Source organism: Leucopleurus acutus, assembly GCF_964270905.1.
Source record: "Leucopleurus acutus genome assembly, chromosome: 3".
NCBI classification, from domain to species: Eukaryota; Metazoa; Chordata; class Mammalia; order Artiodactyla; family Delphinidae; genus Leucopleurus; species Leucopleurus acutus.
In genome coordinates this window covers 98962273-99106451 of record NC_139145.1, presented here as the reverse complement: position 1 = coordinate 99106451, position 144179 = coordinate 98962273, and the positions used below count along the sequence as shown (strand labels likewise).

The 144179-nt window shown below is 40.2% G+C and overlaps 1 protein-coding gene across 2 annotated transcripts; it reads right to left on the bottom strand.

The window, feature by feature from the left end:
• Positions 1 to 45252: 45252 nt before the first annotated feature.
• Positions 45253 to 120908, bottom strand: ELL2 (elongation factor for RNA polymerase II 2). Of its 2 annotated transcripts, XM_082836126.1 has the most exons (12): positions 120637 to 120908; positions 101346 to 101393; positions 75315 to 75436; positions 70178 to 70341; positions 62809 to 63068; positions 59968 to 60092; positions 59718 to 59805; positions 57379 to 57946; positions 54741 to 54807; positions 51256 to 51427; positions 49249 to 49293; positions 45253 to 49157 (listed from the first exon to the last, which is right to left on the bottom strand). In XM_082836126.1, exons 1-12 carry the CDS (start codon positions 120781 to 120783, stop codon positions 49041 to 49043), a joined length of 1923 nt encoding a protein of 640 aa, XP_082692252.1. In that variant the 5' UTR covers positions 120784 to 120908; the 3' UTR covers positions 45253 to 49040. The 2 variants fall into 2 exon arrangements, with proteins under 2 accessions (XP_082692252.1, XP_082692253.1); XM_082836127.1 differs by lacking the exons at positions 101346 to 101393; positions 120637 to 120908 and having other exon boundaries at positions 70493 to 75428.
• Between the last annotated feature and the right edge of the window lie 23271 nt (positions 120909 to 144179).

Here is a 144179-nt window from a genome sequence, read left to right as displayed (position 1 = left end):
CACGATACACAAAAATAAACTCAAAATAGATTAGAGACCTAAATGTAAGGCCAGACACTATAAACTCATAGAGGAGAATATACACAGAACACTCTTTGACATAAATCACAGCAGGATCTTTTTTGACCCACCTCCTAGAGTAATGGAAATAAAAACAAAAATAAACAAATGGGACCTGGTGAAACTTAAAAGTTTTTGCACAGCAAAGGAAACTATAAACAAGATGAAAGAACAACCCTTAGAATGGGAGAAAATATTTGCAAACGAATACAAGGAAACAAAACAAAAGGAAATATGCGTTCCACACTTTTTAGCTTATTTTGTAACCCACTTTTCCTTCATATTTTGCTTCAGAGAAACCAAACCAAATAAAATATAATTATAATATCAAGGTCCTTAAAAAGAAAACCCAAAGATTTATTGAGAGGAGAATATAATAGAGTAGCAGGTTGATAATTCCTATGTGGATTTTTCTCTGGTGCAGGTAACTTCCCCTCCCCTCAACAGGAAAAATGCTCAGGGCTTTGTGATCTGAGTTCCCAGATTCCCTTGTCTTGGATGGGGAAGGGGCCAGTGTCAGCTCTTTTGTGTTTTAGAATGCAAAAATTAGTTTTGAAATGTAAGGAGGAGCTGGAGGGAGTGAGGGTATGGGACTGAGCTTTGAGGGGAGGAAGGGGACGGCCTGGCTCCAATGGTAGAAAGAGGGTGGCGGGTCTTGAGTAGCAGGCACCTGTGTGCCTCTCGCCATCCAGCACCCCAAGCTGTGATACACCCGGGCTGAATCAAGCGAATGAGGCTGTGGACACGTGTCAGTGAGCACTGAGTGTCAGGACTTGGGGGCCTGGCCTGGAGGGGGTGGAGGTCACCAGAGGATCCTGCAGGTGGAGCCAGGGGCTGGACATTGGGCAGCTTGCCGGCTACCATAAGGCACCCAAGGCCCCTGTCCAGTGTTCCTGGATCCTGGAAACTTTAGAACCCTAGAGTTCTTTAAATCCTGGAAACTTTAGAACCCTAGAGTTCTTTGCCGATCCCAAAGGAGGGGCAGGGCCAGCGTGGCTAGGGCTGAGTTAGATTTCATTAGAGGAATTAAGAAATATGGCAATTTTTATGCTCTAGGGCAGTGGAGTGATTCCCACCACACACAGATTTGTTGGTAGATCATTGAGAAAGGGAGTTTCATCCAATGCTTTAAAGAAGCGGGTAGAATTGAAGTTTGGTGTGTGGAGAAAGAACAACAATGCATGAGCAGGTCCAGCAGAGCCAAAGGTGTGATGGGGGAGGCCTGCAGAGGAGCTCCTGGCAGCAGGTGTTAAAAAGGGACATGGGGACCAGAAATCCCTACAGTTTTCTGTGGGTGTGGCTACAAAAACCTCCCCTGACTCCTCCAGGACACCTACAGTGAAGTTGAAACTTGTTCGGATGCTTTTGGGTGGCTGGCTTCTCCTCCCCCTACTTCCTCTTAGAAATGTTTTAAAGTAACTCTGGGTCACTGTTACAAAAAATCATATGAAGAGACTCTTCCTCTTATTCCTGGCCTCAAATTCCTCTCTCCAAATGCAACCACAGTTCCCTGGTTCCTGGTTCCCTGTTTCTTGTTTGTGGAGATGGTTGTTTATATATTTTTTCTTAAGCAGTAACATACCGGCTCACTGTTCTGCCTTTGTTTTGGTCACATGACAGTTTATCTAGAGTATTTGGAGCTCCAAAGCATCTTTATAATGCTACTTAGTATCCCATTTTATGAATGGACTCTAATACATTTAACCGGTTTCCTGTGGTTGGAGTTTGGGGTTGGTTCAGTCTAGTAGGACGGCTACAATGACTCTCCTTGTCCTGTGAGTGTATTCTTTCAGAGAACTCAGGGCACTCAGAGGGGAATCCAGAGTCCACCGTGTTGCAGAGACACCCAGAAGGGACTCAGAAACCTGAAGTCAGAGGACCAAGAGAGATTAAATGCCAGCGAATGGGGCTTTCTTGGTGGCGCAGTGGTTAAGAATCCACCTGCCAATGCAGGGGACATGGGTTCGAGCCCTAGTCCGGGAAGATCCCACATGCCGCGGAGCAACTAAGCCCGTGCGCCACAACTACCGAGCCTGCGCTCTAGAGCCTGTGAGCCACAACTACTGAAGCCCGCGTGCCTACAGCCCGTGCTCCGCAACAAGAGAAGCCACTGCAATGAGAAGACCGTGCACCGCAACGAAGAGTAGCCCCCGCTCGCCGCAACTAGAGAAAGCCCACGTGCAGCAATGAAGACCGAACGTGGCCAAAAATAATAAATAAAACAAATAAATTAAAAAAAGAATGCCAGGGAATGTTAATATTGGGAAACTCTGGGGCTTCTCTAGCCTGAGAATTAGAGATTTGAGGGATCCTAAAGAGATCTCAAGGACTGTTCATTCATTTTCTCCCTCCTCTGAATCCCAGGAGTCCCTTGACTAACCTTCCCCAATGTGCCTGCAGTAGGGTCTTGAGAAGGTAGACTCACCTTTACCGTCCCTGCATCACTTACAGGCCCCCCAGAAAATATGATTGAATTGAATCTAATTTTCTTGTGAACAGAAGTATAGCATCTGCTTCACTGTTGATGTTTTCTTCCTCTGAATCTTCCAATGGAGAACTGCAGTCCTTGCAAAGACCTTCCATTTATTTCTGGGGAGCAGCAGAGGGTGTTTCACATGCCCTTAGTAATAAGCCCTTTCAGTGGCTGCTTGACGTCCCTGATAATTTTTACCTTCCTCCTGACTCTGGCTCCATCTCTTTTGGGCCCTGCTGCCATTTTGCTGGGCTGAGCAGAAAGTTCCATACTTTCGACATCACGCTGACAGCTCTGCGCTGTGAGCCTTGCTTGCATAGATCCTGTAAGTCCCTGACATGCCACCATGCTCCTAACATAGGCAAACATAGGGATGTTCAAGTTTGGGCATGGTTCCATCTTCCAGGACTGGCTCAATGTTCAAGGATTATGAAACCCAGTACTTCACTCTCTCATGACCTACAAAGCAAATGGAAATTCCCTTGGGAGGAGTAAGTGGGTGGTTGTGTAGACAGATGCTGAGTCTCCTAGTAGTTGAACATTGAGACCAGCAGTAGGGCGATGCCACCTTAATGGACTTAACGGATGATGCAACTTAATGGACCTTAGGCCCTCGTTCTGACACAGTAACACACCTGGCTATTGTTACTCATCTTTGACAATTCCACCACTTGCGCAAGAAGAAATTGGTTAGGAAGAAAGATTTACATAAAAGAAAGGTGAAAGAGAATTATGCAATCTCCATTTTTGTTTTCTGCTCACCTAGTAGAGTTCTGTGGCAAGCTAGCAGAAACAGCAGGACCTGCTTCAGTTATGTTCTGCCAGAATTTGCCAGCGTGCTGTAAGGACCAGCAGTGGTTCTGATTGGTTGGAGCCCATGCCATCTGAGATGTTAAATATTTTAAATATGCCTGGGTGTATTCTGAAAATCATATTCAATATTGCACAATAATTTTATATATGGAAAATTTTAAAAGGGGATTTCTTTTGCAATTCAATCTATAGGAAGCGACGTTTGGCAAATTCTTTAGTTGGTGACATAGGAAAATGCAAAAGATAGAATGGGAGGGAAGAGACCACTGGGGACCAAACCAGAATTTGGGGTAGCGGTAGTAAGAATTTTTCACGTCTCTGATGGGCACATGGATGAAATAAATTTGAGAAACACTCAACTACTAAAACTATAGGTGATAGAGGTGATTCTGGCTATGTACCAGTTGGGGTAATGCATGAAGAAAACCCCTATTATAGCTTCCCCTCTGTATGTTGGCTGGAGAGCATGCGTTGTCAGACATCAAGATTGAAATCACTCAGCCCTGTGGTCATTGGAGGTGCCAATGGCTTTCCTGTGTCTCTCTGGGGTGCAGAGTATTCTTCCAGGACACCCTTGTTTGTTCTTGTCATTCTGTGCCTTTGGGCTTCCGTGCTGGGAAAGGACTTTCTGAAGCAGAGGTCCACGGGGGGACAGTGTGTAAAAGTTGAGAGCAGGGCTTCAGGATCAGGAAGACCTACTGCCAGTCCCTCGGCTACCACTGACTGGCCATGTGAATTAAGGCAAGTGACTTTATCTCTCCAGCCCCAGGTTTCCTCTTTGGTGGACGGTGTTAGATTGGATGGTGTTGGAACCTCTCTCAGAGGAGAGACGAGGATTACATGAGATGCTCTCCTGAAGTGTTCCCCACGGTGCCTGGCCCAGAGTACGAGCTCTGCTGCTAAGTGGTAGCTGGTACTGCTGACCCACAGGGGTGGGAGAGGGATACTGGGAGTTTGATTTCATGCTAGAAAGAGAAGGCAGAAATGTCAGGAAGGCTCAGGGAATCCCTGTTTAGGAACCTGAAAAGGGTGATGACCAGGAATAAAGACCATAAGAAAACTGTAAGACTTCTGAATCTTTGAAGTTTTCCCAGTCCTCAGTATACCTCTAGTTCTAGTGAAGAAGAAAATCTTTTTCCTGGTTTTCAAGAATGTCAAAGGTAGCTGGAAAGACAAGTCTGTCCTCTGTACTAGGCCAAAGTTGGGAGTAGAGAAACTCTCAGGAAACAGAGTAGACAAAAAAACAAAAAAGGCTGGTATCCTGGGGCCCGCAGGAAGGCAGAAAAAGTAGCTGACAACCAGACAAGGCTCAAAATATGGCCCTGGGGGCCCAGCCAGCTGCAAGCCTGCGGTGCTTCCTGACATAGTGGCTCCTGGAAGCCACTTTACCCAGGAACACTCCCTACCTGTGCTGGGTCTAAGTTTGTGGCTTACTACAAATAAATATTTACTTAATGGACATATAAGTGAATGGGCAAGCTAGCTTAGCCAATAGTTTCTGTTATTTAACTGCTCTCCAGCCTACCAAAGGCATCAGGTGTGCATTATCTGATCCACACAGAGAGCAGCAGAGCTGGGCCGTTGAAGAGGCTACACAGCTGTGGTTTCTGCCAGGGCAACATCCCTTCTTCCAGCAAAGAATCTATCTTTTCCTTTTGGGGAATCACCCCTCCCCTATTCTTGATTTGGGTTCCATCCTTTAAGACTCAGTTCTAGCAGGAGGTGACTTCTGGTAAGTTCTTAAATCCCAATGCCAGGGGTGGTCACGTGACACAAGCTAACCAATCAGAACCAAGCCAGTATGTTCAAGGAGGGGCACATGATACAATCCAAGACGATGAGATGCAACTCCTGGTACCGGGCACATTGGGACACAGGGGCTCTCTTCCTAGAGGGCTTTAAGTTTGTCTGCTTGCAACTCTTGGAGTTTTGCCTTCCCTCCAGGAGAGCCTGAGTGAGGATGGAGGCCATCAGAATAAAGTGGAGACAAGAGAGGGAGAGATAAATGCCTGATGACACCATTTGAGCACCTGCCTCTGATTGTGTGGATCCGCCCCTGCACTTTTCCATTGCTGGGGCTGGTAATTTCTCTTTTTTGCTTAAGTTGGTTTGAGATGGGTTTTCTTTCACTGAAATACAGCAGGAAACTGAGGGGGCACCTTCTGTTTTCACCAGTGGAGTAGAAAAGCAACATCGCCCTTTTCCTTTAGACCTGCATTATAGACTTCTCTTAACTTTTTAAGAGTTAATCTCTTCGTGCTGACCCTTGGTTTTCCCAACTCATGTCTTGACTCAAGCTCTTGAAGCTAGTCTGAAATTAATTCCACATCTTGTAAAATAAGGGGAAGCAGAAGTTGGTGAGAGAGTATTTTACGAGATAGTTTTTTTTTTTTTTTTTTGGTCAAACGTCTACCAGTGTGTCCTCTGCCAAGGCTGGTTCAGAGCCAGAGATTTAAGCCCTGAAGGAAGTGCTGCCTTCTTCACGCATCTTTTTTTTTTTTAAATTAATTAATTAATTTTTGGCTGCATCGGGTCTTCGTTGCTGTGTGTGGGCTTTCTCTAGTTGCAGTGAGCGGGGGCTACTTTTCGTTGCGGTGTGCGGGCTTCTCATTGCAGTGGCTTCTCTCATTGCGGAGCACAGGCTCTAGGCACACAGGCTTCAGTAGCTGTGGCTCGTGGGCTCAGTAGTTGTGGCTCGTGGACTCTAGAGCACAGGCTCAGTAGTTGTGGTGCACGGGCTTAGTTGCTCCACGGCATGTGGGATCTTCCCGACCCGTGTTCCCTGCATTGGCAGGCGGACTCCCAACCACTGCGCCACCAGGGAAGTCCCTCACTGCATCCTGACAAAGAGTAACTTTGTCAGTAATAGCTTTAAGACAGTAAGTAAAAAGATGGAAAAGAAAAAACAAACATCTGGACGATGGAAATGATGATTCAATTACTTTTCAGGTTCTAAGGGTGTGGTTTGGGGTTTAGTAGGTATTAAATGTGTTTTGCATCTGAGCCTCCATGTGTGTCTCTGGTAAGAGAAAATGTCTCTTAATTGAACCTGAGAGGCAAATACAAACTGTCTTTAGTTTTACATGGTTTGACAAATGTGCTTTTCCAAACTGTGGGTCAGGTGAGATGTGGTTCTTTCTTGTCTACGTGGACACCCTGTTCTCCCCTCTTCGGCATGTCCAAAATGTTCCCCACTGTGTGTGTGACTTTGGGATGGCCCCCAGTGTGCTTTTTGGACTGGATCAGTGATTCCAACTTAAAGAAAAGAAAAAAGCAGTGGGGGGCTTGGTTTGACATGGCTTGTACAGAAGCCCACCAAACTGGAGCTGCTTGGGCTGAGGTGGGAGTGCTGGGCTGGGAGCCTGCCTTGTTTGGCCTCCTGCGGTGCCTCCCCAAGCCTCTAGGACTCTGAGGGGCCTTGTGGAGTGCCCACATGTTCACCAAGGGCCTAGCCCCCTGCACACATTGCAGCTCTCTCATTCTAAGTGCCCCCTCTGCCATGAAACCTTTCTAGTACCCTGGCCCACACAGATTTCTTCTTTTTCTGCGGCACTTTCACACTTGTGAGTACATCACACACTCTGGCCTATGTTTTTAAACAGACCTCGGTGTGGAGATTTGTCTTCCTTTGAAGCTGACATGTCCATGTCTTTCTTTGGGGAAGTGACTCAAAACTCACTTGGGAAGCCGAATGTAACCGAAAGAACTCCAGGAAATGGGGACACAAGCTTTGTTCACAGACTGTGGAAGTCTGGCCTCATCACACCAGGGCAGAGCACGGCCAGTGCAGACCTAAGGCCCCCACATCGGTCATCCTTCTCCCAGACCTTCTCACCCTAGTGCACACATTGGCCAGGCTGTGGTAGTTGGAAGGTCCTGGAAGATACCTGTGTGAGCTGGGTCGTGGCCTCGCCTTTCAGCATCGCTGGGCCAACCAGTGATGACGGCATCCCCAGGAGGAAAAAAAGGCTGGGCCCATCACTAGTACCCCACCTGCCTTAGTCATTTCCTTACCACTGCTTTCCTAAGTAGAGGGCTTTACAATTGTCATCCTCACTCTGGGGTTCTGTGTAAACTTCACTGGGCTTACAAAACAAACTTCACGCAATGTGATTTCATTCAACACGGCATTGTCTAACGTGGGGCCTGACCTAGGACTGTGTAGGAAGGTTTTCTGAGGCTCATAGAGACATTGTGGTTGGAGCGTCACCTAGTGGCGGCAAAGAGTAGTGCTGGTCAGGAATGAATATAAGGAATATTTCCAAAGGGTGGATAGTAAGATAAAGAGCATTCAGGGGTCTTTCGTCTCCACAATTTCATTGAAAATATGCTTTAAAGCAAAACTATCCTGAACATAAGTTTTAGTCTTTTAAAAATGATTCCAAAGACAAGTCTGTGTCACCATAATGAATACTAGCTATTGTTATAGAGTTCTCTAAATGTAGGAGATTGGGAAAAATCTATAAGTTTTCCATCCCATTTAAGTTTCTATTTTTTTAAAATTGGTACATCCACATCCTCTGGGTTTCCCATTCATGTTTTAGCTGTAGGAAGATTTCCCTGAACCTGGAGATTTGGGACCCATGGGATGGGTACCACGCAGTATTACTTCAAAGGGTCTGCATTTGCTCACCCAACCTCACCAAACCTCTCAGCCCCAAGAGTGTCCAGCCTTATGTCTCATCCAGCTGTGGGTCTAGATGTGGTCAATCCAGGTTGCATCTCAGCCCCTGAACGAATTTTGTAAGAATTTCTCTCTCTTTCACTGTCTTTGTTTTGTTTTGTAATTTATTTTTATAATGGGGTTTAGCTGATTTCCAATGCTTTACACCCACTTGATTCACTTAAGAGAGATATCAATAAATACTTTTTAAGATTAAAAAAGAAAGTTGGTACATCCAGAAATAATATACCATGTAACCATTAAAGAGAAATAGGTTTATATATAGAACTGGCTAAGAGATATTAAAAGAAGGATGTAGGATGTAGGAAGTATCAAGAGAATGCTACAATTTATATGAGAAACACATTAGAAAAAATATATGTAAATTTGGTCTGAACAAAACTTCTGTTAGTATAGTGAGAGACTGAATTATTCAGCTCCAAAGAACAAGGGACATTTGCTGCTTCGAGCCACAAGGTGTTCTCAGGTGACTTAGAACCTAACTAGTGCCTGAGGATCAATCCTTGTGATGTGTAGTGGTCCTACAGTGGCACCCCACTAAAACCATTAAGTAAATACTGCTCTTCCAGGGACACACAATATAAGGACTGACCATTTAGTGCTATAAGCGCCCATGGCGTTTTTAAGCTGTCACAGAGAGAAACTGAGACATTAGAAGAGTCTAACTGGCCCAAGGGTAACTCCCTGGGGAGCTAGACTCAGAAGCAGCTCGTATCCGCTCCACCACACTGTCCTCAGAAAGCTGTTCAGATCACATCTCATATCCGAATTAGACTACTGAATTGATAATGGGAAATTGTGCCTCAAAGGCCAACAGACAGCCAACTCTGGGGATACCAGCTGGTTTTATGTATGCTTTCAAGTACTTAATTGAGAATTGAAAGAAATCCTGCCCTGAAATGGCCAAGATGGGGTTTGGGCCCTCCAAAAGTGAATTTTGTGCACACAGAGAAAGCCAGCAGAAAGCAATTTCTTATCATGTCAGTCAGTCTCCTTGATTCCCTTCCTGCAGGGTCTGCTGGAAGCAAGAGTGGTAAGAATTTTTCTCTTTTCTAAAATTAGATTAGCCAGAGAAAATATTTGCAGAGCTAGCTCCTTGGACCCTTTGAGTTGGAGTCTTCTAAATTGTTAAAATTTTAGAGAGCGCTCATCTTAAAATACTTTTCCTATTTTAATTGGTATGCAGAAGCCCCCAAAGGCTTCAAAATTCCAAAATAGCCTCATTGAAAGATTTGTTGTAGAAGGCTAATGAAAGATGAATGATATGAAAGGTACCTAAAACAAACAAAGTTTAAGGATGACATAACTCCTGCTTCCCTCTGTCCTCCTTTATTTGAGTACTCATCCTAGTAATCCTCTGTCTGGGTTGCCTTTCTACTCCGAAGAGACTATTAAATGGTTACTTTAGAAATGGGACCACCTGAGGCTGTAGGCGAGAGGCTGTAGGTGAAACTATTCAGATCAAAGGCCAAACTGAGGGCCATAATTAAAGAATTTCTTAAACCCAGGGAGCATCCTCAAAAGTTTTTGTAAATGGATTACCAAGATGAGGGGCCACCAGTCTGACTAAACTCCTAAATTTAGCTGATATTCAGAGCCTGATGATAGAAAAAAGAAAAAAATTTTTTTTGACCTCCTCTGAGCTAAAATGAGGGAAAGAAAAGCATTCCAACGTAGGTGAATTGGTATGTCATTCCTTTGATAACATTAAGGGGGTCACCCAGTTCTTTGAGGAATTAAAAACAGCTGTCCTTGCTTTACAAATCTAGTCTTTACAGGACTAGAAATGTGAATCGAGAAACAATCCACAGCCTACCAATCCTTTACCACTCCCCAGACCTCCCCTATTTACTTTAAAAGGCCTTTAAGTATTAAGAAAGGTCAACAGAGTCATCATCATTTAAGTGTAATACTTGTACCTAGGTTTACTAGAAATCAAATAAGATCTTATTACTCCTGTTATTAAAATTTGTCAGCAAGAAATATAACTTGATGAGATGAAACTTTTAAGTAAATTAAATGTCAATGAGATAAGAGTTTTTAGGTGAACTCTTTAGGAATAATTATGTTTTAGGACTGTCTACTTAAAATATTTTCTCTAGATTTTTGGTAACTTGAAACTGCTAAATGAAGTTAAATGATGGGAATTCATTGAATATTCAGATCATTTCCAAATAAGATACTGGAAAATTAATTGCTAAACAAGTCTAAGTTTACCTACTTTTGTCTTATTAGAGAAAAACTGAGATGTTTGGGTTCCTTGGACATGTCTTATACCCCACTGAGGAAAGAAATTAGGTTATAGAAATGTTATAAGTTTGCCAACCAGAATGCGCTGATAAGACAAACAGTTCATAATTGCTTACTTAGTTTTTGCTAGAAACTAAGATTTTTTAAGGTTAAGAATTTTAATTAAAATATGCAATTAAAACTACTAAAAATTAGTAAGTAAAATATCTTTGTATCCAAGGATAAAGAAGGTGTAAGGAATGGAAATGTTTTTTTGTTAAGGGGAAAAGAAAGTAATTTTGTCCTAAAGCTGGTTATTTCTAAATGGGGAAGAAAATAAGGGACAAATTAATATGGATATAGAAAGTTGTAGGAGGTTTGTGAGAAATAAAAGAATCTTTAGAAAGGAATACTATGTGTAGTCAGGGCTAAGGTTAGAATAAATTTAAGTAAGTAAATTTTAATGTTAATGTGGTACAAAACCTGACTTTGGTTTTCTCTCTGTTAAGAGGACAAAGTTTTCTTAAAATATTGATCGACTTTTTTTTTGGGGGGGGGAGGATTTTATTTATTAAAATTTTTATTGGAGTATAGTTGATTTACAATGTTGTGTTAGTTTCTGCTATACAGCAAAGTGAATCAGTTGTACATATACATATATCCACTCTTTTTTAGATTCTTTTCCCATATAGGCCATTACAGAGTATTGAGAAGGGTTCCCTGGGCTATACAGTAGGTCCTTATTAGTTATCTGTTTTATATATAGTAGTGTGTATATGTTAAACCCAATCTCCCAATTTATCCCCCCCCTTCCCCCCAGTAACCATAAATTCTTTAACTGGGTAATCTGTTATCATTTTCTTTTGAAATCTTTTATTGTCACTTTGATTAAGTGAATAAGTACTATTCTACAGTGACCCATGATACTATTTGACCAGGTGTTTTGAAACCTTTTTGATATTTTGACAAAATTTCCAAGTATCAAATTCTAATTGATGTTCTTTTGACCTCTAGCTAATTTTGGGATGCTTCAGAGAGGACCCCTGAAGCAGCTCAGAGAGAGGAATAATAAACTAATTAGGCTTATTTGCTATGTTAAATTACATAGAAAGCATTGTCAAATGAGTGGCGATAGGGCTTCCCTGGTGGCGCAGTGGTTGAGCGTCCACCTGCCGATGCAAGGGACACGGGTTCGTGCCCCGGTCTGGGAAGATCCCACGTGCTGCGGAGCGGCTAGGCCCGTGAGCCATGGCTGCTGAGCCTGCGCATCCGGAGCCTGTGCTCCACAACGGGAGAGGCCACAACGGTGAGAGGCCCGCGTACCACAAAAATAAAAAAATAATTAAAAAAAAAAAAATGAGTGGCGATAAACCTTCTTAGGTAATATTGTATGGGTAAATATTAAAAAGATATTCTAGAAATTATATGGAATTTCTAAAAATCTGATATGTCCTGGTAAAATGTTATCAGTTATAATTCTAGTTATTATCTTTTTTAACATCTTTACTGGAGTATAATTGCTTTACAATGTTGTGTTAGTTTCTGCTATATAACAAAGTGAATCAGCTATATGTATACATATATCAAAAATATGGAATGCTTCATGAATTTGCGTGTCATCCTTGCACAGGGGCCATGCTAATCTTCTCTGTATCGTTCCGATTTTAGTATATATGCTGCAGAAGCAAGCACTCTAGTTATTATCTTAAATGTTGTATTCACAGCATTAATCAAGTTTCTTTGTTAATTGCATTGTAATCAGATCTTTAACTGTGCCTTTTAAAGTGTTTTGTCATTTATGGACCATTATTGTTTTATTTTGATGCTTTTGCAAAAAATGCTTCATCTTCAAGAAGAGTCAGAGAAATGACTTTTTGACAAGTACAGGTTTCTGATAACTTTCAGATCATACTGCTGAACTGGGTAAGAAATTAAAGAATTCTAATGGAAAACCTGATAGCTTCACAAAACTGTTAACAGAAGATTAAGATCAAGGATTAGTCACATAGGACTGAGTGAACTGATGAATATGGTATAATTTTTGGGTTTTGTCTGAAATATTACTGGTTTTAATCTGTGTTTTCCAGATATAAAGAAACCTTTCTCCTCAAGCTAATTATGACTTACAGCAGTTTGGTAAATTATACCTTTGTAAGTAGAATTGAAACATTTATCTTTTCTCTCTACCTGATTCCTCCAGAAATTGGAAACTCTTATGTTCCCAGCAGGCTTGTCATCAGGTGAATAAGAAAGGCTGCCTCCTGGCAGGTGCAGGAATCTCGATATTTGGGGGAACTCAAGAGAGGAATCCACCCAAATCTATAGATATCACAAGCAGAATCTGATGGCAAACCAGATTGGTGTGGTTTTCCTGGACTTGAGAGGCCTTTTTAAAGTTCAGTTTGAGATTTCTTATAAAAAGTTCTAGCAGAGCCAACTTAAAAGAGCCTGTATGATCAATTACATTTATGTAAATGATCAGGCCAACTTTATTGAAACCAGACTTATTTTGCAAATAAGTCAGTCTTAATTTGGCTATATTTGGTAGAAATTAGGGCAATTTTAGAGGGGGAGAATTATAGTTCAGTGGACATTAAGTAGTAGTGTTACTGTTTTTGAGGGTTTTTTGCTGTGTGTGTTTATTGCCTAAGACTCACTGCTCAGATGGCTCCTTGTTGCTCTGTTGCATTATTATAAAGTTTGTTCCTGAAGCTTAGCACAGTAATTTATCTTTGGATGAAGATCAGATGCCCCATGACCTGCAACCAGGAGATTATGCATCGTCGCAGCTTTTTCAGTATGCCACTCTTCCTCCCTAACTGCAGGATACAGTTCACTTTTAAAGGGGTTAAGGTGACAGCCTTCTAAGGGTCTGAAGATGCAAGGAAAGGGCTAGATGGCAAACAGGTACACTTAATTTCCAATTATAAAATATTCCTGGTGTGAAATTTTAAAGCGATGGAGTTGGTAAGGCGAGGCTATGGTGAGGAATGTGAGGAAAGTTTTCTGGTACAGCAGCACTTGCCTAGGAGAGATAACAACTGAAGATGTGTTTCTTACAGCTGGCTCTGACCAGCTGAAGCTGATAAAGGACCATGAAATTGGAGAGACCCTGGCACACCAGGCTCTCAATGGTCCTAACTGAAGACTCTTCCTAAACAGTGAGCAGTGAGGTTTGGTTTAGCCAACTGTGTTTATTTCTTTTATTGAAGTATAGTTGATTTACAATGTTGTGTTAATTACTGCTGTATGGCAAAGTGATTCAGTTATACATATATATATATACATTCTTTTTATATATATATTCTTTTATATTATGGTTTATCATAGGATATTGAACATAGTTCTCTGTGCTCTACAGTAGGACCTTGTTGTTTATCCATTCTATATATAAAAGCTCACATCTGCTCACCCCAACCTCCCACTCCATCCTGCCCCCAACCCTGTCCCCTTTGGCAACCACCAGTCTGTTCTCTATGTCCGTGATTCTGTTTCTGTTTCATACATAGGTTCATTTGTGTCATATTTTATATAGATTCCACATGTAAGTGCTATCATGGTATTTGTCTTTCTCTGTCTGACTTACTTCATTGAGTATGATACTCTCTAGTTGCATCCGTGTTGCTACAAATGGCATTATTTCATTCTCTTTTATGGCTGAGTAGTATTCCATTGTATATATGTGCCACATCTTTATCCATTCATCTGTCAATGAACATTTAGGTTGTTTCCATGTCTTTAGCCAACTGTGTTTAGACCTGTGGATCCCTTCTGTCCTCTCCAGAGAGATCCAGAGTACTGGATCTCAATCCTTAGTTAGCAATAACCACATGAAACCTGCTTCTGGCTAGCACTTTAAAAACTCTTTTTCCCTCTCAGTGAACTTCTACTTCATCACTAGCTTGTGTTCCTTCATCTAGCAAGTCAGTAGACTTAGCTTTTTCTTTTTACCTATTCATCTATCCATTCCTTCATCCATTGTCCATCCATCTCTTCACTTATTATTTATTAGCTCTGGTGGTCTTTGTTTTATTTGTTGACAGGCATAAATAAATTAGTATATGTAAAGCACTGATAAGTGATAGCTACTATTATCTTCTTCACTCACTGGTATCTTGCATATATATTATAAGAACATGTCCCTGAAATATTTTAATTCTGTCTCTATTGGAAGCATACGTGAATGAGTCATTGAGGTCAGCTGATAGAACGTTTCTAACCCAAGTTTGTAAGTGGCGGTGTGGTGTTCAGGAAAGCCTCATTTGGCATCTGGAAAGATGGCTGGGAAGATTTTAAGCCTCTTCAGTGGGAAAGAGGCTGACATATTCAGGTCTAAGTTTAGGGTCAGACACTGACGTTCGAAAGACTCTTCATTGTGATTCTAACTTATGGACTTTTGAAAATTATAACTGAACTCTTTAAGAAAATAGGGTTAAAAGGTAGTTTGTTGGTATATGAGCATCTGTAAGGCCTGTTTCCAAAGCTCAGCATGTGCCCACACGTGCCCACAGGTACACAGCCTTGGCCTTGCCCTGTAAACTCCCAGCACAGCACACAATGTGGGCCCTTGTTACAAAGGAAATGGCTCTATTTCTCAGAGCAAAGAGATATTGAGGACACTTCCCAGTAAGTGGTACAGAACAAGGCCCTATTGTTTCCTAGACCTGCTGTTCTGTGTAACGGGAAGCTCCGGGTCCTGTCCCTGCCCACCCGGTCCGTTACTGCTGCAGTGGAAGCAGCCAGTCCAGGCTCTCCTGGTGAAGGCCAGCCCAGAGCCGACACCACCCTCCTTTCCTACTTGCCTGGGCTGTTGTGGCACATGTTTGAACTGGCCAATGAGGAAAGGTCGTGGGCAATTTTGAATCAACTGCCGAGTGCTGCAGAAACTTTAAGCGCAGAAATGGACGGGGACCCTGAGGTCAAGACTCTAGATGCCACTGCCCTGCAGTCAGAGCACCTGCTTCTGCAGGTCAGGTCAAAGACCACTGGGGACTGCATGACAAAGATAGTAGTAGGGTCACTCAGGTAGAGCCAGCAGTCCAGGCCATCACAAGCCGGGAACCAGCTCTGCTTCACGTGTGAGTTACTCCTCTTCTCATTGTCCTTTTAGTTGAAGTGAATTGTTCACTTGGAATCTCTACTTTTGCCAATTCTCCAACTGGCATGGCTGCGGCTCCTTTCCCCAAACCAACACTGAAGAACCTGTAGAAGCAGGAAGGAAACATGGATTCTAAACATTAACAACAAACCACCCTCCCGCATTGTGTTTCTCCCTAAGGTTAATGGCTTGAGCTCTTATAGTACTGTCAAGAGAATGTCCTTTCCTCCCCTCGAAGTTCTCTGTCTTGCAATGAGTCCAAGGAACCCCAAAGCCCGCTTGGTTCAGTTGATTTCCACTGAGCCCCATCAGTGCTGATCTGGGGCCCTGTGGGTCGTGCCAGAAGTTGAACCCAGGCCCTGCTCTGTGCTGCATGGTTGAGGCTCAGGGGTACAAACTGTCCTGCCTGCGGCCTGTGACCGGTCCAGCAGTGGCCGTTAGTGATGCGCGGGTGGGGGAGAAGGTCCTCCTCCCCAGCCTTTTACTGATGTCACAGCTTTTTGTCAACATCTCTTTGGCGTACACACACACATTCACACACACGGCCATTACCCCCAAGTTATCCCCGTAGTTCAGGAAGACTGGCTCTAACCCCGACACACAGGCCCTCCCCGAGAAGGCCCTGGCCTGGAGCCTGGTCCAGTCCAGACTCCATTGTCCCTCACGGGCTTGTCTGCTGGCCTCCTAGGCAGCTGCTCTGACCCACTGATGTGTTCAAATAACAATGAACCTCAGAAGGGAAGGGGTCAGGGGCTCGATCTGTACACCTTCCGCATAACCAGATCTGGATGAATGCTGATGGCAGCCTCTGTGACCGCCTCTGCCATGTCCTGTTTCACACTTCTTTACCAGGAGGTAAAGGCCTGGAGACATCTGCTCTGGAACAAAGATCTGTTTCAAGGGCTCACTGAGACATTCAAATGATCATTCCTTTTGTTAATTTTTCTTCACCAAACAATCCATTGCATGCATTGTCGTTTTATATGTGTCTGTGGTCATTTTCAGACTGACTTTGTAGGAACAGAACAATTTTTCCAAAGAAAATTTAAAGAGGATCACAGTATTAAAAACACCAAAGTAGTTCTGTTCTGGCTGAAGCAGGGGGGTGACGCTGAGGGCTCTGAGCTCGGCTCTCTCGCCCTCCTGCTTTCCCCCTGCAAACCCCCTGTGCTCTGAGGACACCAGCTGAACAGTATTCACATCAAGCTTAGGATCTAGAATGAGAAACCTGAGTGTGCGGCCATCAGTCAGGGCTCCTGGCTGTAAGCAGAAAAGGAGTTTATTACAAAAACAGTGAGTAGGTCGCCACCCCCCTGGGAGGGACAGAGGACAGGTTTGCAGGGAGCAGCCCCACATAACAACACCGTGAAGACAGTGCTGTGACTGGGCACAGGGACCACGGTTCACCCCACTGCCACCACTGAGCCTGCACACAGGGCCCTGCTGCTGGAGCTGCGGCCACGGGGCCCCTGGAGGGTCCATCTACCTAGGATGGAGCCTGCAAAGTCCTTGCTTCTTCACTCTTCCAGCTTCTGAGTCATGGTCTGGGGCAAGAGTGTCCCGTTGGAGGACGTTGTACCACGTGCCTGCACTTCAGCTTTGAGGAAGACTGAGAAAGTGGGTATTTGGCATTTTCAGCCTCTATTAACGTGAGATGGATCTATTTTAGGAGGTTGGAAATTCTCCAAAAGGAGAAGGAGGTTCAGATGCTGGGGGAGAAGAGGGATGACAAATGTCCCCTGCAGTAGCTCTGGCAAGTTGCTTTATTTCTGAACATCATTCCTCTAGGAAAGACAATGGCCCTTCTAGGTCATCCATCCATCCATCAGCAAATGTTTCTTGAGAGCTGTTTATTTTTCTATTGTTTCATAACAAACTATCCCAAAGCTCACTGGCTGAAACAACCATTTTAATATATCTCATGATTTTGCGAGTTGGGAATTTAGGAAGGGCTTAGATTATCTGAGAGCTTCTTTGCTCCATGTGGAGTCAATCGGGGTCCTTTGAGACATTCACAGGGTAGCCAGTCAGACCTGGAGCCTTCAAAATAGCTTCATCCATTTGTCTGCCTCTTTGGGATGGATGGCTGGGAGGCTGGGCTCAGCTGGCCTCATCTCCCTCCCCACGTGGACTCTCTGCATGGACTCCCCAGCAAGAGAGCTGGACTTCTTACGTGAACGCTCAGGGCTCCGAGAGACCAAGTCCTCCTTAAGAACCTGGAGCTGTCATAATGTCACTTACACTGTATTCAATTGGTCAAAGCAGTCTCAGGCTAGCCCAGATTCAAAAGGAGGAGAAATAGACTGCTTTTTTTTTTAAATTTTTATTTTTTTAAAATCTATTTATTTATTTTTTGCGGTACGTCGGCCTCTCACTGTTGTGGCCTCTCCCGTTGCGGAGCACAGGCTCCGGACGCGCAGGCTCAGCGGCCATGGCTCGCGGGCCCAGCCACTTCGTGGCATGTGGGATCTTCGCGGACCGGGGCACGAACCCATGTCCTCTGCATCGGCAGGCGGACTCTCAACCACTGCGCCACCAGGGAAGCCCTAGACTCTGTCTCTTGATCGGAAGTGTCAAAGAATTTGCAGCCATCTTTAATCCACAATAAGAACCAACTATGGGGCAGGCATATATAGGAGCAGGGCATACAAAAATAAATCAGACGTGGTCCTGTCTTCAAGATGCTCAGTCATAGAAGGTTACATGAAAAGCAAACAAATGAAAGCAGTAAATGAGATCAATGTGAAGAGGCATTGTAGATTGCAAAACAACGCTAATATGAAGGATTAGCTCTAAAACCAGGATATAACGAACTCTTCTAATGCTCTCAAATATCAGAAATCATTTATTGACCAGTTTGCCAAGAATCAGGAACTCAGCTAAGAGTTTTCCTGGCATAACTGTCCCCAATTCTCAGGGCAACTCTACTGCTGCAACTTCTACACGGTAGAATCAATGCTTCTTGTTTAATTACACAACATCTTTGGATCTTGCTTTATATCAGCACCCATCACTCTCTGCTCATGGAAGCTATTTAATAGATGCTTCTCAAGATAGCCACACAGGCTACTTAAGAAGAGATTTTCAGTTTACAGTCACCCACCCAGTTATTCCTTGAAGGCTTGGATTTCTCCCTCTTGTAATTATTGCTTTAATCTCCTGAGCCACGCAACAGCAAGTTTTCAGGCTACAAGGCTGAAAGAGTTGAAGACATATCTAAAGGTACAAAATTTAAGTTCCTACTGTGTAAAGAGAACTAGACAACAGACCACTTTGTGCAAATACAGTTTCTGCCTCAGAGAACACTCAGACAAGATTTTAAAACTGTACATTTACCTGATTGATAAAGTGACATGTAAAGATAGACAAAATTAGATTGTAGGAAATTTGAAAAGTAAAAACACAAAAGAAGTTACTCATAATCTCATCATCCAAAAATAGTACTAGTGGGCTTCCCTGGTGGCGCAGTGGCTACGAATCCGCCTGCCAGTGCAGGGGACACGGGTTCGAGCCCTGGTTCGGGAATATCCCACATGCCACGGAGCAACTAAGCCCGTGCGCCACAACTACTGAGCCTGTGTTCTAGAGCCCGTGAGCCGCAACTACTGAAGCCTGCGCTTTAGAGCCCGTGAGCCACAACTACTGAAGCCCGTGTGCCTAGAGCCCATGCTCCGCAACAAGAGAAGCCACCACAATGAGAAGCCCACGCACCTGAAGGAATAGTAGCCCCCGCTTGCCGCAGCTAGAGAAAAGCTCACACGCAGCAACGAAGACCCAATGCAACCAAAAATAAATAAATAAAATTTATTTTTAAAAAAATTCTAAAAAAAATAGTACTGTTAACATTTTGATTGACCTTCTTCTGGGTATTTATTTATTTACTTATTCATTTTCACTTACTGAAAGTAACAAATTTCATTTTTTAAAGGGCAGTTTTAGGTTTACAGAAAAATTGAGCAGATAGTAAAAGTATTTCCCTTCTATCCTCCTTTCCTGTCCTATTCCTAACATTCTGCATTAGTCGGCACAGTTGTTACCATTGATGAAGCAATTTTGAAACACTTATTAACTAAAGTCCATCATTTACACTAGGGTTCACTCCCTGTGCCGTGCGGTTCCATGGGTTTTGACCCATGCATAAGATCGTGCATCCACCGTGACTGAGTCACACCGATTAGTTTCCCCATTTTCTTTTGTATTGTCAGATCCAACCAGAATACACTTTAGCACGCAGCTGTTCTCTGTTTTTCACGTCAGAGCCTAACAAGCCTTCCTTTACCGTATTGCCCTCTGCCTCTGCACGCCGATAAACTCAAACACCATAGGAGGCACCAGCCTGCAGGTAACCATTCCCCTGCATTAATACTGTGGACGGGTTCTTCCCTCATCATATGGGATCTTTAAAAATCGGTTCGTGGAAATAGCTTTCCACGATCTAGATAACATTCAAGGAAGAACAAACACAACAACAACAAAAAGGTTTAGGAAGAAACAGCGCTGTGTGGCGTCCCCCAGCACCTCCCAGACAAAAGGCTTCCGTCTGAGGCTCGTGCTGAGCGCCAGTTTCCTCGTGGCTGCCCGGAACCTGCAGCGGGGGATGGGCCTTCCCTGGAGGCCAGAGAAGAGGGGGTTGGCCGGCTCTCCGCTTCCTTGCTTCTCCGGGAAGGACTGCGCCTCAGCACCACTCCCCCTTCATTGCCATCCATCTGCGCCCCTCGGAGCCTTTAGATGTAAACCCGGCACTATTTTCTTTCGCCTTTAGGACTGGTTGGCTTCGTGGGGAGATGAGCAGTGGCGTTGGTGGAAGTGAACTCGGGCCGTGTGGGACGGCTGTAAGGGACATGCCCGTCGGATTACCCGACCAGGTCAAGCTGCTTTCCGGGAAACGTCAAACTGTGGAACGCTGTCCGGAAAGTTTTCACCGGAGGGCGAAAGCCTGGCAAGGTCCCTCTGCCAGCTGGCATGTAAAAGTGTGCGCCAGGATTAATGAGCGTAATAGTACTTTGTTGTGGTGGTGGTGGAAGTGATATAACCCTGACGCTCTGCATCTGAAGACCCCGGAGCCCGTCCGCACGGCCTCCTTCACCGCTCACATTAGCCCACAGCTCAGCGCCGCGTTCCTACAACGCGGTGGCAAGCGCGGAATCCCCGAAGTCCTCAGAGATGGCGCCGCCGTCCGTGGTTCCTTGCGTCTGTCACGTGTTCCACAGCTGGTATGTGCCAGAACTGGACGCTGTCTCCGGGACAGCGCTTTCCTCATTCCTCACCCCCGCCCCGCACTTAAGAATGGGCCAGGCCCGCCCCTCACACCCGGGTGCATCCCATCCAGAGATGCCTGTGCAGGCCCCACCCGTGGGGCCCCTCCTGGCACCAAGAGTCCCCCTGAGAGGCCTTGTTTGTTTTCGCCGCCAGAGTCCAGTCTGTCCCCTGACCTCTGACCCAGAACTATTTGTTCCAACCATTCCCAGCCTGTTGCCCTGGCTCAAAACAAAGTGGATGAAAGGTCTTTCCTCAAGCCCTGCTTTCACGCTCAGGGGGTCAGTGAAAATGAGTGGTGTGGTCATGTGGTTGATGAATCATTTTGGCCTTGAAACGAACAGTAAAATACACTCTCGTTCAGGGCCTAGTAGGGCGTTGACAGCTGAGAGGCGGTAGAGTAAACGATAGGAGCACAGTCTTTGGGCCAGAGGGACCTGGGCTTGAGCCCGGCTTTGACTCTTCTGTGTTGTGTAATGTTAGGCAGACCTCTTAACCTCCCTGGGCCTCAGTTTCCTCATCTGTAAAACAGGGCTGACCATAGTGCATCTCTTATGCAGCGTTTGTGAGGATCACATGAAAACAACAACAAACCCCTCCAAGGTAAAGCACTTAGCCTGCTGCCTGGCCTAAGTAAGCTCTCAGGACACTGTAGTTCTTTTTATTCAATCGCCAGGAAAATGCCAAAGAATCCACGTGTTGTGTCACTGGTGTCCCTAGCACTGTCAGCAAACACTTCCACGTTGCCAAAGTTGCCAACACACCTTTGCTTTGTCTTTCAGGCCTCCTGCTTCCACAGATGCTCATGGGTTTAGGTCAGTAACCTCTTAGGCCGGGAAAGTTTTCCTCATGATTGTGACATAAGTGAGTGCAGCTCTGAAGAGCCAAAGAGGTTCTGGCAAAGACCTGCACAGGCCATGAGTTTCCTGTGAGTTTCCCACTACCAGCCACTTGGAAGCCGCTGAGGTTTGATTGCAGACTTCTCCTTCCCACAGCTGGCTGCAGTTTACTTTACCTCGGAGTCAGCCCTTGATCTCTTGCACGCTGACAGCCAGTTCTGTCTGGCTGGGGGATTGTGACAGCCTTTGCTTCCATGCAGGCAAAGTCTTTTGAAAAGGGGAAAAGCTCCTTAGTTAGCTGTCATCCTCAAACGTGGTTAAGTTATGGGTAATTCTAGGAGAGCCAGGGAGCTGGCAGCCCATTAGGTTGGGACTTTCATCTCCTTGTACAGAGTAGTGGGAGGTTAACTGGGATATTGTATGTAAACGTTTCTGTCAGCTGTGGAGTTGCTTAGAAATCCAGCAAGGAGGGTGACCATGATATCACTTTCCCTACCTCTGGGAGGTCGGTAGAGACACTCCTGGAATATGCAATCTCTCTATACCTCCACACGTGTGCACACACACCACCCGCATTCTGTGGTGAGGAAGGGATGGCGTGTGGCCTTAAGGGTTGGTTTGGATAAAGGGTGCATATTTCTGCTAGTGTTTTTTTTTTCTTTTTCCAGTCAGGCCTGGCCGTGGCCGTTGCCTCAAAGCCAATGGCACCGACAGGACTTTTCGGTCTCCTCCGTCAACTCCAGTCCGCTGCTCCGTCACTCGGCTTCCAGCAGGTGGCGCTGCTTCCCGCGTGGGCCTGGCCCGCCTGCCTTCCCTCCGAGGAAGCCAGAGATGCCGGGAAGTTGGGAAGTGGGTCCTCGCGCAGGTCGAGCTGCCGCAGTGGCAGACGCAAATGATGACACACCGGCTTGACGAGGGCCTTTGTCAGAAACCATGGGGATCTGGCGTTTCCGCACAACGGAAAACAAAGTGCTTCTGCCAGAGTTGACATTTGCTCACCATTGATTCCGGCGCATTTACAGGCAGAATGAGTTCGTGTGAGATTGCAGGACCTTGCCATGAGTCAGATTCACTTTCTGTAAATCAGAATCAACATTACACTTCCCCTCACTTTGGCCCATTACTTGAACTTTTAGGTCACCGTCTGTATTTGTATTAACTGAAGAAATTCGGGTATTTCATAAGAACTTTTTTTTTTTTAAGGGCAAAACCAGCTTAGGGCAGATTGTAGTTTTGAGATTTTTGTTGCTCTTAGCTCCAAAAATAGGTTGGCCTTATATATTATTTACATGTTCAGAAGTATGCCATGTACAAATTCAAGTGAAACTTGCAAAATATTTTCTGGCAGGAGCCCAGGAGGGGTTGTTCAGGGGGACAATGGTGCCTGGACCAGGCGTGGGAGCAAGACACGTAGGTGAGGAGACACAGGCGCAGAGCTTTTTTTCAACACCTAGGAGAAAATGTAGACAGCTGGAGTTGATCTGTTCTTAGGGTTATGGCCGAATTTTGATACTGGGGGAAAGAGACAAGATGGAGTTAAAAGTGGAGAGAAACAACAGACCTGGGAGGGTTCGAAAGGGTTTGAGCAGGTGAACAAGAAGGAGCCTGAATAATACCCTGGACTTACATCAGGTGAAGCACCTGAAGAGGTTTAACTTGGGAGGGGCTGGGGGCACGGGAAAGCTTTTCATCGGCAGGAGAGGGATGGGAACAGCCGCTGGCCTGGACTTGAAGGTACATCAGGGAGCATCCCTGGACCTTGTGAAGGTGGTTCCCTTACCTGCCTCTCCAACAGGCTACTCCTGACTCTTCTCTGCCATATTTAGAGGGAAATACATCCCCAAGAAATTCCCTGTATCCTCGTTCCTAGTTTTAGCTAATCGTTCCCCCCAGGATTTTTTTCTATTGATATCCAATCCCCTTATTCACCTTGTGAAACCTCAAATCTCATTGTCTCCTAAAAGTTCTCCTACAGATATCTCTATGCCTGGTTGAATTTTTTTGTGCTTTTCTTGGTATATATTATTATTATTTTGGGGGCCTTTTATGTTTTTACTGAGAAGAAGGATCTTTGGAGACCAGAGAAGGTAGGAAACAGTCTGTGGCCTTTCTTGAGCTCCCTTTTCCTTACAGACCTCTCGGGCGGGCGGGTGGGTGGGAGGCGGTGGTGTCTCCAGCTGCCCTGCTCACCTCTTGCTTTAGTAGGATTGGGTGGGAGCCGATGGGAGGGATATGAGTACACACACAGAGCACCTTTCAGACACAAGGATATGGACGTCTCAGGTGAGTGAGCAAACAAAGAAATAACCCCAAATACTTGGAAAACCAAGTCCAGCAGAGTTTAGCTTTACCCAATGAAACTCAGCCCCAAGCCCAGCCCTCAGGGCACACAGGAAGAGTGATGCTCCTATGGGTAATATATTCTCATGAACGTATGCAACCTTAGGAGCAATTCTTGGCTTGTAATAGGAATTCTACCCTTTTCTTCTTCACTCAGAGAAACATATTGGGATTGAAGAAAATGAAAGAATTCTCATTCTTTATGAGTGTGTTTGTACCTATGTACTTTATGTGAGAGGGGAAAAATGCAGACTGACACTTGGCTAAGTAGTAGATTATGATTGACCCCAATGCATCAGGGCAGTAGAGAACAGTAAGGCCACACACACACACACACACACACACACACACACACACGGTGTCTATTCTACATCGTTTTGGAAATGGGGAAACTGAAACTCCTAGAGGGCTCAAATAAACCTCCCGAGACCATGGTATGTCAGAGGTGCAACTATGTCTTCCAATTCATGCCTTTAAACTTTTGTCTCTTATCCTTTGCAAGGTGGCTGGGACGACCAGGCGCTGGCCTAAGTGCCTCATTCCATTTTCAGAGGAGCTGAGGTCAGGTGCCCCCCTACAATTCGAGAAGCCTTGCCGAGCCCGCGCAGCATTCCCCAGCGCTCAGGTGAGTGTTCTTTTCTGGGTGATGGTGCCTGATGAATCTGGCATTTGTGAAACGTATAGGCCGAGAGGCTGGTTGGACTCCTGCTCAGTATTCTCAGGTTGACAGCATTGATTTTCTGTAATTTGAGAGGAGTGTGGCATGTCAGCCAGGCTTTTATCATGCACCTGTCTTCTCTTCCTCAGGATTGTTTGCATTGTGGAGATTTCCTGGTGATATTTTTAGTGTCCGATTCTCCATGGTTTCTCATTTCCAAGTAACTGTGGCCATGTTTTAGTGACTCGTACAGATGTCCCTGATAGAACTGATGACTGTTGACTGGGAAGCCCAGGGATTGTCCCACAGCTCACGTTGTTGGTTTCAGCTGATCTTTCACAAGTTTTCAGATAGCTTACCTTCCAGAATTACAGAGTTTCATTAGCTACCGTTCTTCATGCTGAATCAGAAAAAGGATATATTCTGGGGTAAAGCAAAGAGGATGGATGCAGCAAGTACTGACACACCATTTTTTCAGCGGTCTCCTCTCCCTGCTGCTTCTTTCATGCCAGCTGTAGTTCCCCAAGCCCTGCATCTTTGGTCAAGACCGCGTGGGGAAATAGCTGAGTCACACGTTTCTGCTTCTCTATAATTACAACTTTTATCACCTCATCTGACATAGAAAGGGTGTTGGTTGGAAATGATATACACATTAGGAGCAAGCTCTTTAGAAACAGCAAAAAAAAAAAAAGAGAGAGAGACAAAAACAGAAAAAGAGCTTTCATGGCATTCATAATGTGAAGGGTTTTTTTGAGCCTGGAGCTAAGGTTATGAAGAGACGGAGGAGTCATCATCCCTTCTTACCCCTACAATCATGGGAACAAAAACATCTAGATCCACAACACTATACATTTTCCATTCTCTCAACACATCTTGTAGTGATTTTGTTCCATCTCCTCAGCACATGTGCCTGGCTCACATACCATAGCAGCTACCCTCCCCGTCTCTTCTCCCACCTTCTTTGCTGTCCTCACTGTCACTCAAGACTATTCAAAATCACCTTCACTATGAAATCTTCTTGTCCCCCCAGTAGATACCCCTTTATACTATATTATTTTGCTCTTGAAACTTAAAAAGCAATGTTCTCAGGTCATTCTCCGTGTCCATCACATCTCCAACAGATTGGAAGTTCTTGCAGAGCGGAGGCAGTGTCTGCTAACTCCTTTTTATTCTTCTTGTGCTTCTTTGTTCCACAGGGTAGTCTTCCGTCTGAGGAGCATCTGATCTCAAATCTCTCTCATTTCCAACTTAGACCAAAGTCAAGTGCCCTCCCAGCCAAGCTAAGAACAGAGCCCCCTTTCCAAGTGCACATGTGAACCGTCCCTCCGAATAGCCAGGGCCTGCAAACTAATTAGGTTTCCTCTCCTTCCTCTACCCAAATATGACCTTGCCGATACCATCTCCTGTTAGATGACAGATGCGGGTGTTTTTATTGCATGGTTGCCATTTGCCACATGCTTCCTGGACAGGTTTCCAGGTAACCTTAATGGCTGTGCTTCTGGGGAAGGAGGAGGAGAAAATAACTCACCTCTTCAGTAAGTGGTTTTAAAAATATAACAGCATTTACAAGCTTTTAAAGAGCAGCTCTCTCTCCTTCCAGCCGCTCAGGCCTTGTTTGCTTTGTGATAGGAGCCCCCCGTAATGCTTGGCAACCTCTGACTAGGACAGGGGGCAGATTGAAAGACCAGAAGATTGATTTTTCTGTGGAGGGCTTTCCATGAGGGGCATGGGAGAGCGATCTCTTGGGGAAGCAGTGGTCAGTGAGGCTTACTTCTTCCTTTGCTCTTCATTCGTGTGTGAGGCTGAACACACTCTTTGTCTCAACAAGCGAATCCCAAACCACAGAGGGGAGCAGTCTATCCTGGAAGTCCTGAGACGACCGGGACCTGAAGGGTAAGAGGCTGGGGCTGTCACAGCCTCTCCTCCCATTCGCATTTCCATCCAAAACTTGCAGGGGAAATGTCCCCAAATTGCTTGGTGTTCTGCTTTGATGTGGCCACAGTGTGGCCACCCAGGCTTACTTTGGTGCAGCTGGATCCCGTGGATCAAACTAGGCCTGACTGTCCAGTTTTGGAAACCGGGAGGCATTTTCCCTTCTGCCAGAGCTTGGGTTTACCTTCCCCAGAGCACTGAGCAAAAACCTCATGTTTACCAAATCCCAGCCTCATGATTCCTTCCTGTCAGGGCAGGAGGAGAAAAAGTAGGCACATAATATCAAGTAGACCTTGCAACTTCTGTCCCTTCATTTCTGCCCAACATAAAGTTAGAAGGGAAAGAATAGGTAGAGGTGGGGTGTTGGGGGTCAGGGGATGGATCGGTTGTGTGAAAATGTAATTTTAAAATTCTCACTGCAAATCAAATCATTAGGTCTTCTGCATATAGTTTTCTTTTTTCAAAACTATTCTTAAATTAAAATTTTAAATCTACACTATACTTTAAATGCTCTGGACAATGTACTGCGGTTTTTGGTTTGTTTGTTTTTTTAAGAAATGCTGTTGTGAGTCCTCTGAAAGATGTACATTCTCCACCTGGTTTACTTTTTGTGCAGATTTATACATCAACATATAAAAGCTTTTTAAAAATCAAACGCTCACACAATATTTTACAATATCCAATAGTTGCTAAATCAACCCCGAATCTTTTTTTTTTTTGCGGTACGCGGGCCTCTCACTGTTGTGGCCTCTCCCGCTGCGGAGCACAGGCTCCGGATGCGCAGGCTCAGTGGCCATGGCTCACGGGCCCAGCCGCTCCGCGGCATGTGGGACCTTCCCGGACCAGGGCACGAACCCGTGTCCCCTGCATTGGCAGGCGGACTCTCAACCACTGCGCCACCAGGGAAGCCCAACCCTGGATCTTCTTTAGATTGCTTTCACCCTTTGGTGTTGCGTCGAGCAGAAAACCACTTAAGAACAGCATCTGCTGCCCATCCGAGTTCACTCTCATGGACATAGAGGTGGTGGGCTTTTCCACCTTGGTGTGCAGACTGGTTTTCAAGGTTTAGGGAGAGCTTGGTTACATAGCACCTCCTAGGTCTTAAAATAAAAAATATCATTTCTCCAAAGAAGGTATACAGATTGCCAACAGACACATGAAAGGATGCTCAACATCACTAATCATTAGAGAAATGCAAATCAAAACTACAGTGAGGTATCACTTCACACCGGTCAGAATGGCCATCATCAAAAAATCTACAAACAATAAATGCTGGAGAGGGTGTAGAGAAAAGGGAACCCTCTTGCACTGTTGGTGGGAATGTAAATTAATACAGCTACTATGGAGAACAGTATGGAGGTTCCTTAAAAAACTAAAAATAGAACTACCATATGACCCAGCAATCCCACTACTGGGCATATACCCTGAGAAAACCATAATTCAAAAAGAGTCATGTACCACAATGTTCACTGCAGCTCTATTTACAATAGCCAGGACATGGAAGCAACCTAAGTGTCCGTCGACAGATGAATGGATGAAGAAGATGTGGCACATATATACGATGGAATATTACTCAGCCATAGAAAGAAATGAAATTGAGTTATTTGTAGTGAGGTGGATGGACCTAGAGTCTGTCATACAGAGTGAAGTAAGTCAGAAAGAGAAAAACAAACACCGTATGTGAACACATATATATGGAATCTAAAAAATAGTGGTTCTGAAGAACCTAGGGGCAGGACAGGAATAAAGACGCAGACATAAAGAATGGACTTGAGGACACAGGGAGGGGGAAGGGTAAGCTGGGACGAAGTGAGAGAGTGGCATGGACATATATACACTACCAAATGTAAAATAGCTAGTGGGAAGCAGCTGCATAGCACAGGGAGATCAGCTTCGTGCTTTGTGACCACCTAGAGGGGTGGGATACAGAGGGTGGGAGACGCAAGAGGGAGGGGATATGCAGATATATGTATACGTATAGCTGATTCACTTTGTTATACAGCAGAAACTAACACAACATTGTAAAGCAATTATACTCCAATAAAGATATTAAAAAAAAAAGTCAATCTCCATTTCATGTAGTGGGTCTTATGGGACCTAATTAAAATATGCACATAAGTCTTTCAGGAGACATGAGAGGTAAGAGTCATGCACTGTTTTACATATGTGAAGAGATAACCTTGTATATTGTGGTGTTCATCAACTCCATGAAAATAGATCGTGAACCACCACCAAAAATATCATTTGGCTTTGAAGACTGAATGTACTGGGTTTCTACAATTTCCTTAGGTTTTTGGGGTGGAAAGGTGGAACCAGAGGAGGTAAACAGTTCCTATTAAGGCAGATTGAGGCTCAGCAAGTCCCAGATTTCCAGCAGGACTGAACTCCCTGAGTCACATCAACTTTGGGTGGAAATTCACTGGGGGGTGGGGGAAGCAAAAACCAATCTGTCAGACATGAGAAAGCAGGGCCTGATGATGGCTATAGGGTCCCTACAAATCAAAAATATTGAGATTCATTCTCCCTCAGCACACATAATTCAAAATAAAGACTACTCCAAGCCAGAACATAAGTGTAGAAGAGTCTCCTATGGTAACTACCTGATTGATTAAAATATTTTTAAGCTTTACTTTCTCTCTCTGTTGCTGCACGTCCTTGGTCTGCCTGTTAGCTACCTTAGCACTCCTAGTGAGGTGGGGAAGGGCGGCTATGGGGACGGTCATTTGAGAGGAGGAAGGTGCGAGGCTGGGGACAGCTCGAGAGCAGTGTTCTTGTCCAGTCACAGGGCAAACAGAATAAAGAGACACACCCAGCATGAACTCTAGAGTGGGTGGGTTTCAAAATGTATACAACGGTTCCTTGTAGGTCCCAAGCACTGGGTACTTAGTGTATGATTTACACACATTTTCTGGCTGGAAGGCTGGAGGCAAACAGACAGCTCATTAGGAAAATAACTGAAGAGCTAAATATAATGGAGGAAGGAGGCAGCAGATCCCAGGCAGATGAGCACGGCTCACAGTCCTTCATGGGAGAGCAGAGGCCAGGCCAAACCAATGCGTCTGTCCCTCAAAGGTCAGTCATTCTAGGGCTTTGTCAGACTAGGAAGGGAAAGGAATGTTTTCAAAGGGCCTTTTGTGGAACACACACAACTCTGGCCCCTGAGATTCAAATCAGGATCTGGAAACCTGTGTAGGCTTGTATGCAAAATGCTTAGAAACCAGCCAGGGCCCACCATCCTTTTTTTTTTTTCCCCCTTTTCTCTTTATGAGCATTAAGGTTTCCCTGTAGTTGGGGAAGAGATCACTAAGAAACAAGATACAAATAACCAAAACCTGAAGTTATTCCCTTATTTTTGTATAAAATCAAAGAATGCCACATAATATTTTTTGTTAGATGTTATTCAGAAAACTATATAGGAAATATATTTAAAAAATTCAAGACAGTATTATTTGTATCATAGATCATACTGCTTAGTGGGTAATGCAGTTATAATCATAAACCAAACCTATGAATATATCAGCAATAAACTTGTTAAAAATTGAAATATAACTTAAAGTAGATTCTCAATTGTTTTTGACCTCTAGTTTCTTTTGCTGGATCCTATCTTCCATGTACATTATCATTTCTTTCTTTTGCTTAGAATGGCCCATAATGCGTCTCAGTCCTTTTCCATCTTCAACGAGTACTATAAACATTAGGAACTCTCTCAAGAAAACGTGGGATTTGTGCCTATGTTTACAATTTTGCACCCCCCAGTGTCATTTAGTTTTCAATCAGCACACAGTTCTTGTTTGTCTTATTTACTTGGTTTTCCTAGATCTGCACCCTCAAGGGCTCTGGGCTCTTCAGATTTTGTGTTGTGAGGAGAAGCCCATGCCCCAAGGGTAGAAAGCTTAGCCCCCTTCCCTGGCTGGTGCCCCACTTTTTAGTCTGGGGCCTATGGGTTTTCTGAGATTCAGTTTTTGTAACTGTTTACAGAGTTGTTTTGGACATTGAACAAAATAATGACTATAAAAGCTCTACTCAAATGCAAATTATGTGTTATTATTAGTAAAGTTTTTATTTTATTCCAAGACAGAGGAACAGTGGTAGTCATTCATTTGGTATTTCTTTTATTCCTGTCACTTGTTTTACATGTTTTCCCCATCTATTTCTGTCCACTGTTCTCTTCAAATTTCGTCAGTTTAGAATGCTATTGTCATTATTGAGTCATGACGCTGAGTCAGCCATTGAGAATATGAATCAGCTGAAATTAAGGGAAGAAATATCTCAAGTCCAGTAGGACCTGACTATATGGAGTCAACTTCTGTTGAAGACAAGGAACCATCTTGCGTTGTAAAATTCTAAGTAAAACTGTAAGTCAGAGTAATAAGCCAGAACTTCTAGGGCAAAGGACTAGGGAACTCAACAGACAATGAATAAAGAGTCAGAGGAATTTACGAATAGCTGCAGAGGGCAGTTTTGAACCTGCAGGCCTAGTACCCTATAATCACCCTTGAAGACAGGAATATTGTAATCTCAGCGAGCTGAATAAAGGAGGCTAACCAGTGAATCAAGCCTATAGTTACGTAATGGCTTGCCTTGCAGTTCTGAAAGCTTGCTGACAATAGGTTCTCTTTCTCTTCACCCTTTCATTGAAATTTCTTGACCCAGGAGGGTTGAACACCTGGTAGAAGCCCATGCCTAAATCAAATTCCGTAAACATTGGTCATTATCGTCCACCATGTTTCAATTGTGATTGATGTATTCATAAATCAACAATTCAAATTTGTCTGTGAAACCCTAGTGCAGAGAGTCTCAATCTTTGGTTTTAAGCCATAGCCCCTTTGGAAGTCTGGTAGGGCCTATGGACCACTTCTTAGAATGATGTTCTTAAAAGTATAAAACAGAATTCATAGGATACTAAGGAAACCAATTATACTGAAGAATAGTTATCAAACATATAAAAAATGAGTGATAAAGTAACATAGATGCTTCTTAATACATGAAATAAGATGTATTGGTGGGTTTAGTAAGTACTGTACCTTCAAAGCAGTGATGAATGTTAATGATATTTCAAGGTATTGACAACAATGGTTGGTGACAAAGTCACAGGTAACTATTATGCTTTGTTGCCTATCCTCATAATTGAAAGAAATACTAAATTTCAGTTACAGGTTAGTGAAAATAAATGAGTGAGTCTTTCTCCCATCCAAATATATAGATCCCCGGAATACCATCTAAGAGCCCCCTGGGTGTCTGTGGACCCAAGGTAAGCACTCCCACCAGGGTGGCTTCTTTGCTTCTGGTCCAAAGGACAGGCACATGGATTATGATGAACTGCATTACTTGTATCTTCTTGGTGTATCTACATATAAACCCAACTTTCACAGCTTCGCTCCAAATGGCATTCTTCTGTTTAATGGCAAGAAATAAAGGTAACATTCATTTGGGAACTAGAGGCAATGTATACTTGTTTTGTGCTTTTGCTAAGGTGACCAGATATCCCCACAACAGCTGGTCAAGGTTTTAGAGTACGTGTCCAAATAAACTTTTAGAGTCATCTTGACTTTATGTGAGGGTTTCCAGGGCCCTTAGGGAAGCCAAGAAGGCTAGTAAAAAAGTGGGCTAACAGCAAGATAAAGGTAAGCTAAGGCCCACATTAAGATGTGACAGAGAACAGGAACAGAAAGAGGCAAGGAGTGTTTGGGCTCAGGCGTCAAAATAAGCCCAGGTGGGGCTGTTCTGTACAATTTCAGCCCCAGGTCCCAGGCCTGGGGCAGCCACACGGTGTGGGCCAAACAAGGTGTTTTTACTAATTTCACAGTGAACACTTTTTCAGTCACTCCCCCACATGAGTAGAAACAAAAACAAAACCTACTATTTTAGTTTGGGGGAGCTAGTTTTATTTTAGGGGCTTAAAGGAAGCAAAGAAGGTACTGATGTCCACAATGAAGCAATACTGATATAGAATGTATGCTTCAGGAAGCAAAAGGATTTAACAGATCTTAGAAGTAATATACTTTAACCTTTCAGTGACATAGGTTTTAATTTTGGCATCATTTTTTTTTAGGAGATGTTGCTACAATGTTTTTCTTTTAATGTGTACAACTTTTGCAGTAAATTGTATTGCATCAGCCAAATTTTATATACATACATGTACACATACATGTGTACACATATGTGTATGTAGATACATATAGTTTTGTTTTTGTATGTCTTATTGGCTAATACCTGGAGAAAGAAGCATCCCTTTTAGAAAATAAAGGATAGTAAATCAAAGGGATGATACCTGTGTGCTCATGTTTACTTACTCATTTGTTCCTGAGTCACACAGTATTTCCAAACAAATGTCTGAGGTTGCGGCACATCCTTTGATAAACGTTGAGTCAAAACTGGATGAGGGAACTGCTATGAATAGAAAAAAGGTAATTCAAGTTGTATGGTAGGTTTAGGAAATGTGGAAATGAGATCATATTCAGAGAACAAAAAATTTACTTCTGAAAATAACTGCGTTTCTGAATACCGTATCATCTAACCAGGGGACAGTACTCTGGGTGATGGAGGAACTGCCAGTGTCTCTGGGAGATGGACTTGGTTGGCTGAAGGCAGAGGTGTGGGAGCAGCTGCTGCTCCTCTTGAGAAGTGGGAATGCCAAGGGGGCAAGGGGGCAGCCCTCCAGGTTGGCCTCGCAGTTATCTGTGCCCTTTGTTCAGTGCATGTCTTTCATAGCAGTCTGAGTGTGCCCTGTGGCATTCTCAGACTTCCTTTTGGTTTCTATGTTTCTGAGAAGTGGCGTAGTCTCAGCTCAGAAACTCTCCAGCCACGCTAATACCATTCTCTGCATGTGGGTGTGGTGACACTGGCCCTTGGAATCCTCTCATTTTCCATCCCCTTTCACAGAAGGATAATGGTTAAAGTCCCAGCCATGGTTCTATCCAGGGATGTGGTCTCAAAATTTAACTATAGGAAAAATACCACCACGAAGTTTCCCTAGAACTCATCTTTGCAGTGTCTTAAATGGAATTGTGAAACATTTGGGGTCCTTTGCTCCCAATAAAAACGTGTTCCCTGCTTTTCATTCAAGAAGCCATTTCCTTCCTGGAATATTTTTTAAAAACACACTGCACACAGTGTTCTGGGAGCTGCAGGAGGATTAAGAATGACCTTTAGCCGAGGAACCAGGCAGCACAACTACAGGAGATTTTGACCTATTTTCTTTTTTATGTGTATAATATTGCACCTCTGTGGAAAACACTGGCGAGGTTCTAAACCAGCCTCAAGCAGATGCTAAATATTCTCAGAGAGATGGCCTTGAATTGGTAGAGAAATTGTCTAAATACACACCAGGGTAAGCCCAGTTCCAATCTGTTACAGGCACGTCCCATTCAAAGGAGGGGTTGGGATTTCTTTTAAAAGGACAGAATATAAGATAAAGTGTACATTATGATAATACCATTTCCTTACACCAGCTATTACTTGACAGTTTGAGGAACACTTTCATGATTGTCTCATTTGATCTTTTTAGAGATAAGGTTAACAGAGCAATGATATAGTTGTGTTATACAATTATATAGCAGATGGAATTAACAAGGGCATAAGAGCACTCAGCTTTAAAAAAAAAAATCTTCCTCTGTGTTAAATAGTTAATATGACAGAACAGATATGGCAATGAAAGGATGAAGTATGATAAACAGAGTTAATTCAGAAAGAAAATAAACATTTATGGAACACTTACTATGAGCCAGGCACTGTGCAGGGACCTCGGCATGCATTATTCCATTTGATTCTGACAACAGTTTGGAAGCATTGAGTATTTTAACAAAGACAAAACTGACGATCAGAGAGGAGTGATTTCACTGAGGGCATAAAGTAATTGTACAATCTGAGAGGTGAGCCCATGTCTGTATTGTAAAGCCCATTGTCTTGTCATCATAACACCCTACCTCAAGTTACTTAGGATGAATGTTGCCCACCAGTTCTTCTCTTTCCTTTTAACTTTTATCATCCCTTCAGAGGGTGTGATCATACTCTCCATAGGGCCTTTCATCATCATTATCACCATCATAATGTGATCACTCACTGACCCCATTTAATGCATCTTACTATTGTTGCTTATAGATTTCTCATCTTACCCACATTATACTATATGTTCTTTGGAAGTAGGTCTTGGAGTCTTACTCATTTTTATACCTTAAGCAGCATCTTACATACTGTTTTGTGTCTAATATCTACTCAATAAAAATTTTTGAATGAAACTAAGTGAAGCAAAATGCTTGTAATCCAGGGAGCCTGTTAACTAAAGAGTTTGAAGAAAAAAATAATGTTCTGGCTAAAGGATGGTAGTGTAAAGTTATATATTCTTTACCTCTTTCCATGAAACCTACAAAAGGGATGAAATTTAAAACGGGAAATTTTGATAGAAAATGTCCATGTGCAATGAAACTAGGAAATAGCTAAAATCTCACATCACATTATCTGCCCAAAATAGTGAATCAGGACCGAATCAAGGGAGGGTATAGAAAGCTGAGACACACCTTCTGGGTTCCAATTAGCATTCAGATTTCTCTCAAAGTGAGTGCTATAAGGGGCCCAGGTGCTACTCTTTTACTCAGAGCAAGGACTGAAGGTGTGGTTGGGACACAAGAGAAATGCACCCTCTGGGGGATTGTTCTACATAGTAGAGCAGAGAGGATGGTAGACAGATGGAAGGACGTTATTGAGCAAGACATATTTATTTTTCCCCCAAATAGAATTCCTATTTAGGAGGCAAGGCAGAGAGGATGAAAAAGTGGTAATGGCAACCAGATTTGCAGTGGTTGCTCAGATTCAAACAAGGAACTACAAATAAACAGAAATAACCAAACAAAAGATAGAGCCAGAGTCTCTCATGATCCTTACTGACATTGTGCTTGGGTGATCTACTCACTCAAGAGAATATGATGAATATGGCTAAAAACTGAGGACTCAGACCCAATCTGAAACCTGTAGCTGCCCTAGCTTACCCACTGACTCCCCTCCATAACTACCCTCCTCTCCAAGCCAGGAGAGAAGTGCATTCCCTTCAGAGCAGAGTCTATGTTTTCATGTAGCCTTAGGCATACTAATAACACCAAAAGCAAATTTAAAAAACAAACAAAAAACGAAAAGGAGGCAAGAAACTCAACAATCAGAATGCAGATGAAGATTAGTGTTAAAAAGAATTATTCCAGGGCTTCCCTGGTGGCGCAGTGGTTGAGAGTCCGCCTGCCGATGCAGGGGACACGGGTTCGTGCCCTGGTCGGGAAGATCCCACATGCCGCGCAGCAACTAGGCCCGTGAGCCGTGGCCACTGAGCCTGCACGTCCGGAGCCTGTGCTCCGCAACGGGAGAGGCTGCAACAGTGAGAGGCCCGCGTACCGCAAAAAAAAAAAAAAAAAAAGAATTCTTCCAGCAAACCAAATCATCTCAGATGTGTATCTATCTCCACTCCCAAAGAAATAAAAGAAAAATACATCTTTTTAAAGACAATTTGAAAATGAAATATAAGAGATCAAAGAAGAATAAGCAAAAGAAGTTAAAGTAAGCTGAGAGTTATGAAAGAAATTGAAGATAATAAAAATATCCTAGAAATGAGAATCACATTAGAACAGATGTTGAAAACGTATTCAGCAAAGCAGAGGTCAGACTAGAGAGACTAAAATAGCATTTGCAGGATGAAGAAAACTCAAATAAATGAAATTAAGTAGAAAGAAGATGACAGTTATTAAAGACAGCCAGCATCCAGTCAACATATGAGATAATTGTATCCCTGAAGTAGAGAACAGAACAAATGCAGCAGGAAATAAAAACGTCAAAAATAAAATTAAACTCCACTGATAAAAAGTATGATCTGACTCTGCAGATAAAGAGATTTCAGGGGAAAAAACTGATCACAGAATAACACAATGCCATGTACGTCAAGTTACTGAAATTTAAGGACAATGTAAGAATTCCTAGGCATCTACGCAGAAAAAGCAAATTTCCTATAAGGGGGAAAAGAGCAGGCTGACCTCAGATTTCTCAACAGAGGTATTCAATTAGAGAAAAAAGTGGACAACAAAGTCTAGTCAACCACAAGATGAATCAAAATTAAGTCTCAGGAAAGGGGAAGGCATAGTGTTAGAGGATGAGGTGGAGCCTAGAATTTGTTTACTATAGAGCTAAACCAAATGCACGTAAAATTATGGTTAAAGAACAATGTAACTATTGTAAATCCTAAACATATAAAATAAACATACAATATAATATATAATATGATGTAATAGTCCAAAATTTTCAGTAGGGAAATTAACCTTTTTTCTTCTCTCCTCATTCATAGCATCAAAGGATGCTGAATTCAAGAAACAAAATATCCTTGATCACTTTTAGAAACTGATGCACAATATTTAAAATTTTTACATTTGTAAATTATTTCTGAACATCCTGTAAACAGTCTTTGTATTTTGTGTTTTTCTCATGCTTTAAAAGGATTTAGTGAGTGAGGCAAGGTAGGGATTGTCAGCAGGGATAGTGACTAAAATGTTAAACCATTCAGTTGAAAAAACAGCATTTATTTGGCTTTGTTGGTGATGATTTCGGTTTTCCCTTTCTAGGAATAATCTGACTCTCAATCAGGAGTGATTAAATTATAAAATTATGATATAAACAGTGGAATACCATGCCGTTGTTAAAAAGAATGAAAGAAGTCAACAGGGGCTCACGTGGAATGTTCAAGCAATGTTGTTAAGTAAAAAAATTAAGTTGCAGACCTATAGTTTGATATCCTATTTGAACAGAAGAAAAAACTGTGCATGCATATGTACCGTTAGTGGCTCCCTCTGGAGCCTAAGGTAGGTGGGTGAGAACAGGGGTCTTCTACTTTTTACTTTATTTACTAGGTACTGTTTGAAATTTTTGCAAGAGTAGATATAATTTTTTTTTAACAAAAGAGAAGTCAAAGGACAAATTTTCATTTTTTCATCGAATGACCGTAACAGTCATGGTCAGTGACTTAGAAAGATAATCTGGTGAAACTGATTTGCTTAGAAGTGTCCTTTAAGATTCTGTTCCCACTCAGGTGGACACTTGGTCCGGCTCTGATGCAGTCCACCCCATCTCTGGGCAGAATACAGACGGAGGGGATGGTTGCAATAGTGGAGGAAGCCTGGGAGCACCATCAGAGATCTGTGGAATGGCGCGAGCTCAAGGGTGGTGTTAGCAGAGAAGAAGGCATTTTCAGAGCAGACTGAGGTATTTACCTGGTTGAAGGAGCCCAGGCAATGAGGAGTAGCTGGCCCAGAGCACAGCTAAGGAAATGGATATCTTACCTTCTGTAAAAAGAGGTTCGTTCACTTCAGTACTCTTAGAGGAAAAACAGTTTCAAGAAGGCAGAACACGAGTGGGCTGTGAGGAGGCCTTACTGGGGCTCCTCTGTCACCAGGTAAATCTTGGGGATCAGCGCCAAGTCTGGGAGGGCAAAGGCACACTGACAGGAAGTGGGGTGCAGTAGGGCAACAAGATTTGTATTCTTGTTCTAGAGCTGATACCACATCATCCTCTGGCCTGTTCTCAGTGGGATGTCCCACTCCACGCTATAAAGGGTTTAAAGGGAGGATCAATTGTGAACAGCTGAGAAAGTGGTCAGCCAAGGCACAAAGCACTGTACATTGTAAAGTGGTCTTTAAGGAGGCGTCCACCTCGCCTCCCTGCTTTACCTCATTTTATTCCTGGAAGCACTTTTTCAGCTTCCCCGTCCTTTGGGCATCTTTCTCTCACCACTCTTGTTTTGGTTTCCTGCTTGCCCACCGATTCCCTTGTTAGAGCCACACCACACGGATGGTTCCCCTGGCTGCTGACAACAGAGGTGACGGGTTGGCAGTTCTGATAGTACAGATGTTGTTTCTTTCTTCCTCAGAGAACCTGCCTCTAGCTGATAGGGCTCTATCAACGTGGCCAAGGCTCCTTACCAGAGCCCCAAATGCCTCCAGCGCTGGAGGGCACCTGCCAGTCGTGGCGCCCCGTGTGCACACTCCGCACCAGCCTCCGGCCTCCGGGGAGACGGTGGGCTCACCGACCCCTGGGAGAGCAGCCACTGTGCCTCCCCAGTCCAGACCTTCCCACGGGAAAACTCATGGACCGCTTTGGGAGCCACTGGCTACTAAACTGAGGTCTATTTTGGAAACTTTCCTCAGAACTTAGTAGCCACATGAGAAGGCCACCAGGAAAGAACCTCAAGTACTCAAATGCATCTGATAGGCAATAACCTCCAGTGGTTCTCAGGAGGGAACCATGTCAGGGCGTCTCTGGGCCTCATCTCCCCAGAATTGCTTAGCAAGGACAAAGCACCTGAGGGAACAAGTTCAACATCAAAAAAGCCAGACCTTAAATGGCGCTTGTGAATGAGAAGTGATTTGCATAAACATGCATTCAGTGAGTGCTAAAGGCCTTCCTCTGGGGCCTTTCCGACATGTTCTCTCTTCCTGGTATGTTTCCCTCTCTTCTGACTCCTCTCATCCTTCAAGTATTAGTTTCCATGCCAGTTCCCCGGGGAGGCCTTGCCCCATTCCCTCACTGCCCTATGTCCCCTTATTATTCATTCTCAGAGATTTATTTTGCAGCATTTACCACAATTGGAATCAAATAATTTGTGTAATTCGCATTTGTCCTGTTCACTGGTACATTCCCACCACCTAGCACCATGCCTAGTGCACGTAACTATTGGATGAATGCACGAACGCTGTGACTGAGGAACTCAAGAGCATATATGACAGGGTTTAACACAGGACTCTGACAGCTTTGGATGGAGTCACAAGACAATAGATGGCATCTACCCCCATAACATAAAGCGAGATGCTGGGCTTGTAGAGGTTTTGTTCTCCTTAGCTTCTGGCTCCACAGTGGCGTAAGGGCTTGATGTTGAGCAGTCAGCTCATGTGGGAAATCAGAGGGTTTCTATGGAGCGTTGAGAGTGTGCTTCCCCTCACCACAGGCTAATGAGAGCGGCTTCGTGGAGACCACTTAGATGTTGGCAAGGATGCAGAGAAAAGGGAACCTGGTGCACTGTTGGCAGGAATGCAAATTGGTGCAGCCGCTGTGGAGAACAGTGTGGAAATTCCATAAAAAATTAGAAATAGAACTACCGTATGATCCAGCAATCCCACTTCTGGATGTTTATCCAAAGGAATTGAAATTGAGTTCACAAAGAGACACCTGTACTCCCATGTTCATTGCAACACTATTCACAGTCGCTGAGATATGGAAACAACCTAAATGTTTATAGACGAATGAATGGGTAGAGACAATGTGGTAAATACATACAGTGGAATATTATTCAGCCTTAAAAGAGAAATCCTTCCATTTGTGAGAACATGAATGGACCTGGAGGACATTATGCTAAATGAAATCAGCCAGACAGAGAAAGACAGATACTATGTTTTCTCAATTGTGTGTAGAATCTAAAATAGTCAAACTCATAGAAGCAGAGTAGAACGGTGATTACCAAGGCCTGAGGTGGGGGTCAGGTGGAGATGGGGAGGTGATGGTCGAAGGGAACACAGTTTCAGTTATGCAAGAGAAATAAGTTCTGAGATCCACTATACAGCCCAGTGCCTATAGCTAACAATACTGTACTGTATACTTAAAATTTGCTAAGAGGATAGATCTTCTGTTAAATATTTTTATCCCGTGTGTGTACACATACACAAATAATGATAATAACGGGGGCAAGAGGAAACTTTGGGAGGTGATGGGTACGTTTGTGGCCTTGCTGCGTTCACGGTATACACTTATCCTCAGACTCATTGAATTGTGCACGTTAAATATGTACAGCCTTTTACATGTAATCATTCTTCTATACAGTCAGAAAGAAAAAGAAAACCTGCTTTGTGACTCTGCAAGCTTAGGGGTCACAGAGGGGGCTGGAAACTGATTTATGTCTGAGAAACCTCCAGTCCTCCACCAGAGTGGAGGACGCATTTGCAGGTCACTACACCTGCATAGGTAGCAGGCCTGAAGTGCTTACTTTTGTTTGCGGCTGGGGTGGGAGGGTGATGAGAGACCAAACACCTCTAGTTGGCATATGCTGGCCTGGTTCTTCAGAAAAGGGCTCTAAGCTGCTAGTTTCCTGCCTGAAGAGGTCGGGGTGTGCTGTTGGAGATGCCCTGAAAACACCCTGAGAGGCTGGAGAGCTCAGCAGGGTGCTGTCCCAGGCAAGGGGGACGGGCTCTGACAATGCCTAGAAAGCAGCCAAGGGCAGATTTCAGAGGCGCCGTCAAATAGGCCTTTTCCTTCCCCTTATGCCTCCCCCCTGCCCTCTGTTCCTTCAGCCCTGGGAGGTGCCAAGAAGTGGGAGGAGGGGGGAGGGTGGCAAGAAGCACTTGGCTTCCAGCCTAAATCAGGCCGAAGCTGGAAGAAGGGAGAAGATTTAATTTTAAATGCATTTCAGAGTTTTGGCTATTACACCAGACTGGACTTACTAGTTCCTGAAATGAGACCTATGCTAAAAGTGACCACAGGACTTGACCATCTAAGAGTAGCTGTCCTAGAGGAATTGTGAGACTTGCCAGAGATCTCATCTCTGGGGACAGAAACAGCCATGAAAGTGGGTTTGTGAGATTGCCCTACCCAGTCCCTCTAGTTGGATGCAACAATCTCTGTTTCATTCTAATATAACCATGGTGTGTAGATATTATCCCAACCTACCAGTGATGATGGAAGGAAGATTCAGGAGTTTGGGCAAATTGCCCTGGGTCTCAGGTTGGTAAATCTCAGAACCAGGTCTCAGCCCCGGGGTGTAGGACTCCATGTTCCATTTTTGGCTCTCTACGCTGCAAGGCATTTTCAACTTTACTTCCAGACTTTGCATGTCTTGCTTGTAGGTCCCTGGTTTGAACTGGCCTTCTCACTATTGATAAGCCAAGTCATCGTTAACCAAAAACAGAGAAGAAATGGTAATACGTGCAGGTTAACAGAAGGGAGGGGCCATAATAGATCATTCAGGTGAGAACAGTGAGTTAAGAGAAGGGAAGTGCAGGTGGGGATGTGATAACTGGCTACCGCAGCAACAAAGGCTTGTCAACAGGGGCCGAGAGGGGAAGGGAGCAGAACGGGGACAGGAGGAGCTTTGCCCACTGTCCCTAGTGCCCCCTCACACTTGTTCTCAACTGCAGAGTCTGTAGCTCAGATGGCCATGAGAGCCCTGGAGACCCTCTTCGCACCCCTTTGACAAGGCTGCCTTAAATGAACTCTATTCCTTGGGAGGAGAAGGGAAAGCTTACAGGTGTAAGAGGGAGAGTCATTTTCACAGGAGACTTTTCCCCAAAGCATCATAACTGAAATGAAGCTTGTCAACCCCCTCTGATAACTAGATGGCAAGAAGCACTTACAGACAAGGCTCTTTTAAAAACTCTCCCCTATGAAGACACGTGGAAAAGAGAATTAATAGAGAGACTATTAAAAGTTAAGCTTTAGTCTGGAACAAATGCATCAGCACTGTAAGTTACTGGTAGCGGTGATGTTAAGAGAAGCTATAATGTGGTGCCTGAAAAGTTCACAGAGAAAACATTCTGCAGAGCAATCAGGAGCAGAGACTTTGAAATGCTCGAGGTTGTGTTTATCTACCACAGGGACTCAATCACGGTTATGCGAAAATCTAATAGGGTTTTCATTTCTGGCTGGCTGTTTGTTTGTCAGGTATATTGCTACAAAACTCTCCAAGTCGAAATAAAAGATGGAAAGAAATAATTGGAAAATAAACAGCAAAAAAATACGTATAGAAAACTTACTAGGTGTCAAGCACCACTCCACATATATGTGATCACAACAACCCTCTGAGGCAGGTTACTACCCCACTCAGGGGGGGAAGCTGAGGCTGGAGGGCTTTGCAGGCTCGCCCATGCTCTGCAGCCTGACTGTGCTCTGAACGGCTGGTGGTGTGACGCCTCTAGTTTGGCACTTTCCCCCTCCTCCCTGTCTTCGTATCACTTGCCAGCAGTGGCTGCTGGGCTGTTCTCAGCTCCTCCCTAGGAAGAGTGTAAGATCCTGAGGTCTCCTCCTGCTCTGGTGGCTGTCATTTAAACATCTTCATTTCATCATCTACGAAATGAAGACATTTGTTTGTTCTAGGTGCTGTTGACGGGCCCTGCTAACTCTATCACTGCAGGAATCCCAAAGTCCTTTGATTATCCTCAAAATGTCAACTGCTTAGAAGGTTATGGAAGCGCTAGGCATTAAAAAAAAGGTCAGGAAAAGCATATGTCAAATTTAAAGGAACATCAGGCTAGAGATGCTTAGACTGCCATCCTCTGCCATCCTCTACCATGTCCCTGAGCAGTGGGGAAATGAAACCAGAACCTATCTGTCAGTTATGATAAACAATAAAAATAAGTTTTTAAACCATTTCATTTTATGTTCCAAACCATTATAGACCACGTAGATGCTCATATTCCAGCGGTGACTAGAGGTATGAATGCCAGTGCTGGAAAGAGCTGTACCTTTTGAAGGTGTCCAGTTAGTTATTCAGGGCAAAGGGATTCCCAAAGTCAATCTGCCATCAGTAACTCATTCCTTAATCATGACTTCGGGAAGATAAAGTGGCAAGGCACACAAACCTGAATGATACAGCAGTCTTTCGCAGTAATCCAAATCCTCTGGCCACATGAATTTTAAATGACATATATGGATAGCCTGCCTCATTCATTCTTTCAGTAAATTACTATTGAGCACCTTCTCTATGCCAGGCACCAGGCTAGGAGCTGGGGACACACCAGTGAACAGGGCAGTCTCTACTCTCATGGAACTTATTTAATTAATAATACAATTAGTATTTAATTATAATTGTGATAAATGCCGCAAAGGAGAAGCATAAGATGAAAGAGAACATACACTAGGGTGACCCAAGTTAGTCTGAAAGGTTAGAGAATGCTTCCTGGAGAAAGTGATGTTTAAGGGGGAGATCTTAAGGGTGAGGAGGCCTTAGCTAAGTGAGAGAGGGATGGAGGGTAGAGCCGGTGGTGCAGAAGGACTGCAAGTGCTAAGTAAGGCCTGGGGGTGGCGGAGCAAGGGTGCTGGAGACCCTGAAGGCAGGCCCTTGTGACTGGCATGGAGTGGGAGCGGCAGGAGATGAGACAGGTAGATCATGCTGCCTATGTGGAATTCTGTAAGCCCCCTGGAGTCCACGAAGTATAGAAAGGCAGTCCGTCATTTCTCAAACCTGGTGGCCGATAATGTGGGCTCAGGCTTCAGGAAGCACTCTCCCGTATTTCACAGACCAGATAAGGAATTCTTACCATCCTTCTCCAGATGCCCAGATTGTCCCAAGTATCTAATTATAGCAAGACACACCAGCCTGGCCACCACACTGAATTAAGCAGGCAGGAGTTGTAAATAATAACACATCTCCACCATCATATAGCAGAATCATCTGACCCCAACTGGAGAATTAAGCAATCATGAAATATCAGAGCCACCTATTGCCACAGCCAGCCTCCAGCCCCAATCTCAGAAAGGTAAAACGAGTGGGGCAGGTACGTGTAGGTCTACATCAATGAAACCCCGAACACTCCACCTCGAAGACTTAAGCTTCTCTCAACCTTTGTCCCCTTTGTAATCAATCAAAACAGACTCATCCTCACCTAGAAAAATAATGCTCCAACAAACTGTCCCTGTTGCATTCAGCAGATTGCTGGTCTTCAGAACTCCCAAGTGCTTTACAAACAATAACTGAGCCTCTTCCATACCCCAGTTAGAAGGCATATTTTCACCCTGTAGCTGAGGAAAGAAGTTGAGTTGAAAGACAAGTACAATGTCAAATGTCCAGTGGGGGAGGGAGGGCTGCTGAAGTAACTGCAACATTGGGAACCTCATTCATTCCTGGGGCTCCTCATAAACCCAACCAGAATCATGGCTGGCACTGAGCATTCTGGGTTTTTAATACTAGCGCTTACTTGAGGCTCGCTTCCTTTCCTCCTCCATTAGTCATTCGGAAAACTTGTAGAGACTGCATGCTAAGGATCCAACTAGAATGTTCTTATGTCTAATTCACACTGGATACCCCTTAGAGCTGGAGTCTTTTACTGAGACAGCCTTTTAATATGAAGAGAAAATGATGTGATTCCAAGACTGTAACCCTGCTTCTTCTCTCTACCTGCACTGTCCCAATCTCCTTCCAATAGCCCACTGTTAAGATAGCACACATTTGAAAATAAAGGACACACACGTTTTCTCAAAAAGTATTTTGGCCTTCCTTCAAATTTATCATTTCTGACAAAATCAACTCACTGAGAATGATCCATTAGGTATCACTCCAACACCCACATTCTAGTCTCCGTTGAATCAAAAGAGTCTAGCCCTGTGTGGTGTTACTGGACTTGTCACTTTGTGATGGTTACCCTAACCCTAAATAGGTACCAATATATGAGTGGCAGTATGGAAAAGTGGTTAAGAACAGATACTGGAGTCAGGCTTCCCAGTCTCCACTGTTTACTAGCTGTGTGATGGGCAAGTGTCTTAACTTCTCTAAACCTCAGTTTACTTGTGTATAAAATGGGGATAGCAGGGTTGTGCTGAGGAGAAATGGGACAATACATACAAAGCGTGTAACCCACAGAAAACCCTCAATAAATGGTAACTGTGATTATTGTTCCCCTAGGAGATACTGCCTTTGGAGGGGATGTCCTCCACTTGTAAAACAGGCAGCAGGGGGTCCTGGAGCAAATACCCTGTGTTCCCACTTCCTAGAGTCACCAACAAGTAATAGCTCTGTCCCAGGAAGATCATTTACATTAGGGCATCAGAGAGAACTTTGTTGTGGGATGTTTTTTTTCTAAGACAAAATTAAGAGCCTTGAAATGAGACAAAGGAAAAACGAGTACCAGAATTGCAAAGTTAACATTTTTATTGAACTGAAATTGGTGTAGAACAATAGGGGCCACCACAGCTGCTGAGCTCAGTTAACTGAAAAGTCTCTGTGACATTTTACCTTGCTAACATGGTTTGGGTAGAACAACTGAGAAGCAGCATAGATATATATGTATATATTTTTAACACTTCAAAATATTTTGAAATGAGTCTCATAGCCTTGTTCAGTTGTCAGGTTACAAAGAACATTGATAACATCTTCTGTTGCCTTCATTTAGTCATGTCAGTTAATATCTTTTCCCAAAAGATTCCTCTCAAAGCTGGCTATAATTTTTCCCCATCTGGTATAGAATAAAAGGATTTAGTAACACTTAGGAAGTAATAAACAGTAAGAACTTTAAAAGTAGTAAAGGCAAAAACCACTCATATGTGACTCAACACTCACACGGCTGGAAAGACAATGAACTGGCTGAAGAGTTTCAGCCAAGTTCCAGAAACAAAGGACGCACTCGTGGAAGGGGTAAGGCAACCAAGCAGAGTGTCGGAACTGATGGACCATTCGTGTCTAAACCTCATCTCAACACCTTGCTTCAAACATGAAAATATGCATTTGTTTTACAGAATAAGGTGAAATATTTTAAGGGAAAAGAAAACTACTAAGGTTAAAAGATCAATCAGAGATGAAGGAAAATTAATACTGGATTTTTATAATCAATGCATGGAGCTATGATATCAACTGACCACACCAATTACTTTTGTGAGAGCAAGTACTGAACATCTATCACTACTTACAGTTGAAAGTTAACCCCTCTAAAGTATTCCAGGGGAAATAAATAACCAACGAGACAGGAAGTGAAGTCCTCACATAAAACAAAACCACATCTAGTTAATGTTATTTTGGGTTTGTATTAAATCAGCTGCTCGCTCATTCTGGAGTTAATTTATGGTTGTTGGTGAAAATCATCAAGAGTGCTTCAAATTACTTAAGATGAAATGTGATGAGCAAATAATAACACAACTCATTGTCTCATCTTGACAATGCTATTTTACACTTACTACTTCTCTCAAAAAAACCCCAAAAAACAAAAAACTAAATAAATTCTACCAGAGTAACTGATACTAAGTGGCCACCCATTCCTGCAGCAATTATTGGAGAGAATCTAAAAATCTTGCAGTAGGAGATGAAGAATGATTATAAATATCTTAATAGGCTCACGCCCATCTTTAAAAGAGATGCAGCCTTAGGTAATAGCAGAGGCAGAGATTCACAACTCTCAAATTTGCAACTGATGATAGATATACATTTTGCAAGGATCTGCCCAATGTACACAACAAACATCTAAATTAAGGCTTTTATAGGTAGGTGGTCGAGCCTACGGGTGTGCAATGCTGGATTTTCATGAAGCATCTCCAGCTTCCATTATTACCCAATTTGTAAACCAGAAGATGTGCTGATGTAGATGGGTAGGAGCTCCAAGGGCTAACAATTAGCCAGCTGGAAGGTTTGCCTTGTTTGTAAACAAGTTCTAAAATAAGCGTTAGCAGTGAAACAACTGAGAGGGTGCCACAAATGATGTAGAGAGGAAAAGTGAGTTGCACCTGCTGACAGGGAGGGGCTTAAAAAACAAAGCCAATAGCCGAACTTCTTCAGTTCAAGACTCTGAGATTTAGAGACCTAAAGGTTTAGTGTTACTTCCAAGCCAATTGTTCTCACACTTTAGCTTGCAAAATCACTTGGAGGATACTTATGAAAATGGGGCTATGTGGGCCCTATCCCCAGAGATTCTAATTTGGGTGATGCAAGTGGTCCAAGCACCTTGCTTTTGAGAAACACCACTCATAGCAAGTAGCAGCACACTATCTTTGATTAAAAGGCCGTGATGTCTAAGAAATGACACCGATGAGGTCATTACCTACAGACAAATCCCTCAGGAGACTCTACCATATGATATGAGGACCAAATTTATCCCCAATTAAGTTTCCTTTACTGCTTTTTTTTTTTTTTTCCAACTGAAAGTTTGATATCAGTGAACGCTTAGTAATGATTGTACCAATTCTGAGGTAAAAGGAAGAGCACCAGGGATCTCAATGCTAAAATAAAATCGAATTCCCCAGGAGGTCCATGCTACATAGAAATCAAATTGCTGTGGTAATGTTAGAGTTATAGTGCACAGGGTCTTGTTTCAGTCTTTGTAAAGTATACTTTTGTATACTTTTACTATATTATCTACTCTTTCCTGTTAATGTTTTAGAAGAACTCCGAAGAGTAAGTTTCATCTACACGCTCTCTCAGGTTTTCTGGACACCAACATTTTCTGGTTTACAGTGATAAACAACGAAGTTATTTATTTTTTTATTGTTTTGGATGCTGGAGACAAACATCTTTATTAAAGATACCACCAAAATTTTGGCAAACATTTCAAAACATATTTGTAAACATAATGCTTCCCTTTTAAACTGGCAGCACTTTGAAAAACAATACGATAAGACAACACAACTTGAATCAACATTAGTTCAAAATCCTTATATTTTTGACCACATAACTTATGTTCCCACATGATAAAACAAATGATAGTTTAAATCAACGTCAACAGATAAACTCCATGAAATGAAAGTTTGTGCTGTTTGATGAATCACAGTATGTTATGGTTAAATATATCCACTCTTTTTTATATTCCTGGCACCCAGGATGAAAAAAAAAATCTTTAAATATACATTTCATGTAGGTAATAGCTTCTTTGCATATCTCTCTTCAAAAAATACTTTATAGCAGTATATAAATAGGTTACCTACACGTTTAATTTTATAATTTTGCCCCAAACTATAGATCTGTTTCATTTTCATAACATATCAATTTTGCCCAACATTAATAAAGTTGACAAACTGTTGAAATGGAAATGCTTTTGTCTTCCACAATAGAAGTAGCAATTTGATAGGAAAAAAAAACCTACAGTAACACTCATCAGTTGTTTCACCTGAGCGTTTGGCCTACTGAGAGTAGCAGCTTTTTTCCTTCACGCACGCTCACATCCACACCACCTCTGCACACATACAGGTCGAGCACACGCTTTCAGACGCTGGTAGGCCACAATGTGCTTCCCATTGCTCTAATCAAGTGGGAAGCAGTGTAGCTAATGATTAACCACACTAGGTACACAACTAGCAAACACCTTAAGGCAACCATTGCAATGGGGGGTTAATTTGCAGGGCAGATTTACTGTTCTAGATCAAGTCAGACTATATATACATATGTGTATATAGATCTATACACATACACACCTTTCTATTTCTTAACCCTCCAAAACAATGTTTTAAGTTTTTTTGTATTTTGTGCAAATTTCTAAATGTTCTACCATTTAAGGCAAAGAGTTCATATTAAGAAAGGTCAGAAAATAGGCTTATGTTTATCCAAAAGCATTTCACCTTGTACATTACTGTTTTTTTTAAACACACATAACTTTGAAGTGTGGACACTAGATCCCCAATATCTAAAAAAAATCATTTCTAATGACAAACACAGTTTTTTAAGGAAAAAAATTGATTTGAAGTACAGACATTGGATCCCCAATATCTACAAAAAAAATTATTTCTACTGACAAACACAAGTCTTAAGTAGGAAAAAAGGACCAGAAAAAGCAGCTTCAAAAATGCAAGGAAACAAAGTAAAATGCAGCGGGGGGCGGGGGGGGGAAGGTAACTCAAGTTTACTAATACTGAAACTTCCAACAGGCAAAGTTTCATTTTTTAGAATTTGAGAGCAATTCATTTGGAATTTTAAATAAATAAGCTTAAGTTTATTCACATCTTCTGGTCCAAGCAGAGCTCTAGTGCCATGACTCTGCTTGCTGTTGGTCAAATTCACCTATTAGTCTTTTGATGTGAGCCAGCTTGTTATGAAGATACTCGCATCTGTATTTTTCTTCATGGTAATTGGGACTAGACTGTGGATGAAAAAAAGAGTGAGGAGTAAGACTGTGGAATTCATAACACTTCTCAACTAAAGGTCAGAAAACTAACAGTGATAATACCTACCTGTTTTATCTTCTGATATTCTTGTAAGACTTCTTCATGAACACTCTAGAAAATTAATAATTAGCAATCAGAAGGGAACTTTTTTCTTTGCAATGTAAACAGATAACACACAATTGGCAAGGGTGTGGGAAATATTAATGATGGAACTGTAGATTGGTACAGTCTTTAAGGAGGGCAATTTGGCAACTGCCGTTAAAATGGCAAATGCAAAACTGACTCAGCACTTATACTTTTCTTTCAGATTTAATTGTGAAATGACACATGTACAGGGTTACTCACTGTAGCACTGTTTGTAAAGCAAAAGAAAGTAAACAAAATCTAAATGTCCATTAATCCATACAAAGGAGTACTAAGAGGCCATTAAAAAAGGGGAAAGTGCTTTATGTGCTTACATAAAAAAATTCTCTAAGATATACATTGTCTAGTGAAAAAAGCAAAGTACAGAACAATTTATAAGTTTGGTATCGTTTGTGTATAAGGGAGAAATAGAATATTATATCCTAGGAATTTTTAATGAAATCTGATAAATAATGTATCATACCTTAACTTACTGGAACGTAAGACAATGGTGGATCTTATAAATGATGACATCTTACATTCAATTACATATGGTATATTTGTGAATTTGCTTGTGTATATATATCTTATACTCAAACAGACCTCTGAAAGAATACGATGGAAACCAGTAATACTGATTGCCTCTCGGGAGGAAAATTGGGTGGTAGGGGAAGAGAGCTAACCCTTATGTACTACATAACCTGTACTATGGATCTAAGCAGTTTCCAAATGCTAACAGTTATTCTGCACAACTCTATAATCACCTCACTTTATGGATGGGGATTTTGAGAATTTTCAGTCAAGTTAAGTAGCTTGCCCAAGGTCACACAAGTAGAGCTGGGAATCAAATCCAAGCAGTCTGGCTTCGGAGCCTGCTCCCAACCACTAAGCAATTCTTAGAATTACATTTTAGTTTAAATATAATCATGGTATACTGGTAAATAACTATATAGAAAAAAATAAACCCAAAACCATATCACTGACCTCTTGCACTGCCAACCACTCACTCCTCTGGCAAAGTTTTCTATAACTCTAGGCAGCTTGTTTAAAAGATTAAGGCCCACTAATAGAAGACATAATGAATCTCTAGGGCACGGATGCTCCCAGGCTGTTTTCCCCATTGTGGGAAAACCCACCCCATTTTCTCATGTAGGTTCCTGTCAGAACAACAGTGGGCTAGGAAGGAGGCACCATTTGCGGCTGTGAAGTGTGACAAAGTTATCTGTCATACACAAGGAGGGAAACATCCATTTATATCAATCCTTTGGCTAAGAACTCTAAGAACAATCAGTAGGCAGGTCAGGCTTCTACTGCTCTTTGTCAGCTGTAGTAATATTACCACTTAATGTAGGCAAGTGAAAAGAGATTAATACCTGTTAACAAATGGCAGTCTCGGGAAGCTGGAAGCACCATGCTTTTTTTCACTTAAACCCCAAGCCTGAGTGGTATTAAGCCCCCTTTATATTCTATGCCAGACTGAGGTTTAAAAAAATTTTTTAAAAAAATTTACTTGAAATAGTAATTTTGGGAAGTAGCACCAGATGTAAGAGCTATAGTCTAAGTTGAGTTGGCAATGTGGTCAAATATTTTGATGCCAAACCTTGCTTTTTGTTTTTCCTATTTTGTTGTCTGTATTTTTCTCAATACACTACATATTATATTACAGTAAGTATGTAAGTATATATTATACATTTTATACATATCATATTGTATGAAAATATAGTTTTTTCACTGGAGGACATATAGGCTCATCATGTTTACTTATTTTCAGGAACTATTTCCAATATTTATTTTCCTAGCTCATTTTAAATGAAGGCCAGAAGCTGCAGAGAGGCTGGTCTGAGAGAGGACTTGCTCTGAAGGCTAGGAGGGTGGCTCGGGATGGGAAGGGCAGAGAAAGAAAGAAGGTAAAATACGGAAGTCAGTCCATCTAGGAACAAATGTGTTTACCTGATACTCTTTTGAGCCTGGAGAAAGGCGCTTTCGTTGTGCATCCAGTTTGATAAATCTTCTAGCCACCGTCTCCATCCTGGCATGCAAGGCCCTATACTCATCATACTCAGCATTGAAGTCATCCTTGTAATTCTGGCGTTGCTCATAGGAGACGATAGCAATATACTTTCTAATAAAAAAGACAAACGATAAATGGAGAGGAGCTACAGAATAAACATGATGCAGAAGCCTGAGATTTAAACCAAATATTTAGAAACTGTATCTATGCGTGTTTCCCTAGACTGAATGCCGCTCTGCCACTGCTTGCTGCCTTGTCACTCCTTCAAAGACCTTCCTGGTAAAATTATCCCACAGGAGAGTTTAAGAACTTCAGTGAAGAAGAATAAATGTGAAAAAAACCATGGTGGAAACGGAATTAAAGTGCAACTTGAAGACAACACTTACACACATGTAGCTTCCTAAACCCTTCTCTACCCCAAATAATTTACTACCATGCTAGCGGCAGAGGCCAACCCATCTGTTACGAGTCACATGGGGACAGAAGGATTGGAGGGGTAATGTGAAACCGGGAGAATGTCACAGTCACTAAGTGCTGAAGTCAAAGCTCTTTGTAGACCTGCTGCTTTGTTTTATCATTTTTTAAAAATGAGAGACCAGAAAAAATAAAAAAGGGGAAAAAAAGGTATATTTCTCTAGTTCTTTTCAAACACTTAATGTCATACTCTGTGTAACAGAAAGCCAGTTTTATAGTATTAGTTTATTTTCTTAATAAAAAGGCCACAAATGTTTTACTTCAGGGTGTGAGTATCTCTCGGGACCTAGTGAATGAAGGCCACCTTCCCAGAGTGTCAGTTTATTCAGTGGTGGTAAGTCAAAACAGCATTTTAATATCAAAGTTAATATTATTTGTTTGTGGCTCTGGGCCTGGGTCTTTTTGTACTCTGTGCTCCTGTCATGGAATGCAAAATTCCCTTCACTTTTTGAGATAAAAATGGAGATTTCAAAGCAATTTCAGGCAGGTGGCAGGAGCTTCAGGGTGCTCCAGTGGGTATACACATACTCTTCATTGTGGAAAACTTTGGGAGTTCAGTCCTCCCCAAAATGGTTTTAGACATTCTTACCAGTTTTATTTAAAATGCAGTAGCACAGATGCCTAGTTGGAAATGTGAGAAAAGTGATGCAGTGAGCAACCTTAATGTCCTCATTAATATTTTTATTCATGCTGAGTTAGACAGTGTGGAGGTTTAATTTTCTAAGTGTAACTGAGACAGTGGTAGTATGCTGATTTAAAGCTGCCCTGCTAGTGTCCTTGCTATAAAAGGAAAACCACCAGCCAAGCAGTGAAACAGGCCTCTCTAGACACGGGCTGTCCTGACTGCAGACCAGAGAGAGCCCGGGGTGGGGGTGGGGGTGGCGGAGAAAGAGGTTCCTGGGGATAAGCATACATAAGCAAAATGGCTAAACTGATCGTGAAACTCAGGTTCAATTTGTTATATAAAATATTTATCCCACTTTCTCAAAATCACACCTGAGGCCATACCCTCCATATTTTATTTAATAATTCTCTCAGGGAAAAGTACCAAACTGGCCAACAGTTGTGTTGCTGTTATAGAAGATTATTTGGTTATACTGGCATTTTAATGAAAAGCATGTCACTATTTTTAATAAAAATTGTTATGGTTCTACAGCTGGCTCTTAATGTAGTGATGGAATAAAATGTTAAATACTTTGGATAATTCACACCACAGTAACAAGTAAATTTTCTTATTATATAAAAATTAGGAATACTGTGGTTAAGTATGAATTATTCAGAGGCTGATCATTAAAGGTTTTATAGTATGTCCTTTTGGTTTTCTTAAGAAACAAGTTTAAGTTCTGTATTTTTAGTGATTTTTCTGAAAATTCATGCTTTCTCATCATTTTAAGAAAATTTGCAATGTTTATATAAGATAGCTTTTGTTAAAATAAATTGCTCTTAAGCAAACAATCACATAGGTTATGTACTTTCACGATTTTAAAAGAGCTAGAAAATGACAAACATACAGAAATGCACTGAGGCAGATGCAGCAACCATCCGTAGATCAGTACGTTAAAAACAAGTTATTAAATACAGAATTAACTGCTTAAGTTGACAAAACACGGCAACACTGAATCCGTGGGGGGAAGGTTAGAATCATTTTTCAGTCTCCCCACATGATTTTGTCCTATGCAACAAGTATACAGCACTATTACGAAAAAGAGAAATTCAAATTCCGTCATAAGAGAATGAGAGCACAGTACTGCAGCTGTTATTTGAGGGGGCCAACTTTCACAAGACTTTTAAGGAAACGCATTTGGAGAGGTGAATGCCCACGTCAGTGGAGCCAGGCACTGTCCCCCATCCAGCCCTTCCGGGGCCAACGCAGTGGTAGCAGCTTTTCCAAGCTCCCCAACAGAACTCTAAAACCATACACCACCTCAGATGAGAGAGTACTCAGCATGGTTTCTTGGGTTCCTTTTAGTTAAGAGATGATAACCAGCATTACGGTTTCATGCTATATCATTCCCCAATAAGTATAGCTTTCACCACTACTGTTAAGCAAAAGTAACACACTTTTAGTATAAAATGTTCTCTACTCTGGAAATGAACATTTCATGGGACATGGAGTGCTAAACTTCATAGTTTAACTTTGTCCACCATGAGATGCTACTGATAGAGAAAAAAATGTTCATACAGCCCAGATTCCATTTCCAGTCTACATTTAAGCTATTTGTATATTTGTTCATTTTCAAAGCTATTGGTAGGCAAATCTGTTTGCTCTTTCACTCTCCATTTTTCCAGACTTTTGCAACTTAATTATTTTCTTCTTACAGAAGCCTTTGAGTCTGTAAAAAAGCTAGAATTATGTGTCCAAGTTATAATTTCTGTGATAACCAGTTACAAAAAAGTCCCCAGCTTAGCACTGAGCAACTTGTTGTCGTAACAAGAAAAATACTATAACCGGTATTAAAGTGAAATGATCAAATTTTACTGCTCTCTCCTCTTAAAGTTAATTTGATGGCAAAGCTTTATTTAAATAAAAATCCATCTGTCTTTACTTGTGTTAACTGCAGAGGTTTAAGTACTTTATCACTAATAAACTGTCCCTTTGGGGGGCCCAAGTGAATGACTGTGCATTGATAAACTGTTTGACTTTGAAGAGTCAGATCCCTGAAATCTTCCATAATCAAACGCTTGGCCTGGCCCCGGAACAAAGGACAGGCTTCTCTATACTTAAAGACCACCGAGCGGAGCTCACAGCAGGGAAAGGCACAACCTGCTCAAGCCGACACGGGTGGACTGGGGACGAGCAGGCTTAATGGCAGCCTTTCAGTTGCAGGGGTGGCTCCAGGACTCTATTTCTGGAACTTCCTACTTTTCTGATTTGCAAATTATGGGAAAAGAATTTGCAAACTTTCTAAAATTAAATAGTTCTCTCCCATCAGCAGACATCTGAACTTACATCAAATAATCTGGGAGTTCAATTGTTGAAGAAGCTTCCGTGGAGGCAGTGCAATCCTCTTTAACTCCTACAGAGAAAAAAAATTCAAGCGTTCACCAAAGGGTATGGTTACAAAATGCCTATAATTCTAAAATAGATCAGAAACATCTGGAACACTTTTCCTCAAATTCTATTCTTCCATCTCAATAAGCAATAGTGAGCAAGGAATACAATTGAACAAGAACAATAGAGGCCCTATGACCAGCGCCAGCAGAACCGACGCCAGGCATTGAAAGCACCCTGGCTACTGCAGTGTCTGCACAATAAAGGAATTCCATCTTAACCCAAGGTCAATCTTCTATTCTTTCAACAACAGTTGTGGCATCTGCCCAGCAATTCAAAGATTGTGGTGGCAGATGCAGCCAGACAATGGGAGATACAAACTTTACATCAACATCTACTTTTCATAGGATTCAAACAAGGCAGATAAGATAGTGAAGTCAGGTAGCAGACTATTTCGATGGCTGTATTTTTACTGCTATTCTTTCTGTATGAAGACAGTGGAATTGGGCAGGAAGTTTTCCTATCAGTTTAAAGTAATTTAAAATAAGTTATTAGTGAACACCAATTTATACTCCTCTAATCTCTAACCCTCATAATACTGCACAGATTTGTTTTTAAGAGGACAAAATAAAGTGCCAGTTGCTCAGGACTGCACTGTGATAGTGTATAAAACCCCTCAGTATTCCATTTGTTCGAAGGTACCATTTTCCAGAGGGTATGTTTAGACTTTTTTATGAGGTTAATTTTTTATCATTCAAAGTAGAATTAAATTAATAACTCGAACCCAAACCCTGCCTGCTAGCAAAACATACATGTTCAATATAAAACAAGTGAGAATTTAATAATTTCTTGGTTTAATATTTTAAAGGACAAAGCGCACTAAACAAATTATGCAGACTCTGTGGGCTTATTTTGTGTGCGTGCGTGCGTGCGTGTGTGTGTGTGTGTGTGTGTGTATTTGATTCAGGCTTAGGTAAAAGCTTGTTTTTACAACAGCCTGAGCCTTAAAGGAATAGGCATCAAGTGCACATCACCTGGCTTCCCCTTTGCCACAGACACCAGATAAATTCCAGTAGAGCAGAGGATGTAGGTCTGAATCTATCCTCAGTTTGTGATAATCTCGATTGGCTTTGAAAGGTACTACATCCTCAGTGAAGGATTCAGAGACTAGGCCTGCTTCTCTCGGTTTCCAGCTCTGAGAAAACTCGAACTCTGCTATAGTGCTCAACATTCTGGGATCCAGTCTCTGACTCAGGATTACCATCTGATGGTGGGAAGTGTGGAGAGTGGGGCATACCCAGGAATCTGGCTTACTAACTCTGAACATGAAGTTTTATTATCTCTTTTTCTCTTCCTGATCTGGCAAATTCAAGTACGATAGTGTTTGAGGGAAAAAGCTTACACCTACCTCTTGGGCCACTATATACTACCATTCTGATCTACATATTTCAACAGATATGCTTTGACAAGCAATATCCTCAATCCAGGCCAATAAAGGCACTGCATCATACTATTACATAATCAAAGCTTCTCTCCTATGGTAAAAGTGGTCAGTTAAATCTAAGGATTACAGACTTTCAGTACTGTGGGCAAATTACAGAAAGATAAAATTCCTTAAAGTCTAATCATTAAGGTACTTTTTCTGAAGTTGTATTTTCCTGGGAAATTTTACCTTAGTTATGCTGGGTTTAAAATTGGCAGCAGTCCTAAATGAAGGTTTTGAATCTTCTGTATGTTGGTATGCAAGACATTAAGTTCTATATATATAAAATAAGAGAAATCTAATTGTGTCATTAGGTTTTAAAGATCGCTACCCTCAGGTAAGCAGTCTTTCTACTGATTAGCTTTTCTTTAGAGGTAAAGCATTATTTTAGGCTTCTTTGGGTCTCTAGATATTTGGCTTTGAAAGCTTCCAAAAGCTTGAAATGGTTAAATTTATTAATAATGGTTGATGTTAGCTAACTAAAACAGTGTTCTCAAAATTGAAAAAAAAAAGAAAAAAACCCAAGATCTATCAAGCTAATCACCAACAGCCTTGCAGAAGACAAATCGCTTTCACTCTGAATGAAGATGATGTTATGGATCTGCATATATAATTTTACATCGCCTGTTTTATAAAGAATTTGACATTTCCCCTGTGCTATTATTAATTAAAGCAGGGTTGACCCTGCTTCTTGGTAAAGAAGGACCTGAGTACTTTTATTGCTAATTGTGTGTCTGGTTAAATCAGTTCAAGAATGGCATATAATAGGTCATGTTGAGGTTGCACAATACTGTGACAGCTCTGGAAAAGCACAACAAAGTTCACCTTCTAAAAGGGGGTCTTTGGAGGATGACAGGGTCATTTTCAAATGTCACCATCTTAAGAAACATAGAAACTATGTTTAATAGTTGGCTAAAAAGAGACAGAAAATGACTGCTGTAAAATGCAAGAAAAAAATTTGCTCAAAAGGACAATACTAAGATTAATAACTAAACGGAAGGTCATTTGATAAAAAAGCATTACTAATTATAAGCAGCATAATCTCATACTCAGGATAATCTGCTCTTCCCATTCATTTAACCCATGTAGTTGGTTTTTACAAACGCAAAATACCTTCATTGGAATCCGGACTGGAGTTGTTCAGCTTGGCAATTTCCTCTTCTCTTTTAAGGTCCTCTTCCTTTTCCTCAATCATCTCAATGTCGTGCTTTTTTATTTGGTCCTTTTCCTTGTGTCTTTTAGACTTCTTCTTGGACTTTTTGTGAGACGAATGGTTTTCTTCCATAAGCTTTGGACATTTTAGTAGAACTGAACCAGGTGGTAAGGTTTCCAGAGAAGTCCTAGAGGTATATTTGTCTTGCTGGTCCTCATAGATACTACCGTTTTGACTAAAACTGTCAACAGGTAGGTCTTGAGTCCCCCGGCCTTCTGGAGTGCTAGGGGAATTGGAGTGAGAATTTACAGTCTGAGGAGGATTGGAGACAGGCAGGTGGGTTGAAGGCAGCGGTGGAGGCGTGGGGATGGCAGCGGCTGCAGGGGGCAGCGGGGGGCCTGCAGCAGATTTTTCACTGGTGGGATTCAAATGACCATTTAATGTTGGCGGCACTCTATTTGTCAGGTGAGATATTCGAGCTTTTTTATTCATTAAAGGATCAATGAAATCTGAATCTAAAAGCCGTTTCTGGGGTGGGGGGGGGAACAGGGAAAACAGATGAGCCAGTTTGCACTAAAATTCCATACATGTGTCACTCGTTACTAGAACAGCTGAGTAATTTTATTCATACTTAAATTTATAACCAGTTTAAATTCATTACCAGCATTGTGTTAACCATCCTCCAAGCTTAAGCACAAACAATCTACAATAAATTTTCATGTCTAATGTAAAAAAGCAGAATCTGGCAAATATGTTTCTTGAAGTACTTATACTTTCTGATCATACAGCTCCACCCTAAGTTCCTTGAGACACTAGGCCAATTTATGTGGATTATACCACTCAGGAGTATATTAAATAGACGTGGCCTCCTTCCTCTGCTGGCCACAGCTGACCTAGTTATATTCAGTGAGAGGAAGAAGCAATTTTTAACATTATTGGTTGTCAGAACCAACAAGGGTAAGTACAGGGCAATAAGCCTACACTTACTTGATCTCTTCGAATGTGCTAACATGCTCCAGTTATACATATTTTGGCTGTCTTAAGATGGCAACAACCAGCACATTCAGAATAATTTCTCTACATATCTCTATCATTGCTGAAATGCCATCCAATTTTTTCTCCCTTAAATATATCTTTTCACTGAATTGGAAGATAAGTCTGAATAACTAGTCCATAAAAATTATATGGAGTTACTATTTCAAAAAATTTCAAAAATCATGCTAATATTAGCCCAATCCAGCAACAACAATAACAGTATTTAAAATAAAAAGGAAAGTCAGATATTTGAAAAGTACAAAGCATACATCCAATGTAATACTGTGGCTAAAACTTCAGCTTGAAAGAAAATAATAGTTAATCATCACATTAATTTATTCTGTGTTGAATTTAGGGCCACTGATCTCATACCTAGTACATAATTAGATCAGAGTATAAGTAGCTTTATAGTAGTTGGCATTTGACGCTTCTGTAGACAACATACATGCAAGGAAAGAATTGCTTTTATTTTGTTCCTCCTCTGTTCCTCACAATAGGTTTCTAACATTTTCTGACACGTGAATAGCCTTTTGCCCAGGGCACGCTTACTGTTCTCAACACATCTGTCCTGTCTCCCTAAGCCTTGGGAGGGGGGTCCAGAGAAAGGAGCACTCTGTCAACAGCACTGGGGTAGAGCGGTTTGTCTCACTGCCAGTCTCAAAGACCTGAGAGAGTTCAAGGCTGTCTGAGAACCAGGTGGGCTTGACCTCTTATGTCGCCCAGGATCTCCCCATTTTTTCCAACTGAATCTTTGGGGGGAAACTCTAAGCTGGAATGGAGTCGCACTGGAATATTCTGATTGGGATCTAATCAAAAAGTACTTTAAGAAAACATATGGAAATAGCAGAGTTTTTTATTTGCTTATTTTAAAAACATTTTTCCCCAAGAATATTTTTCTAGAACGTGCTTCAGATAAATTTAAATATCTTCTATTTTCTATATAATCTAAGACTGGATATGGGACTGGATAAGTTAGTGATCAAATGGAAAAGTAGATAATCTTACAACAAAACGTGAACTTCAAGGATTGAAAATCAGAGTAGACATTAAGTACCTTGACTTAATGTAGTGTTATATGGTGAAAAAGAGTTCTGGGCTGGGAGCTGGGACCTGAATTCTAGAGTAAGCTCTGCCATGAACTTCGGGTAGGGAAGCTGTGCGGCTTTTCTGGGTCTCATTTCTCTCATGTATAAATCAGAAAACCTGAACAAGGTGTCCCCTAAAGTCCATTTCAGGGCTATGATTATATAATTTTATGCAATACCTGAGGAGAAGATGCAGTGTCTCTACTAGAACATACAGGAGATTCTGAACGGCTGGTGCTGGCAGCATTCTGAGATGGATTTAGTTTTCTGGAAAGGACACACATGTTCCAGTTAGGGGGACAATTTTCAAATGTTCATGATAGAAAGCCTACCCTTGCTTCGTTTTCCCCATCTCAATACTAAAATAACAATGACTATAATAATTACTTATTTGCATAATTTTTAAAGGAAAAAAAAATAAGAACGTACCTCGAGAGCACTGACTCTAATGACCGTCTGTCTATTTCATTATATCCAGGCCAATCTCTTTGGAGCTCTTTAAAAACATAATCCTTTAAGGTGTATGAGAGGTCCTTAGGATTCAGATTGGCTACCTGGTACATGTTGTGAAAAGAGAGCATTAGTTCTTTTTGCTATTTCTTAACCTAAAACAGGCAACCTTTTGGATTTATACTGAAAATAACTATATCAAATGGCTCCAAAGGGACTACTGGCTTTGCACATGCCAGATCTCAATAAATGCTTTTTGACTTCATTTGGGGAATTAAATAAAACTTTATATACATAGTTAAATATTTTTTTCCTGGATGGCCACTGCATTTGTTAAATAGTAATCCTACATTATGCAAAAAGTGGAGGAAGATTTTTTCTTTTAATCATTTTTTTTTCTAGTCAAAGGAATCCAAAACAGTTTTCTTAACATCTTCATTATTTATTTCTGGCTATTAATTCCATTACTTTTGAGTTACAAGTCCTTGATCACTTGTATTAAGTAGAAACCAAACAGTGCCCATATGTTGGTTTACAAACTTTCCTGTCCAGTAATCAACAGAAATTATCTCCATAAACAGTATCAATTCTGATAATCTTGTCTGTCATCTTCTTGGCTTGCTAAGCTTGCTCGTTATAGCTGCCAGTTCTCCTGAAGAACCACTTTTTCAAAGTCCTTGAAATTCCCCCAAACCAATAAACAGAAACAGAAACGAAAATAACCCCCACATTACTGTTATTATTTGCAAGTGTAATCTTTTCTTATCCCTTAACTACGGTTCTTTGTGTATCCAGGCTCAGGCTCCATTAACAACATGAATGTATGGATTCAGGGGCCGAACCAAGAGTCATTTTCAATGCTGGCAGAAAGATATTCTTCTTTTCATTTCCTACTGGAATGGTCTTTTTTAATAACTTCACTTCTTTCTGTGTCTTCTAAAAGTACTATAAAATATAATATGATAGTTTATGCTTTTCCCACAGCTCAGCTGAATACTAACATTAATGTTGATATACAGTAGAAAATGATAGGTTTATCTTAAAATTCAAATTTGCAAATAAATTAACATGAGATACAACCAGATTTCTCGAAGTGGAATAAATACAACCATCTTACAATCTATATTCTGCTAGCTCCTAAGTTATAACTCTAGCTTCAACTGTCCTCTGGACACCAGACTCATATATATATAACTACCTACTGAATATCCATCTCCATTTGGATATGTCTAATAGACATCGTCCAAATAGTATGTATGTAAGACAGGATTCCTGATTCCTCTGCATACTCTTGTTCCTTTTCCATCCCTCCCCATCTCAGTCAATGGCTCAATATCCAGTCAGTTGCTCCATTTAGTTGGTCTGGGGCGAAATCCAGGAACTGGCATTTTAAAAAAGTTCTCTAAGAGATTCTAATACGGAGCTAGGATGAGACTATGCTCTAGATTCTATCAAATAAACAATAGTAATGATACTCATATCCCACTTGCTCAGGAATTAAGTATACCTACATTTAAAAATTATATCTATACACATATTCATGATCACATGACTACTGACATACATCAGTAGCAGCCTCTGGGTGAACTGCCTCTGCCATCATTTTGCCCTCTCATCCTCTAACCTAGGAGGTAATTTACAACCTTTCTGGAGATTCAGTCACCAAATATTTTGACTTATAACCTGAACCTCCCCCCTTCCCCAAATAAAAAACTGAACACACACACACACCTATACCCTCATCCTCATTCATTCTTTCATCCTGTCTCTTGAGCTCTTAAAACTGCTATGTGACATATGGGTTTAAATTAAGTGTTTCCAAAAAGTGCTCAAATGACTTAATAAGATCCCTGAAATTGCCAAAGATACCTTGGGGATTGGTTAACCCAGAACTGGAGATTATGGTTTTACTCTTTCATGACATTTGGTATCATGTCTTGAATATAAGAGAAAACAGATGAAAAGTACTTAAAAATGTTATTCTTTGAATAATACATGAAAACCTGCAGGTTTATTTTATTTTATTTTTTAATGACAAAATTTAAGAACAACTTTGGAAATGTTACTGCTTTAGAAAAAAATAAAGAAAGCAGACTTCCATTTCTGGTGGACTTGAATACTAATCAACATTTATGACACAAAGTCGTTCTAAAAAATACAGGAAGCTACAGTCTGATGAACTGTTGATTTTAACAAAATTACTTACTTTTATACTTAAGCTTGTGATTATACGGTAACTGATCAGTGCTAATACTTTACATATTCATATCCTTTAATGAAGACAGGTGACTGATTTCAGCATACCCAATGGTTGAAAAAGGCAGAGTATTACAGGCGAAAACAGCATGCAGGGCAAGACACATCCAAAACTATTTAGCAGGTAAAAATATTCTAGCTTATACCGACCAAAGACTGATAAAAACACATTGTATAACTTCACCTACATAAACCAATAAAAATTATGGCAATAGTTTAGCGGATTCAAGACTAAAAGCAGATAACCAAAACTTCGTTTACTTTTTTTTAATGGAATTTCAGGGCAAAGTTTGTTTAACCCAAATGAAGATAATGACTCGAAACTTGATAATTCAGAAGGCTCTAACTTATAAACCTAGTATAAATGTCTACATTTCAATTAGTTTTTAATTAAATGTTTAAGTCAAGATGATTTAACTTAATATTCACATACCATTGATCAAAACGATCCTGAAATTTCTCTACCTCAGTAATAATGATAACAACAATAACAGCAACAAGCCTTCTTAAATGAACTCCCCAACAAGAAGGTAAGCAGAAGGAACTCTCTCCAGCCGTCCTCACCTGTTGCAGAATTGCTCCAAGGGAGTTCTTGTCTTTCTGATTGACACCGTCTTTCTGCAGTCGAGCTAGCAGCTCAGGTTTCTTATAGGCCTTCAGTGCCAGTAAGTGAATCACCCTGTCCCGATATGGCCGCTGGGAAACACTGCTGCTGCTATGTGTCTTTCGAATGGTATTTGCAGGGTTCATGGGGGTTGATCTTTTCCTCTCAGGCACTGCATCTGAAACAGCTTGAGGTGCTTTCCGAATTTGCACTCTTTTCCCTAAAGTCCAGTAGAAATGACATTGTTACACATTTGCGGGTGATAATATAATGAGCATCTCAATTTCCACAACTCTGATTTAGGTACCTCTTCATTCTGGAAGGAATAAAGACTTCATATTTCAGTTTTCACTTTAAAAAGATATGCAAACAGAAAGCATTCTGAATAAATGGCCTAAAATGTGGATTGAGAACTTTCTGACAGAAGCATTTATTGGAATAAATATGTATTATAAAACTATTTTGGCCACTTAGCTATACACATGGATAATAATTAGTGACACACACCATAGCAACACACTGGAAATTTTAAGGTTGTAGGCATTTGAGGTTAAGTGGAAATAAAGTAATCTCCATACTCACCTGTGCTACTTACAGAACTTAAACCTACATATTGTATGTCATTTCGTTGGCAGATATGAATACAACGAATATGTGAAATGTGAAAAATACCTGTCTATCTCACTAAGGACACACTGTTGGCTGAGCTCAGTCATTAGCTTAATTTCACAGATTCAGAAGCCACAAAGAGGAGAGTCAGGCATAATCTGGGGTCAACATTCACCAGGGCATTCATGAGTGATATTCCTTTTCAACAGACATAACATACTCTAGGAGTCAAAAAGCAAAAACAAAACCAATCAACCAACCAACCAACCACACAGTCTAAGAGGGCCAGACAAGCAGATCTCTCCTCTGTGGTGCTGAGACTACAAGGTGAGTTAGAGGAATGGAAAGTGCTAAAAGCAGGCATTCACACCATTTCTGCACAGGCCAGTGCCATTCACATAATTAACACACTTTCTGCTTAAACTTAACAATGACAAGTGTTTCGCAAGTGGCTATTTCTAGAAAATACTGTGGGCTGTAGTGACCTGAATACTATATGGATGTGTGAAGCCAACAGTACATGGCTGGTCACTGACAATACCTGGTAACCATTCCTTGCTGAAGAAAGAGAGATTAGAATGGAACTGTATTAGACCCTCGCTTTATGATTTCTGAGGTGAAATCTCATACGTCACTACTAAAGCTTCCAACTCTATGCCCATTGGTTAAAGAGGGGGAAGAATTGGTAATGACATACAAGGTGGAACAACTGCATTAGGGACAATACTAGCAATTAGAAACAATGGATAAGTAAAAGCAGTCTCTAAAGCGCTGTTGGCTTGGGTGAAAACAGCTTAATGGGGCAGCAGCTTTACTGAATAGTAGTTCTGTCCATGCTGGGTTCCCAAGGCCTGGCCAGAGGGGCTGTTTGTTTGATACAATCCTACCTAAAGGAGAAAGAAAGGTCTCACTGGCTCTTATATTCTTTACTATCTGGACGTAACCAATTGTAAATATCAGATCAAAATACTGCACAACAAAGGAACTCAACATTAAAGGGTCACTGCCCAGTGGTAAGAAAAGCTATTAAATTAAGGTACAATTAGAGATTTGGAGATAGATTTAGATCTGTTTTCTGTATTTTTCTTAATTCAGAGATAGTTAGATCAATGTCAGATGTGCAGGGAACTAATATCTACCTTGCACCAATTATGGGATGGGGGAGGGACACTGTGCTAAGAGCTTTACACATATAAAGTCTCATAAAGTAACCTGATGAGGTAGGCCTTGGTCCTATTTCACAGATGAGAAAACTGAGGATTTCAATGGGATAAGCTCAAATAGTAGAGTGCTGACTTAGCATTTGGAAGGTTCTGCGATTAATACCCAAGTTTTCCTACTTGTACTTCTTTGTTGGAAAGGTTTTATGAACAAATGCCTAATGTCTGCCCTTGCTTCATGTTAGGCTGCAAGCTTCCTGTAGGCAGTGCTATGGCTGCTTTGTCTATCAGCAGACCTAGATTTTGATGACTTGCAAAGTGAAATGACCAGCAAAGTGTCAAAGTGAATGACAGCAAGTGAACAAGCAGACAGCAGAGGAGCAGAATCAAGGTGGCCTGTGCTGTATTTTTGCACATTACCAGGCTGCCAGAGTCTGAAGACACAATGAAATTTCTAAAGTGGCAATTGCAAACCTTACAACCCACCACTTCTCAGTTGCAATAGTGTTAGCAAACAGTACTACTTCCTTGAAATTTCAATAGGAATTTTTGGAAAGAAAGAATAGAGTTAGGTCAGACAAGTTTAGGAAACGCTATCAATTCCACACTCCCCTCCCCCTTGAAACCTGTTTAACTTCTACTTCCCCAAACCAAGCTGACTATGGATCCCTCTCCCACACTCGTCTCTAGGGAGCGGGCTGAGCAGAGAATGGTTTTTAACTAAACTCACATACACCATGACTGGTCATTTAGAATGAATTCAGGCCAGCAAGGAAGGCAAATACAAATAAAAACAAAAACAGGACTATCACTGTGTTGCAGGCTGCCCTACCTCTTCTGTAGGTCTCACCAACCTCTGGTCCACAGTCTTAGGAAAGCCCCTAGGTCTCCTGAGTTTACCCCACCCTCCCAAAGTAGACATAGGGCTACCAAATAAGGGAGGTTCACTTTGCCCTTAAAAGGGGTCAAAGTATGATGGCTAACAAGAAATTAGAATCTGGACAGGGATGTGACAGCATTGGAGTCTCACCTGGGGCCTAATGCTAGGCTATCATTGGTCCATGAATCTCCTACCCACAAAACACTCACTTCACCTTTACCTCATTTTAAACAGCAAGTTGTAGGGTAACCCATTTCTTTCAAATGATGAAAGAAGAATCCAGCCACACTGGGCCACAGAGTTTTGCACAAAGATCACTTGCTCCCTGCCTCCCCATCGATTTGTGCCTATTCAACCAGGAAGGAGTCCTCTGATTTAAGGTAAGAAAGGCTATAAATGAAGAAAACATTAGTACTGTAAGCAGTTACAGAATTGAGATGCTAAAGCAAAAAAAGAGCAGGAAAATGTGGTTCAAAGTGGGCAGAAGAAAGGTTTTATTTTTATTTTTTACATTTGCCTCAGAAAAGCCCTTTTAATAAAGCCTGTGGGAGAACCTAATTCTCTTCCCAGACCCAACTGCTAATCAATTCCCTGGGCTCCTTATATAAACAGCAGCAGCGGGTGGACAGAGTTGGGTAATCTGGGACTGTATCTGAACCGTTTTGTTTCATAACAAGGAGTCCACTGCTAGCTTCACCATTTAATATGAGATGGTAAAAGTACTTAGCCCTCCGTCTAATGACTCTGAGTAAACAATCTGAAAGGAAGGTGTTAAAACAGACAATCAGAAAGAGAGCAGGGACGGCAACCGTCTTCTGCAGTTGTTTTTCTGTTCTGTGGAACCTAACTAAAAACCCTGGCAACACTGACCCAAGGTTTTAAAAACACTGGCAGGACCTTGATAGTGGTGTGACTCTGTCATGGTTAAATACATAATCCACTGCAATGAAATCCATCTCCACTACTTAGCATTTGAGATCACTTCTTCAAAAGGTTTACTATCAAAACATATATGAACAACAGTCATAGACTGCTAGAACTACAAAGGACCTTAGATGTTATCTAAGTTCAAAACCCCTTATTTATTTTTTATTTTTTTATAAGTTTATTTATTTATTTATTTATGGCTGCATTGGGGCTTCGTTGCTGCAGGCAGGCTTTCTCTAGTTGTGGCGACCGGGGGCTACTCTTCGTTGTGGTGCCGGCTTCTCATTGCAGTGACTTCTCTTGTTGCGGAGCAAGGACTCTAGGTGCACGGGCTTTAGTAGTTGTGGCGCATGGGCTTAGTTGCTCCGCGGCATGTGGGATCTTCCCGGACCAGGGCTCAAACCTGTATCCCCTGCATTGGCAGGTGGATTCTTAACCACTGTGCCACCGGGGAAGCCCCAAACCCCTTATTTTAATATTTGAGAAAATTAAGGTCTCCAGATGTTAATTGATTTGTCCAAGGTCACTCAAACATGTACTAACATCAAAAATAAGGAGGATGGGGGGAAAAGTTGGGAAAACTGGAAAAAGGATCCTAGAAATTAGGTTGTTTGGGTTATTTTATATATCTAAATAGATATTAGGTATATAAAATAACCAAAATTTACAATTCAATAAATTTCCAGAATTTAGATAGGAGTCAGTGAGCAGACTTAAGATACTGGTAAACTAGAAGTGATAAGTTTCTTTTTTCTTTTTTTTAAACAATGGGGAAGGATTATAACAACACAACAATGCTCATCATTGATATCAATGGCATAACTAGAACTGGAAATATTACTGAAGAAATAATAACAATGTTTTCTAGGTTAAAGCTTCTCCTGTGCTCCTCTCCAGGCAAAATAGGCCTTCCCCCATTCCCCACCCCAAGCCCACTAGAAGGTCACAGAAGCTCACATTTCTGGTTGCCTAGGCAAGCTGACCCCTAAGAGCACAGCCTTCCCTTCCTTAAACTGGGCTTGTGCCCTAATTTAACTATCAGAGGACTGGATGATGCCACCATACCCCCCACAGTGAGACCAACATTATTCCTATTTGTCCTCTACTTGGGCTGACACTATTAAAAGAAACCTTGCTCTGCAAAGGCTTCTAAGCTGGCAGAGGTCAGCTTTTGGTATCATTTTATATGATATATTCAATTAAGAACTAAAGAGGTATCTCCTATTGTCTTATGAAAGAAACATAACTTGTTAATGAGGCCAAACTCTTATCATTTGCTATTTGCTGATACCAACAACTTGATATGTAAAATGGAGAGGCAATCATAACCCAGCTCATGCGGTGATTGTGAGATTTAGATGAATAACTACATGTGAAGTGCTAACCAGTGCCTTGTGCATCGCAAGCACTCAGGAAGTGCTGAGTAATATTAGTATTGAAGGGTGACTGACTAGCATTTTAAAGAACTAAATGGGTCAGTTTTGAGATACTGAAAAAAGCAGGAGGATACAAACTGAGCTGCCTGGAAGGAAAAAAACATGGTAAAGGCCTGGCAATGGATACAGTTAGAAGAAAAAGATGAAAACATGCCATAACAAGGAAGAGTAAAAAAATCAAAAAGAAACACCAGAAAAGCCAATCTGGATACTAGTTTTTTGCTCTACTGTATTCAGAATTGATTAGTCTTTTCTTAGGAGTAGTGTGTGCAGTTTGGAATTCTGAGGCGAAGAACTGGAGGCAGTCCAGAGGAGAGCAATAAAAATAATTAAAGGCTTGGGATACAGGTCATATTTAGGAAAGTTAAAAGGAGCTGGGGTTACTTGACCTAGAGAATAAAGGGCTGAGGAGGTTAATGACAAGATTTAAGACCAGAGAAGAACACTGCTGTGATGGTGAGTAGCCCAGGGCACAGAGGAGAAGGTTAAACAGAGCACTTGTCTGGCAGAGGTCACTGTGGGGCTCTGCAGGGGGGGAACATATGTGTGCTCTTCTTAAAATGGCATAGATGTAATCTGGTTCAGATTTAAATTTAGATAACCTCAAATTCTATGTGGTCACTCTAAAAAATGTATATAAATTATCTGTAGTGCCTATACGAAACCCTGCAAGTTCCAAAATTCCCATACCATCAGGGTATGTATGGCCTGTGTAATTCTGGGTGTTGAAAAGTCTCTTGTGTAAGCTGGGAATGAACTGTACCAACCCTATCAAAACAAACAAAAACACATGGACATAGGGGACGCCCAAGGATCTTTCAATGGAAAAGTACAGTGATCATTGCTAATTTTCAAGCTTTGGAATAAATCAAGGTGAAGGTTTTCAGATAGTTATATTGGGAAGAAAAAAAAATCATTTTGATTGCTGGAGTCTTCTATTCCTTTGTCAAACACACCAATTTGTCTTACTGTTTATAAATTGGTGGTATTGGACTTAAAAAACACTCTCAAAGCAACAGGGACAGCAAATTCATAGCATGCACTTAAATTTAAGGGCAGCAGATCTTGTACATTTTTAAAACAATTTGAGATTTAGCCTACTAAAGTTAATTAAGTTACCTATGAGAATAAAGAAAGAAAGAAAGGAGGTTGGAAGTTGTTACCTCATTCAGCAGGAAAGAGAAGATGAAAAATCTCATTGCTAGTAACTTACTGGGCAGGGAACTGGGCCCCATGGGTACAGATACCTGGGGAAGCCATGAATTGTTGTTAAACCAAACTAAATGTATCTAAGCTAAGCACCAAGTCCCAGGAGCACTGGCTCTGTTCCAAAGAAATACTTATTAAAGATACTAGTGGAGCTTCTCAAAGCTGAATGTATTGTAGCTGGGTCAGCAATGGGAAAATACAGAAGTAGAATTACACCAAACCATGGAAAGATGTTGATTAAGGGATCTGGTTATTCGAGACTTTTTGTTAGCATTTACATTTTCAAATTAATATCCTTTCATCATTTACTATCCAGTGACTTGTGTTATTAAACTGACCGAGGCCTCATAGAGCTCATCCTCACTCTGCGTGATTCTCTCTATTACTGTTAATAGTCACTGTGAATTAACTCTTTAAAACTGTCAGGGTCACTGCTCGTAAAGGAGAGACTCATCTTGCGGGTCTGGTCTTAATTCCCCTCGATTTGATGGATATTTGAGTGAGCTGATGATAAAGGTGATGGGGGTAGGGCAGGTTCTTAATTAATGGAGAGATGAGGATGAGGATCCATAATTGAGATGACATCACAATTGAGGTACCAAAGAGGCATCACCCTAATGCTTTGCTATAAGCACATTTTAATACTTTTGCAATAAAAACTCCTTGTTGTGCAAAGATCCTTTGAAATTCTGCTAATAGAAAACTCATAAGTTCTACTAATAGATTTTACTATAAAAATAACTCTCCAGAAGTACAAAATAAGAACTATATTGTCCATCACTGAAATTACATCATCCAGTGACAAAGAAAACACAACAGTACCACTATCACAATCTCACATAGTAAAGTAACTTGAGCAGATCCCAGGATTGTAAAGTAATAACAAATGGCCAGTAGAGGATCTGGGATTTATGAAAGAAATAAAACTTTTCAATCTCTTCAATTTATCAGCAGTATGAAGAGAATAAATGACTTTTGACCATGTTTTTCAAAGTGTTCTGAAAACTAATTTCTGTGTTTTCATTAAGTAATATTACCAATATTTACCTAGAGTGATCTTGAATGATTCCAATCAATCAGCAAGAAGGAGAAAGGTATCTATACAAACCTACATATGGTCCACCAGGTTTGATAACTTTTGTGCTTCGGTTGCGGGATTCCTCCTCTGCCTGGGTCATTCTTTCTCGTGTCATCTGATACGAGTCATTTGTTGCACACACTGTAATTTTATCTTGTATAAATCCCAGGCAATTGAGCTGGGATGCTCCAGAGCTGTCAGGTAAGATGGTGCCTTGTTAGATATGTCCCACATTTTGCATAATAAAGGCAAGCAGAAATTGTATAATCCTAAAACCAGCAGCTTTAATAATAACTTTGCAATTCAAAATAACTAATATTAGTCATTTTAAAATGTAAAGCTTACTTAAAAATTTTTAAGTTTCTCCTCTTCATTTGATATCACTTTTTTTTTTTTCCATATTCTGGATAGAATGGGTGAAATGAGATCTCAGAGACCAAATCCATGAAATGTTGAAAAAAAAAAAAAAAAAAAGAATCAGTACTTGGAATGAAGACCAGAGTCTTGATGGGCACTGTAGTTCTACCGTCATTTTTAAAAGAATTATCTACCACTGATGTGAGAAATGTTAAAAGTTTACTTTTAATGGAACCATAATATGTATGCTTTAGAACTGACTAGATGAAACAGACCCACCATAATAATGCCTTTTATTTTTAATAAGATATTAAGTTTAAGGCTAAAGTACTGCCAAATATCATAGTTTAATTTATTACTATTCACCCAAATACCCTAAAAAATTGTAACTTTATATTTACCATTGTTAAATCTCTATAAGATGATCTTTTGATATAGCAAATACTGAAAAATACTGGACAGGAGATTTTTGCAGAAATATTAAAAAAAGAAACCTTTTATTTACACAATCACGAATATTAACACTGGCCAGGAAGACGGCTCTGTATTCAAAGTATTATGCTAATATTAGGGGATTATGGTAACAGTTATGCTAGTATTTTAAAAAGAAATTATTATGGCCTTAAAACAGACTAGAATGTAGAAGTAATGAAAATGTCACTACAGCTCTGATATTCTATTTCTTAACTTAAACGGAAGTAGCTTTGTTATAATGCTAAGAAATAAGGGTTGATAAAATTTTTGTAAGTTGCTAATAACTGTACAAATGCTATTTTAAAAAAATCAGTTCGTTCATCTCATAAATATTTATTGGGCAGAGAGACTGTGTGCCTGGCAATGTGTGAGGTACCTGGGCTGTGACAAGGACTGACAGATGCGGTCCCTCCTTCAAGGAGCTCTCTGTCTAATGGGCGACAAGGATGAGCACACTGGAAATTATGATGCAGTGTGACAAGTGACAGGGAACAGGGAACCCCCAGGAAGGTACTTCACCTGGACTTGTGGGCAAGGCAAAGGCTTCCTAGAGGAAGTGGTGATTGAGCTGATCTAGAGGGATAACTAGACAAGGGGGAAGGACAAAAGTGTTCTAAAGGGATAACCAATGTGTGCAGGCCCAGAGGAACAAGGAGGAGGTTTTCAGCTTGACCAAAGGGAGCTGGCAAGAACAATTAGAGGTGAGGATGAAAAGAGGGTATAAGAAGTGCATCACACAGGGCTTTGGAGGTCATAGTATAAATTTTGGACTTTTCCCCAAGAATAACAGAGACTGAAAATAGTCTCATTTATTCCGTAGAAAAATCAATCTGGATGAAGAACAGATTGGAAGGAAGGGGGCACTCTTGTGAAAGCAGACCAGTTAAGAGGCTACTGAACGATTACAGACAAGAAGCAATGGCTTGAACCAGGGTAGGGCAGTGTGAATGCAGAACAGTAAACAGATTCCAGAGATAGTGAGGAGGCAGCATTGACAGGATTTGGTCAGAGATTAGCCATGGCCAGGGGTCGGGGGGTGGGGGTTGGGTGGGTGGTCATTAAAGACTGTGCCCAGGTTACTAGGTGTGTGGAGCTGCCATGTGAGACACCGGAGTACGGATGGGAGAGAGAAAATGAATTCAGTGTTGGACCTGGTTGGTGACTTTGAAGAAGTAAGGAGCAGTCTCAGGAGGGAATGGACTGTGAATAACACTAATATTTAAAATAATCAATAGGAAGATAAAAAGACCACAGGAGACCAAAGAGGTAGAGGGAAATTAGAAGAGCAGTGTGTCATGGAAGCCATGGGAATAGAATACTTCAAGAATCAGAGAGTGATCCACAGTGTGAAATGTTGGCAACAAGTCCAGAATAATAAGGAACCAATAAGCATCCCCTGGGTTCATGGGCAAGGAGGTAAAGGCTCTCTTCGAGAAGCATATTTCAGTGGAATGGCGGGGACTGAAGCCAGACTTCGGGTCCAGAAGTGAGTATAAGGGAGGCGGGTTTGGGTTTTTTTTGGTTTTTGTTTTTGCGGTATGCGGGCCTCTCACTGTTGTGGCCTCTCCTGTTGCGGAGCACAGGCTCTGGACGCACAGGCTCAGGGGCCATGGCTCATGGGCCCAGCCGCTCCGTGGCACGTGGGATCTTCCCGGACCGGGGCACGAACCCGTGTCCCCTGCATCTGCATCGGCAGGTGGACCCTCAACCACTGCGCCACCAGGGAAGCCCGGTTTTTGTTTTTATTGTCTTTTTTAATGAGGCCTACTTGAGCTGAAAATCCAGTGAAAGGAGAGAAAGGAAGGGGTAGGGAGGGAGGATGAGTAGGAAGAAAAGACTGCAGTAGAGAAAAGTCTGCAGTGTGAAGGTCTGGTGGCAGGAAGTTTGAATTTCAACATCTCCCCCTATGATTTACTAAGTAATTTACATAGTGAGAATAAGCTGAACCTATTGCCAATCACAATGAAGATACAGTTTTCACCATCCAAGGTCAAGAAACAGATCTTTACATGAAAACAAAATACAGCTATAAACCCTGTGGGCAAGAAGGTACTCTCCAGAATTCTCCACTCATCCCTTTTGAACTTAGTTACCTTAAAAGTTTAAATACTTTGACATATGTGCATAAATGTTCCTACAGTCCTTCTCTAGCCTAGCTCACTGTTTCCTATACTTGAGTATGCATTATTTACAGAGCTGTATTATGTATTTTCACTAGGCCTGTGAATGGGCAGATTCAAGGAATTTTTGAGTGTGGGATTTCCACCATCTTACATATGAGAAAAGCGAGGCCCAAGGAGATTTAAAAAGAAAGATAAGAAAGGAGACTAGTTGATATATATTTTTTGAACATCTATTTATGGAGCTCAGCCAACACTGTAAGACTGGAAAATGAGTGTAAGAAAGCCCCTGCCCTTAAGGAGCTTGCACAACTGTAGGAGAGACAAGATATATGGAAAATAAAAAATCAAACTGAATAGAAAAGGTGGAGCCAGATTATAAAAAGGTTTTCTTGCCAGGATAAAAACTGGAACTCTGAGTGCTTTTGTTTTTACGATGGCAAATTTCAATTTATATTCATACCACACTTGGATCATACGAATGTATTTATGACAATGTTCTCACAATAATTGTTTCTTTTCTGTTGGCACATCATGTATAGTTTTATAAAGTGACCTTAAATCTTTCTCCAAACAAGGTAGAAATAAACACACAGGGTATTTATGATGTAACGGAGAAACCATATTACCTATGATAGGCCTGGTTTTGAAGAGGGAATTAAGTTCCTTAATGAAATTCCTAATGGGACATAGTTCAGTTTGATGTCAAAATGTTCTCATTGTACTAAAATAATTCTCTTAAGACAAGTGTTACAGGTAATGGCACAATTAGAAATCGGTGTGCGCTGTGGTATGTAAAGAACACTGAAGTAGGAGTTAGAACTCAGTTCTCATTCAGCCCAGTCACTAACCAACCAGCTATGCAACCTGTGAAGTGAAGGGGTGGAACCACACAATCACCGAGGACCCTTGTACTTGGTGATTCTATGATCTATTACAATGCTGTCCCACAGAAATTTCTGCAATTTAAAATGTTCTGTGTTTGTGCTGTCCACTATGAGAACCACTAGCCATGTGGTTATTTAGCCTATAATATGTAGTTAGTATGAGTGAAGAACTAAATTTTAAATTTTATTTCATTTTTATCAATTGAAATGTAAATAGCCCCATGTGGCCAGTGGCTATCACCGTGGACAGTGCAGAAAAGTCTACAGAGTCTAAAACTCATGCAATTTATACCAAAAAATGTAAGTTTGGGGGAAGGCAATTTTTAGAAAGCAAAATTAACATATACTCAGGGAAAATGGCAGATTAAGATAAAGCAAAAAGTTATTTAGTCGCCTTAAATGGGAGAAGAAATTTAGACCTCTCTCAGTGAAGTGTCTTATTTTGTATCTCTGCCTTCCCTGCTTACTTGGAACACAACTTTCCCTTCCTTTCTCCCACACACAGCAAACACTTAAAGTTTCAAGTACGACACAGAGGAGAGATAGGGATGGATGGCCCTGGGGGCCTTGGGGAACTTTCAGCCAATGTCAGTGTTTCTCGGGAGGTTGGGGGCTCTAAGGCCTTGTCTTTATCCACAGGCAGAACAAACTCCTATGAGGGGCCGTTCTTTAATCAGAAACAACCACAGCAAAGAAGAGTGTAACAAGTAGCTTAGTGTTTACAGAGGACCTAAGTAGATAAGGGTTCCAGTGGGTACCCTGGGCTATGGGTGTGTATTTTTGTCTTCCTCCCTCCTTTTTTCCCCTGAAAATCAGAAATGACTGCTATACTGGGGTTAATTTCTAGTTTCCATTCTGCTGCAGAATAAAGATTTTTAAAAACCTATCTTAAAACAAGTCTTGCACAGCGAAGGAGGAAGGGGATATATAAGACACACGTATATTTTCCTCCTTTATCTATGAGTGTGAGTCCTGAGGATACTATAAACACTCTTATTTATATTCAGTGAATAAAAATTTAAAAACCCCTCAAACTTGTCTTTAATTAAAATAAACAAAATAAACCATGTTTTATAGGTATAAAATCTATACTTTAAAAATTCCTCAAGGGCAAAAATCTTAAAATTTTTGTGATTGTATCCTACAGTGACAAATATAATTTCCAGCACATAGTATGTGCTCAATATTTCTCAAATAAATAAATAAGCCCTACCATTCAAGTCAGTAAATATTTACGGAATGACTACCATGTATTTTATTGTAGAATTAAAAAAGAAAACCCTCAAAGAAAAATCATTTTCCCTTCAGCATACCTTGGAACGCACTTACCTGGAGAAGGTTTGCTGGATGCAGTCAAAGCTGCCTTGAGGGTTGTCTTTACCCACATTTGACAAATAGAAGTTAAAGGTATGCACTTCGTTGGGGGGATCATTTTTAGGGATTTTGACAAGCTAAAAGGGGGACAAAGAGAGAAACACTTCAAATTATAAATTTGCTATAGAATGATCTGATAACTGACTTAACTGTTTTTCAAGCGACATTCATTTTTTACCGAAGCCCTCTTGAGCATCTAAATTTATAGCATTTATATTACCAAATCATTCAAGGAATCTGACAAGCATGCTTTAACTCACCACGTTCTTATTTCCATTTTCTATCCTAAAGTGTCAGTAATCATATCGGCTCAGTAATTAGTTTATAAGAGGAACCCCCTTCTTTTCAAACTAGAAAATGGTTACAGTTCACATGAAGAGTTATTAGTGAACTCGCTAAAAAGCTCTTCCTCTTTTGAGATACACAGGTTCTGCCTTTGGCTACATGACCTGCTGCTAAATAGCTTCTAGATATTTAGATGGTCTCGAGATAGAGTCCATATCCCAATCTTTTGCTGTCTTATTACATACGCATTTCATTTTAATTCTTACTTCTTGGAGCAATATTTTTGAAGAATAACTAGCAGCATAAGGTGACTACTATAATTACATTCACACCAAAACGCAGCTGGGTGTTTCTCCCTGCCCTATGATTCTTGTACTCATCCTCATGTTTACAGAACAAGGTCAGCAGCCTACAGAGATTATTCTGCAGGGCACTCCAAGGCTGAGCCCCAGGCAACACTGTGGAACAGGCAGATGTTTCCTATGCTCTTGCTCAAGGTCTGGTTTCTCTGCTAGATGGGAAGCCCCAGAAGGGAAGAGACAGGGTTGCTCTCGATTACTGAACCCCTGTACCGGGTACATTTTCCTGGCACATAGGAGGAGCTTAATAAACATTTGTGAATAAATGAGCTGGAAACTTCTGTCTTTCAACTGCTCCACTCGTCCCAGCTCCCAAGACCTTTCTTCCCTTGGGTCTACAGGGGCCACCATGGTGTCAGATGATAATTATGAATAGGATGCATTGGAAAGAAAGTAAAATATGACTTCCTGCTCTCCAGCCTCCAAATACATGGTCTTGGCAATTCAGTAGACAAGCAAGGAGGGAGAAAGTGTTTTCTAATTCTCTTTTGTCTCCTCCAAATCTGCCCTTTACATCAATGGAAGATTAAGACTCAGAGCTAACTGGCTGCCAGATATATATATATATATATATACACATATATATCACTCATGAATATGCTAGTAAGCATAAGCGTGTATGAACTCTACTTGGCCCTGAGGACATCCTGCAACTCTGATTTGCTCACTCTAAAAAGACTCCTAATGTTTTATCTACAGAAAATAATTTAAAGCCACCAACTCCATCCCACACCCCTCCCCCTAAAAGAGTGAAGAAAGCTAAGAAGGGAGACAATTTGCAGTGTCTGGACATAGCAGACATGCAATAAATGTTTGTTGAAGGAATGAACGAACAAGGAGAAGAAAAAAGAAAGAAGTCAAAGGTAAACATCTTTTCAAAGGAGATTCATTCAGAAGACCCATGTAGGGTTCGAGAGCCTAAATTTCACCAAAAATGTTGAATATTAGATAATACTCCATAGATCTTCCATCACTCATGAATTTAAACTATCTTTGACTCCCTTTTTAAATTAGTTCTAATTGCTAGAGTAACAAGCTTCTACATTAATTATCCACTCTATAAATTATATCTCTGGGGGGCCCTAAAGTTACTCTTTTATTTCCCCAAATTTCCCCTAGTTCTAAAATGCTGGAACTTTGTGAACAAGTCTTAATTTACTCTGTAAGTATTCATCAGGCTGTCTTATTGGGCATGCAAACTGAACACCTAGTCAGCAAACACACACTGGTGAAATGAAATGGAACGTTTTACTTCTTAATCCTATAGAGAGGGAGCAGAGCAGGAGCCAAAGGAATGCTTGTGTGAGATGCAAGGGAACAGCAAGTCTGTCCACAGGCTGGTGTAACAGCATTCACTGACGTCTGCTTTTGTTTTCCTAATAATAGCAGGGCTCTGCTGTCAGAGAAGGGATGTGCCCGGTAGCCCAAAGCTTCCTTAAGGTCTAGGACAGGAGGTAGACAGGTAATGTAGGTGTGAACACTTGAATGACATCCCTTCCTCAGCCATGACTGACTTAACTTCCATTCACCTTCCCCCTCAACTGTCCCTGTAGATCTGCAGAACCTGGTTGGGGAGATTTTCCACAGTGGTTGTAGGCTCATCTCCAGGCCAGGCTCTGGCTTCAGTTTAGGCCTAAGGTCTTCCTTCCTGTGCGGCTCAGGTCTGGGAATGCAGGAGCACTTTACGTATCAGAGTATGAAAGACTGTCCGTTTTGGGAGATTCTAAGTTGTATTTTAAAAGAGTAGAAGCATATAGTTTTTTTGTATTTTGCAGGAGTGACTAGAGTCTGTACTCAAATTTTACAAATGTTCGGTATTCTTTCACTGAAAACTTTTAACTTAATTACTGGAGTCCTTAAGCTCAGACATCTACTAAACAGAGCATTTTATTCAGGAAAGTTCTTAACGAACCTTTATAATATTTAAATGTAGATTTTTCCTTTCTTATGATCTAAATTGTGATTCCTCTTAAGTAATATTTATACTTCTAAAGGTGAAAAATTATCTTCCTATACATTTTTTCATTTTTAAACACACACACACAGAATGTCTTTGTAAATTTGGAGGATTTAATAACAAAAATACCTTGTATGAATTAATTACTGTGCACACCACTCAAAGCATTAGGGTCTGGCCTGATGGTGGGCATAGAATACTTTCATATTCTTATTCTTTAAAAGAATCTTGAATAGAAAAAAGCTATAGTCATTTAAAAAATATCATAATGAACAGAACAGGAAAGAATCAGATCATACAGAAACAAAATTAAAAAAAATACACAACCCATGCTATATACCCACTGAAGTGTTTGAAAGTTTGTATCCCACATAGATTAGAACAGCAGTTTTCAACAAGGGGCAGTTTTGCCCCCCGGGGACATGTGGTGTGGGAGGGTGCTACTGGCGTCTACTGGAGGCCAGAGACAGTGCCCAACACTTTGCACAGGACAGTCCCACAACAAAGACATACCCAGTCTAAGATGTCACTAAGGCCCAAGTTAAGAAACTATGGATTACAGCTAGAGGTAGAAAAGAAGTCAGGGAATTCTGACTTTATTGACCTCTGAAAATTAATGAAGAAGTGGAGGGGGAAATGGTATCTTTAAAGAAATAAAAGTACCCGTTTAAGAAAAAAAGAGGTAATAGCATGGAGAATGACAGCAGGACTTCTCAAAAGTCTCTCCAACCCACTGTCCCACTCTGTGGTGTGTACGTGAGCAGTGAGCAGATAGGGGCAGGAGCAGGCATCAGGGAAAATTATGTTCATCATGGAACCCAAAGGTGGATCTTGATGCATATCATGGTATTTTTCTCCAGCTGAGGAGCTGGGGTGGGGTTGGAGGTTAAGGAATGATGAGAACATGAAATTCTGAGTTGCCACAACTAAGTTTCTACATCTCCTTTCCTCTGTGGTTTTCAGATCAACAGCAATGCAGATGGTACAGCCTGACCTAATCTCAGGCTTTTCCTGTAAAAGATCTGAGAGCAAGATGTTGCCTAGCAATCTTCTTATCTTTAAAATTTCAAAAGCTTAAATTATATGGTCTATAGATTTAGTATATCTAATTTTCTGAAGGAGATGGTATAAATTAGATACAAATTTTATTTGCATTAATATCTGAATATACTCTTCAGAATGAAAAGTATGTACAAAAAGTACTTATGTTTATAGCTGGCCTAACAGTTTGGCTCCTTGGGCAAAGCCTTAATGGAAAGAGCAGGTTGTGTATGACAATTAGGGCAGGCAGGAGGGGTGAAGGAGTGGGGGCTTCAGAACTAAACTATGGGGACCTCTGAGTGGACCAAAGCCTGTAGGACTGCTGAGGGTCAGAGCTAAAGTGGGATCAGAGTCCCCACTTCAGAGACTAGACTTTCAGAGGAACTTGTGGATACTTATTGCTCCTCTCTCTAATATATCGGAACCTATTCCACAGCTTGTCTAGATAGTGAAATAGGAGTCAATCGTTTCTTCCAGAATGGTTACGAAGCATTTTCTTATAAACTGGCCTTTGAATATGGAATATGAAGAGAGGGAGTTAAAATGAAATGACTGTTATTGGCGGGCACAGGATCAGCTTCTGGAGACAGGACTAATCACCATGGGAAAAGAAATTCTGAGGTCTGATTTAGAAACAATCGTGGAGGAGCATCCCTTTGTACAATAGGAACTTCTCAATTTTAATTATAATATTTTGAGCTTTTCCTATAAGTCAGTGGGAATACCTTTATATTTAGCAACCCATGGTCTACTGCAAATTCTTTTAGCTAAATATCTTAAGAATGAAATATTATTTTAAAAGTATCAAAGACTATGATTCTAAACAGTTTCCTATTCACAATGAAAAATATAAAAATATACTACCATGTTCTGGGCAACTCGAAATGTAGATTTTAATTTTCATTCCAAATATGAGAGCCTGAAAATCAAAGGCTTAGGACCACAATCCACAACCCTCCTCCCAAACTCCAGTCTGTCTTTGATAAAAAGCTACGAAGACAAAGTTTCAGGAAACTTTCAGACATTTATAATTAACATAAACACTGTATACCAAGATGTGTAAGTCAAAGCTTCTAATTATTCTGAGACACAAGTTCAGGCATGTGGCACTGGGATCCTGCCTGAAAGGTCATTTCAATATCAAGTCACAGACCTCCTATTTACGTAAGGATATAGGACAAAAGTGCAGTGTGCACACTGCTGCAAATTTCTCACAGAGGCATGCTAACATCTGCTTAAAAGCCACTGGTACTTTTACTGCAGAGGTTGCTCCACTGGACTGAGGTACACACTAGATTAAAAATAGGACCATCAAGCAGAGAAAGCTTTTGACAAAATTCAACACCCATTTATGATAAAAACCCTCCAGAAAGTAGGCATAGAGGGAACTTTCCTCAACATAATAAAGGCCATTATATGACAAACCCACAGCCAACATCGTCCTCAATGGTGAAAAACTGAAAGCATTTCCACTAAGATCAGGAACAAGACAAGGTTGCCCACTCTCACCACTCTTATTCAACATAGTTTTGGAAGTTTTAGCCACAGCAATCAGAGAAGAAAAGGAATCCAAATCGGAAAAGAAGAAGTAAAGCTGTCACTGTTTGCAGACGACATGATACTATGCACAGAGAATCCTAAAGATGCTACCAGAAAACTACTAGAGCTAATCAATGAATTTGGTAAAGTAGCAGGATACAAAATTAATGCACAGAAATCTCTGGCATTCCTATACACTAATGATGAAAAATCTGAAAGCGAAATCAAGAAAACACTCCCATTTACCACTGCAACAAAAAGAATAAAATACCTAGGAATAAACCTACCTAAGGAGACAAAAGACCTGTATGCAGAAAATTATAAGACACTGATGAAAGAAATTAAAGATGATACAAATAGATGGAGAGATACACCATGTTCTTGGATTGGAAGAATCAACCTTGTGAAAATGACTCTACTACCCAAAGCAATCTACAGATTCAATGCAATCCCTATCAAACTACCACTGGCATTTTTCACAGAACTAGAGCAAAAAATTTCACAATTTGTATGGAAACACATAGACCCCAAATAGCCAAAGCAATCTTGAGAACGAAAAACGGAGCTGGAGGAATCAGGCTCCCTGACTTCAGACTATACTACAAAGCTACAGTAATCAAGACAGTATGGTACTGGCACAAAAACAGAAAGATAGATCAATGGAACAGGATAGAAAGCCCAGAGATAAACCTATGCACATATGGTCACCTTATCTTTGATAAAGGAGGCAGGAATGTACAGTGGAGAAAGGACAGCCTCTTCAATAAGTGGTGCTGGGAAAACTGGACAGGTACATTTAAAAGTATGAGATTAGATCACGCCCTAACACCATACACAAAAATAAGCTCAAAATGGATTAAAGACCTAAATGTAAGGCCAGAAACTATCAAACTCTTAGAGGAAAACATAGGCAGAACACTCTATGACATAAATCACAGAAAGATCCTTTTTGACTCACCTCCTAGAGAAACGGAAATAAAAACAAAAATAAACAAATGGGACCAAATGAAACTTCAAAGCTTTTGCACAGCAAAGGAATCCATAAACAAGACCAAAAGACAACCCTCAGAATGGGAGAAAATATTTGCAAATGAAGCAACTGACAAAGGATTAATCTCCAAAATTTACAAGCAGCTCATGCAGCTCAATAACAAAAAAACAAACAACCCAATCCAGAAATGGGCAGAAGACCTAAATAGACATTTCTCCAAAGAGGATATACAGACTGCCAACAAACACATGAAAGAATGCTCAACATCATTAATCATTAGAGAAATGCAAATCAAAACTACAATGAGATATCATCTCACACCGGTCAGAATGGCCATCATCAAAAAATCTAGAAACAATAAATGCTGGAGAGGGTGTGGAGAAAAGGGAACACTCTTGCACTGCTAGGGGGAATGTGAATTGGTACAGCCACTATGGAGAACAGTATGGAGTTTCCTTAAAAAACTATAAATAGAACTACCATATGACCCAGCAATCCCACTACTGGGCATATACCCTGAGAAAACCATAATTCAAAAAGAGTCATGTACCAAAATGCTCATTGCAGCTCTATTTACAATAGCCAGGAGATGGAAACAACCTAAATGTCCATCATCGGATGAATGGATAAAGAAGATGTGGCACATATATACAATGGAATATTACTCAGCCATAAAAAGAAACGAAATTGAGCTATTTGTAATGAGGTGGATAGACCTAGAGTCTGTCATACAGAGTGAAGTAAGTCAGAAAGAGAAAGACAAATACTGTATGCTAACACATACATATGGAATTTAAGAAAAAAAAATGTCATGAAGAACCTAGGGGTAAGACAGGAATAAAGACACAGACCTACTAGAGAATGGACTTGAGGATATGGGGAGGGGGAAGGGTGAGCTGTGACAAAGCAAGAGAGAGGCATGGGCATATATACACTACCAAACGTAAGGTAGATAGCTAGTGGGAAGCAGCCGCATAGCACAGGGAGATCAGCTCGGTCCTTTGTGACCGCCTGGAGGGGTAGGATAGAGGGTGGGAGGGAGGGAGGGAGACGCAAGAGGGAAGAGATATGGGAACATATGTATATGTATAACTGACTCATTTTGTTATAAAGCAGAAACTAACACACCATTGTAAAGCAATTATACTCCAATAAAGATGTAAAAAAAATAGGACCATCAAGGTTTTTTTTCCCTCATTTAATATAAACACTTTGTTCTTTTGTGGGTATTACAAATGATTTAAACTTCCATAAGCTTTTATTTGACAGCAATTCTATAAGTTCTAATATCCAGCCTTTTCTACTAAGGTGACTGCAAATGCTCAATGGATGTTCATGACCCAGCAATACCACAGAATTTGACATGACAACTCTCGGTCCTTAAAGCAGACCTGCTGGCAGGGCCTTTGAGATCATCTAGCTGAATGTCTTCATTTTACAGATTTGAAACAGAGAGAAGTTAAGTGACTTGCTCAAGGTTACGTCTCTATATAAAATTGTAACCCCTGTACTCCTGACCTCCTGACCCTGGCTCCATGTTTGTCTAAAACACTTAGTACCTGCACTACTTACAGATTTTGTTTGTTGTCTTTCTCCTCTGGCTAGAATATAATCCTTAGAAGGACAGAGGCTTTTGTCTGGTTTGTTCCCTGTATTGCCAGCATCTTGAATAGTGTGTGGCATAGTCACTCCATATGTACTTGCTGAATGAATAAAAATAGTGATTAAAGCCTCAGCCAGGACTAGAACTGAAGTGTCTGCTTTTTTTCCAGCAATATAAAGCATGTTGAAAAGTTTCCTTATATTAAAAAGGGGTTCTATCCTCAAATAAGTTTGGGAAATGCCAGCTTAAACAATAGCATTTACTTTGCTGTAGGTTCTTTCATACTGAATAGCGGTTTCCCAATTTTTATGACCTCAAAACCCACTTCTTCCATTCCTATAGTATCTTAGGAGGCCAGCCTGTCTCTTAATATTATTTGACTAAAATATCTATTATTTTACTATAGATAAACTATATATCTTAGTTTGGATACAAAAAGTGCTACAAACACTTAAACATTAGAATTCTCCATTGTTCTCAAATCCTTTCCTGACTTTTAATCTGTAATTTCTGGAAAAAAAAATCCTGTAATTTCTTAATAATCTAGAAAATTCGGTTTAGCTAGAGAAATGTATTGATATTTGCATGTACTGTTCAGGTTCCAGAGTTTAGGGACAGAATAAACCTAGAATCAGAACAGAAAATAGAAATCTCAACCTGAAAGCCACAAGTCCTATTTTTCAAACTAGAGCTGCGGTTATGAGTTTAGGCCTAACATTATGGGTTTAGGGAAGGAAAAAAAACCCCCTCGGATCAGTCCAGATGTAGAAACCAATGCTGTGGTGGAGGTGGGGGACTAGGGAGGGGAGGGGAGGGTATCTTTCACTGGCAATTGATCAAGTTTAAGTATTAGAGAAATCAGTAAGAGATAAATATTCCTATTGACAAGGAATGACAGGGAGTGGAGAAGATCCCACATATATCATAAACATCTGAAATTTCCACATGATAGAGGCTTTACTGAGAGTAGTGCAAAATGCTAAATTTATCTGCACAAAGGGAACTATTGGCAGTTATCCAAAAAATGCAGGCCATGTACCAATTAATATGAATAATTCAGGACAAAATAAGTCCATTTATCTCCTTGCATTCTTCCTCTTTGGCAAGATGTATAGTATTAAGGAAAAAAGTAAAGTAGCATAGCTTTTCCTATTAAGCTTCATGTAGCTCCTTAAATCCAGTAATAGAACTTATTAAAAAATTCTCGATGAAAGGGTACAGTATAGGCCAGTAACGAGACTTCTTGTTTCTGTTACTTCCATAGGATATAGTCTTATCAGAAAACTCATTCCTTTGAACTGCATTCTCATCCAAAATGTATTCTTTTATATTTATGGCTGTTTTGGGGATAACATCATTGATGGCAACATTTCAAAACTAATTTTAATTGGTTACAAGTGAGCAATACCACCTTACAGGAGTAAAGTGCTAATTTTTAAAAGTCAAATACACCCAAGCTGCTGTATAACTGAAACTGAAAAAAACTGCCTTGAGTAATTTTTGGCTTTCTTAATATGGTTCTCTTTAATATGAAACCAACCTTCTAAATATTGGTATATCCAACATATGTCAATGTCATCCAAGGTGACATTGATTGATTAATTTGTTCATTTAATTCATTTATTCCACAAATATTAACTGACTGCCTGCTGTGTCAGGCACTATTCTAGGTTTCTGTGACACATTAATGAATAAAACCACAAAGATCCCTGCCATTGTGGCATATATGTACAGAAATTCAGGAGCGAGATGATGAGGGCTTCGAACAGGAGATGGGGAGAAGTGGAGGAATCGGGATATATTTTGCACGCAGAGGCAGCAGGATTCCTAGACATACTGACTGTGAGGAATGAAAGAAAGAGAGAAATCAAGGATGATACCAAGGCATTTTCCCCTGGAAGAATGGAGTTGTTTGAGTGTGTGTGTGCATACACATATACATATATACATGTATGTGTATATATACTCATGTGTGTATGTATGTGTGTGTATATTTATTCTTGGATATGATGATGAGTACCTTAATGTAACTGAAACCATACTAGCTAAGTGCACTAAAATACAATTGACCAATGCTGGTTTCACCAGCTAAAAAGGGGCTTCAAAATGAGTTTTGTTATGACTCATTTTGTAACTTCACAGCCAAAAATTATTTAAAAGGGCCCAGGTGGCTGGGTGTAGTTGGCTGGTAGCTCGGTATTTCCAGGAAAAAGGGGGGGATGACAGTTAGTGGCAGGGGAAAGATGCAAACAGCAGATACTAGAGAACAGGGAAAAGGTATACAGACTATGGAGTGTGAGAGAACAGAAAATTTGTATTTAAAAATGACTGCAAAATTGAGCTAAATGCCAAAGTACCTTTTAGAAGAAAAGTGAGAGAGCCACCAAGAGAATCTGAGAAGTTTGTTAAGATTTCATAGGACACATGTGGTTCCTTCCCAATAGACTTGGGCCTCACTCTCCACCTTGTATTTGATGTCTCCACTTCTTGTCTTGGCTTGCATTAGCTTATCCCTTGTTTAATACTCAGCTCAGGAGCCTTTCCCTTCCCCAGTGAGATGGGTTTCCTTTTCTGTCCCCAAAGCACCTTGGGCTCACTTCTACTGCATGCTAAGTACTTGTTTGTGTCTTCCTCCCCACTAGACTATGAGTTCTTTGGAGGCAAGGACCATGGTCTTACTTTCATACATATCTGGAACATGACAGATACCTAATAAATATTTGTTGGATTAATCTGAAGAAACTTGGGACTAGATTAAATTCACTCTGAAGAAGACTTACACCAGGACTACTAAAAAATTAGAGATATAACTGAAGTAGATCAGAGGAAAACCAGGGCTCTGCAGAGCAGGCAAAATAAATAGCAAAATGAAAGGAAGAAAAAAAAAAAATTCCAAACAGCATGCACTGTGTGGTACAAACATCAGAATGAAAAAGTTTTTTTACCTCCTTGTGCTATGTTCAGCCCACAAACCTAGGTCAAGTGGTTGCCTGGTTTGTGGAACTTAAATTTATTATATATTATACATTTTTCTTTTTTTAAAAGTATCTTCATCTTTATAAAAATACTCACAGAATACTCTGGCCTTACCAAATTCCATTGAAAATATGATCCAGCGTCTTTAAAACCACTTTGCATTTTAAAGGACTTAGGGAAACCACACTAAATAATTCTAAACTTAGCAATTCTCCTGGTCAAGTAGGAAGCAGAATTTTGTTTTAAAAAATGGTTTGTTTCTCAGAAACAAAGCCCAAACCTGAATTCTACAAGGAAAAAAAAAAAATCTTAAGTATGAATGTCAATTTCCAAATTCATTGCTAATCTCTCCTTGTTCTACTGGAGTCTTGAGAAAAGCTTTCTGTAGTATGCCAGGAGGAAGTGCTGGTGAAACATGGGTGGAATAGAAGTCATGTATGGCAGTCAGCAATGACTGTTTAAACCTAGGAAGGAAGACTGGTACTTGACAGATGTGAACACTCAAGATTAACATAAATTCGTAAAAGTGGCCCAGGCCTTAGAGTTTGCAAAACACATGGTTTCATTCCAACTCAATCAATGTTGCCATGAAAACTTATAAGTTCAATAACATAAATTGTATTTAAGTCTGAAGAATATTTCCATATAGATTTGGAAATAAATTCAATTCTTAATTTTCTGTTTTCAACATCAACATATTAAAAAAAAGTTTTTAAGCTACAGAATGCTTTTTTCAAAGTAAATCTTATGGGGAAACCCACCATGTATTACAAATAGAGTCAGAGCCGCTCTGGTTGAGCAGACTGGGACTGGGACTGCTGAGGCAGCCACTGTGGTAACATCACAGAACCCAGGCTCTGGGGACCAAAGACACAAAACCATGGCTGCATGTTAAGGAAAGAGAAAGAGCAACAAGATGTATGATAGTCAGGGGATATCATTTTCTTAATTACATTTTAGTCACATCTTAAATGACAATTACAAAAGAATGTGTATAAATATGAGGTCTTATGTGCCATTTCTTGATGGGAATTAATGCCAAATATTTGAAGGATACCAAAGATAGGAAATGGTGTCCTTCTGCCTTATTCCCTTTCCTTTGTATTTTATTTTATTTTTTTAACAAAAAAATTATTTGTTTTATTTATTTATTTTTGGCCATGTTAGATCTTCATTGAGGTGTGCGGGCTTCTCATTGCGGTGGCTTCTCTTGTTGTAGAGCACAGGCTGCAGGCACGCAGGCTTCAGTAGTCGTGGCTCATGGGCTCTAGAGAGCAGGCTTGGTAGTTGTGGTGCACGGGCTTAGCTGCTCTGCGGCATGTGGGATCTTCCGGGACCAGGGATTGAACCCGTGTCACCTGCATTGGCAGGCGGATTCTTAAACACTGCACCACCAGAGAAGTCCTCCCTTTCCTTTTTAAAATGCTTTCTTTACAATTGGATCCCTTTGTATTTCCAGTTCTAAGTTGGGTATACCTCAATGGTTTGAGAAGAAAAAAGTGAGAACTTCTCTTTTACACACAGATGACAAGGAAACAGGGCAATCAGACTACATCTAGTATTCTAGATTACAGGCTCTGGAGCAATCCTGCCCAGTTTCCAATGCTGGCTCTGGAATCTACCATCTGTTACCTTGGGCAAACAACTTAACCTCATTAATTCTCAGTTTCCTTATCAGTAAAATGTGGAAAATGATATTATTCACCCTATATGATTGTTGGAGTTTAAAGAGATAACTCATCTAAAGTGCTTGCAAATAATGATGCAAAATATTCCTCAGCAAATAATGATGTATTTGATTTTTAAAGTAATTTTAAAATGGTAATGGACTGATAAGCGCCCTGTGGATAATCAAAAAAGTTGATAATATACTTATTCTGAATTCTTGGTATTTACAAAAGTAAGGGGCTAGAAACCTTCAAGGTCAAAACTTACGTGTTAGCTTAAATAAAAGCCAAAGAAGCTATCTGAGAAAACAAACAATCCAAAAGACTAGCAATATTTCTAATTGTTCCAAACTCAACATACACAGAGATAAGGTACAAGAATGAATCAGCCACAACAGGTGTCCATGGAAGGCTGAAAAATTACAGATGCCTGCTGCTACTCTAGAAGGGTAGCAAATACTCCTTGCTTCCCAAGTGCCCTATCCTTTAAAAATATGCTGCCTTCAGTAGCTATAGCACAACAAAGAAACAAAATAGAATTAAGAGTTCTTATGGAGCCATTCACTCTTCATAAATGCAAACAATATTTTAAAGTTTGTGGGGGTTTTTTTTGTGTGTCAAAGCTATAGTCTTGAAAAATGAATAAAACCTATAGTATTCTAATTTTTATAGATCTCTTTCCAAGCATCTACCCTGAAAATACGTTCCTAAGGTAGGATCCATTTCAATAGAAAATTTATTTCTTTTCAGTTTTCATACATCAAATTCACTTGCTGATTTCCTTCAAGCCTTCAAGAAGTTTAACTATTTCTGATTTTACATTGATATGCACAGTAGATCAAAAACTAAATTAGAAACTGCAATTCTCATTTCTAAGAGACTTAGTTCTGATGTAAATAAGAGGGCCTGTGAAGTCTCTTAGATCAATTGATTTATTATTGTAAGAAATACAGGACAAAAATGATTCATTTTTAAGGATGGTATGCCTGGGCCATTAGCAAAGCCAGAAAACCCATCCCTTCAAACAGAGAAAGAGACATGTTGGTAAAGGAAGGGTGAAGATATTTTACATATGAACAACTTAGGTAATTACTGTATTTTAATAATTTATATCATAAAACTGTTGATTGATTATCTTCTAGATAGTTATTTGATTCTGCTAGGAGGCAGACAACATGGGTCCCTCTAGAACAATGAAATTATACAAGGTAGCAAAACATTTTATCCTCTTGGCAATAATTCATTGCATTGCCCCTTTAAAAAGATAACCATATCACTAGGTTTCATGAGACATTTGGCTCCTCATGACTCAATCGTCTTAAATATTTTTGAAAAAAGTTATATATATATATATATATATATATATATATATATATATATATATGTTACAGATTCTGAAATTGTAAAGTTTAAGACTTTATCCAAAATTAATCCTGGATTCACAATTATCTTGTTTTTCAAGTTCTCTAAGGAAGGAACAGAACACTATCTTCCTGAAAAAGTAAAACAAAACACCAAGCATCCCTAATAGAAAGTTTTTCTTTACAGCCAAATACAAAACGTTTAAACAGCTGTGGAAATATGTCAGCATCATCTTACTGTTCAGTGGAAATGGAACACCTCAAGTTCCTGTCCCTCCTTCCTAATCTGTGAAAACTGACTTTAATGAATTACTAATACAATGAGATTAAGAGAAAACTAAAATGCATTCAGATTAGTATTAAGAAAGAATTTCTTAGTATTGATTAGTAGAGTATTACTATATTCATAAATACGGCTATGCCTTACATTCTCACTCTAAAATAAGATATCCCCAATATAACTTACTGAGTGATTACTAGACACTCTCAACTTTTTAAGTTCTATAAAAGACTGCCCTCTTCCTATGGCTGCTTAATTAAGTACCAACCCTCTAACACTGTGAGCCCAATTTAGCTATCTTTAATCATTCTCTATTGCATTCTGAGTTTTATTGCCTGAAGCTCCCTAGGAATCTTATCTTTTTAAATTCAACTGACTACTACTATTCATTCCCATAATCTATTCTTTCTAGACTGGACCCATTCCCAGGACACTTCACAAGACCACTGTTCCAAAATGTCAACTGTTAACTCAGAAAGGAAAGTGGCCTCTTCTCCCATGTTCTTGATAATACCAGGAACTCTGCCTTTACCTTCCTTCCGCTGGGGAGACAGATCACAGAGGGGAGAAAACTTTTTTTCTCCACTGATAGATGACAAAGCAACTCATTAAGTAGTTGACTAGAAAGATATTTAGCTGGTGTCTAGGTACAGATAACTTTGAGACCTGCTTTCTCTTTTTGTCAACCTGTTTTGAAACCTTGAATATTCAGCCTTTCTCCTAGATTCTTGACATATTTAAACTTGGCATCTCAAAACATTTCTTTTATGTTTATAGAACAATTAGGAAATATAGATAAACAAATCTATCTCATTAGTAGGGTAATTAGTAAAGCAATGACATTCTGGTGTATAGCATTTCATTTTCTTTTGCAGATTTCTATTTGTGTATTTATTTTTAAAATTATTATAATGGTATATATAATATCTTATTATTAATTAGGAAGAAGAAATGGCAACTGCAAAAGTTTCCAACCTAAATCCATGGACAGTCTTGCCATTTACCACTTATATATTCTCTTATACCCATCAGGAAAGTATTACAGCTCTTTAGACAGAATAACTTGACTACACTTAATATTTGGTATTTTATAATTTTTTGTTGCTACCATAGATGAGATCATTTTTACACTGAAACTCCTAATTGCTAGTGCTTAGGGAGGCCAGTGATTTTTAAAAATTATATATATCACTTATTGGGCACTTTCTGTGTGCCACTTTGCTAACCTCTAAGATAAGACTTTGGCCTAGGTGTTTTGACTTTAGGTTTGAGATACGGCTAAAGAAATGGTTTAACAAACAATAAGAATTTCAAAATCTGCACCCATATACATACCTTCCCACTAGCTACCATACAAGAACTTCCTTTGCTCGTATCTAAAGCCAATCTCTCCTCTGAGCAATTAGACCCCATCTCTCCAACCTACTCGAGGACATTGCTCCAGCAAGTCTTGCTCTTTCTCATATCAACTTTTGCTTTCTACTGGATGACTCCCATCAGTTTATAAATGTTCTGCTATTTCTCCCATTTTAAAAGAAACTCCTCTTCACTCCACCCTACCACTATTAAGCCAGTGGTTTTTAAACAGTTATTTCTGAACTGACCACCTTACTGAAGGAAATACTGTAAGTTTTTATAGTTTTTCACTTGGTTTATCTGCACATACTGGCAAATTTGCCCCCACTTATCTATTATCCATAGTTTTTAGTTAATTTTCTTTTTCATTACATTAATGAGCATTCTCCAAACAATATTAAACTACTGAGATGAGAGTGGCCATGTGTATTTTATTGCTAACATTAAAAAGGATATTTCTGGGCTTCCCTGGTGGCACAGTGGTTAAGAATCCACCTGCCAATGCAGGGGACACAGGTTCGATCCCTGGCCCAGGAAGATCCCACGTGCCGCGGAGCAGCTAAGCCCATGTGCCACAACTACTGAGCCTGCACTCTAGAGCCCGCGCTCTGCAACAAGAGAAGCCAGGACAATGAGAAGTCTGCGCACTGCAAAAAAGAGTAGCCCCCGCTTGCCTCAACTAGAAAAAGCCCATGCGCAGCAACGAAGACCCAACACAGCCAAAAATAAAAACAAACAAACAAGCAAATAAATAAATAAATAAATAAAAGGATATTTATATTTCTGTTGTCTAATTATTAAGTATGCTAACTGGCTATTAGATAAAGATAATTTTCATCATGTTAAGAAAGAATTCTTCTTTCTATTCCCTCCTTAACTAAAGTTTTAATCCAGATTTAATATTGAATTTTTATCAAATGCCATTTTGGCATCTATTGAAATATGTTCTGGTTTTTCTCATTTAATCCATGAAGATGACAGATTATAAATATACAAGTATATATATTTATATTATTATATTTAAAGTTAATGATAACGAGAACTTTATGTAACATTTATTTCTTCAAAATCAATATAGCCTGTTATGAAGCTTGACGACATAGTGAACACCTGTGAATTCACTGTCCAACTTAAGAAAACATTAGCAATAATATATCTACCCATTGCTCCTCTCCTATCTCTTCTACCTGCCTTTCTCTACCAGAGATAACAACTATTCTAATTTTTGTGATTATCATTCCTTTATTGTTTTTAATAATTTTATCACGTGTGTACCCACACAATATATTGTTTGACTTTGCCTGTTGTTAAATTTTATAAAAAATGGTGTCATACCATACGTATGTAGTCTTCTACCCAGAGTTTTCACTGCCATATTGCACAGAGCTCTAAGTCACTGCTTTTCACTGTTGTGTACTCTTCCACTAAATCAATATGCCACTGTTTATCTCTATTAGCCTGCTATTGTTCTTAACTAGTGTGAACAAAATTTGGCAAAAAGGGCTTCAAATCTCCTAAATGTTAAGAAGTAAAAAGTATCAACACTCATTAAGTATTCACAACTAAACCAGTATTCTTAGAAGTCTTTAAATAGAGCTTTATAACAGAATTCCACTATAAATACACATTTTTTCTTCTCACTACTGGACTGCCAAGTATAATTAAATACTATAAAATGTCCTTTGGAGCAGTTTCTTGAAACTCCTTTTGTTCCAAATCCCCCAATACCAATGTCTCCTGGACAGCTCCATCTTGATAGAGCAAGGTATGGAGTTATTATCTGAACACCTCATGGACATCATGTCCCAAACTAAACACCCCATGAGTTCTGCCTCAGTCTGTTCTTTCATCTAATTTAGATCTTGAATAATGGCCTCACCATCCAACCAAATGCTCATCATAAATATGGTGCCATCCTCAACTCCGCTATTTCCTTTCTCCCCATACAGAAGGAATAACTAAGTTAAGGTAGCTACTGGATAAACATGTTAAAATGCAAATCTGATCACATGACTCCCTGGCTAAAATTTCTAAAATTAAAAAAAAAAGATGGTCATCTCCTGTAGTGTTTTTTAAAGCACAGACTGTGACCCATTGGAAGGTTATGACGTTATTTTAGTGGATTGTGATCAGGATTCTTTTAAATTGAAATAGAAAATGTCAGAGTATACTGGCAAAGGATAAATACTGTGCTGTGAAACTTTTATTTTAGCTGTGTGATGTGTACACTGACATCTGTAAAGGGTCACAATGTAAAATGTTTTTTCTTACTCTGACTTGTTACTAAATGTGTTTGAAAGAATCTACTGTAGTCAGTGGTCCCCTTCAGAAAATGATGAAAATTATGAACCTTCTCCTGAGAAGAGAATGTGTACATACCTACATAAGTGCATATTCTTATCATATTCTTAATTATAGTGAACCTAGCTATTATAATGAAATCTAGGGGGAAAAATTTTAAAAGCCAGACTTCCAGACCTCATCATAGACCCCCAGGGAGACTTTATAGATGAGAAGCACTGATCTCCAAGGTGAAATTCAAGCTCCTTAAGAAGGTGGCAACTTTTGCCACACTTGCTTACCACCTCTCTGAGACCCCCCTGACTGTCCTGCTTCCTCTTGCTAGCTGGGGAGATACTCAACAAATGTTCGTACGAATGTCAGAATAAAATGCTCATTGAACATTTACTATAGGCAGGTAAATCAGTGTAGTGATGAAAACAGGCTCTGGAACTAGATGCCTAGGTTTGTGTGCTGGCTCCTTTACTCACTAATTGTGTGAGCTTTTACAAGTGGTTTAACTTCAGAGCCATAGTTAACACACTAGCAGAACAGGAATATCTGCTTCATGACATCCCTGTGAGGATTAAATGAGAATAATATATATAAAGTGCTTAGTATAGGATTCTTAGCACGTAATAAATATTCAATAAATTTTAGTTATACTTATTGAAAAAAGTTGGAATCTATAAGCAAAATAATAGATGACTGTGCATTTCTGGTAAATACAGTACAAAGTATAAGACCAATTAGAGAGATTTGAAAATTCCTAGCCTGATAAGGGCAAATTCATTAGCCTCAAAGCATGTCTATGAGCTTTTTAAGTCTTTTAAGTCAGTAAAACTCTTTTCTTCTAAACTTGTTTTCAAAACAAATTACTTTTATAAGGTTTTTAGCCTAAAAACAAATTTGAGAACATTTTAATTTCATACTCTTGTTCCTTCCAGTTTTAATCACAAAAATAGTTATAAAAATTTACCTTCCCTATAAATTCTCCAGATTATCTAACATATGGAGCTAAAAAGCAAACCAGTCAAGGGTGGGGTCAGGAAAGAAAACTTTTGAAAAGATTCTAGTTAGATAAAATCTTATTGCAGGATATAGAAACTCTCTAAATACTTCCACTGCATTGCTGTAGTTAAGCTGCCAGCAACTGTATGACTATGTACCATTGCATAATATAAAATGCTGACAAACTATGACACAGTACTAAGATGCTGTTGATAATGAGATATATTCTAATTCCAAAGATGTTAAATGTTAAAAAGAAAACAAGCCTTGGAATCAACAACATATAGTAATTTTGTTGTGTTAAATATTGTTTGAAGTAAGATCTGCGGCTTGGACATATTCTGCTAAATTGTTTTTCCTGCTTTAAATTTTGAATTTTCTTTTTAATAGAGCTCTTATAACCTCTTTAATAAAGCTCTTATAAGGATAAGGCCTTGCACATAGTAAGAAGTCAAAAGATATTTACATACTGCTTGTGGCTCAAATTTAGGGGTGGGTTAGTTATAAGAACCATAAGTGTTATAAAATGGTTAAAGATTATTATTTTCCAAGCTTAAATAAGTGAGTGCTGTTAAGTGACAATGTCTGTAACATAAACAACTGAATTTCACAAGTTTCAGTTTTTGGTGGGAAACAAAAAGGCAAAACCATCAGATTCAGATTTTATTGACAAACAGATGGTGTCAGGAACAAGAGCTGGAATTTCAAGGTCCTATTTACCTTTGTCCAAACACTGTCTACCGTGGTGCTTGGTACAGTGCAAATATTCACAAACGCTTGTTGAATGAAGATATTAAGCTTAACTGACCGCTAAGAAGGCAGTTAATGGTATTTGTAGCAAATTCAGATTTCAATCATAGTTCCAATGGCTGCTTTCCAAAGTGACTGCAGTTTGGTGAAGGACAGAGCAGGATGATTTAGTCTTCAACTCCTTTATGATCGTGCTTTGGGACGCTTGTCCTGCTGTGGCCCACACTGGAGCCTGTGTGGTATACACTGAGATAGCTTCCTCAGGCAACACAACCATACAGTCAAAGTCACCCTCCCACCCTCACCATTCTGCACATCTCCTTTATGTCACTGGTGTCTGTAGTGGTACCTGGCCATGATTTGTGAACTTAGCTCTCTACTCTTTTTTATTTAGAAACCCCACAGGTAATTCTTATCCAGAAAGAAAAGGAGAGCAGAGGTGGGTGGCAACATAAAATAGAGAAGTTGGTCAATAGCTTCAAACTATTATTCAGTTATTGTTTGAGATAATAGGAGTTTCCAGAATGTCAGTCCATACCACTGGCCAAATATGATATTTTACATATATATATATATATATATATATATACACACACACACACGCTGTATATTATACTATATACATAAAAAATTATATAAACTTTGATATATATCAAAGTTAAATATTTCTTTCAAATTGGGTAATTTACCATTGTATTAATACCTTAATAAATTAACATGTGGTTAATGGGTTATAATTCAATGCAAATATGTTATCTACACATGTTAACCACTGTAATATTAAAAAAATTAAAACAGAACCGCCATAAAAGGATTTAATTTTAACACCTTTGTAGTATTAACTACTTTCAGAGCTGAGTGTATAAAGGTAGCTGTTAGTCAGCAACCTTTGAGCAGACTGACTAAACACAACTGTTGGCAAAACCAGTGGACTAGCCAAACCAAAAACAGCAGGGGAAAGCAGAGTGCAGGCATATCATCTAAGAAGGAATGACAGTTCTGGGGATTTATTTTTATCTCTGCTGCTGTTTCAAGCAGATAGTTATCTTTGCTTCCTGAGTATCAAGTAGATTAGAGAAGGGTAGTCTGTGGGAAGTATTTTCAGGTGGGTTGAAATTGGCTACTAATTTCAAATATTGTATAATTTAGTTTTTCAAACCCAATCTTCTCTCCAGCCCCACAAAAGGAAAATAAATAATTAACAAAATATTTCTGAATGCTTTGCTAAGTTTGGAAGTTAAGAAAAAAAAAAAGAAAATCCAACTCTGTTCTTTAGAGTTAATGGCTCTACTGCAAAAATTTTAACACTATTCAAGCCTTTAAAGTTAGCAGTTAAATACTGATTTCATCTTCAGAAGGTCAGTGTGCCTTTTTGGAAGGCGTACATTTAAAAGCTGCTTGACTGGCTGTTCCTTGCTCATTCTTAGAAAAATGTGTGTTACTCAGTATTTCACAGGAGACATAACATGGTACTTATAGACAATATTTTCTGTCCTCATCTTAAGGTTAATTTCTAAATTACATATGCAAAGCAAACTTCTATTTTTTAAAGCCTCTGAGATTGCTGAGTCTGAAGTGAGCAATTAAATTAGAGAGAATTGTGGAACAACATTCTCATAACAAATACTGAGTTAATACTGAGGTCTGGAATCCTATTTACTGTGACAAAGTTAACATTATTTCTCACTGCCCTGGGACAATCATTCCCTGCATGAGTCGCTGATGCCACAGGCAAGTCCACTCTGCAAGGCTGACACAGGCCAACAGATGTGGCCATTATTTGCTGTTGAAAACTTTGCCATTTCAGATTTTATCTGAATTATAAACATATCACAGATCTACCTTTTTGTGTATGAGTGTGTCCATAAATTTTAACAGACCTTCTGGAATTTTACATACCTATTTCCAGGATATAATATTTTGCATCTACCGAAACCTTTGTTTAAAACCCTGATTCATACCAATCAGAAATACATAAGCCTTGTTTCTGAGAGTCTCCTGTATCTATAGAAGTTCTGAAAGGAGGGTTCTGGATAAGCCCTACATTATTAATTCTTTCCTGAGTATTAGTCTATATATGTTTGTCAGATTCTGAGTTCCCTGAGGGCACAGCCCATGTCTTACCCATCCCTGTATCTTTGCACACAAAGCACTCAGCAAAGTACTTGGCACCAGTAAGGGCTAAAAGAATGTTTGTGCAATAAATAAGAAACAAACAGAACAATAAACCTATTAGCACACTCACTGATTAGGCACCTGTTTATAGTTTATTGAGTAATTATGTTAGTAGATAACTGCATCAGTAACAACTGCCATTACTTGAAAATACTGAGTTAACTTACTTCCAATACTTCTCCTTTTACAGCTGTGTGGTATAGTGGGGAGAATTTTCCCTGGCAGAGTGAAGACCTAGACAGTAGTTACAGCTGTGTCTGCATCAGCTGTGTGTCTTTAGATAAGAAACTTTCAACAAACATAAAAATAAAGAGTAATTAGTTGGTTTTTTTTTTTTTTTTTTTTTTTTTTGCGGTACGCGGGCCTCTCACTGTTGTGGCCTCTCCCGTTGTGGAGCACAGCCTCCGGACGCGCAGGCTCAGCGGCCATGGCTCACGGGCCCAGCCGCTCCGCGGCATGTGGGATCTTCCCGGACCTGGGCACGAACCCATGTCCCCTGCATCGGCAGGCGGACTCTCAACCACTGCACCACCAGGGAAGCTCAAGAGTAATTAGTTTTTAAAATTTTACTGAAACACACATTTTTGGAAAATTTTCACCTGCCACATTTTCAGTATCCAGTGAAAATATGAAACAGAACTACCGTGATTTGGATAAAGCTTGCTCAACAATAAAGATGCAGCTTTTGTAAACCATGTGCATTATACCATTACACCCCTCTGAATGTTATAACTTGAACACCTCAATACTGTAGCCATGTGACTCTTACCAGCTACCTTTTCTATTCAATTATAATGGTCTATAAAAATGTACAATCCTAGTACACCTTTAGTTATGAGTATCCTAGGTATGGATTAGAACTGCAAGGATAATTGGTTGAGCCATACTCTTAAAAATCAACAAGGTATTTTTGGCTGATGTATTCAGCTCCTGATATTCATCAGTTTTGAAAACACAATTAACTGTTCCTATAGATACTTCCTCATCTTTTCAGAATCCATAAAATGCCTTCAACGACCATTCAATTTCCTGACTATGCTTTTCCACTAAGGGAAAAGGGTGAGATGAAGTGTGAAAGACAAATTTTCATTTTTTATGCTATAGAAGCTGCTGCCCAACTGTGATGATAAAAATCCAGGTAATCAATGATTCTCAGAATTTTCACTCTTTAAGAGCATATTGCTATACTTTAATGGTCCAGTCTGCATTTTTTTTTAGAAGAAAACTTCAATTTAAGAGAACGTGTTCAGGGCTTCCCTGGTAGTGCAGTGGTTAAGAATCTGCCTGCCAATGCAGGGGACAAGGGTTCGAGCCCTGTCCGGGAAGATCCCACATGCCGCGGAGCAACTAAGCCTATGCGCCACAACTACTGAGCCTGCACTCTAGAGCCCGCGTGCCACAACTACTGAGCCCGCGTGCCACAACTACTGAAGCCCGCGCACCCAGAGCCCATGCTCCACAACAAAAGAAGCCACCGCAATGAGAAGCCCGCACACCACAACAAAGAGTAGGCCCCACTCGCCGCAACTAGAGAAAGCCCGCACACAGCAACAAAGACCCAACGCAGCCAAAAATAATAAATAAATAAAATAAATGAATTTATAAAAAAAAGAAAAAGAGAACGTGTTCAGGCACAAAAGTAAATATGCTTAAAAGTTGACCAGCCAAGACCCAAATTCTGACCTTCTAAAGACATTATAGAGGGGGGAAAAATCCTATAATTAGTAACAAGGAACAGCATAAACATGCAGTGCTTAGCATCAGGGAAAGAGGAAATAATCTTAACACTAAATGTTCACTTTTGAAATGATATTTTAACAATATTTCAGTTGTATTTCAAATATGTCTATATAGGACACTATCATGATAGTTAATGTATATTTTCAATCACATTTGATGTAAAACCTGTAAATTTGTTAGACTTGCCACATTCTTTCTAGAGAAACTTTCAAAGTATCTGAAACACTATATTAAAAGACAACTAAAATTTCTCATTGAGAAAAACTCTTTTGTGGGAAATCTAAATTAAAACCTTCCAATTTAAAGTCCTAAACATTTTCCACGTAGGAAAACTCTGTAAGTATACTTCTTCAGATAGTTTTTAAAGCAATCAGCACCGGCAATGTTAAATTATCGTGGCTCTCAAGAAAAACAGAGGAACACTGTACAGAAGACCCTCACATTTGTGGCTCTGTGTATTCCCTGTGGGCTGTGCCAACCCACTCTCTCCCCAGTAATGACTCTTTGTTTTTACTAAGTCCCAAAGGGCTGGTGAGAGCACTGCAAAGAGAAGGGGGGGAGGGGTGGATGGAATGCAGCTGCAGGCTCTGAAACAATGCTGAGTCCATATATTTTGTTCCCAGTTAGAATAATAAAAAGGGGACTGTGGTGGGGGGTGAGGGGATGGAGAAGACAGAATGCAGAATAAGCAAGGTAGGGCCAAGTATCCTATAGCTCTCATCCTGCAGCACTCCCTCCTCTCTCTGCATTCATACTCTCCCAACTCCAATAACCATTCATTTGGTTAAAAAGCTTATCTGTTAAAATTCAAACACCCATTAAGATTTACACCTATCAGTCATTTATATCTAAATTACTTTTATCAGTGAACTATATTCAAACAAAGAATAGAGTAGGAAGAGAGAATGGAGCTTGCAAAGATAAACTGGGGAAGCTTGGACACAGAGATAGGAAAGTTTGGGGGAGGTACGTAGGAGATTTCAGAAAGGGAGGTCCAAGGTTTCAAACAGAAACTGCCTGCTTTGTAAAGGTACCTAGGGCCTGGGGGGTAACTGGTATGCTACAGAAAATCATATTCCTTCTAAGACTGCTAAAAGCTACATGTTTCTGCATCAAGAGCTTGGAAGCCTGCACATACTGGTTCCTCATTATTCAGTCTAACCTACTGCCTCCTAAGAAAATGTCCTTCACTTGCATTTCCCTGGCCTCCACGTCCCAACTGGGAGAATGAAAGAATTAAGGGAAGAGGGAAGAAGCAGACACCAAACAAGGTGTCAGCTGCTAGTGAGGGAAAAGCAGCTCAAACCCCACTCTTCTCCCCTGGGTACTGCCCTCTCTTCCCAGATAACCCTTTACTGAAATGGGTAGCCCTGCTGAGCTCAAGAAGTCAGGCCTGCCTCTCGAACATCCCTTCAGATATTGTTGATGCCATTAAAATTTGTAAGAAAATTCAAGAAGCCTCACGTAAACAACTGACACTAATACCTCAAAAATAGTATCAGCATGCGCTAGAGACTATCTAAAAAGCTATGAAACAAAATTCAGAAGAATGCTTGTTCCATTTAGGATCCCATTCATGAACACTCAGTTACTGGGGAGAGAAAAAAAAGGACTTCATTGTAAAGCTATCATGTAGAAGCAAACCTCTGACATCCACACACAAACATCTCCTTCAAGTTAACATTCCACAAGATTTAGAAGTACTCTTAGTTGGTGTTGAATGATACAATTAATCTCCTGACTCTTGAAATGTTTTCAAGTTATAAAGTTTAGAAAGACTGTATTTATTCACATTGAATTTTTACATTTTGTGACATAAACAAAAATTCACAAGTGTATAGATTTATAATAAATAGGAATATGATCTTCCCCCCTCAGGCTGCCTTTTCTCTAGAGCTCTAAAATCCATTTACAGATATTCCAAATCTCCATACTGTAGACAGTATATAGAGACAAATTCAGAAATGCATATTAATTTAAATGAAGGAATGACTGAGTCTATTTAATTAATATTAAATAGTAATAGTAATAATTATGAAATAATATTGACGCTACTCCTGAAAAGTTTATCATCTATTACAAATACAAAATTCATAGGTGCATTTTATTAGGAGTTATCATTTATTATACTTTTAAATCCAGCAATAAAATAGACAATACTTTGTTTATTCTGTGTACTAGAAAAATTCAATTTTCTATATATACATTTCATTTCCTAGTATTAAAGTCCATAGACAGCAGAAGTTTGTTAATATTAACAACAATCACATAATCATAACTTGCCTGAAATTAATAATTCTTTATGGTTACTTAATTGTGGTAAACAAAATATAATCTCATAATACTATGATGTATGTTACACTTCAATAAAAAGGTTAAAAAATCAATTATCTATGACTTGGAAAAAACTACTCTCAATATCTATACCTGAATTACTTAACTAAATCAAGAAGATAATTCAAGTCTTAAAGGTGTCATAAATTTACATTTAGTTACAAAGTTCACAAAATATGAGTGACATTATATTAAGAGGCACAGGTGAAAACAAATTTTAAGACGTAAATATAATAATGTGTAAGATTAGATTTTCTTGCTAAAACAATAAGAGTACTCACCCCTTGGAGCCCTTGGAACTGAATTGAAGGTCGAAAAGGAATTAAATTCTATTAAAAGAAACATAAGAAACAAACACGTCAACCTTGGTTACTGGGACATGGAACTAAATGATTAAACTCTAAACCTATGCACTTGGTCAGTGCTATAGTCTGTGAAAACCTTTTCATTACATACTTAGGTTTATATGTCATTATATTAAGATGCCTTGATAAATGATACTGCACTGCTGACATTTCTCTGAATACACAACCGAAGGTATCTTTTGGCAGTGTAGCTAATCACGTTTTTGAAAATGACTGACATGATTTGGCAAAAAATGATCAGTGTACTAATTCAATTTTACATGAAAAAGTATTATGGCTTAGTTTCTTGATATGTTTTTTAAAAAGGTAGGGGAAAGCAAGAGATAGTCAAAGAAACTTCGCAAAACTCTTAAGAGGACGCTAGAAATATAAAATTAAAATATTTGAGAATGAACTGTGGTTTCCATTTTCTCACATTTTACCAGAGATTAGTTTTTAGTTGAGGGTCAAACAGGTTACCAATCTTCTCACCAGGAGAATATAATTTCTAGAACAATGTTTTGTTTCATTATGAGCTTTGTCCTGTTCATAATTTTTATATTTTCTCATAGAGTTGTGTATTTAGAACAAAAGCTGAAACTGTAAATATCTACCAGAGTCTCAGGCATGATTTCCTGTACCTAAAGTCACCAGTATGGGACCGGTTCACCACTACTGGAACGCTTTTCCAAACTGCTAACAGAAATTCATGGGGAAATCAGATTTGGGTAACATTTTAATAGTAACACATCAGCCTGTAAACTATTCTTCATACCCTCATATCCAAACCCAATGCACAAAAACAAAAGCAGTGGTTTCTGGTCTCAACTCTACCTTAAAGAAAAATACAGAGGCAACCATATGCCCCTCCCTCAGCCACTGCACATTAACTATTACTTACCAGGTACTTCCCAAAACTTCTCTACAGATTTAAAAGTTTACTAATCAGGATTACAATAAACTAAAGAGAAATAAGGAAAGGATAAGTACTTTAAAAGACAGATCATCTGAATATAAAATCAAGTGGTAGCATTAACCATTCTATTATTATTTATAAAAATGGATAAACATCTTCTTGAAGAAAACATAATAGATACTATTATCATTGTTCTACCACCATAAAAAGATTATTTAACTTTAGACTTATCAGCAGAATCAAAGCACTACTGGGTGACGAAATTTATTTCTTGGTGTGGGAGAAGTAGGTAACAATTTTTCATAGTGATTCATTCTAATTCACGGTGTTTTATGAAAATATAAAATATAGATTAACGCTAACCTGAATTTCCTTAGAGGGAGAAAACCTCACCCAAACCTACCTTCCATAGCTAAACCTCTACCTGAAGTAATGGTAGCTTGCGTGCAGAAGCCCTGGGGAGGCCCGCTTTGTGTGTAAGTAGGTGGCACTACAATTTAGGTAAGACAGGTGGAGGTTCTAGCTTTCAGAATATTTCAATCAGCCCTGCCTCCTGCTCTCTCTTCAAATCACAAACACTGAACATCTCCTCTGAGGCTGGTTACACTTTCCTCTCTGACTCCTTGCAGGAAGGTTATCTTCAGCTCACCACTGGAATTTGAACTTCTCTATCAAGTTCATCAATTCTTCTTGGCCAAACAAATGCTAACTTTCCTCAATTTTCAAATTGCTCACTTCTCCACTGGATGTCACCTGGAGAAACCACTCCTCCTAGCTCTTTGATCATGCCTTTCACTTTCCTCTTTCTAGATCCAGTCTCCCCTGGAGGCTCACCTTGCCTATTTGGTGATGACTCTGAATCTCTTCCCTATTCCTCAACTTGGCATCTCTCTGCAACTTGCAACTTATCACAGCCTAGGACATTCTGCATTAGAAACTCTCAATGACAGTAAAATTGGCAAACACTAAACCACCTCCGCCCCTCGCCAAACTGGCACCTCTTTCCTACTTTCTGGCAAGGGTGCTTCTATCTTGTTGGTTCTCCAGGCTCACAACCTTAAGTTTAACGCACAGCCTCTTCTCCCTCTCCCCTCACCGCATTCTATTAGGCAATCACACACTGCTAGAATCACAGAATTCCAGGTCCAGAGGTACTCCAGTTGGTGCCCAGCCCCACCCCCCACCCTTAACCACAATGGGCCATGCGTCCCATTAATAACTAAGCTAGGACCAGAATCTAGGACTCAATCTTCCTGTTTTGCCATACTGTTTTTCTTCTACCGTCTTGGGCTCCACACACATCTGTTATGGTAGATCCATGGGCACTTGCTCCTTTATGCCAGAGTTCGCATTTTAGTTGGAGAACATTTGAAAACGATTAAATATTGTACTAGGCTAAGTACTGCTGGGAGGTGCAGTAAGGATTCTCACAAAGAAAAGTATGGGTTAGAAGAGATACTAGAAAAGAGAAAAGGCTCATGGAAAAGATGGCTCTTGAGTAGCAATTTTGAAAAGACAAACTCCAGGGAGATGGAGTGTCCTAAGCAAAAAAGCAAGGAGACAGGAATGGGTACTGTGCAGGCAGACGGCAGGTCTTTTCACACGTGAAACATGACATAAAGGATGAGAATTGGACCTGGTGATCCCTGGCTAATCTATCCTTGACCTCAAAGTTTGTCTTCAGTTTTAGCTTCTATCCACTACAGAATAAATAGGACAGTAATTTAAATTTCAGACCTCATAATTTCTAAAGGTTCATCACCCTGTGAAATAACCCTATCCTAATCCCTTCCATTACCCCTTTAGGGATGGCCTTTAAGTCTTGTCTTTGACATGATAAACAACTGGAGGCTCTTCTGATTTTTGGAATAAGAAAGTGAGCTGCTGAAAGAATGAAGTGTTTCACAGAAAGCAGCTCTTTCAGTCATGTGTAAGAAAGACAGAGATCAATTGGGGCTAGGGAAAAGGATTAGACACCAGCTCCAGGGGATGTTTTATTTAGGAACACTCTAGTGATAAAGGCCTAAATTAGTATGGCTTCGTCTGGAGCAAACAGGAGATGGTGGAATGAGCAGACCTTCCCAAGAAAGAATGATAAAATGTGATGAAAGCTTGAATATCAGGTGTACATGCGCACATATGCACAAAAGAAGCAAAGGTGGCTCAGGGCTCTCAATCATCATCTGGGGCCTGTCTGCCCCAGACTCCCTCATATTAAGCTTAGTCTTTACTTTGAAAGCTCCTAGCCTGTTTCAGGTCCCTATCACCAAGCACCTAGACAAAGGCCTTCCTCCCTTCCTTCAATTCCTTCCAAATGGCTACTCATTCAAATAGCTAGCAGAAGCTTTCTCAGATACCACCCTCAGCATGTAACATAGCCTGCAGTGGGTTATATCAAAGCAAAACAAACTCCTCCACGTAGAAAGCAGACAGTCCAACTATAGGACCAACCAATTTCATCTTCCACTTCCCAACTGTGGCTCAGCAGTGTTAACCTTTTTCAGTCTGTTTGTTTTGTAAACAATTTCCTCTCTATTTCTACCTCCTATTTATCTGTTCTTTCAACCTGGCATACCTTCCCAAACACTATTTTGCCAATCCATACTAATCACTTAACATTCAAGCTTAAGATTAATTTCCTCAGCTAGGCCTTGTTTTAGGTAAATCAGAAATCAAAGACTCAATGAGTTTAAGGACCCAATGCAGGTAAATGTGAAAGAGACTGGGTGTAAAGCAACAGGGCCGTGGCGAGTACCTGGGGAATGAATGCCCAGCTGAGAAAGGACTCAAATTTTAAAATGTTAAACCTTTTTCTCACCAAACAAAACACTGCTGCCACCATTTTGCTAACTCTGAACTATGCCCACTTTAGCTACCATTAGCTATTGTTTTTTCCAGATGCCTGTGTCTATCGTACCACTACACTGGGGGTGTATTTCTTTCATAGGTTTTCTTACTCCTAGTTGTTATGATACAAAAGAGTCTAACACATATTTAACTTACAAGTATTTATCTACATTATGATAGAAAAAGTATTATAAAATCACTTTGGCTATGTTCTCTTTATATATGCGGTATACAACTATACACATTATATACTTTATAGATTACTATTCTGGGTTGTATAGACAAAACAATACCACTATGCTTTACATCAACTTACGGATTCTCAAGAGTAATTTTTTTTTAATATAAATTTATTTATTTATTTTTGGCTGCATGGGGTCTTTGTTGCTGCACACGGGCTTTCTCTAGTTGCGGTGAGCAGGGGCTACTCTTCATTGCAGTGTGCAGGCTTCTCACTGTGGTGGCTTCACTTGTTGCAGAGCCCAGGCTCTAGGCACGCGGGCTTCAGTAGTTGTGGCTCGTGGGCTCTATCCAATCTTTTGCCTCATGACCTGAATTTAGAACCTAACCTCCTGATATGCTTAGAGTTCTATCTGTATTGCTTGATTCCTCAACAAAAACGATAACTTGTTTTTGTTTACATAGTTTTGTAATGTACAGAGTATTTTTATATCCACAGTCTCAAGTGAGGCCTCCTAAAACCAGCCGTGGGTGGTAGGAAGACATCATCATCCCCCATTTCAGAGGGAGATAAATGAGTCTCCAACAGGCAAAGTTCATTGCTCAGAATCACCAAGCTAGTGGTTAGCAGAGTTGGACCTCAAATCCAGACTTCTGAATTTCAAATACAGTACCCTTTCCTTATCTTGCCTCTGTAACAGGTTACCTCCTAGGGCTGAACATGAAAAGCACTTAAATGCTCATTCAATTCTTCTGGCATTTTGTTTCCAAAGAAAATGAATTTTATAAAATCATTATAATTTCCAAGGTTCACCTTCTGATTAAATAAAAACTAAAAAAAACAGTTTTTTTTTTTTCTGTAAGGACCATGTATAGTAAAGGAACATATATAAATATTTGTGTTAACATTTTTCATTAAAAAAAACCCTCATCTATGGAGTAGTTGTGGGTGCTTATCCAAACAGGATAAACTAGGATTACTGTTGCTGAAAAACTTTAAGATATCTAACAACCTAGAAGAGAAAAGTACATAAGAGAACCTCAAATCCTTTATTGATTTTAATCCCAATTTTAGACAAGAAGATGTTAGGTACTATGCTACAGTTCCTGAACGTTTTAAAAAATGCAACAAGAGAGCCAGCTAGAATGCTATACCACTTTTTATGCTTCTGACTACTGTGTCAATGGGAAAGGTACCCGGAATAAGTTCTAAAAGTCAATACCAGGACTTACCTGGTAGTCCAGTGCTATAGTCCATCTTACAATGCAGGGGACGTGGGTTCGATCCCTGGTCAGGGAACTAAGATCCCACATGCTGAGGGGCAGGTAAGCCCGAGCGCCACAACTACTGACCTCACGCACCTCAACTAGAGCCCTCGCTGCAAACTACAGAGCCCACGTGCCCCGGAGCCTGCGTGCCACAACTAGAGAAGAGAAAACCCACAGGCCACAACTAGAGAGAAGCCCGAGTGCCACAGTAAAGATCCCACGTACCACAACGAAAGATCCTGCATGCCACAACTGAGACCCGACGCAGCCAAAAATAAATAAATAATAAATAAATAAATCTTAAAAAAACTGAACATTTAAAAAATAAATAAAGTCAATACCACTATAAGCAAATGTCTCAAGCATGTTAGTTTTTCACCTAAATGTTTTTTAGTCTAAGTTTAACTGCACAAACATAACCTCAACTCATTGTATTTTGGGTTTTTTTTTGCGGTACGCGGGCCTCTCACTGTTGTGGCCTCTCCAGACGCGCGGGCTCAGCGGCCATGGCTCACGGGCCCAGCCGCTCCGCGGCATGGGGGATCCTCCCGGACAGGGGCACAAACCCGTGTCCCCTGCATCGGCAGGCAGACTCTCAACCACTGTGCCACCAGGGAAGCCCTGTATATTTTTTAATGCAATCCAGTTTTAAAAGATAATGTAATTACAGGTGGCCAAATATGATATGGCATGTTTTAGAATAATGTTTAACTTACTAAGTACAGTTCCATTACATATGGAAGTTCAATAGGACTTCAACTTTTGATTTTTAGCTTTAATTAAATATTTGCACCAACTGGCTCTTTTGAAAATCAAGTAACTCTAGGGTTTAACTGACTAGTACTTGAGCTATAAATAAGATAGTGATCTAGTATCTTCATCCATCCAAGAAACAATGCAGACTGGAACTGGCTAGGGAAACCATTTTGATAAATGCTTTCAACAAGGTGATGTTTTATAGTCAAAAGATTCTGTTAAACTCTTGGTTGGTTCACTGATTTTAGATTTCCTTGAATTAACCCTCTGTATTTCTCAGAGAATGTAGGGCATTCTTAAGCTTAGAATAAAAGTGTAGACAATACTAAAATGCTCAAAAGTTTAGTTCTTGACATCTGCCACTATAATAAGCCAATTCTACTGCAATAAAAACTGCTCTATGACCAAAGAAGTCTATGTCCACTTATTTCCAGGGACTATGCCTTGTAATATATACGGACTATAAAAGTAATATGTAATTTACTAAGTAATGTTACTAAGTAATTTTAATTGTGCTGAGTAATATTAATTTCTGACACGATTCTTTTAGGGTAGGAGGGAAGAAGCAAAGCTCAGGTTTCTTTGGGGATAAATAAAAGAGAGTTACTTATCCTATAAAAGTTGTTATAACCATCTCTTGATTATTTACATATTGCTTATCCATCCAAATTAAACCTATGGTTACTTTTATTCTATCAACCACTATTGGTTTTGTCAACATACAACCATAAGAAATAGCATTCTGTTCTAGAAAAGAGTGATTTCTCTAAGAAACACATTATAGAGATCTTTCTAAGTTTATTCTCTAAGGTTAGAGATGTACTTGAAATACCTTCAGCTTCCCTTCTGAACCCATAATGGAGCTTTGACTCAACTTAAAGTGAACTCTTGAGTTATTTAAAATTAACCAATAGGTATTTATTAAATACTTCACATTTTATTTGTGTACCTAAGCTGCATTATAAGTCAAGCTAAAGATAGTGCAAAAAGGGCTTCCCTGGTGTGGCACAGTGGTTAAGAATCCGCCTGCCAATGCAGGAGACATGGGTTCAAGCCCTGGTCCGGGAAGATTCCCACATGCCACAGAGCAACTAAGCCTGTGCACCACAACTACTGAAGGCCGCACGCCTAGAACCTGTGCTCCTTGACAAGAGAAGCCACCGCCATGAGAAGCCCACACACCTCAACGAAGAGCAGCCCCCGCTCGCCGCAACTAGAGAAAGCCCACATGCAGCAGCGAAGACCCAAGGCAGCCAAAAATAAAATAAATTAATTAATTTAAAAAAAGAATATTTAAAGATAGTGCAAAAAAATTTTCCAAAGTCAAATATAATTTTGGAACTTTGGGTCAAAACCAGAAAACTGTCTATAAATGGTGATGGGTCAGGTGACTGCTTTAAGTGAGATTGTTTTAGGAAATGATTATAGCCACCTAGTTACTATTTACTGAGCGCTTAAAATGTGTCAGGCCAGTGTAATCACTTTTACTATCACCTGTGGGAATTCTCAGAACACCCTTGTGGAGTAGATACTATTATTTCCACAGGATTCCACAGGTAAATCCTGTGAAATCACATACGGTTACACAGCTAATAAGTGACCTGGAGCTCAAACCCTGGCCTGTCTCCCTTTAAGAACTAAGCACTCTACACAGCTAGCCTCTCTTGCTCCTCCTTAACAACAGTTATATAAAATGTGAAATATCTGAACGCTACAGAATTAAGAACTGGTAAGAATCAATAGCTCTTTGGGGATCACTTCTTTGGTTTTGCACTACAACTTAAGGAAAATATCAGGCACTTGAATTTCTTTTCACTTATGCAAGTAAATAGTAAAAAGTATTTATGACTTATCCTGGGATACAATTTAAGATAGATCTTTCTTTCCTAAAAGAGGTACTATACCATTTAAAGAACTGTGGTTATAATTCTTTTATTTAAAAAGTCATTTAATTCTGCTCTTTAAAACATCACCTGATAGAGAAACCAAAGACTATCCAATAATTATATTTTAACCACGGTAATAAAAATAAATCTAAGCTGGGAAAGAAGAGGAAGAAAAAAAAAAGATGGAGTATAAGCAGACAGTAGCACAGGAAATCAGTTAATCCTGGAATCAAATATACCCAGCTCTTGTCAAAAGCTGGTAATATGTTTAGTATGTTTAGAATGATAGTATGAATGTGAAATTTTGAGGTAATCCAAAGATACCTTAGTAAACGGTATCTCCTTCTTTGCCCCAATCTTTTATTAGATGCTCCCCCACCCCCCGGGGGAGAGAGAGAGAGGGAGTCATTAAGTTTCACAAAATCTAGTATTTTGCTTTGTCAGTCAATCCAACCTTACACATCACAGAAACTCCTTCTCTGCAGATTTGGAAGAATCAGATTAAAGAGCATTTGGAATAAAGAATAATTTCTTTCTAGCCTTTACAGCATAGAAAAGAATGAAATATAAAGGAGATTCTCGAAACAGTAGTGAGAAGTCAAAAATCTAATTTATTTAACACAGTCCTTGTTTTTAATGATAGTTTCTGGAAAACTGTAGCTATCTGCTGCAGGCCAAATTTTAAAAAAATTATTATTGTCTTAAACGTTACTATTCCATACAACTCTTTAAAGGAATATGGAAGGCAAAAATCCAAACTGAACAACCACCTAAAAAGTTAGTTACTGTGAACAAGCCCTTATAACAATATTTGAAGCATAATATCCCATCATTTTTTTCCAAGAGAGCGCTTAATGTGGACTTTATAATTGTGTAATAAGCTTACATGTCAAATCTGATTATAAATACAAATGAAGATTTGTTCTTTGGTATCATGATCTCTAGTAAAGTATAAGGAGAAACAGTAAAATAAACTTGGATTGGAAGATAGGTACTATTTTTAAAATAGTAGAAATTTGTAAAATGAAGCCTCTACAACAAAGGGAGCCATTAGAAGGCTTGAAACTTGGAAACTACATGATCACACACACTTAGTGTTTTAAAAAGATAGCTTTGGCTGCTGTGTGGAGAATGGACTATTGGGGGAAGAGTGGAAGCCTGGAGGCTAGATGGAAGTCCATGGCAGTGGTCCTCAAGAGAGATAATGGTGGCTGGGACCGGTGTCGTGGTGATGGATGAAGTTAGATTTCAGATTTTTGAAGACTGACAGAACTTGCTGATGGATCAACTAAGCCAAGAAAAGAGGATATAAATCAAGGAATACTAGTCAATTACTAGTCAACTGGTGATGAGTACTGCCACTTACTGAAATGGGGAACACTCATGAAGATGTAGGTTTGAAGGGTGAAATCAAGAGTTGTGCTTGGCAAAAATAAACTCAAAATGGATTAAAGACTTAAATGTAAGGCCAGACACTACAAAACTCTTAGAGGAAAACATAGGCAGAACACTCTATGACATAAATCACAGCAAGATCCTTTTTGAGCCACCTCCTAGAGAAATGGAAATGGAAATAAAAATAAAAATAAATGGGACCTAATGAAACTTAAAAGCTTTTGCACAGCAAAGGAAAACATAAACAAGATGAAAAGACAACCCTCAGAATGAGAGAAAATATTTGTAAATGAAGCAACTGACAAAGGATTAATCTCCAAAATTTACAAGCAGCTCATGCAGCTCAATATCAAAAAAACAAACAACCCAATCCAAAAATGGGCAGAAGACCTAAATAGACATTTCTCCAAAGAAGATATACAGATTGCCAACAAACACATGAAAGAATGCTCAACATCACTAATCATTAGAGAAATGCAAATCAAAAGTACAATGAGGTATCACCTCACACCTGTCAGAATGGTCATCATCAAAAAATCTAGAAACAATAAATGCTGGAGAGGGTGTGGAGAAAAGGGAACCCTCTTGCATTGTTGGTGGGAATGTAAATTGATACAGCCACTATGGAGATCAGTATGGAGGTTCCTTAAAAAACTAAGAATAGAACTACCATATGAACCAGCAATCCCACTACCAGGCATATACTCTGAGAAAACCATAATTCAAAGAGTCATGTACCACAATGTTCACTGCAGCACTATTTACAATAGCCAGGACATGGAAGCAACCTAAGTGTCCATCGACAGATGAATGCGTAAAGAAGATGTGGTACATATACATAATAGAATATTACTCAGCCATAAAAAGAAACAAAATTGAGTTATTTGTAGTGAGGTGGATGGACCTAGAGACTCTCATACAGAGTGAAGTAAGTCAAAGAGAAAAACAAATACCGTATGCTAACACATATATATGGAATCTAAAAAAAAAAAAAAAAGGTCTGAAGAACGTAGGGGCAGGACAGGAATAAAGACGCAGATGTAGAGAATGGACTTGAGGACACGGGGAGGGGGAAGGGTAAGCTGGGATGAAGTGAGAGTGGCATGGACATACATACACTACCAAATGTAAAATAGATAGCTAGTGGGAAGCAGCCGCATAGCACAGGGAGATCAGCTAGGTGCTTTGTGACCACTTAGAGGGGTGGGGTGGGGGGAGGGTGAGAGGGAGACGCAAGAGGGAGGAGATATGGGGATATTTGTATATGCATAGCTGATTCACTTTGTTATAAAGCAGAAACTAATACACCATTATAAAGCAATTATACTCCAATAAAGATGTTTAAAAAAAAAGGAATTGTGTTTGGGTCTGTTAAGTTTAGATAACCTATTAAACTTTGATAAAGAGATCAGGTGTTGAAAATTAGTGCCTGGAAATGGAGGAAGGTCAGAGCTGGAGATAAATATTTGGAGGTCGTTAACATATAGATGACATTTAAATCCACAGGACTAGATGAGCTCACCTAGGGAAGTGAATAGATAAAGAGAAGGGAACTGCGATCTCCAACTTTCAGAGGCCAGTCAAGCAGTGGATAATCAGCAGAGGAGACTGACAAAGAATGGCCAGGGAAGTGGGAGGAAAATCAGGAAAGTGTTTCTAGCAGGAAGGAGTAGTCAACTGGATGGCATGATGCTGAGGTCAGGTAAGACAGGAACAGAGAGATGACCACTAGATTTGACAAAAAGGGACCTAGTCAGGTGCAATCTCAGGGATGTGATGGACACAACCCAGCTGGAGTGGGCTGAATAGAGGATGGGAGATGAAAAAGCAGACACTATTTCTCAGACATATCCTCAAACATAATCCTCTCTTTAGGTGTCCCCTTGCACAGAGACTTTATTGTATGTATGTATGTATGTATGTATGTATGTATGTATTATGTCTGCTTGTTTCTACTAAGGCACGAGCACTTTCTGGACCATCCCTGACTTATTCAACTTTATATATACAGTGCCTAGTACTATGCCTGGCACATATCAGAAGATAAACAAACACTGGCTAAATGAATAAATGCATATTTGACAGTTATAATTCCTGTTCCTACCTCTTAGTCTTTTATTAAAGAAAAAAACATCTCAAGACACTCAACTGAGTTTTTACCACATGGATGTGTTTTCTGGCTATCTGAGGCATCATGGTTTCCAACAATGAAAACCAAAAGCCATGATACTAAGTAAATGTCTTTTAAAAATCTGCTAACACATAAATTTACAAGTAAGCATATTTAGATCCTAAAGTATCTCAAAGAATCTTATTTGAAAGTTCATGCCTGGCTCCACCCTTGAACAAGCTCACTCTTCATGGGAAAAGTCTTCTAGCTAAGGTTATCTCCATGGACCATGAACCAAGTGCCCATAACTAGTCCATAACAATGTATATGCATAACAGAAGTTTCATGTACTCATGATTATTTTTTGGTTTGTTTTTCACAAACTGTCAAACAAAAAACAGAGAATCAAAACACCAAAACAGAAATGAAAGTAATCTGGAAGTGAAAACACTGACCCTTGCAAGGCCTTTAGGAATCTTTTAAAAATGATGCTTGAAATGTAAATCCAGGCACATTGTAGAGAGTTTCTTAATGTTTCAATAATCACTTGGGACAGAAACCATGGAAAGTATGATCTTCACGTTAAAATCAAATTCAATTTTCATATCATCTGTACTCTACGACAGTCTTAAGTGCAATTTATAGAGAACGTTATTGGATAAGGGAAGCCTATAAAAATCCGAGCAAAATTTGAAAATCCCTGTTCAAAACCAAAATTTCTTCCACCTAATAATTTCAACTTCCCCCAAAACATTACCAATCCCCAAAATTTCCATCCAAATGGAAAAGTTTGAGACATGTAAATAATATGGCATTGTTCTAGTCTAGCCTCAGACCCAAATATACTTCTCAAATATAAAACATCTAATCAAACCTAAGTCTAGTCACCAAACAACAGACTGAGTGAACGTCCACTAAAATGGTACTTTATCTCCCCCACCCCACCCCACCCTCCCAATAGCTTCTGATTTCCCTTTTTTTACTAAGGGTACCCCTCCTAGTGCTGATAGCTAGAAATTTCCATTTAACCCTGTTCCTTTAAAATCTGTTATTGAGTTCTATAGATTCTATTCATCTGTAATGTCTTGTCTCTCACTAGCATCAGTTTAGATCCCACTCATCTCTGACCTGGACCACATACTTCCTCCTAACTTGTCTACTGCCTTCCAGATTCATCTTATACTCATCATGCACACTGAGGCCAGTATAATCCTAAAGCATTAGCTCAAATCACCTTAAATTTCCACTCAGTGTCTCTCCAGTTTTGAGAGAATAAACTCCAACCTGCTCCAGTCTCCCTTTCCTCTTAAATCCAACTATATTTTCTCCAACACTCGAGGTTAAGTGGAACAAGGGTCTTCCTTGCAATTCTCAAAGCCTGCCTTAGCTTTTCTACTGCTGTCCTTTCCTTTCCTGTGCCATTCCTTCTGCTGGAGATGTGATTCCCCCCATCTAGTCTCTGCCTGTTAAAATCCTAAAACCCAAAGATGTTTTTTAGACCAATAACATATAGAATCCCCAACAAGAAAGAAACTTATGCTCTTTGTCTAACAACCTAGTTATTATTGAACTAGTAGCAAATGCTCTGACTACTGAGTTCAATTCAAGGTGCTAATTTGATTCATGGATCTTTACGGAGCATATAATCTAATTAATAAGATTCTCTCTTTTTATATCCTATATTAAATTGCTAGCCATGAGATTCCAGGTTTGGCCTTTGCTGGCAAAATATTAGTGGAAGCCCTTAAACCAGTTCTTCCTAAAGATTTAACGTGGCTCTAAAGTGCCATAATGCCACAACCAAAATAGTTAGATAGGTAGATAAATTGAAAGGAAGGGAGGGAGGGAAAGAAAAGAAAGCAATTCTCCATAAATCTGACCTGATTTATGCCATGTTTTTCAGCTTCAATTTGGCTGTAGAGACACAGTCATTAATTTACTGTATTCTACTCCAGACCTGCTTTTCTAGATTTTTGCATTAAGTCATGGGAAATGTCCTATGGAGCTGAGGTATGCAGGAGAGTCAAATGTGCTGTGGTTATATACATGCTCTTTTCTTTATTCTAAAACTCAGCTCACCTTACATGAAGAAATGCCCATATCATCACATTTTAGGGACATCTTCTCAAATACTCCAAATACATTTGACCCAAACTGGCAAATAACTGGGCTGAACTCTGGTGCCACGGTCCTGAGCCTCTCTGTAGTCACAGCAAGTTGTTAAAAATGACCCAGCAGTGGTTCTCCTGAAATTCTCATTTTCCTCACTTTGCCGGCTTTATCACAAATTACCTAATAAGCGCTATGTGCACAGCTTCCATAGTTTTTCACAAGTGCAAATGGAGCAAATGGAAAAGTTGGATCTGGTGACTGTCCTTGATAAGCTTTCCTGTAAATCATTCCGAGAATTTTACACCCCTTTCCTTTTAAATTCTTTTGTTGAACATGTTCCAATCCTTCACATATGTTCTTTCTTTCTCCTCTCAGTTCTAGTGCCAAGGTTCCCTGTCTATCTCTTTAGGCAATCTGGCTACTGCTTTTCACTAGGAGGAGCACCCTTCTTTGCACTGAACACCTGATCAGCTGAAAAAACTTTTCAAACACTTATTGCAAAATGGGGCACAAACTTGACTTTACTTGATAAAAAGCATTTTAATATCAAGTTCAGCCTGAAGATGGGTCTAAGTTAAAGTCAATAAGATTAACTTATTTTAATTAAAACTGGCTATATTTAAAAACTGCAACAAAAGGAATCTGCTAAGGCAAACCTCATTGTTTTACTTAGTAAACATGTCAGCAGCAGTGGCAGCTCTGTGCTGGCAGGTCTGGATGCTTGAGTGGTGCCTTAAGGAGAACAGGGTCTTCTGTATTTGTAAAAGCAGATTATTGAACACACATGTACACACTCAAAATTGTTTGAGGGCAGGCACAAAAACGAAGAGATAGGAAAAAGTAAGGTATGAGTCTTTTTGTGCCTTAAACCACAATGAGTCAAATGCTGATACGTTCACGAGGTAAAAAGAAAGGAAAGGAGAGGATATCTCCTACTCCATGACCTGTGGGATCAGTGATTTTATAAGATCACGGAACACATTAAAGGGAGCTATTGTGAAGAACAGTAACTTTAGAGGTTTACATAAGACTTTATGCTTTGACTGGAAATAACAGTATCTAGTAATACTGAAAGAGACTGAATTCCTCATGCAAAATTAAACGTAAGTATATTTGTACAAATTTTCAAAACACTACCATTTTCCTAGAAGACACTAATCAAAGCAGGGAAATTTAAAGCCAATAATTGGAGTTGGCAAGAGAATATGTTAACAGAATCCTTCTTAAATCATCTCCTTTCTCATCTTCAGGCATAGAGAATGAATGGCCCCTGCTTCCAGATGCATCTATGCAAGACTTTTTATGTAATAGTTGGATAAACATGACAGTATTATTTGAGCCACCACCTTTGAAACTTTGAGTAAACATTAAAAAAAAATCAACAGGCTCAGCAATAAGAGAATCTGAAAACAAAATTTTGATAAGATTTTTGTTACTACCAAATGAGTTACTCAAATGTCAAAATAAAGCCAGCTACAAATTACTGAAGGAATTGGCTAAAATAAATTTTAGAATTTTGAGGTTTAATTTGAAATAGTTTTAGGATACATTTGGAAGAAATATGTAATTACAGTAACATAGGCGTATTTAAAATATGTGAGGCTTATATAGACCACAAATTCAGACATCAGTTTAGAATAACTATAAAGTTGTAATATGTGATTTTTATTTAGTAACCTGTACCTTCATTCAAAATAACCTATCTATAGGAAAAAAAAAGTAGTTTTGCAATATATACTAAATATCTGTATAAGTATTCTGAGTTCATTCTGCAAACCATGAAAATAACTTTCCAGTTAACACTTTTTTATATATATAATCAACTTGAAACTGTCTCTGTATTCAAACTGAGTGGAAAACAACTTTTAGAAGATATTTACTCCAACTATAACTCCCATTCCTGGAATCACAATGTCTCTATCTCTGTTTAAAAGGTTCCCAAGTTAGCTTTCCTCATTTCTTCTCTAAAAATAGAAAACTTGAGTAATGAAGGTCAATTAGGTTTGTTTGTCTTTCAAAACAGTGAGGAATTGTTTCTAATTAAAAGATTCTGTTTCCATGAACTCTAATAAGTTCAGATACTTGCTCAATTATATCTAAAGAACATCTGTATTTAGCCTAAGTCATAGTTTCCTAAAATTCTTAAATTTACCTCCCTGAAGTCTTAGGTCAAGTGGATTAATTTAGGACAGTAAATCCAATGGACAAAATAATCTGGATAAAAATAACTCTCTGATGCTTAATTTAGGAAATTAACCTGTTGAAATTTCTGGCTCTTAGAAAGTCATCAGAAGAGGAGGCATAACAGTCATAACATTGCATGGGCCAAAGCCACTTGGAGGCCACTTGTCAAGCATCAAGCACCTTCCTATCTAAGCACAGGAATGGTAGGGGCAGTTTTATATGAGAAGTTAAAGCCATCCTGCCCCCCTCCCCAGGAGAGAATAGAAACTTCTCCCTGACTAGCCAATGCATTCCAACATTTTTCCAAACGCAGCTACAATTTAAAGTTAGGAGCCCTAATTTGATAAGGGTGGAAAGTGAAAGCGTAAAAGACCAAGTATGTATCCTTCTACTGGAGGAGAAAAGCTCGGCTATATGCCCACTGCTGGCAACTTTACCGTGTTGATGGGGGAGCCGTGGTCTGGCCCTAGTCAGGAGGTGGGACACTGAGGACACATTGTGGGAGACTTGGCTGAACACACCAGAGGATACTGTAGTAAGTTCCAACAGTACCTCATTTCTTTTTCTTCTGTCTCTTCCCACTTTTCAGCTGTCTGAAGTTAACAGTCTCACCCCAAATCCTGCTTTTCCAAGCCCCTTGAGAAGTGTTTCTGTGGCCAAAGTGACAGTGAGGCCTGGGGACAGGAACTGGTTAAGTCAGAAACAAGGCAGTGTCCAACTGCAAGGGCCAAGTCAGCTTATTTCTTCCTCCTCTCCCTGCATAGTACTGCTTCTACTACCAACTTTGAGAAGAAAAGGAATCCACGGATTGTCTCAATCTACCTGGGTCCAACTCAGAAGGGTAGAGGGAGTTGGAAAAGTCTTCTCCCTTTCCCTTCTCTGCCTCTGTACAGATTGACTAGATACATTAATTTGCATGCACAGAGATGGAAACAGATGGTAATGATATTAATAGGCAATAGAAGTAGTCAGGAGCAAGGAAAGCCATTGACTTTGGTACCTTTGACTGTAAAAATAAATAAATATAACTTTAAAAAAATCAAGAACTAAGTGGTGGGTTGGAAGAGGAAGAATTTTTGATCTGCTGTTTCTTAAGACAGTGGTATATATGTGGGGCTTTTAGAATCCAAGCATTCCAACTTTAATCCCAAGCACGTAAACACTAAGGTGCAGGAGGCAGAAATGAAGGGAGAAAAACAAACAGCATTCTCAGTGAGCACTGGGGGCTTCTCTGCCACCTCTCTCTCCCTGGGTACCATCCCTTCCCTGTGCGGGCCTCCTCACCCACCTCTTCCGGGTCAGTGTCTGTCAATCTTGTTGTGATCAGCTGTACAGTTTGCCAGTTGTCCCCCCAAGGTGGCTGGTTGACCTACTGTCCCCAGAGATGCCTCTCCCCACCCCTGTGTGTCAGTCTTTATCTGCTCCCTGGGTCTGTTTCTGACTGGAGGTTGGCCTCCTCCTGCTGGCCTCTTCCTCTCCGGTGTTTTTCTCTTTACATACCCTGACCTACCTTCTTCCCACTGTCATTCCTTCCCACACCCTCCTCTTGGAACAGGCAAGCTTATCTCTCCATCTTGCAGGGCTGAGTTTCTCTCCAGTGTCTGCCCCTGTGTCCCTCTGCCTGCCTATCTGGCTTCCCCCAGATGGGCCTCCCACTCCATGCTGGTGCTGGTGCTGGTGCTGGTCTCTTCCCTGCAGATGCACCTGTCTGGGAGTAGCTACTGACACATGCAGTTTTTATTTCTTGTATTTCCTCGCATTCCTATTGCTGTGTGACTTCCCAGTCATACCTGAGACCCTCTTTCCCTGAGACTTCATGGTGTGTAGGAAAAGCATCTTTCTCCCTGTGCATGCACTCCTCCCTCCACCCCCGAGTCTGAGTGTTTTTCGCCTATGCTTCTCTGGTGGGTAACTCATATGCCCTGGAATGTACATCCATGTCCACTTAATTCTGTGAGTGCCATCCTGAGGGCATGCTCATTTCTGAGTCTCTCCTGCTGTTTATATGTACACTATCATGTGAGCTCATGTACTCCTCAAGCTGTGCACAACTGTGTGCCTCCTCCTGTGTGCCTGCTTATGTAGGGGCCCCCTGAAGGTAAGTCTCCCTTGGCCCAGGTTCACACCTCTCCTGCGGTTTTGCCTCCAACTCTGGGCCTTCCTTCCAAGCATTTAAAGGTCCTGGCACTAGTGGGAGCTCAACAGATGTTAATTCCTTTCTCCACTTTTATCTGAATAACTATGAGCGTGTCTGGGTATCCCTCTGGCCCTGCTTTATGAGATTAGTTAATCGGAGCGTGTTTCCTTGATATGGACTTGGCTATTTGTCGGGATACCCTGTGGGTTCTCTGCTCCACGGACGGTCTCTCTTCTCAGAGTGACTGTTACCGGTCCCTCATATGGTATATCCCTCCCCTTATGCGATGCGTCCACTGTCTCCCTCACTCATTCACAGTACTGCATCTCCATAAACGGCTTCCCTAGGCACTCCGGTTGCGGCGTTTCTTCGCTATGCCTCCCACTCTATCCCTCACTTTTTTTTTTTTTTTTTAAACGTGAAAACGCGTCCCTGGGTTTGTCCTCCAACTGCCGAGTACGTGAGCCTTCGCTGTGCTCGAGTTGTGTGTGTCCATGGATCTCTCTCCGGGACGCGGTGCGGGGTGAGAAACCCGAGTCTGCCCGGGACGCAGTGTATCCCCGCCCCCGCCCCCGCCCCGGACCCTCGATCCAAGTTTCCAAGTCTGTGAATCCGCCTCAGACGCGAGCGACGCGTCTTTCGGGTATGAGGAGCCACGGAGACTCTCTCTCCTCAGTAACCGATGTCTCTGCTCCCGGGTGAGCGCTGGCTGTGTGTGGCTCTCGCTACGCGGTGTTGTGTCTCTGGGAACGCGAAGCGCCCGTGTGCCGGAGTCTCTGGAAGTGTAAGGTGTGTCCCCCTCCTCCCTCATACGCGGACTGTCTGTGCCTCAGCCTTTCCGAGTACACGGTGTGCCCCCCGCCCGGCCCCATAAGCTCAGCGCCTGTATCCCCAAGTTCTTGCGAGTACAATGTGTATCCCACCTTCATACGCGGAGCGCCTGTGTCCCGGTCTCTGCTGGTCCGCGGTGGTACCCCCAAAACGCGGACGATTAGTGCCCGCCGGTCCTCTCGGGTTCGTTACCCGGACGCTGCCCTCTGACCCCTCCCCACCCCCCCGACACGCCGTGGGCAGAAGAGCCATCTCACTCGTCTCCCTGTTGCCTTTCTACCTCACTGGGACAGAAAAGGCTAGAAAACCCGGGCGCCGTCGGAAAGTCCCGCAGCGGCTGCGCAGCCGAGCCAGGGCTGCGGCTGCCTCGGCCCCGCCGCCAGGGGCCGCCCGCCCGCCCGCCTCCCAACGCCCAAGAGCCCAGCTGGCCCGGGACGGCGGCGTCAGCGACCCTGCCCGGCCCTGCCCAGCCCTGCCGCCGCGGGCGCTGACGGCGAGCCCCTGCTCCACCGGCCTCAAGCCAGGTGCCGGTGGCAGGGAGAGGCGCGGCGGGGCGGCGAGGGACACCCTCTTCCTTCCCGAGCCCGGCCAACTGCCCAGCTCACCTCGTGGCTCTGGTAGGTCTCGAGCGCGCGGATCGCCGTCTCGGTGAGCTTCACATGCAGTACGGTGGTGTTGTCCTGTCCCAGCCTCCCGCACGACAGCCCATAGCGCTGCTCCTCCCGCAGGCCCGCCGCCCCCCCTGCCGCCATCTTAAACTCCCCGGGGTGCCGCCGCCGACGCCGCTCGGGCTCTAGCCTCCACTGCGGCCGCGGCTGCTCGGGCTTCTGCAGCCGCCGCCACAGCTACGGCCATCCCGCTGCTGACGTACTGTCATATACTGCGCGCAGCCAGACCTCGGGCTGCCACCGCCGCCACCCGCCCCACCCTCCGGCCTCGTGCCCCGCCCCGGGCTCGTCTCATTGGCCCCGGTCCCCTCAGAGCCGTCCTCATTGGCCGCCCTCCACTCTCACGGGGGCGGAGCCCAAAGTCGCTGGAGTTTGCTCCCGGGACGGGACGTCCGAGAGGTAAGAGGCTGACGTCGAGGTGACGCGCCAACTTAATCGCACCTGACGTCACGTCTGGTCGTCTTGGCCCGCTGGCCGCTATTGGCTAGGCTGGTTTGGGGGATCCCCTGCTAATTGGGTGTCCAGATTGCCTGGTCTGGTTACCTGGGGTCGAAGCCCCGCCCCTTGGGGGTATAGTAGTAGAGAGCCGGAGTGTAGGGGGGAGTCCCTTCCTGCGCTGGTGGTCCTTGGAGAGGAGGATTCCCACCCCGAATGTGAGGCCAAGTAAGGACTTCGTCCCCCGACGGCTGCGTTAGTTTGTGGAGTAGGATGTGTGCGTGTGAGGGAGGTCGCTGTAGGCTGAGTCACTGGAGAGTCTCTCCTCAAAACTCATTGCTATTGCTGTGAGACCGAAATGGGGGAGGGTGCCCTTCTCCGTCATTTCACCCTAAATTTGAAATTAGTGAGTTGGCCCTTGGTTTTAAGAGTTTCTGCTAGATTGTGTGGAGCATCTTATGTACAACACCATGCCTAAAGGTTAAATCCCTTTGGTGTGGTGGGCATAGTACTAAAGAAAACGGAATTTAAAGGTTTTTCCCACGCCATGCCCTGTTGTGATCCCAGAGAAACGGTATTCCGTTCCTTTGGAGTTCGCCATAGGAACAGGATTGTGCCTTTTTACGGGACTTGGAGCGGCAGTTAGGATTTTCCTTTCAAAGGGCAGTAGAAGAGTGTAAGCGTCCTTGACCTAAATTAGGAGAAACAGCGACATCATTCTCCGGTTCGTTTGGGTTCTGTCCATTTCATTTGACAGGGATGTGGGAAAACCTAGAGTTTAAGCTATTGATGTTAACCGTAGGAGATGGGTGTGTGAGGGGCTGCGGAGGCTGGGCATACTTTCCGTTCCTCGCGATGCTCCATGTGTAGGCGTGGCTAAAGGAGGAAGCCTAATCAGGAGCCCTCTTCAGGCTGTGTGTGGAGGGACTGACAGGCTTCCCGTCAGAGGGGATGAGTTAACAGGGTGATCAGCACCACCAGATAAAAACAAACCGTTCAAAGGCTTGAAACTGTAGCAAGGCAGTTTTTAAAAATGATTATTATTTTTAAATTTGAGACGATTTTTGTTTCCCTCAGATTGTAAAACCTTGTTGCGTTTTACAGGGATTCCCCAGAAAAATTATAGGCATTTAATCAGTATTTCCCATTCTTTTTAATTGGATAGGGCTATGATTTTCCAGAAAGGTCCAAGTGGGATTGTTTTCATGATTCACCCCCTCCCCTTAATAAATCCTCTAGCCTACATGTACACCACCTCTTGATTCAGACCCTCAAGCATCGTATGTGTATAATACAAATTACAGAACGAATTCTCCTTCCACAGAATATGGGTTAAGTGGAAACATCTGTATTAAGTGTTGTTACATCACAGGAGAACATTTTTAAAATTGATTTAACTTCAATCCACTAGATTTGGCTAGCTGTTAAGGCGTGATTAACACTTGTTAATTTAGTTTACTAGTGTTAATTATCTTAAATTCATTGAATAAATTAAGGCAATCACAAAATTTTTTTTAAAGTCTTATACTTGAATTATTCTTTTTTCCTGTTTGCTTTGCTCTTTGATAGGGAAGGACTGACTGACCACATATCTAAAGTTTTAATTATTTCGGGATGGGGAGGAGAGTTTGACCAGAACAAGTAAAACCTGTATACCATTGCTTTTCTGGTGAAGGTGGGTAAATCCCCGCCCACATGGCATCTTAACTTGGCCTCCTCTTACTCAGAACTTCTGATGACATCCAAGGGGTGGGGGAGGAGCAAGGGTGGTTTTCACTGTAGTTTTTAAATGTCTGACCCACAGCCCCTTAATAGAAATTGATTTTCTTTTCTTAGTTGTGGTAGGAAAATTTTTCTCATGCTGTATTTTAGTGAGTAACCTAATCTTTCAGTGAGTAATACAGTATATTATTGTAGTGAGTTATTGTTTGTATTTTTCCTCTTTTGAGCATTTCGACTATGGAAGGAAGCAATGAACATGTACAAGACAATAGGGTAGGGGCTTCCCTGGTGGCGCGGTGGTTGGGAGTCTGCCTGCCGATGCAGGGGACACGGGTTCGAGCCCTGGTCTGGGAGGATCTCGCATGCCGCGGAGCAACTGAGCCCGTGAGCCACAACTATTGAGCCTGCGCGTCTGGAGCCTGTGCTCCGCAACAAGACAGGCCACAATAGTGAGAGGCCCGCGCACTGCGATGAAGAGTGGCCCCCGCTTGCCACAACTAGAGAAAGCCCTCGCACAGAAACAAAGACCCAACACAGCAAAAATAAATAAATTAATAAACTCCTACCTCCAACATCTTAAAAAAAAAAAACAATAGGGTAATCTAGTTGTGTGTCTCTTCATTGCATAGTACACATTATGCCTGCCTGAATCAAATGGGCAAGTTGTGACGCTGATAAGGTTAATTCCTTCTCAGGAGGCTGGTGAAAGTTGCTCTTTGGGAAGTTTGCCACTTTATAGATATTTTCTGTATCATTATTCAGTTTAATTAACAATTATTGATTGCTAAATAAATGTAAAATGCTGTGGAAGATTTAAAAAATAAACAGTGTAGTCTCTTATTTAAAGAGATCTTCTGTTTGAATATGGGGAATGAACCAACAAACTCAAAGTGATTAGAGAATTAGTAAGTGCTAATTTGGGTGGTAGTGTTTATGAGCTTAAAACTTCAAAGAAAGGAGAAGTCTGCAGAAGTTTTGTGGTGGTGTGGAACTTGAACATTTTTTGAGGGTTGAGTAGATAGATTCTAGATAAGTAGAGGTGGTATAGATGGGGAGAGGCCAACTAAAAGTGATCTTAATGATCATTCTAGCTAAACTCATTCATTTTACGAATGAGGAGACTGAGACATTTAATTTAAAAGCAACCTGCCTAGGGGCTTCCCTGGTGGCGCAATGGTTGAGAGTCCACCTGCCGATTAAGAGGACACGGTTCGTTCCTTGGTCCGGGAAGATCCCACATGCCGCGGGGCGGCTAAGCCCGTGAGCCGTGGCCGCTGAGCCTGCGCGTCCGGAGCCTGTGCTGCGCAACTGGAGAGGCCACAACAGTGAGAGGCCCGCGTACCGCAAAAAAAAAAAAAAAAGCAACCTGCTTAACTCATTACAACCAGGAGAGGCAGGGTCTGAATCAGCTTTTTAAGTGTCATTATAGTCACTATATACACTGCGTAGCTATTGTTTGGACTTAATAACTGAGAAGAAATCTGTCTTATATGATAATTCAGTGGAAGAAAAAAGTGAAAAGGAAGTAACCTTGTTCAGGACTTGCTCCATCTCTGATGTCTAGTGTGCGGTGCAGACAGAGGTTGTGTGAATATCAAGGCCATCGCTGGTCTTCAAGTGCTGGGCCACCCTTCACTCTGGGTTGCCACGTATTTAATGAGCATTGCTTACTTATCCTTTGGAACTGAGGTCACCAGTTCAGATGACTTCAGGGACCATTAGGTACCCGAAATGAATGAAGTGGCCAGTTTGCCGCAGGGACTGAAGGTGCTGGACTGTGGTGAGCTGGGGGTGTTTAAAGGGCTCAGTGATTTTCTGGTTTGGCTGATTGTTGCCAGGTGAACCTGCAGGGACCCAGTGTTGTCCGATCTTCTAATTTTTCAAGAAAAGCTGTAAATCGAAGATTTTTACATGGGCTTTCTGAGTTTATTTGTTGGCACCTTACTAAAAATGTCAATAAATGTTTTGTGGACGTTCAAAAAGTCTCTTGGCCTGAGTTAGGCCACAGCTTTCTAGTTTTCAGTCTCTGCTTTAGTGCTTTTCAGTGCTGAAGGCCATTCTGTCTTATACACGTCTTAGTAGTTTTGTGAGTTATTTCTTAAAGCTCCTTATAAAATAGTTTCTACTAATGTCTTAATACAAGGCAGTGGCTTCTGTTATGAAAAGAGAACACAGACGTTATGGAGTTACAGCTGAGAAGCAAAAATCTCCTTTCCTTGGACACAGCTGAAGTAGGAGCTTGATGGTTTTAAAGGAACTTCACTAAATGTTCATAGAGAATAAAAGTGAAATACCTACAGAAGGGACATAAATATTTGTTGCCTAAACACAAATTTTAAGCTGAGCAATTGTGTCATGTGTGATTGTTTTTACTGCATTCCACTCAAGTGTAAGAAATGTCATATTGCATTATTTATCATCATCATCATCATCATTATTGGTAAATGTGGTTCTGAGCCCCCCATCTCTCTGTGTGGTAGAACAATAAATCTACAGGTGTTACAGAGGTCCCAGAATATATGGGGAAGGCTCTCTGGTCTATGTCCACTGGTGCTGGTATAATCCATTAGAAGCTCAAGAATTTCCCTTTAGGAAGGGTTTAAGATTGGGTGCAATCTGGATGGAAGGAACCAGGGGATGTGAATTAAAACTGGGTTTACATAGCAAACATACTGGTTTTACTTTAGATTGTGTGTTTATATGGCCATTGCGTTGAGGGTGGCGTTGATAGGGATTGTGAGAAGGGAGGCTGAAACTTTCCCTAGTCACTACTTAGCACTGAAACATTTATGATGGTGGTCTATGTGATTTCCTGAGAGGTAGAGCTCATCTGGGAACTGGGGTACTAGGTCCAACTCTCCTCTCCAGGCATGTCCTTTCCTGGGGAGCTGAAAAGACAGTGGACTTGGGCCGAACCCTTCCTGGGATTGGCAGCCTCTTCCCCTTCCCAATCTTGGGGGAAGCTATCCCAGCTCTAGACTACTCTCTCTGCAGTCTCTTAGTCTCCAAAGTCCTTTCCTCCTCCTAGGACCCTCTGGTTCTTTTAAAAAATTGTAATCTGGGAGTAAGTATCCCCCTGCCCCCAACCCCCTCTCACTTCCTCCCCTCCAGTTCAAATTCCTTCTTTCTGTGGGTGGTGCTGTGTAGAAGGTGAGGTGGGCGGGGTTCTCTCTCATTCTCTCAGCTATATGGAAAATACAGCTCTGGCTTCCTAAGACAGAGATACCCAGTCTTGACTGACACTTTTCTGGGCTTCTCTCCCTCTTTGTTCCTTGCCTTTCCCACTTGAAGAGCAGTCTCTAGGAAGTTGTATGTCTTTTGAAAGCAAAATGACTTTGGTTTAATTCTCCTGCACACCAATAAAACTCTTTCCCTCTGTACCGACTGAGAAAAATGTCCTGTCCACAGAATTGCACAATATAGTGACCAAAATGTCCCTTTCTCCCACATGATAATTGTTTTTGTGGCTTTTCAGCATAGTGCAAAGTGCCCTGAAAGGTGTTAAATAAGCTCTGAGAATGAGAAGCATGGTAAAGAGTGACCTCACAACTCTTAACTGTTTCCATGCTGTTTTGTACTGAAAAGGAGCACATGCATTTCTGAATAAACTGAGGAAGTAGGAAGATTAGATGGGGCAAAATGACTGTTTAGCTTTTCACTTTAAAACATACTAATAGTGGACCAAATGCCATCAACATCTAGAACAATATTGATAATTAATAATAGCTTGAATTCCTGATGGGACTTTGCATTTTAAAAACAATTAAGTTATATTATCTCTTTGAATTTTCTCTGTACTCTGTGAGATAGTCATTGTTTTATACTAATTTTACCTTTAAAGTAACTGAGGCTCAGAGAGGCTGTGATCACCCAATTGGTAAGTGACCGAGCTTAGTCAGAACCTAAAATTTCCTTTTCCAAATCTATCACTTCTGTCTTTGAACATGGCTCTAAGGTCTGAGGAATTACACTGAATGTGTCAGGTTGTCACAGTAAAATTAATAAAAAGGAAATGGTTGGTTCTACTTTGGGGGGCAGCTTGGGGGTTGGTTTTGTTGTTGGTCTTTTTTTTTTAGTTTTTTAATTTAATTTATTTTTTTATACAGCAGGTTCTTATTAGTTATCTATTTTATATTGTTGTTTGTCTTGAAAGAAGGACTTAAGTTCATTTGAATCACCCCTTCCACACAAACACCAAATATTCTGTTAAATAGTTAGAAGGTAAATAAAATGTTTCATTTAGCTTTGGTTTATTATAGCTAGCATATTGACTTTAGTGAGATTTATGGAAGCTAATTCTATTTTTATGTGTGGCATAGATAATTTGTGATATATTGGAACCCTTGGTATAACAAATGTGTGCACAGGTGCCCATTTAAAATGCTCATCTTGGGAATTCCCTGGTGGTCCAGTGGTTAGGGCTCTGGGCTTTTACTGCCTAGGGTGCAGGTTTAGTCCCTGGTTAGGGAACTGAGATCCTGCAAGCTGCATGGCACAGCCAACAAGAAAAAAAAAAAAAGAAAATGCTTGTCTTATAATTTTAAATTATAAGGATTTATACTTGTTATATCTTTACTTTTATTGCATATTGTTCATATCTATGATTTATTTGATAATGAGTCTTTGCTCAAAAGCACAATCCCCAATGATATCACTAGTTCCAAAAGCAAAATACCACTCACTTTATAAAGTAGAAAATATATATATCACACATATGAACACAGAAGCTTTTCTGTTTCTACTTAAAGAATTAGAATTGCATTTGCCCTGATCCCATTTTGTTTTCAGTCAGCAGTTTATTCAAGTATCATATTTATCATCTTTGACCTTTTGATCTGTCATGGCTTTTGCTGTTGCTTTGGATTTTGGAAATTTAAGAACCAACGTGATCCTTATAGGTTAGAATATTTACAGAATTCAAAACAGGGCAATATAGTCTAACAGGGGATGTAAGATATGAGAATAAGGGATATTAGATGAGAAGCACCATTCAGGCACTAATTCCTAACCAAGGGGGGAAAGTGGCAGGGGGAGGGGAGGTGATGAATTGGGAGATTTGGATTGACATGTATACACTAATATGTATAAAATGGATAACTAATAAGAACCTGCTATATAAAAGAATCAATAAAATAAAATTCAAAAAAAGTGATTATTTGCAAAAAGTATTTAAGAGTAAGAGATTGTTGCTACCGGTAGTAACCACATATTTACTGAATAAAGTTTCATGGCTGTACATTGACTATTGTCCATCCTGAGTGGATTAAAAACTTCAGTTCAATTGTAGGGAATATTATAAGCCTGGAAAAGGAAAGGAATACATTTTTCTCCAAGGGCTGATATGGTTGCATAGTACTGCCCCCTTCAAATTGTTATAGCAAATTAATTTTAATGGTGACTAATTAACAGAAATGTGCTTATAATCTGTAATCTGGGGACTTCCCTGGTGGTCCAGTGGTTAAGAATCTGTCTTGCAATTCAGGGGATGCTGGTTTGATCCCTGGTCAGGGAACTAAGATCCCACGTGCTGCGGGGCAACTAAGCCCGCATGCCACAGCTACAGAGCCCATGCGCTCTGGAGCCCTCATGCCACAACTACTGAAGCCCGTGTGCATACCAGAACTAGAGAGAAGCCCATGCACTACAACGAAAGATCCACGTGCCACAACTGAGACCCGATGCAGCCAATCAATCAATCAATCTGTAATCTGGTCTTGGAAGCAGGGCCATTAACTGAGAATGAGGAGAACTGCTCTCTGTTTCTGATTCTGTACCTCTTGATTCTCTATCTTTGCCTTGAATAAATCACTTCTCTTATGTGTAAAATTATTTTAGGTAATTTAAATACTCCGGTTATTTGAATTGTGATAGTTCTCTTCAATATTTCTCAACTGAGGGACTTCCTGGTGGCACAGTGGTTGGGAGTCTGCCTGCCAATGCAGGGGATGCGGGTTCGAGCCCTGGTCCAGGAAGATACCGCATGCCGCGGAGCTACTAAGCCCATGTGCCACAACTACTGAGCCTGCATGCCACAACTACTGAAGCCCGCATGCTTAGAGCCTTTGCTCTGCAACAAGAGAAGCCACCTCAATGAGAAGCTCGTGCTCCTCAAAGAAGAGTAGCCCCCGCTCACCGCAACTAGAGAAAGCCTGCACGCAGCAACAAAGACCCAACACAGCCAAAAATAAATAAAGAAAAAAAAATAATAAAAATCTTAAAAAAATATATTTCTCAACTGATCCAACATAAAAAATATTAAAAGTATAAAGTATGATTTGATTTACCTGCAAAAGAGTATTAGCCTCATATTGTAATATAAATGTATCAAAATCAATATGTTGTACACCTTAAGCTCACACAATGTTGTATATCATTTATATATCTCAATTTAAAAAAAAAGTATTAGTCTCTAACAGGGATAGTCACATTTCTTAAAAACAACAGTCCAGAATGTTAATGATCTATTGTAACTCTGACCCATGGTAAAAAAAAATTGTACTGGCATCAGCAGATTGTATTAAACTTCAATAGTATAGAAAGCCAAGCAGCATGATTTAGCTTTGTCAAATGTCGACATTTCTTGTATTCTACATAGAGGAAGAGGTCTGTCCTATGTAGATTTTGAATTGATCAGTATCTTTGCTTCATTTTTAGTTTCCTGAATCTTTAAAAAAAAATGTTTCTGTCTTGTGGTTTTAAAATTAACCTGTTTTTTACACACTCACTCTAAGCATATCGGTTTGAATAGATCAATTGAATGTTATTTTTGACTGTTTTCCAAAACAGAGCATGGCATTGGAAATTTACTTTAAAAATAGAAAATTTGAAGCATGTCTTGGTTTGCAATGGCAATTCCAGAAGGTTTGCTGTAAAATATTCAAGTGTTAGCTCAGAATAAACTCTTTAAAATTTATTTTTAATTTACGTACAGTAAAATTTACATTTGTTTTAGACAAACAGAGTAGTTCTATTACTCCCAACAAACTCCCTCATGCTGTTCCTTTGCAGTCAGACCCTTCTCCCCTCCCTCTTAACCCCTGACAACCACTGATCAGTTCTCTATTCCTACAGTTTTGCTTTTTCAGAATGTCACATAAATGGAATCATACAGTATGTAGGCTTTTTGGTCTGGCTTCTTCCACTTAGCATAATGCATTTGAGATTCATCCATGTGGATGAATATATCTGTAGTTTCTTTTTATTTCAAAATAGTATTCCATTATGGATGCATCACAGTTTGGTTATCAGTTGAAGGATATTTGCATTCTGTCTAATTTTTGGTGATTCTGAATAAAACTGCTATAAACATTCACAAGTGGTTTTTATGTGAACATGAGTTTTACCCCTTTGGGCAAATACCTAAGAGTGGGATTAACTGCATATAGTAAGTGTGTATTTAACTTTATAATAAACTGCCAAACTATTTTCCAAAGTGGCTATCCCATTTCCTTTTTATTTATTTATTTATTTTGGAGTTTGGGCTTCTCTATGTACTTACCAACACTTTGTGTTGTCAACTTTTTGTTTTTAATTTTAGTCATTCCAGAGGATGCATATTAGTGTCTCATTGTGGTTTTAATTTGAATTTCCCTAACGACTAATGATGTAGGGTACCTTTTCATGTGCTTATTTGCCATTCTTATATCTTCTTTTTTGAAGGATCTTTTCAGATCTTTTGCCAATGTTTAAAATTGGGTTGTTTGTCTTCATATTGTTGAGGTTTGAAAATTCTTTGTGTAATCTGGATATAAGTTCTTTGTCAGGTATGTGATTTGCAAATATTTTCCCCCAGTCTCTGGTTTGTTTTTTAATTCTCTTAAAGTATCTTTTGCAGAGCAAAATGTATCATTTTGCAGAGCAAAAAAGGTTTTTAATTTTGATGAAGTCCAATTTATCAATTTTTTTTAAAAGACAATACTCTTAGTGTTAAATCTAAGAACTCTCTGCCTATCTCAAAGCCATGAAAATTTTCCATATGTTTCCCCTAAATGTTTTACATTTACGTTTAAGTCTGTGGCCCATTTTGAGTTAATTTTTGTAAAAGATGTGAGATAAGTGTCTAGGTTCATTTTCTTTTCCCACATAATAGATTTACACCATTTCTTAAAAAGGTGGTCTTTTCTCCATTGAAATGCCTTTGCACCTATGTCAAGAATCAGTTGGCCATAGCATTGATGTCAGTCTATTTCTGGACTCTTTATTGATCTATGTGTCTATCCTTTTCCCAATACCATACATTGTCATGATTATTGTAGCTTTACAGAATTAACTTTAAACACCTCTGCTATGAAGAAACAAATTCTCTATAGCATTCTAGTCAATTTCCTTTTAAATCTTATTATCTAAGCAAATGGATTATTTCTCAACAATTTCAATGTCTTCTGTCTTCATTCAGTTTATATATTGATTATAAATTCAGCATGGGCAGTAGCCATACTTTTTATATTCCTTCCCTGGATAGAAAAAGACCCCAGTGGACTACGACATTTAACTAGAGCTTTCTCTGCATCACAGTCTAAATGCAAAAATTTGCGAAAGAACCATTTACTAAGCTACTACCTGCAAAACTTCCCTAGATGGGCTTCCCCTCCTCTCACGGGCCCCACCACCACCCAGGCTGAGCTGCCTGGACAGTGACACCCTACCACCCAATTGACAACCAGCTTCCTGTCTGGTGGAGTGGCAGTTGGTGGAAGCCAGCTGTTATGATTCATATCATTTAAGATTTCTGCCTTTTGAGAAGTGACGCTAATAGAGCCATGCTGAATGGTGTCTGATTGGGAGAATTTTCTTTATGAAAGAGGTTTGATTTCTAGTGCCTAAGCAATTGAACTTTTTTTTTTTTTTTGACAGGTACGTTTCAATTTCTAGTTTCTGTGTGAGCTCAGTTAGGTAGATAAATGTTGTTTTCATCAAGTGTTTGTACTTGCTGTATTTCTTCCTGAAAAACAAACGAACACGGAAACTTCTGTAATAAAAGGTTCTTGCGTGTTACCAATTCTTTAATAGTTTTATAAGTTTTCAGGCTTCTGATATTCTCCAAAAGGCAAAGAATTCTCTGCCCACGATAGGATTACACGTTGAATTTGGTGAAATAATTCTCATGTGCCTGAGGGGATAGCTTCATATATCTTGTGGACATGGTCTTTCTCTTAGGCTGCTGAACCCAAAATCCTGGGTTTTTTGGTTTGTTTGAGTTTTTTGTCATTTTGTTAGCTCAGATAGACTTATGAATATTATTTAAAAGCAGAATATTTGTTAGGAGGGCAAAGGATTTTGCCACCATAGGGACAAGTTTTTGTGCCATTCAGTCAGTAAATATACTGAAAAGAACAATATAAGAAAAACTTTTAAATATCATTAAGGGAAAAGTGTACTGGCTTTTATGTGATACCCCAAATTAACATTGTCCTTACTTTAGAGAAACAGAGAGAGCATGATGATGAAGGAAAAAGACAGTGATGAAGTTTGGGTCATACCGATCATAGTACCAGTCAAGAGGTGGGGAGGGAGCCTGTTTGCAGCAGACTTCTACAGGATGGGCCAGATTTCTATAGGGATGCTGATGGCATCTTTGCTACCTGCTGAATCATGCCCCTAAATATGAGAAAGTCAAATTGTGACTGGAATTTTTCTAATACTAAGAAGTGCTGATTCTCTATAGCCAATTAAAGTTGTGCTAAAAGTTCAACATTTTATAGCATTTGGTAGTAAGAAGTGATATTTAGCTTTGGTTTAGTGATACCCTAGGGCAGAAGTTCTCAAACTTTGCAGTATATAAGGATCCCCTGGGGAGCTTGTTAAAAATTTAGGTCCCTAGACTCCAGCCCTGAAGGTTTGGATTTAGCAGGTCTGGGGAGTGGCCAAGAATCTGCATTTTAACAACCTCACTCTGTTTGGCACCCTGAGTCATCTCTCAAGAAGTTACAAAATTCTCCTAACAAAAACTGTTGTCACTCAACTTAATTTTTAAAATACTATTTCACTTAGAACAAGTAGGTGTTATGAAACCTAATGATTGATCTTCAGAGTTCCAAAGCGGTTAGCCATACTAGTTTGGATTGCCTAGGTGTGAACTAAGATGTAACATGCCATGAGCAGTATACAGAAGCTTATATTAGATTTCTTTCAATTTGAAGTTATTAGTTACACAACTTCCATTTCCAGGTCATCTGTGCATCCGCAGATGGTATTAGATAAGAGAGGTAGACCAGGCATAGCTACCTAGGGAATTTCACAAGGTTCTTAATAATCATTTATTGCCTACTCTGCCCTTAATGATGTTGCTCAGGATCCCATTAAGTTAGCTGTGAATATAGTAATTGGTCCCTGGACAATAGCCAGAGGGTGTTAAATCCTGTGTCTCTACCCTTTCTGGTCATGTTAGAGACAAGATAGACATTGTTGCATATATTCCTTTCTGGGGACAAGGCTGCCTGTGCTCCAAAGGAGATTTCTTAAAACACAGCAGGAGTCCCTAGAGAGTCTTCCTCTAATTCAGGCAGGCACTTATGACCTACTTTTGAAGGTAATTTGAAAATCCCATCAAACACAAGCAATCAAAATCCAGCTTCTCCACAAGGTATTTTGTAGACCTAGCACTGCATCCTTTCTATCTGCTCACACCAACAGCTTGAATATATTTTGGTTAGGATTTTCCCCTCCCTTTAATGATAGTTAAGTAAGATGGAGAATTTCTAGTTTCTGGACACAATGCAACTGCACAAATAAATATGATAATGATGTAAATTGGTTCTTCCTGTATGTAACAAAAAGAATCAGATTTGTTGACTTGGTGTTCAAATTCAGACAAAGTTCTGCAGATTGCAGAATGATAACACCCAAGCCAGAGGTTCTTTCTCCTCCTTGGAAGCCCCATGCTTGTGGTTTATGTAGTACCTTCTGAAACTTTTCAAAGCACAACTTTGGTAAGGCAAAAAAGAGATTCATAGGGCTTCCCTGGTGGCGCAGTGGTTGAGAGTCCGCCTGCCGATGCAGGGGACACGGGTTCGTGCCGCGGTCCGGGAGGATCCCACGTGCCTCAGAGCGGCTGGGCCAGTGAGCCATGGCCGCTGAGCCTGCGTGTCCGGAGCCTGTGCTCCGCAACGGGAGAGGCCACAGCAGTGAGAGGCCCGCATACTGCAAAAAAAAAAAAAAAAAAAGAGCGATTCATAGAGTCTTCCAGAGTTGGAAGGTACTTTAAAGAACATCCAATCCTGTCTCTTACCTAATTTTTTTTTTTTTTTTTTTTTTTTTTTTTTTTTTTTGCGGTACGTGGGCCTCTCACTGCTGTGGCCTCTCCCGTTGCAGAGCACAGGCTCCGGACACGCAGGCTCAGCGGCCATGGCTCACGGGTCCAGCCGCTCCGAGGCACGTGGGATCCTCCCGGACCGCGGCACGAACCCGTGTCCCCTGCATCGGCAGGCGGACTCTCAACCACTGCGCCACCAGGGAAGCCCTCTTACCTAATTTTTGAATCTCATCTTGCTCTACTTTAACTCTCCCACTTAATTGTCAGCCTCTTAAGGGAGAAGTTTCTATTTTACTCATGCATTGTTATTCAACATGAAATTATATTAATAATCAAGTTTAGCTTCTTGAGAAAGAAGGCTTCATTTTGCACAGTTGGCCTAAATAAATATTTGTGAGCTTCATCACTAAGTTGGCTTGTTTTTCTCATTCCCTGTTTTCCGGTTGCCTGGGTTTGGCTGCCACGTTTCCTCAGTTTAGATCCTTGCCCTGTCACTTACTAGTTGTGGTCCTCGGCAAGTTACTTATCCTCTCTCTGCCTTAGTTTTCTCTTCTCTAAAATTGCACTCAGTAAATGATAGCATTATCCTGATCACCACCAGCCAGACTATGCTGTCCTAATTTTCATTGTTTCAAGGTGTCTTTTACAAAATTTATGTCATCGCCTCTAATCTACTGGTGCTTTTTGCTCTCCCTAAAGTCAGTCTGCATTTTATACATTTATTCATTTCTGACTGTTTCTTCTGAGTATATATATCCTGGGTAAGAATTATATGGCAGCGTTCTAGTCTTTGGGAAGATAGCTTGAAGGGTTGCGAAATTCATAGCATAACTCAGGTTGTGATGCAGCCTGGAATGATCCTAGATCTGTCGCTTACTTCAGTTTACCTCCTTAAACCTCAATTCCTCACAAGTAAAGTGGAGATGATGATAAATTGTACCTATGTTATGAGGTGCAGTATTAAATGATTGTGTAAAAGCATTCAGAATGGTGACTAGTATATAAAATAGATTGCCATGCCTAAGCCCCTCTCTAAGAGTCTGATTTAATTGATCTGGGGTTGGGCTCAGGCATCTGTATATTTAAAAAACTCTAGGGGACTCTAAGGTGCAGTGAGGATTGAGGACCACCAGACTGGATTATTCTCAAAGTCTAGCCTCATTAGCAGTGTTACCATCTTAAATGCTTGTGCTTCCTGTCCTTTCATTTTACAGTTTAAGTTCTATCTAAATAATACTGTGGGAAGACAGAAGTTATTTGAAAGCTGTTGAAAGTAGGACAAATTAATAGTTACAATTGTTTAGTTAGTACATACTGAATATACTTTATTATGGTAGTTTCCCCATAATTCTAAGACAGGCAGTTTTTCAATTGAAAATATAATAAAGAGTTTTTAGGCTGCTTTGACTCACTGCCCTACAACATAATATGGAAATCACTGGTTTAAAAAAAACCAAACTTCATGATTCAGTTAACAGAGTCAGGATATGTATGCTCATGTAGAGCAGAGGAGTTAATTAATTGGGTGTTTGGAGTCTGATATGTTGTAATAAATTGGGTTATCAGGTGGTGACTCAATTGGGCTGTTGAATGAATTAGCTCCCCTTGAATGTGGGAAGTTCATATTTAGCTTTATCACTCCTGTTAGTGAACGGATGGCTGTATCCAAAAGATCAAAGTACATTTCTGAAAAAAATACTAACAAGTATTAACAAAATACTAACAAGTAGTTAGTATCAAAGAATAATGAGTATCAGAGGCATTATGGCCCTATCATGTAATGTTGCTAATGCCCTCTATAATACTGACTGCAGACAAATGGGGAAATAGTAAGAGGAAAACTAAAATCACCTGTAGTTCCATATCCTAAAACAACCATTACTAAGAACTTTCTACAAGACAATAAATAATAAATGATGTGTTTTATTTCTGAATATCACTGTTTTATTCATAAATAAATTATGGGGAAGAGTTGAAAAAGGCAAGGATTTAAATTTATTTACGGAAAAAGTGCAGGATTCCAAAAATGCTTCAGAGGAAATTAAATTCACTAGTGATCTTTTAGGGCGTGGCTCAATGAGTAATTAGTTTTTGAATGAATTAAGGAGGAACTAAACATATAGGCATATAAATATAGTCTCTAAAACCTTAAGTCCTTTCTTTCTCTCTCTCTTCCCAGACTTATTCCAAAATCCCACTTTTTTTTTCTGTATTCTTCCACTTGGGAATTTTAATTTTTAAAAGTGGAAGAAAATTTACTGCTGACTATGTCTTCTTTTCTTACAATTAGAAAATATGGAAGCGTGCCTGGGCAGAAGTAGGCATACACAGAAAGAATAGGGAGAGCTGTGCTTACGATTCTTGGTGCTGGCTGATGTTTTCCGTTTTGTAAAGTCTTCTTTAAAGAGAGGGACAAGCACACCTTATGTTGCCAAAGTATTCCTGGAGCCATCTTACAATGAAGGCTGCTTTTGGTACCCATTAGAGTTCACCATTGGGCCCAGGTACTTACCATGCAGGTGCTGAAAGTTCATTTTTTGATTCCCAATCCCTCTGCGGCACTGATTACACAATTTGCCAGGCCTAGTACAAAATGAAAATGTGGAGCCCCTGTTCAAAAAGCAAGAAAAGTAAAATCTAAAGCTTTTTTCTTTCTTCCACAGTCTTTCCAATTTGTAACGTTGTTTTTATTTGCTATTTCATGTTTCACATCTGCAGGCATAGGGACGCTTAACCTGGCAAGCGCAGATTCTGAAAGAGTCCCATCCTGTGACTAAACACATATACCACCCACCAGCTGCTGGCATCCCCCTTCCACCAGCCATGGGACAGACCCATGTCCTGGAAGGAGGCAGAGAATTCTTGCCAGATATCTCCCTTTCCCCTGGGCTTACTGCCCATGGGAATCCATGGCAGACGGGGGACCGCTGAGGGTAGTGCCACCTCCGTGCTGGAACTTGCTAAATACCTTGATCAGAGGTGGGTAAGAGTCTCTCTTTCACCCACAGTTACATTGTGAACGCCTTGTGGCACTGCCAGTTTGGGACTGGGATGCCTGCCACATGCCTCACCCTGAGATGTCTCAGGGAGCTATGCAGCCCTTCCATCTATGCTCACACCCCTGCTGGGTCTGGAGTTCAGTAGTAATAGCTGGGTGAGGACCAGAAGGGTTGGGTTGAGGGTTCTAAAGTGCCAGGGCAGCTGAGAACCCATCTCAGTGAGGCAGGGAAGTGGGCTGGTGGGTAAGTTGAGACTCCAAGCTCCTAGTGCATGGGCTGTGGTCTCATAGGACTTCACTTAAAAAACACAAAGGCAAAGATAAAATTATTAAGAATTTCAACATAGAGTATTAAATCTCATTGCAGGGAGGAGGGTCTTCTGAGCTGGTACCCTGTGTGACCAAACTGGTTGAACACCAATGAAGCAGGCCTGGACCTCTGGAATAACCTTTCTGACACTGAAATGAAGAAACTTTTTTGAAAGAGTGAGAAATACTTGAATGTGACTTTTATTTCTTGTATAGCAGTGCTTCTCAACTTTAATGTACAGATGAATCATCTGAGGTTCTTGTTAAAATGCAGATTCTAATTTAGTAGGTCTGGGGTAGGGCCTGAGATTCTGTTTTTCTACCAAGTTCTCAGCTGATGGCCAGAGCTGGTCTTGGAACCACTTTTCCACCCTCTCCACCCCCACCATTAAAACATTTTATTTGAAAATAACTGTAGACTCACAAGAAGTTGGAAAAATAGTTCACAGACTCCTACGTACCCTTCACCCAACTCCCAGGGGTGACATCTTGTATGTAATACAATAGGTAATAAGATTGTAATATAATATCAAAACCAGGAAATTGACATTGTATAATAATGTTAACTATACTACAGACTTGATTCCATTTTCATCATTTTATACTTGCAGACATTTGCGTGTGTGTGTGTTTGTGTGTGTGTGTGTTTGTGTGTGTGTGTATGGGATGCAATTTCATTCCATGTATACATCTGTGTACCTACCGCCATAATCAAGATATGGAACTGTTCTCTCACTACAGAGAAACTTCTTCATGCTACCCCTTTAATTCATGCCCCCCAAAGGTGTATACAGTACATTGGAAATTCTCAATAATTCATGTAATCATAATGCCTATTCTTTTCTTATAGTGAGAATTGGCTCTAGAATGCAGCAAACCATGAGGTGGCAGTTCCAAGTTCACTGAAGCAGTGAGGTAAGATGAAGCTTAGGGAGCAAAAATAACACTGGTCATTGGAGGGAAATAGAACATTCCTTGTCCTGGTACCATCCACTCATCCTGGAGTGTGCCTTGCATGACCAAAGTCAAATGCAAATTTGGGAGAATCATTTTACTTAAAGGGGCCATGATGAAAATAAGAACCAGATACACCCAGTTGAGCTCCAGGATTTAGTATAGAAATTGATAAATATTAATTGATAATGATAAAGTAAGATGTTTGTCATAATGTTCAGAGGACTTGCTAGTTGCCTTATCTGTGTATCAGACAGCCTCCCACTTCCCACATAAAACTTGTTACCTAAGAAATACCCTGTAAAAAAGGCAATATGTATCAGAACTTTGGTAAATATGACTCATAATTATCAGCAGTCCCAAGAGACTATGCCTGCTTCTCTTTTCATGTTGGTGGTATAGGCTAGTGGTTAAGCATATTACTCTTATCAGCTGTGTTACCTAGGCCAAGTGACTTAACATCTCTATGCCCCAGTTTCCTTATCTGTAAACTGAAGATGATTGATTAGAGGCCCTAACTCAGGGTCGTTGCAAGGGTGAAGCACTTAGAACAGTGCCTTACAGAGTATAAATGCTCAGTGTCAATTAATAGTATCATTAATATTAGAACTGGGCCAGCCTTGGGTATCATCTCCCAACAATTGCCCCAAATTTTGCTTCTTTCTGTCAAAACTATTAACATCAGTAAATTTTATATTGAACATATATAGATTTTAAAGGATAGATGTTCTTTTAAATGTAATGCTTCACTGTACAGACTAAGGTTAAGCACATAGGCTCTGGATTCAAGTCCCAACCCTTACTAATTATAGACTAATTGTACAGCTTGGTCAAGGAAATTCCCTAAGTCATAGTTTCCTTATCTGTAATCAGGGGGGGTAGTAAACAGTACCTTAAACTTGTTGTAATGATTACATGAAGTAATTAATGTAAAGTTCTTGGTATATAATTAGCACTTTATTGATATTAGCTTTTTAAATTTTTTTTTAAAACTGATTCCTGGTTTTCTTATTAAGTGTAGATAGCTCACGAAGTTCCAGGGGTACTTGGGAGAAGTGACCTTAAACCAAATATAAAAGAGCATTTCTCCAGCCCAGTGACCGGTCACACCTTGAGGACAGAGGACTTGGAGCACCTAACAAAGTAGATTTCCAGGTGCTGCAGAGACTAATTGCACACCCACCCACCCCCAATATCCATCCTCTTCTTCCTCTTAGTAATTAAACCCTGCCACTTCCAGTGTTAGGAGGGCACGTGGCCAGTAGAGCCAGAAGCCAGCTATTCCCAGCTTGCCTTGTAACTAGCTGTGGCCATATTTTTCTGGGAATGGAACGTGCACAACTTCTGCACTTCCTGACAAATTGCTTGCCCTCTACTTCCTTGCTTTTCCCTTCCCTCTGATGAGAATGTGGTAGCCCATGGACATGGTCAGGCACCAGCTTCTACCATACAAGCAAGGCCATGTCCCAAAGATTGGCAGAGTAACAAGACAACATTAATTTGATTCTCTGGACAGCTTTGTGGAATAGAGCTGCCTTCTCCACATTGACCAGCCTGTGCTGTACTGAACTGTTAAATGAGAAGGACGTAAACTTCTGTCTTGTTGGTACCACTATATTTTGTAGTCTCTTGGTTATAGCAGTTTAGACTGTATCTTAACTAATTTATCAGGCCCATCTCCAAAGATATTGAATGCTGGGAAATGTGCATTTTAATAAGATCCTTCAGTAACTGTGGTGATAGCAATTTAGGACTATACTTTGAAAAACACAACACCAATGTGCTCTAAGCAAAATGTAAGTTTTGGAAAGCAGTCTAGAATTTAGAAGACAGGATCATCCCTTGTTAAAATTTTATTGTATTGGAACTGAAATTTGTTCAAGAATTCTGAAATAATTAACATGCCGCCTCATTTCATTTTATATTAGCAGTAAGATTACTTTTTGAGTTAAAGTAGTTGATTTGTGAAAGTGAATGCCCAACGTGTTATTTATAATGTTATTCATAATGATCAAAAAGAGTGAAAATAATATGGTATTTATCAGGCCATTTGTTCAATTCTATATCATGGAATTAAAAGGATGAGGTAATTCTCTATATATTGACTAAGATCCCCAAGATGTATTAAGCTAAAAATAAAAAAATATTGCAAATAAAAGAAACAAGACACAAAAGAATACATATGGTATGACTTCATTTATTTAAAAATCTGAAAATAGGAAAAGTTATAGTCCTTAATGATGTGTGCTTAGGTGGTGAAATTAAAAAGAAAAACAAGGAATTGATTACCCTAAAAGTCAGGATAGTGGAAGTCTTTGAAATGGAGGGTGGGAGAGGGTAGTGATTAAGGGTCATAAAGAGGGCCTCTAAGAGGCTGGCAATGTTTTGCCTTTTCCATCTGGGTGGTGATTGCAAGGGGGTTCACTTTGTTGTTTTGTATACTTATCTATGTATATACTGATTTCACAATAAGAACCTATTTCATATCTACATTAAGCATATATATATTTTATATATATTCAAGTGTATATTGGGCATATATATGCATATGTGTGTGTATATGTATGTGTATTGTTGTGTATTCATAGAAAATTTCACAAAGGAAACACACACGGAAAGAACTATGGGCAATTTTTATTCCCATATTTGGGTAGTGGGACTGTGTGATAGGGAAATTTTTACTTTGTATTTTACAACTTGATTTTTACCATAATTTGCATTTTCTCCATAATCATGTGTTACTTTGTTTTAAAATACTCCCTCAAATATTCTATGTGCATATGATCACTCCATTTTTATATGCTTCTGTATTATTGGCATTTTCTTCATAATCATGTGTTACTTTAAAAATACTTTCTCAAAAGTTGCATATGTACATGTCTGTGTATACATATGTGTATACATATTTATATATGCTTGGAGAGTTCTGGGATGATATTCGTAAAATTCTCTATGTGGTCACCTCTGAGGGGTGCACCTGGGAATAATGCATTAAGAGAGGGGAGAGTTTTCACTTTTTACTTTATATACTTCTGAGTTGTTTGAATATTTTCTTTTACAATGAATATGTAGTACTTTTAAATTTATAGCACACACCCAAGGTGGTATATAGTATATTTCAGCATATTTTGTTTTATAGGCAGAATCGACTTGGAGAGATAGAAAGGGTTCTATTTAAAAATGTGTCTGACTTGGCTGGGGGCGGGGTGGGAGTGGTGGAAGGCTTGTCTGTAGGAAAAGATACCATAGAATACAAACTTACACTCTTACCCCAATACATAAATTCCAAAGCCTCTGATAATGGACTACTCTGATGGAATCTTTGAAATTAAACCACCAAGGTAGGAATCCTCAAAACCAAGCACAGGTCTTGGCCTATGGAAGGTAATCAAGTGTTATTTGTTGAATTTATTAATAAACAGTACAATGTTTAAGTGATATTTCACTTGCTAGACTTTCATTGCTTGGTAATGCTATATGCTTTATAATATGTTAGGTTTTTTTTTTTTTTAGTAAGAGGATTGAGAGGTGGAGAACATTATTGATAGGATACAAGTGAGTGATTTAATCTGCTTTTAAAAGCATAGGGTACTTTTCAAATTGTTAATTAACAATGATACTGTATCCTAATTGTTCTGTGAAGCTCAGGGTAAGTGATCTAAAATTCAATAGGCATGACTTAGCCAGACAAGAAAAATTCCCTTGAAGACGAAATGTATTATAGGGAAACAGCACTAGAATTAGTCAAAGCTCTGATACTGAAACTCTATCTGTAGTCTAGGTAGGTTGAATACTTTTTCGTTGATAATTAGATATTGCCAACAAATGATAATCAATAATAATGTTTTGTTGGCAACAGCGGCAATCAAGTATAGAGATGCAGAAGTGAGCTACTCACTGAAATAGAGCTTTTTTCAAATAACGTCCAGCACTGATATAAAACTGTGCTGCTCAAACAGTAGCAATTATCCACATGTGGCTTCTGAGCACTTGAAATGTAGCTAATCTGATTGGAGATGTCTTTTGTCAAATACACACTAGATTTTGAAGACTAAGTTTGAAAAATAGAATGTAAACTGTTAATATTATTGTTAAAATTTTAATGTTTTAATATTGATTACATGTTGAGATGATAATATTTTGACTGTATTGGGATGAAATTATTAAAATTACCTTCACCTGTTTCTTTTTATTTTTTAAATGTGGTTATTAAAAAAATTAAAATTACTAACTTGGCTCACATTTGTAGCTCATTTGTGTTTCTGTTAGACAGTGCTGGTACAGAAGGTTTGAATTCAGAGTGAACCAAGAACCAGTGTTTTCACTTTCCTTATTTTCCAGACAAGGAAAAGCATCCCAGGGAGGGAAGTGCTTTGCTCAAAGGTGTAAAAATGGTTGGGAAGAAGTGAGGAGTAGAGCCTCCATCTTTCGATTCTCTGTCTCCTGTTTTCTAGCTTATGCAACTGGCCCCTAATAGAAAATCTGAGGCTGGAGAAACAGACTCACTACACACTGGACACAGTGTTCCTTTAACCTTTTATGAGCTAGACAATGATTTTTTTAAAAGTTCTAGGTATTTGGAATAGGATTGAGGGTAGATAGCGGTTATAAGATTTTAACACTTTATCTTACATACTTTTGTGTTATTTTTAAGCCTTGGGTGTATATTACTATTAAGAAAGTCGGGGGAAAGGCCTGGAGTGGGGACAGGGAGTGAGGTAGGTGTTAGATTCAAAAGAAACCTTGGCTTATAATTCAAGTCTGGAGATGTTTGAAGTGGCTTTTTTCTACCATTATCTTCTTTCACATCTCTAACATCCTTAGCTAATTCTTTCTGCTCTCTTTGGGGTGTTTTACTTTTTATATTACTAAAGCAAAATCTACTGGGACTAATTTTTGAATCTGCAGCTGTAGCTCAAAAAACCTATGTTTTGTAACTTTTGTAAGCAGCAGACCACAGTAATGATTGGTGTTTTTTTCTCAAGAGAATTCAAGTCCTGCCTTCTAAAAGGCACTTGCCAACAGACTAGATGTTTCTATTTGAAGGCATTTGCTACAATAATCCTTGAGATTTTTTTGCTCATTGCTTTCAGAGCTGTTCTAAAGGCAGATTCTTGAACACAATTTCGGTTAGCTTCAGAACATACACAGCCTCCTTATTGGCACAGCTGTGCTGAGTTCCTGAATGAAGAGATGATTTCCATAGTGCATTTTATAGCCACACACCATTCCTAAGGATAATTTAAACCACAAATTATTTTTATTTGTTATTTCTTTATTGTAGGAGAGAGAGGCATACTTGGCTAGTCTGAAAGGTAATGTTTACAGCAGCATTTTCTATTTTTGTGGCAGTTTCCTTTGCATTGTTGACTTTCTTTTCAACCCCCAGAACGCAATTTAGTGGTCTCCTAGCCCAAGACTAGGATAAATGCAGGTTTCCAGTGCTTATTAGGAAACTTGGAGTACGTATGAGTATGGTATAAATTCCTCTGTTCCACTTTTAGTCTATATTCTCATTTTCTCTTCTTATTTTATCACTTTCAAGCCTTTACAACCCCTGAAACAAAAAATACAGGCATGCCTAAGAGATTTCACAGGTTTGGTTCCAGATCACCACAATGAAGAGAATATCACAGTAAAGCGAGTCACATGAATTTTTTGGTTTCCCAGTGCATGTAAACGTTGTGTTTACACTATATTGTAGGCTATTAAGTGTGCAATAGCATTAAGTCTAAAAAATCAGGGTACATACCTTAATTTAAAAATACTATATCTCTGGACTTCCCTGGTGGCTCAGTGGTTAAGAATCCG

What these genes read in the sequence shown, in the direction of transcription:
- ELL2 (XM_082836126.1), bottom strand. Translation starts at nt 120,783, where the DNA reads ATGGCGGCAGGGGGGGCGGCGGGCCTGCGGGAGGAGCAGCGCTATGGG. An exon ending in ACCTGGTGGACCATATGTAG is followed by an intron (nt 63,069 to 70,177) that starts GTTTGTATAGAT and finishes ACTGGACTTTAG; the next exon opens with GGAAAAGAGTGCAAATTCGG. An exon ending in AATATCAGAAGATAAAACAG is followed by an intron (nt 49,158 to 49,248) that starts GTAGGTATTATC and finishes TTTCATCCACAG; the next exon opens with TCTAGTCCCAATTACCATGA.